The sequence below is a fragment of the Coregonus lavaretus genome, assembly GCF_964263955.1.
Source record: "Coregonus lavaretus genome assembly, contig: SUPER_35_unloc_2, whole genome shotgun sequence".
NCBI classification, from domain to species: Eukaryota; Metazoa; Chordata; class Actinopteri; order Salmoniformes; family Salmonidae; genus Coregonus; species Coregonus lavaretus.
Window position 1 is genome coordinate 4264925 of NW_028167180.1, and position 144179 is coordinate 4409103.

A 144179-nucleotide genomic window follows, 5' to 3' on the forward strand; every position below is an offset into this window, starting at 1 on the left:
GTTTATTTGGGAACAATCCCCATAATTAGAAATAATGTTCATTCAATGAGTTGTATTTATTTTTTATGTCTTCATTTATTTTCCTATAAACAATTGTTATTTTAAAAAGTACTTAATGATAAATCGTGTACATCTTTGTTTGTGTAATGTTTAGCAGATGAATCGAGATATGTTGCATGTTTCTGTAATAAAAGAATGCTGAGATTTTAAAAATAAATCAGAAGTCATTCTTTACATGTTCTTTGACAAAGATGCAATACACTTTTCTCTCCCATACTGTATAGTTGTGTCATTGTGTTTATGTGAATGAGTCCTTGCAGCAATAATCAGTATATTCAAACATGTCAGTGATTGCAGTGCTATAATACTGCAGAAAGTATTCATACCCCTTGACTTATTCCACGTGTTGTTGTATTACAGCCTGAATTCAAAATGGATTCAATTGGGGGGTTTTCTCACCCATCTACACACAAAACCCCATAATGACAAAGTGAAAACATGTTTTTAGAAATGTTTGCAAATGTATTGAAAATGAAACACAGAAATATCTCATTTACATAAGTATTAACACCCCTGAGTCAATACATGTTAGAGTCACCTTTAGCAGCGATTACAACTGTGAGTATTTCTGGGTAAGTCACCAAGAGCTTTGCACACCTGCATTGTACAATATTTGCACATTATTTGTAAAAAAAAAAAAAAAGTATTCAAGTGCTGTCAAGTTGCTTGTTGATAATTGCTGGGCAGCCATTTGAGTCTTGCCATAGATTTTCAAGCCAATTTAAGCCAAAACTGTAACTAGGCCACTCGGGAACATTCAGTGGCATCTTGGTAAACAATTACAGTGTATTTGACCTTGGGTTTTAGGTTATTGTCCTGCTGAAAGGGGCATTTGTCCACTAGTGTCACACCCTGGCTCTGGGGACTCTTAAATGTTGAGCCAGGGTGTGGATTTTCCTATGTTTAGTTGTTCCATGTTTTCATTCTAGATTGTTTAGATCTATGTTGGCCAGGGTGGTTCCCAATCAGAGGCAGCTGTAGCTCGTTGTCTCTGATTGGGTACCATACTTAGGCAGCCTGTTTTCACTAGTCATTGTGGGATCTTGTTCCGGAAGGTTTGTGTTAACCTAGGACTTCATGTTTCGTTTGTTGTTTGGTTCTTGGTGTGTACACAATAAAGTATGTACGCCTATCACGCTGCGCCTTGGTCCGCATCTGTCAGCGATCGTGACAGAAGATCCAACCACGACTGGATCAAGCAGCGTGAAGAGGAGAGAGGAGGGACTTGGGAGGAGAAGAGTGAGAGTCTGGCGAGAGCCATGGAGGCCATGTTCACGGGGGAGAGACAAGCCCAAATTTTTTTTAGGGGGGGGCTCACGCCGTGGACGACGAGGCAGCAGGAGGCCGCGATAGAGCGGTTCAGCAGGTTAGCAGAGGAGGCCGCCAGGTTACGGGGGCCACTGGTCACGAGGGAGAAGGAGAGTGTGGAGGCACGGCGAGAGGAACTGGTTAGGCAGCAGAGGGAGCGGAGGTTTATGAGGAAACACAGTCCCGCTCCTCGCACCAAGCAAGTGGTGTGTGTCACCAGTCCGGTCTGGCCCGTTCCTGATTCCCGCACAAGGCCAGTGGTGTGTGTTCCCAGTACGGTCAGGCCCGTTCCTGCTCCCCACACTAAGACAGTGGTGCGCGTCGACAGCCCGGTCCGGCCCGTTCCTGCTCCCCGCACCAAGCCAGTGGTGCGCGTCGTCAGCCCAGTCCGGCCAGTTCCTGCTCCCCGCACCAAGCCAGTGGTGCGCGTCGTCAGCCCGGTCCGGCCCGTTCCTGCTCCCCCCACCAAGTCAGTGGTGCACGTCGTCAGCCCGGTCCGGCCCGTTCCTGCTCCCCGCACCAAGCCAGTGGTGCGCGTCGCCAGCCCGGTCCGGCCCGTTCCTGCTCCCCGCACCAAGCCAGTGGTGCGCGTCGCCAGCCCGGTCCGGCACGTTCCTGCTCCCCGCACCAAGCCAGTGGTGCGTGTCGTCAGTCCGGCACGGTCCGTGCCTGTTCCGGCACCGGTCAGCTGCTCCACACCGGAGCCAGAGCAATCCGCTCCACCGGTGTCCAGTCCAGCTCCGGCCAGCGGGGCCAGTCCAGACCAGGGGCGCTACGGGGGGGTAGAGTTAGAGGGGTGGTCACGCCCAGAGCCGGATCCGCCTCCGAGGCGGAATGCCCACCCGGACCCTACCCTCTTGTGTTGGTGTGGCGCGGTCGCAGTCCGCGCCTTTGGGGGGGGATACTGTCACGCCCTGGCTCTGGGGACTCTTAAATGTTGAGCCAGGGTGTGGATTTTCCTATGTTTAGTTGTTCCATGTTTTCATTCTAGATCGTTTAGATCTATGTTGGCCAGGGTGGTTCCCAATCAGAGGCTGCTGTAGCTCGTTGTCTCTGATTGGGTACCATACTTAGGCAGCCTGTTTTCACTAGTCATTGTGGGATCTTGTTCCGGAAGGTTTGTGTTAACCTAGGACTTCACGTTTCATTTGTTGTTTGGTTCTTGGTGTGTACACAATAAAGTATGTACGCCTATCACGCTGCGCCTTGGTCCGCATCTGTCAGCGATCGTGACAACTAGTGTCTGTTGGATAGCAGACAACCAGGTTTTCTTCTAGGATAAAGCTATATTCCATTTATTTTTATCCTAAAAATCTCTGTACTTCTTTGCCGATGACAAGGATACCCATAACATGATGCAGCTACCACCATGCTTGAAAATATGAAGAGTGGTATACAGTTATGTGTTGTGTTGGATTTGCCACAAACATAACACCTTGTATTTAGGACATACATTTCATTTCTTAGCCTAATTTTTAGCAGTTTTACTTTAGTGCCTTATTGCAAACAGAAAGGGATACCTAGTCAGTTGTACAACTGAATGCATTCAACTGAAATGTGTCTTCCGCATTTAACCCAACCCCTCTGAATGCGGCAACTGAGTTAGGAAGGAAGCCTGTATCTTTGTAGTGACTGGGTGTATTGATACACTATCCAAAGTGTAATTAATAACTTCACCATGCTCAAAGGGATATTCAATATCTGCTTCTTTTTTTTTTTACCCTTCTACCAATAGGTGTCTTTCTTTGTGAGGAATTGGAAAATTTCCCTTTTCTATGTGCTTACATCAGTGTTTTAAATGCACTGCTCGGCTGAGGGACCTTACAGATAATTGTATGTGTGAGGTACAGAGATGACAAAACACTATTAGTCATGTTAACACTATTATTGCACACAGAGTTAGTCCGTGCAAATTATTATGTGACTTGTTAAGCACATTTTTACTCCTGAACATATTTAGGCTTTACATAACAAAGGGGTTGAATACTTCAGCTTTTCATTTAATTAATTTAAAAACATTTCTGAAAACATAATTCCACTTTGACATAATGGGGTATTTTGTGTAGGCCAGTGACCCAAAATCTGAATTTAATCCATTTTAAATTTAGGCTGTGACACAACAATATGTGGAAAACATCTATTGATGAGAATACTTTCTGCAGGCACTGTATGTTGTGTTTGACAGTGTACAACTACATTCACCATTTTAATTGGCTGATGCGGATTTTGAGACAGAGGCAAAAAGTGTAATGTTTGTTAAAAGGGATCCCTGTTACCATATTTATTTACATTTATTGTTGTATGTTACACATTTACTTATGAGCAATTCTAATATCTTATAGTGAATATTAAGGCGTTATAAATGTTTTACAGGGCATTATATGTGTATGCGTCATAGAAATGGTTACTGGATATTTAACTTGTGTTGCAGAAGATGTCTTCAAATTTAACCAAACAGAAATTACCATATCAAATCTGATCTCATAAATTACCATATATCTGATCTCCTACAGTACCATATCATATCTGAGCTAATAAATTACCATATCATATCTAATAAATTATATGTGATCTGATCTCATACAGTATCATATCTGATCTGATCTCATATCATATCATAACATATCTGAACAGATCCCCTAATGATGTACCTAGGAAGGTTGTGGGTGGTGGAGAACAGATCCCCTAATGCTGCATTCAAAACACCTGGGAACTCAGGAATCTCAGACTTCAGTATGTTCAAGACACCTGTTAAGGTGTAGATGTGTAGAAATTATGTTGAATATAATAATAACCTACATTTATCAATCTGACTCCATTATTATGTGAACGCTATAGGTCCATAATGGTATCCAGTGGGTATAGCTAAGGTTGGAGCCTTAGAAGATGCACATGTTTAGGTTTTAAGTTCAAGTTCCAGAATACTGCACAGAAGTTCTAAATGTGAATATTTCATCCAACAGGAGTATTGTGTTGCTAGTTGGGCAGAGTTTGCTCTTTTGGGACTATCCCATCGGTTCCTTTGTACTGGGTAAGCTAAGTAAAAAGATAAAACAACGAACATTACCAGAGAGAGGTCAAAGACAAAACTGATCCTAGATCAGCACTCTTACTCTGGGATGCTTTGTGAATACGGGCTCTGGTCACATGTCCATGGATGACACAACCCTTCTAGTGGTCAATTCTGGTACTGCTATAACTTTACTGATAACGACTGTTTTCTATCTATTAACTAAAGTGTTTTTACTGTACTACGTTAACTAATAACTGACACCATTTAGAAGGAAAACATTGGAGTTACTATTCATACATTACAACACTTAGTATTACAGTATACCTGACAAGTAAATGACATACCTAGATCACAGTATATAGATGTGTTCATTCTACTGATGAAATACATGGTACATATGGAATGGAATGGAAGGAAACAGAACACTGCTGCATTTGAAATGGATTGATATCTGTAAAAACTTAAATGAAAACAGAATCTTATTCAATTGTTATATGCACACATTAAAATGGTAAAAATTGTAAATATAGTTTTTAAAAAAATCAACCACAGTTAGAGCCTACTAGACCACAGATAGAGCCTACTAGACCACAGTTAGAGCCTACTAGACCACAGTTAGAGCCTACTAGACCACAGTTAGAGCCTACTAGACCACAGTTAGAGCCTACTAGACCACAGTTCCACTCCCCTGGGCCTGATGAACGGTGGACAAACTCCACATAGCCCTGGTCTCTTTAAAGACATCAAATACATCTTTCAATGTAGATACACATAGAAACACATTAAGCCTAACAAAGGGAAAACCAGTGCAACTCCATAAGATAGGGGCTTACATTAGTTATTATAATTAGACTACGGTGTGAACGGTTTTTCACACACCCAGTAATTTGAAGTACATTTTACAACCTTCCAACTCTTCAATGGGTCTGATGCCGTCTGTGAGATCTCAATACAAGCCACCTCGTCATTCAAGTTACTTGGTTCCCCTTCCATCCAATAGCTATAAACAACACAGAGAATCAGAGATTAATATCATCCAATACAAAATAGAGAATCAGACGGTTAACCTAGTCTCCAGGCTCAATTGCTACCATTCGACAGAGAGTGAGAGAGACATCTGGCTGAGGACAAGATTATCAGACTGTAAAAAGTAATTTATTACAACAGAAAAAAACTCCTCCAGAACCTGTTCACTTACGTAGGTTTAAATGCTGTGTTGACAAGCCACTCCCACATTCCGTCATTTGTATATGCACCAATCCAGACATTCTTCTTTAATCCATGGATAAATATCTATAATATCATTTTGGAAGAAAAACAATGACCATTATTTAATCTCCACAGCAGAGGAACACTTTTACATGTTTATAAATAATAATAGTAGTAGTAGTCTAATAGTAGTAGTAGTAGTAGTATAATGTACTGAGCCTGGTCAATAGAAATACAAGGGGATTTAGGATGTTTGAAAAGGTCCTAAGTACTTTGATATATGCCTTCCTCAGAGCTCACAAAAAAATACAAAAAAGTTGCAGAGCGCTGGTGAAAACTCAGGAAGCATGGAGGGGAAGCGTGCTCACACCACACAGACCAATCTGCTCTGACGACTGCACCACGGCAGTTCACAATGCTCAGGCAAGAGGGAGAGTACTTGATGGAAACAGAGCGTTGTTTTTAATCATTTTTGTTTGAAGCCTTCCCCAACCAATTGCCCTAACCTTAACCCCTAACCATAACCCTTTGAGTTGTTTCTGTTTTAACCCTGTAACCTCACAGAATTAACCCTGTAACCACATGGAATGAATGCGTCAAAAATAGACTTTCATCCAGATTAGGTCGAATGTCGAAGTGAAACTATGAGATCAGGTTTCAGCCTCAGCTGCTATACTATAGTATAGGTATAGATATAATCTCATGCAAACTTGCTTTGCTGACAGGAAGTATATTCTATAAATTGACAGTGACATGAACATTGGTGATACAATGATTTACACATATTGAATACTAATCAGAGATGTAGATAATGATTAATAATTATAATAATAATAAAGAAACAGTAGTATTATAGCATTACTAATGTATTCTCTATTACCTGTTCTTCTCTGCTGTTTATAACAACCAACTCTCCACCCATTGCTTTGCACTGCCGCTGACCTTCCCTGCCTGAGTCCCTCGTGGAAGAGACATAATAACAGCTGGTGCCAAACTTCCACCATTCATTCAAACAGGGTTTCTCTGAAATAAACGAAATAGAACAGCAGGCATTTCAAAGTCTACAAATAAATGACATCTCTTCTAAGTATGAAATAAAATGATACTTGTAAATTAAGAAAATAAAAGACTGCACTCACCATAGTACCTAAGCCTGGTATTTAACTTGTCTCTCTCATCTGTAAAAGGGAAAAGTCTATCAAAATGTGTAACTGTCACAACATTGACTACAAATGTTTTAGTAAAAAAGAAAACACTTACTGGAATGCCCCAGTAAGTGTTACTTACAGGAATCCCCTATGATCACAGCCAGTAGAACACACACTGCAGCAACTCTGGAGGGTCTCTTCCACCACTGAAAATGTACTGAATCACAAATTATTAAAGTAAGATCTTTGGTAATGTGTTAATGTGTTTTACTTGAATCACCAGTGCTTTATTTGAGCCAGATCCTGCGGGAACAGGATCCGGCACCTCTCCAGTTTGGACTGATGCGTTACAGAACCTATTTGGCCGGATCCGCTACCTTTCGTGGCATGAAAAATAATTGTTACTGTTTGCAATGTAAAACTTATGATTAAAGCGCTTAATGTATCCTCCTTAATTCTACTGCCCCCTAAAAAAAAATGCAATGTGAAGATGTCGATTTTCAGCCCGCGCCTGATATTCTGAAAATACTAAACTTTTAACTACTTTATCACACATTGTTATTTCACATTATGGTTCACCCGATATGGATGAAAATACCATCAAATTAAAGCTGACTGTCTGCACTTTAATCTCAGTCATGATTTCAAATCCAAACTTTTGGAGTATAGAGCCATAAGAAGAAATGCTGCACTGTCCCAATAACTACAGAGGACACTGTAGATAGGGGTAAGGTAGAGGCAGGTGGCCTCAATATTAACAGAGGACACTGTAGATAGGGGTAAGGTAGAGGCAGGTAGTCTCAATATTAACGGAGGACACTGTAGATAGGGGTAAGGTAGAGGCAGGTAGCCTCAATATTAACAGAGGACACTGTAGATAGGGGTAAGGTAGAGGCAGGTAGTCTCAATATTAACGGAGGACACTGTAGATAGGGGTAAGGTAGAGGCAGGTAGCCTCAATATTAACAGAGGACACTGTAGATAGGGGTAAGGTAGAGGCAGGTAGCCTCAATATTAACAGAGGACACTGTAGATAGGGGTAAGGTAGAGGCAGGTAGCCTCAATATTAACAGAGGACACTGTAGATAGGGGTAAGGTAGAGGCAGGTAGGCTCAATATTAACAGAGGACACTGTAGATAGGGGTAAGGTAGAGACAGCTAGCCTCCATATTAACAGAGGACACTGTAGATAGGGGGTAAGGTAGAGGCAGGTAGCCTCCATATTAACAGAGGACACTGTAGATAGGGGGTAAGGTAGAGGCAGGTAGCCTCCATATTAACAGAGGACACTGTAGATAGGGGTAAGGTAGAGACAGCTAGCCTCCATATTAACAGAGGACACTGTAGATAGGGGGTAAGGTAGAGGCAGGTAGCCTCAATATTAACAGAGGGCACTGTAGATAGGGGTAAGGTACAGGCAGGTAGCCTCAATATTAACGGAGGACACTGTAGATAGGGGTAAGGTAGAGGCAGGTAGCCTCAATATTAACAGAGGACACTGTAGGTAGGGGTAAGGTAGAGAGGTAGCCTTGAGGTTACAGTGTTGGGCCTGTAACCGAAAGGTTGCTGGTTAGAATACCGGAGCAGACAAGGTGAAAAATATGTTGCAGTGCCCTTTAGCAAGGCACTTAATCCTAATTGCTCCAGGGGCGCTGTGCATTGGAGCCTTTGCGATCATTGTCAAGAAGCCGCACCCATCCCATTCGCGTTCAGAGTGAGAAAGTAAAGGCTATAGAGAAATAATTTCGCTCAAATTATGAGGATTTCTATCATCTTGAACAGGAGGAAAAGTAGAATATTAGTCAAAGTAGAAAAGATAATGTACCTTTACATCCAATGCTGACAAATCAATTATGATTAGTTCAGTCATTTTGATAACTAGATAAAAATAAACTTTGACAACAGACATAATACTTTAGTAGGGTACGTCCTTACCTGTGGTGAGGGTTGTTGACACCAGTTTACTTTGCCTTCCATTTTCCAGCACAGTGCAGACAGTGACAGAGTACTGAGTACCACTCTGCAGGTCAGAGAGAGTGATTCTGTGTGAAGATGTGGTGGTGATGTGTGGTTCTGTCCCTGGACGGCTGTAGGAGATCTGGTAATGATGTTGGGTTTGGTCCAATCCTGGTGGCTGGCTCCAGCTAACAGTAGCTGATGTGGTGTCCACTGAGTTAACATTCAGATGGTCTGGAGCTGGGGGTACTAAGGGGAAATAGATCATTGTCAGGGCTATAGTTTAACTCCAGAAATATATTACAGGAGGAAAAGTAGAAATGGCCGGCTTGCAATTCCTTTTGATATGGAAATAAATACGTAAAAAAAAAAACAGAAGTCACAACATTGGTTAGATTTGTAAAGTAACATAAATTAGGGGTTTCTGCTGTATTCATTTAGCAACGGTGCTGCTACATTGTCGCCGCCACACCAATTTCTTTCAATATAAAGAATGCTGTGATTATAAATACTCTCCACAATAAGAAGTGTTTTACACTAGTACTGATAAAGTTAAAGCAAGCAGAGGCAGATCAACTACTTGATATATTGACTCACATTAATGGGAAGCGAGCAAGAATTCAGATACTATAAAAACTGTTAATGATTTCGGCACCAAACTGCATTATGAGATCTGTGGAATTCACCATCATATATTTCTCATCAGGGAAGATACTGTACCTTTACATCCAATGCTGACACATCCATTATGATTAGTTTAGAGTCATTTTGATAACTAGTTAATGTTTAATCAACTTTGACACTAGATATAATAATTATGTTGGGTACTTCGTTACCTTTGGTGAGGGTTGTTGACACCAGTTGACTTTTCTTTCCATTTTCCAGCACAGTGCAGACAGTGACAGAGTACTGAGTCCCATATTGCAGGTCAGAGAGAGTGATGCTGTGTGAAGATGTGGTAGTGATGTGTGGTTCTGTCCCTGGACAGTGGTAGGAGATCTGGTAATGATGTTGGGTTTGGTCCAATCCTGGTGGCTGGCTCCAGCTAACAGTACCTGACGTGGTGTCAACAGTTAGCTGGTCCGGAGCAGGAGGTACTGAGGGGAAATAAATTGTCAGGGCTGTTGTTAATCTCTATATATATATATATATATATATAAATATATAATATATACACTGAGATCATGTGACAGATCACGTGACACTTAGATTGCACACAGGTGGACTTTATTTAACTAATTATGTGACTTCTAAAGGTAACTGGTTGCACCAGATCTTATTTAGGGGCTTCATAGCAAAGGTGGTGAATACATATGCACGCACGACTTTCCCGTTATTGTTTTAAATAATTTTTTTAAACAAGTCATTTTTTTCATTCCACTACACCAATTTGGACTATTTCGTGCATGTCCATTACATGAAATCCAAATCAATTTAAATTACAGGTTGTAATGCAACAAAATAGGAAAAACGCCAAGGGGGATGAATACTGTTGCAAGGCACTGTAAATCCTCTCCACAATAACAAGTGTTTAACACTGTACTACTGATAAAGTTAAAGTAACCAGAGGCAGATCAACTCCTTGACTTAATGACTCAGAGGAATTGAAGAAAGCATGAACTCAGATATTAGTGCATTCGCGAAGTATTCAGACCCCTTGACCTTTTCCATATTCTGTTACGTTACAGCCTTATTCTAAAATGAATTAAATTGTTTTTCCCCCCTTGTCAATCTACACACAATTCCCCATAATGACAAAGCAAAACCAGGTTTTTACAATTTTTAGCTAATTTATAAAATAAAAAAAACGAAATATGACATTTACATAAGTATTCAGACCCTTTACTCAGTACTTTGTTGAAGCACCTTTGGCAGCGATTACAGCCTAGAGTATTCTTGGGTATGACGCTACAAGCTTGGCACACATGTATTTGGAGAGTTTCTCCCATTCATTTTAGATCCTCTCAAGCTCTGTCAGGTTGGATGGGGAGCGTCACTGCACAGCTATTTTTAGGCCTCTCCAGAGATATTCGATAGGGTTTAAGTCCGGGCTCAGGCTGGGCCACTCAAGAACATTCAGAGATTTTTCCCGAAGCTACTCCTGCCATTCTCCAGTCTGAGGTCCTGAGCAGGTTTTCATCAAGGATCTTTCTGTACTTTGCTCCGTTAATCTCTCCCTTGATCCTGACTAGTCTCCCAGTCCCTGCCGCTGAAAACCATCCCCACAGCATAGTTTCCTCCAGACGTGATGATTCGTATTCAGGTCAAATAGTTAAATCTTGGTTTCATCAGATCATATAATCTTGCTTTCATGTGCCTTTTACTGAGGAGTGGCTTCCGTCTGGCCACCATACCATAAATGCCTGATTGGTGGAGTGCTGCAGAGATGGTGGTCTTTCTGGAAGGTTCTCCCATCTCCACAGAGGAACTCTGGAGCTCTGTCAGAGTGACCATCGGGTTCTCTGTCAACTACCTGACTAAGACCCTTCTCCCCTGATTGCTCAGTTTTGGCCAGGCGGCCAGCTCTAGGAAAAGTCTTGGTGGTTCCAAACTTCTTCCATTTAAGAATGATGGAAGCCACTGTGTTCTTGGGGACCTTCAATGCAGCAGACATGTTTTGGTACCCTTTCCCAGATCTGTGCCTCGACACAATCCTGTTTCGGAGCTCTACGGACAATTCCTTCCACGAAATGGCTTGGTTTTTGCTCTGACATAATAATAATAATAATATGCCATTTAGCAGACGCTTTTATCCAAAGCGACTTACAGTCATGTGTGCTTACATTTTTGTGTATGGGTGGTCCCGGGGATCGAACCCACTACTCTGGCGTTACAAGCGCCGTGCTCTACCAGCGCTTGCACTACTACAGCGCAGTTGCACTGTCAACTGTGGGACCTTTTATATAGACAGGTGTGTGCCTTTCCAAATCATGTCCAATCAATTGAATTTACCACAGGTGAAGTCCAATCAAGTTGTGGAAACATATCAAGGAGGATCAATGGAAACAGGATGCACCTGAGCTCAAGTTCAAGTCTCATAGCAAAGGGTCTGAATACTTTTTAATTTGTAATAAATTTGCAACAAATTCTAATAACCAGTTTTTGCTTTGTCATTATGGGGTATTGATGACAAACAAAATATATTTTATAAATGTTTTATTAAAGCTGTAATGTAACAAAATATGGAAAAAGTTAAGGGGTCGGAATACTTTCAGAATGCACTGTACAAACAATTTTTGGGGAATTCACAAATAGTCATTTTGATAACCATAAATAATACTTAAGTAGAGTACTTACCTGTGGTGAGGGTTGTTAACACCAGTTGACTTTGCTTTCCATCTTCCAGCACAGTGCAGACAGTGACAGAGTACTGAGTACCAGGTTTCAGGTCCGAGAGAGTGATGCTGTGTGAAGATGTGGTAATGATGTGTGGTTCTGTCCCTGGACAGTGGTAGGAGATCTGGTAATGATGGGTTTGGTCCAATCCTGGTGGCTGGCTCCAGCTAACAGCAGCTGATGTTGTGTCCACTGAGTCAACAGTCAGCTGGTCTGGAGCAGGAAGTACTAAGGGAAGATAAATACATTATTGTCAATGCTACAGTTTAACTCCAGATATACACTGAGTTTACAAAACATTAAGGATACCTGCACTTTCCATGAAAGACTGACCAGGTGAATCCAGATGAAAGCTATGTTCCCTTATTGATGTCACTTGTTAAATCCACGTCAATCAGTGTAGATGAAGGGGAGGAGACAGGTTAAAGAAGGATTTTTAAGCCTTGAGACAACTGAGACATGGATTTTATAAATGTGCCATTCAGAGGGTGAATGGGCAAGACAAAATATTTAAGTGCCTTTGAACGGAGTATGGCATGTGCCAGGAGCATACATATTGGTCAAGAACTGCGACGGTGCTGGTTTTTTACATTTACATTACATTTTAGTCATTTAGCAGACGCTCTTATCCAGAGCGACTTACAGTTAGCACATACATTATTTTATCGAACCCACAACCCTGGCGTTGCAAACGCCACGCTCTACCAACTGAGCTACATCCCCTGCCGGCCATTCCCTCTCCTACCCTGGACGACGCTGGGCCAATTGTGCGCCGCCCCATGGGTCTCCTGGTCGCGGCCGGCTACGACAGAGCCTGGATTCGAACCAGGATCTCTAGTGGCACAGCTAGCACTGCGATGCAGTGCCTTAGACCACTGCGCCACTCGGGAGACACACTCAACAGTTTCACGTGTGTATCAAGAATGGTCTACCACCCAATGGACATCCAGCCAACTTGACACAACTGTGGGAAGCATTGGAGTCAACATGGGCCAGCATTCCTGTGGAACGCTTTCAACACCTTGTAGAGTCTGACCCAATGAATTGAGGCTGTTCTGAGGGCAAAATGTTTGTACACTCAAATGTAATAAAATATTCAACAAATGTCCCACTTAACATTTCTCAATTTTATAAATCAGAAAAATGTAAAAGTTGTAAAAAAAATAAAGTCCTCAAGCTTTTGATAAAGAGATACATTACTTCCTCTCAGATATTGGCTGAATGTTGCTTCTTTCAGCCTCCCCAAAAGGCAAAAATCTCTTGATTAGGCTCAGTGTTGCACTAAGATTGCCGTAGTATTTTAAGATGTTCTAGCTAGGGTTGTGGAGGTCATGACATTTTGTCAGCTGGTTATTGTCATGCAATAGACTGCCGGTCTCACGGTAATTGACCGTGAATTAACATACCATAAAACTTCTATAAAATGCTGAGTCTCAAATAGCCTCCTGTTCTTCTTAATAGCTGAACAATAAAACACATTTCAGTCTATAAACGCCTGTTTCAAATAAACGCCTGGTTTAAATTAATTGTTTACGAGGTTACCATGAATTGTTTACAAGGTTTAATGTTTAAATAATTAAGCAATGACTCGAAGAAATTATGGCAATCAACCATTTTACAGCCAGTAAGAAACATTCAATTGAACATATTTCTATCATAAGCCGCCTCCAACATCGTTTTAGAGAATTTGGCAGTACTTCCAACCGGCCTCACAACCACAGACCGTGTGTAACCATGCCAGCCCAGGACCTCCACATCCGGCTTCTTCACCAGCGGGATCGTCTGAGACCAGCGACCCGGACAGCTGATGAAACTGAGGAGTATTTCTGTCTGTCATAATGCCCTTTGTGGGGTAAAACTCATTCTGATTGGCTGGGCCTGGCTCCCAAGTGGGTGGGCCTATGCCCTCTCAGGCCCCTCCATGGCTGCGCCCCTGCCCAGTCTAGTGAAATCCATAGATTAGGGCCTAATGAATTTATTTCAATTAACAGATTTCCTTATAAGAACTTTAACTCAGTAAAATTGTTTAAATTGTTGCATTTATATTTTTGTTCAGAATAATATGTAGCTGTGCGTGGGTAAAATCACAGGGGACCATCTGCTACCCTGCCCAAACCACCGTATTACGCTACTCTCATCACCCCACTGGGGAACCATCGATACAGCTGGCTAGCCTATCTTCAAAGAAGCAACTTCAAGAGCGTATGGAAGGAAAATCAATTCTGTAGTTCTGTTCAGGACTACATGACAAGTCACCGGATACCGGACAACTACAGAGGAGAAAAACAGAAGACTTGTTGGAACACCTTCGGAGAATCAGAGCCTTAAAAGCGTGCCGCGAAAAGGCCCAACTACCTTTCCAATGCGGCCCTGTCCACCGAGAGAGATACAGTGAGGGAAAAAAGTATTTGATCCCCTGCTGATTTTGTACGTTTGCCCACTGACAAAGACATGATCAGTCTATGATTTTAATGGTAGGTTTATTTGAACAGTGAGAGACAGAATAACAACAAAAAAATTAAGAAAAACGCATGTCAAAAATATTATAAATTGATTTGCATTTTAATGAGGGAAATAAGTATTTGACCTCTCTGCAAAACATAACTTAGTACTTGGTGGCAAAACCCTTGTTGGCAATCACAGAGGTCAAATGTTTCTTGTAGTTGGCCACCAGGTTTGCACACATCTCAGGAGGGATTTTGTCCCACTCCTCTTTGCAGATCTTCTCCAAGTCATTAACGTTTCGAGCCTGACGTTTGGCAACTCGAACCTTCAGCTCCCTCCACAGATTTTCTATGTGATTAAGGTCTGGAGACTGGCTAGGCCACTCCAGGACCCTAATGTGCTTCTTCTTGAGCCACTCCTTTGTTGCCTTGGCCGTGTGTTTTGGGTCATTGTCATGCTGGAATACCCATCTACGACCCATTTTCAATGCCCTAGCTGAGGGAAGGAGGTTCTCACCCAAGATTTGACGGTACATGGCCCCGTCCATCGTCCCTTTGATGCGGTGAAGTTGTCCTGTCCCCTTAGCAGAAAAACACCCCCAAAGCATAATGTTTCCGCCTCCATGTTTGACGGTGGGGATGGTGTTCTTGGGGTCATAGGCAGCATTCCTCCTCCTCCAAACACGACAAGTTGAGTTGATGCCAAAGAGCTTGATTTTGGTCCCATCTGACCACAACACTTTCACCCAGTTCTCCCCTGAATCATTCAGATGTTCATTGGCAAACTTCAGACGGGCCTGTATATGTGCTTTCTTGAGCAGGGGGACCTTGCGGGCGCTGCAGGATTTCAGTCCTTCACGGCGTAGTGTGTTACCAATTGTTTTCTTGGTGACTATGGTCCCAGCTGCCTTGAGATCATTGACAAGATCCTCCCGTGTAGTTCTGGGCTGATTCCTCACCGTTCTCATGATCATTGCAACTCCACGAGGTGAGATCTTGCATGGAGCCCCAGGCCGAGGGAGATTGACAGGTCTTTTGTGTTTCTTCCATTTGCGAATAATCACACCAACTGTTGTCACCTTCTCACCAAGCTGCTTGGCGATGGTCTTGTAGCCCATTCCAGCCTTGTGTAGGTCTACAATCTTGTCCCTGACATCCTTGGAGAGCTCTTTGGTCTTGGCCATGGTGGAGAGTTTGGAATCTGATTGATTGATTGCTTCTGTGGACAGGTGTCTTTTATACAGGTAACAAGCTGAGATTAGGAGCACTCCTTTTAAGAGTGTGCTCTTAATCTCAGCTCGTTACCTGTATAAAAGACACCTGGGAGCCAGAAATCTTTCTGATTGAGAGGGGGTCAAATACTTATTTCCCTCATTAAAATGCAAATCAATTTATAACATTTTTGACATGTGTATTTCTGAATTTTTTTGTTGTTATTCTGTCTCTCACTGTTCAAATAAACCTACCATTGAAATTATAGACTGATCATTTCTTTGTCAGTGGGCAAACGTACAAAATCAGCAGGGGATCAAATACTTTTTTCCCTCACTGTACATGGCGAACCAGGCATTTCAAAGAGGGCGGCGGTTCATGTGCAAAGTATATGGTTACAGTAGAACATTTTTACATTTTAGTCATTTAGCAGACGCTCTTATCCAGAGCGACTTACAGTTAGTGAATACATCTTTTTTTTTTATACTGGCCCCCCATGGGAATCGAACCCGCAACCCTGGCGTTGCAAACGCCATGCTCTATCAACTGAGCTACATCCCTGCCGGCCATTCCCTCCCCTACCCTGGACGACGCTGGGCCAATTGTGCGCCGCCCATGAGTCTCCTGGTCGCGGCCGGCTGCGACAGAGCCTGGATTCGAACCAGGATCTCTAGTGACACAGTTAGCACTGCGATGCAGAAGAGAGTAGTTTCCGAATGTGGCAATGTTAAGTGATTCTCTCCCTCTCTTCTTTAACAAGCATCAATGTTGTTGTCATTCCACTAGGGACCTGTTTTCATCACATTAAGTTTCCAGTCAATAACCGGTATAGTGGGTGTGTTTATCCTGTGTTCCCATTTAATTAGCTACTAAATAAATAATTAAACTAATTTCTGTAGTACTGAATCATAAGTAAGGCTCGGGTTTTTGCAGATGAAAGGAGGTTATGACTGTTCAGAATAATGATATGATACGAGGTTATGATTAATACGTTGACTGTTTATAGATGTGATAGGTAAACAAGGTAACTCTTTAAAGAACCGCTCTCGTGGTGCCCCAGATCTCTATGAGTTAATTGTTACATTATTAATTTAATCGGGTAACAATTAATCATAGTTGATTAGATAAATAACAGTCGTCAGATTAATGTTGAAGTCAAGTCACGACACTGTCCATGGTTCTGATATGAAGATGTTGAAAGGTCATGTAACTGTTTGTTACTGTACATTCAAGCCCTAGTTCTACCTTAAATTTTAGCTCACCTCATTTTCAAAAAACTTTTAATAAAATGTTTATAGCCTTTGTGGTATTATTTTATGTATCATGAAGGCAAATGTAGGGAAAGGTCAAAGGTAAAATAATAATATTAGTAATAAGCATGGATATGTTGTAAAATTGAAAATCTATATGCCTTGGAGTGTTTATGGATTGAGAGCCAGTTGAATTCAGAGCAGAGATAATTATGTGTTTTTCATGAAAACTCCTGCAGCTGGTTTAGGAATGTCAATGACGTGATGGCTGTGGAGATAGAAGTAACAATGGAACTGGTGTTAGCATTTCTTTATGCTTATGACCTTATGACCTGACACATGGCCACATGCACATAATCTCAGGGGCTGAGAGGATGATGAATGATAAATGTTTTATAATGTATTATGAAATGATAATGGTGAAACAGAATGAACATGTTTGATATTTTATAATCCAGATATATGTTTAAATAATGAATATAGACATTAAGTATATGATGTGTTCTTTTACAGGGGTTTTTAAACTGAGGCCATGGGGTTCTAGACATCTGGTTTGCATTTACATTCGTTTTTTAAGAAGGGGCTTTTGAGAAGGGGCCTAGGCACGCAGCCAATAGAATGATCGAATGAGAGGGTGGTACCGAACTAAAAAAAGTTAGGAATGTTTGTACATGTGGCTATAAAATTGAGCTCTTGGCGAAAAAGGGACAGTCTTTGTCTCTTTGGAAAAAGGCTCGGCTTTGTTTTTTTAATAAAGTCTAAATTCTTAAATTCACAGGCTCTGATGTCTTGAGAGATATTTTTGAGTTAATTATCTAGTCAAATGTTTCTACAACACCTTACAGGTGGAAAAGTACAAAAATCCAAGGCTTTCGATATGGGGAAAAAACAAAACAAAGAAAAAACAGAACAGAACACTAACAACAAAACAAAAATGTTATTTGTAATGCAACAAAATCACTGTAGTTTCTGGTAAAGAGATGATGAGCTGTAATTGGGGGAAGATCTCTTACTAGTGCAGATTGTTGTAGAGACAGGTTCACTCTGTTCCCCATTGCTCAGCACAGTTGCAACACTAACAGTGTACTCTGTGCCGGGTTGCAGGTTTGAGAAGGTTTTGTGGCAGTCGTCAGTAATGGCTGCGAGGGGGTCTGTTCCTGGAATGCAGTTGGATATGAAGAAGTGCTGTGGGACTTTCCCCATCCCTTCAGTCTTGGACCAGTGGAGAGTGAAGGAGGTCTCTTCCAAATGGTCTATCTTGAAATCTCTGGGTGGGAACACTGGAACAAAAATCAAGATTTGTTTAGAATAGAGGATGTGCTGTTTTTGACAGAGAGTCCAAAAATGTCTCTAGGAATGAATGAATGATGTAGTCTGAATAAAAACACAAGTTAGCCTACTGTACCTGTGGATAGGGATGCTGAGACACATCTGCTTTGGCTTCCATCTTCTCCCTCTGTAGCCACGTTGAACTGGTACTTTTTACCAGGTTGGAGACTGCTTATTTCAAGATGATGCCCACCTTTCACTCTTGTTGACCTTGTTTCCCCGTCACACCCCCAGGTCACTCTGAATGTCTGTGGTCCTGTCAGCCCCTGAGGAGAACTCCAGCTCAGAGACACTGAATCTAATGTCAGCAACAGGACCTGGATGTCACCAGGAGGGGGCAGCACTGGTGAAGGAATAATGAGAGAGAAACAAACTTTATTGACAATAAATTTACATAAACATGTGTATTATTCATCCCAGCAGTTAAGGGACAACAATTGATATCTTACTAAATGTATCCTCTTAAATTGAGATTTAAATTAAATAATATTGTTTGGGTCAGTTTATTACGTGTTTCCACATATACCTACCATCATCATCTGAGGCCAGCATTGTGTGACGGTGGCCAACACAACTCTTAAAGCGTGAGAACAAAATATGAATCAGTCATTTCTTTAAAAAAACAGAACTTGTTACTTTGGTAAATGTACAACAGATATTTTAAAATCAAGATACATCAACTGCTTTTGACATACAGGTAACAGCCAACATAAAGGAAACACTTGAGTAAATGATGGATACAAAGTATATTGAAAGCAGGTGCTTCCACACAGGTGTGGTTCCTGAGTTAATTAAGTGATTAAAACATCCCATCATGCTTAGGGTCATGTATTAAAATGCCCAGGTGCCCATTATTTTGGCTACCATGGCTAGAAGAGATCTCAGTGACTTTGAAAGAGGGGTCTCAACGGAGCATAGGGGCTTTAAAGGATGTGTGTCTGTCGCCAGGGTGGAACACTTATATAGCAGATGCTCTTATCCAGAGCGACTTACAGTTAGTGAGTGCATACATCATTTTTTTATTTTTCATACTGGCCCCCCGTGGGAATCGAACCCACAACCCTGGTGTTGCAAACGCCATGCTCTACAAACTGAGCTACATCCCTGTAATGGCTGCGAGGGGGTCTTTTCCTGGAATGCAGTTGGATATGAATGCAGTTGGCCATTCCCTCCCCTACCCTGGACGACGCTGGGCCAATTGTGCGCCGCCCCATGGATCTCCCGGTACCGGCCGGCTACGACAGAGCCTGGATTCGAACCAGGATCTCTAGTGGCACACTTAGACCACTGCGCCACTCGGGAGGTCTACAATCAACAAAACACCAAATTATAGAATTTATTGTGGAAGACCTCCAATAGAGTTCCAGACAGTTGTAGAATCTATGTCAAGGTACATTGAAGCTGTTCAGGCAGCTGGTGGGGGACCATCTCCCTATTAAGATACTTTATTTAGGCAGATAACCTGTATAATCATTTTACATTTACATTTTAGTCATTTAGCAGACGCTCTTATCCAAGCGACTTACAGTTAGTGAGTGCATACTTTTTCATTTTCATACATATTTCTCCACAGCGTTCCGACTTATACGGGCACTGAAGTTCTGAATGTTTTGCCACGGTGAAAGAAACAAGCACAATTGCACGTTTCATTGCATAAAAGAAGAAAAAAAAAAGACATGTTCGGATAAAACACTGACGGTGCCGTCACACATTGCAATAATTCTGCTGATACTGTAGCTGATCAACTTTTCAGCGTCCTCAGAACTGTACTGTACAACCCTGAGTAATGAAACAAGATGAAACCCAATGCCATGTCGGTCATCATTTAGGAAATAGTATTAGCCGGGTCATTCCTACAATGTGGTGCATTTTGGACCTCATAACTTTTGGAGAAAAAAATAATAATTTAGTGTAGTATTCTATCAGAAAAAGGACATGTCTGACTTTCATAAAAATATATTGGTCAAACTCAGGCACTTACATTTTTTGGTGCATTTTCCAACTTGTTAGGTGCATAATCCTAACAGGGTGGAAACTAACTGGGTGGACATTTGTTGGCTAAATTAGCCATATTTTTGTGAGTGATCAAGTTTGAGCTAGCATAATGTTGGACCCTTGAACATGATTTTAACTTCTCTATCAAACATATTTTAACATTTTGAAATGTGGTTAATTTTCATGTAGCGTTAGACCATTGTTTTCCCACCAAAGAAAGTATGATAATTCCTGAATGTGGGGTCATTGTAGGAAAGGGTGGTTTTCTTAAATGGAGATTTACAAACTAACAGGGTGGAAAGTGATATCAGGGACACACAGAACATCTTAAATACAATAATAATTAATAAAAAACATTATTGATGAGAGAATTTAACTTGGACTATAAAATAATGAAGAAAGATTAAATATTTTATGGCTTATATTTCTTGTGGAAATTGATGAATAACACCCGTGGACATGGCAAAAACACCAACATCCACTGAAGAAAAGTGTTCAAAATACATACACTTCCCTTTCAAGATCCATATTTTTGTGTTTTTAAGGACGGCGGACCTTATATTTAAAGCCTTTTGGAATCCACATGTTAAACTAAATAAGAATTGATATTTCCTGGAGACAGAAAACGCATTGTAGAAATGATCCAGGCCTAGGCTGGACACCAATTCGACCTAACCTGATACAGTTTATGTCGAATTGACGTCAAAAGATGATTTTCTTTTGCATTTAAGTTAACCCTAACCCGTTTACTAACCTTAACCTTAATTATCCTAACTTGCTGCATAATTTATCCTAACCAACCTGCTACGAAAAGTCTAACCTGGTCATTTCTGACAAATGGTATCCCTTCTAGCCCAAACGCCCCAACCATAGAGAATGATAGAGGACTCTAGCGGCCAAAAGGCCACATTAGAATGGGCAGTGCCATTGAGGGATGCCATCATATTAATGTAGTCAACTGGGTGGGACTTCCAACATCACTGGCTGAAAAATAAAATGTACTCCTTTAAAATGGAGATAGCCTCATCGGCGCTGCCCATGATGTCAGAGATGGTAAATAGAATAGATACAAGGGTGAGCCCTCTATCTAGCTCAATGGTTCCAATTTAAACCTGTGGCGTACAGCATTAGCATCAAATAGCCCCCGCGATATGCAACTTTTCAGGGAAGTTAGGAACCAATATACACAAGCAGTCAGGAAAGCAAAGGCTAACTTTTTCAAACAGAAATTTCTATCCTGTAGCACTAACTCCAAAAAGTTTTGGGACACTGTAAAGTCCATGGAGAATAAGAGCACTTCCTCCCAGCTGCCCACTGCACTGAGGCTAGGAAACACTATCACCACCGATAAATCTACAATAATCGAGAATTTCAACAAGCATTTTGCTACAGCTGGCCATGCTTTCCATCTGGCTACCACTAACCCGGCCACCAACTCTGCACCCTCTGCTGCAACTTGCCCATGCCCCCCCCACTTCTCCTTCACACAAATTCAGACAGCTGATGTTTTGAAAGCGCTGCAAAATCTGGACCCCTACAAATCAGCTGGGCTAGACAATCTGGACCCTTTCTTTCTAAAACTAGCCGCCGAAATTGTCGCAACCCCTATTACTAGTCTGTTCAACCTCTCTTTCATAACGTCTGAGATCCCCAGAGATTGGAAAGCTGCCGCGGTCATCCCCCTCTTCAAAGGGGGTGACACTCTAGATCCAAACTGCTACAGACCTATATCCATCCTGCCCTGCCTTTCGAAAGTATTCGAAAGCCAAGTTAACAAACAGATCATCGACCATTTCGAATACCACCGTACCTTCTCCGCTATGCAATCCGGTTTCCGAGCTGGTCACGGGTGCACTTCAACCACGCTCAAGGTCCTAAACGATATTATAACCGCGATTGATAATAGACAGTACTGTGCAGCCGTCTTCATCGACCTGGCCAAGGCTTTCGACTCTGTCAACCACCGCATTCTTATTGGCAGACTAAATAGCCTTGGTTTCTCAAATGACTGCCTCGCCTGGTTCACCAACTACTTCTCAGATAGAGTTCAGTGTGTCAAATCGGAGGGCCTGTTGTCTGGACCTATGGCAGTCTCTATGGGGGTGCCACAGGGTTCAATTCTTGGGCCGACACTTTTCTCCGTGTATATCAATGATGTCGCTCTTGCTGCTGGTGACTCTCAGATCCACCTCTACGCAGACGACACCATTTTGTATACATCTGGCCCTTCATTGGACACTGTGTTAACAAACCTCCAAACGAGCTTCAATGCCATACAACAATCCTTCAGTAGCCTTCAACTGCTCTTAAACACTAGTAAAACTAAATGCATGCTTTTCAATCGAACGCTGCTAGCACCCGCCCACCCGACTAGAATCACCACTCTCGACGGGTCTGACCTAGAGTATGTGGACAACTACAATTATCTAGGTGTCTGGTTAGACTGTAAACTCAACTTCCAGACTCACATAAAGAATCTCCAATCCAAAGTTAAATCTAGAATCGGCTTCCTATTTCGCAACAAAGCCTCCTTCACTCATGCTGCCAAACATGCCCTCGTAAAACTGACTATCCTACCGATCCTTGACTTCGGCGATGTCATTTACAAAATAGCCTCCAACACTCTACTCAGCAAATTAGATGTAGTCTATCACAGTGCCATCCGTTTTGTCTCCAAAGCCCCATATAATACCCACCACTGTGACCTGTACGCTATAGTTGGCTGGTCCTCACTACATGTTCGTCGTCAAACCCACTGGCTCCAGGCCATCTATAAATCACTGCTAGGCAAATCCCCGCCCTATCTTAGCTCATTGGTCACCATAGCAGCACCCACCCGTAGTCTGCGCTCCAGCAGGTATATCTCACTGGTCATTCCCAAAGCCAACACCTCCTTTGGCCGCCATTCCTTCCAGTTCTCTGCTGCCAATGACTGGAACGAATTGCAAACATCTCTGAAGCTGGAGACTCTTATCTCCCCCAATAACTTTAAGCATCAGTTGTCAGAGCACCTTACCGATCACTGCACCTGTACACAGCCCATCTGAAATTAGCCCGCCCAACTACCTCATCCCTATATTGTTATTTATTTTGCTCATTTGTACCCCAGTATCTCTATTTGCACATAATCTCTTGCACATCTAGCATTCCAGTGTTAATACTATTGTAATTATTCTGCACTATAGCCTATTTATTGCCTTACCTCCATAACTTGCTACATTTGCACACACTGTATATATATTTTCTGTTGTATTTCTGACTTTATGTTTTTTTTTCTTTACCCCATATGTAACTCTGTGTTGTTTTTATTGCACTACTTTGCTTTATCTTGGCCAGGTCGCAGTTGTAAATGAGAACCTGTTCTCAACTGGCTTACCTGGTTAAATAAAGGTGAAATAAAAAATAAAATAAAATAAAAAGTGGTCGCGTTTTTACGCGTCCATGTTGTCCGGTTTGACTGGGTGCAGCTGCGACGGGAAGTCATAGGCTATGTCTGAAATCTGTATTGCCCACTACTTACTAAAAACACTCCATTTTCGAAATGCATACCTAAAATGCCTACTAATTAAACATAAGTATGGGTATTCGGACACAACCACTAAAAATGTACCGCAAGTCAATTAGGCCTACAGGGCACAGGGCACTCATCGACATGACCACCTATCAACGTTTGAAAGAAACACACTGTATAGACACGATTGTCTATTGTTTCTTTCGACATAAGCATGTATTATTTTAGGATAAATATATCGGCTTAATAGATCACATCTCAGCGTCAGATCGCTGTGTAAAAGACACCTTTCGTAGACTTCCTTGTGCGCACTCCGCCATAGTGGGCCTAGTTGGGTATTTGTCATTTTTACCTGGAAGTCATAGGCCATGTCTGAAATGTGCATTGTCCACTACTTACTAAAACTACATAGTGTACTAATCGTAATACGTACTATTTAGAACGTACTGTTTAGTAAAAATGTATGCACTAAGTACACTGCATCCTCTCTGCTGATAACCATCTGTCAAACACCTGAGTCTGTAAAGACGATTATCTTAAGTGTGGAGCGAATTCTACCAAAGCCAAAATGAGTATAAAATCCTAGCATTTAAAGCACTCAATTTTCGAAATGTTACATTATTTTCGAAATTTCACATAATATAAAAAACGCGCTATTTTCGCATACCTAAAATGCCTACTAATTAAACGCAAGTATGGGTATTCGGGCACGGACACAGTAAAAATGTACCGCAAGTCAATTAGGCCTACAGGGCACTCGACATGACCACCTATCAAACTTTGAAAGAAATACACTGTATACGCACGACTGCCTATTGTTTCTTTCGACATAAGCATGTATTATTTTAGGATCAATATATCAGCTTAATAGATTACATGTCAGCGTCAGATCGCTGTGAAAAAAGACAACACCTTTCGTAGACTTCCTTGTGCGCACTCCGCCGTAGTTGGCCTAGTTGGGTATTTGATATTTTTACCTGCCATTTATTAGAAAGAGAAGTTAAAATTCGGGCATTATTATGTTCACGTTTCGTTGGGATAAATAACAATGCACTCCTAAAGAATCTTACACCTGACTTATTTAATAAAAATATGAACCTACCATTTCTCCTGCTGTCATGAAGACTCGGGTAAAGCCACGTAAAAGAGTTGTCGAATAGACTTTCCTCTTCTTCTTTGGTATAATGGCATTCGCAACAATTGTATCTGCATTCCGCCACCTACTGTACAGGTAGATAATAAGGATCATTGCAGTGCTTCTGCTGTTAAGTCTTGAAGGCCCAAAAACGTATCGGATGCAGATATAATGCTGTCCAGCTTCTTGGACACTTGTGCAGTACAATTAATAACTGTGGCTATAAATACTACAAAATGCACCTTCTTCACAATAAGTGTATCCAGATCACTTGGTTGATCTATAACATGTGCAACTGGTTGTGGTGCATCCACCGCCATATCTTCTTCAGAACTGTGGCATCTTTCCCCTTCAACGTTCTTCACCGCCTCCACATAGGATATTTGCTTGATAGTATCGTATCTGAAGATTATGCCTTTGTTAAATGTTTTTCATGACGAAATGGAATGTTGGTTGTTCAGGCCAAAGGGGGGATGTTTTATGATGTTATTTGAAATGTGCCGCTTGGAGGGTGACGCCCGAGGGGAGACTGGTGATTGGCCAGAAGAGGGAGTAGCCCCTCCCTTTGCATTGTTTATAAATAGGAGTTAAACGATGAGACGACAGAACGGCCATAACAATCTGGGAGGCGTTCTCCAGGCAACGCGTGTCTGTGAATTTATGCTGTAACCTCGTGGTATGAATAAAAACTTCTGACACGATGCAGCATAACGGACTTTTTGTTCATCAGCAATATTACCACCATTCATCATATACGACATAATGGCGCCCAACGTGGGGCATGGGTTTGCGTCTCCTCTTTGTTTCAGTCAACCGCCGGCCTAACTCTCTCTGAAGCATGGCCGAAAAAGGGTGAGTGTGTTCTTACCGCTTCGGAGTTTGGTAGATTGGATATGACTTGTGTACATTGAGGGGATGTTCCATATGACCTGGCCTCAGGTGGTGTTTGTTGCTGGTCGACTGAAGTCTGCTAAATTTATTTCATCGGAAACGACAGTTAATTGGAATTTAGAGCATTAAACGGTAGGATTTAAGTATTGAACGTGTATAATTCATTGGTAACGGGTGACAATGGGTTAGTAGGGAATAAAGGTTGGAATACGTATGCATTTTTAGGGCACCGTGAATACGGAAAAGACCTCGAAACGAGGCGACTTGTAATAATAATTATTATTATTATTAAGTGGGCTACAAATCCTGGGCTTAGTTAGACTGAATCAGGTTGATTTCTTAAGCGGGAATTATGAAGTGAATTGGTGTATTTATGTTATACTCCGCCTCTGGTCGACGGGAAATTGGTTTGGGGATAACCGCTTGATATGAGATTCATCTTTCAAGGCAGCATAAAGTTAGACGGGGAGAATTGGACGATTATTTATTTGGCCACGGTGCAGGATATTGATTTGTGTAGTAGGCTGCTGTTGGCTAGAGGCTGAAGCTAAGGCTGGATTGTTTCAGGCCACGTGGTGCCTCGTTGCTAAGGCTTGATTGTATGGTTCGGGTCACGTGGTACATCGTGGCGAAATGCTAAATGCTAATTTTTGAGGCTAAAGTGTGAATCATGCTACATCATGGTGGCTGGATGCTAGTGCTAATTGTGTTTTGTGTCACGATGTACTGTAGGCTAAGCTAACTGCTAAGGTTGAATGCTAATTGTGTTGCGGGCTATATGCTAACGGATATCCTTAGAGATTCCGTTGCGACGGGTGAAAGTCTCTTAAACTTGTTTATGTGTTTGTAAGTCAGGTTATATGTTTTGTGAGCGCTGGTAAATGTTGTTTGATTATAAGGGGGAAATGGGAATTACAGCTGGACTGTTATTATGTTTGGGGAGAGAGAAGAGAGAATCTTTCTTCCACGGTGAAAAGTATTTTTGAATGGTTATGCGCATGCGTTTAATTTTGCGACACTACAGTACCAAACGTGGGAGTTGGAGTTTATGGCACGAGATTAGGGAACGTTTTGTTTTACGGCACCATGAGGGGATGCTGAGACTCAAGTATGAGGTTAAAATGATATTTGCGCATGCGTGATTTTACGGGGTTAAAAACTACAACATGTGGTTATGTGCTAAGCCTACAAAGCACGGCATTATGGGTAAGGGTCATAGGTCCCATGTGACGCGGCAAGGGATAATAGTCACAGAATAAGAGAGATTTTGGGGAAAAATCTCTTAGGTGTTAAACGGTTGTTGTTCGAACGGGAAACTATTTGGCGAGATGTGGTAAAGTTATAAATCAAATATATGGTGACGGAGTATAATTAATTAAAATAAGACTATTAAAATTAAATGAAAGGGTTTGGAGCAATCTATTTAGTAAATGATATTTGCGCATGCGTGGGATTCTGCAAAACAACACATTGGTTAAACTGCAGACAGAGGAACACAGACGACGGAACAAATAGGCACAGGGAGAGTTTAACACGAGTATTCTAGTTTAAAGATTGGTTAAAGATGAAACTTGTTTTGTAGCCTATTGAATTTATAAATTAGATATATGGTAGCGGATTATAATACATTTAATTAAATAATTAAATAACGGATTAAAATAAAATAAAAAGGTTTTTGAGCGATCTATAATTAGTCCTGAGTTAAAGTCTTACAGTGAATCATGTAGAACAAACGAATATTGAATGGTTGGGAATACTCAGTGACTGCATTAACGACTAAAATGTTATGTTGTGTCTTTGTTCTTCTGTCATATGAGAGGAACGCTAAGTGGGAGGAGCGAGGAGATACAGGAAGTGATCACGTCACGTGGCAGAGGATCAAGTCAAAAAAAAGGTTTTGGTACTGATTATGGTTACAAAATCTTTCCCTAACAGGATATGTGATGTTATGACGATTTTACAAGGGGCTTGGCAAATTCTATTTCAATAAAAGTTATATTTTGGAAGCTATGGGCATCACTGGGCTGGATTGCAGTTCGATTGGAAATCAGGTACTGACATTATTCTTTAAATTTATGATAATTAGGGGTTATAGAGCAAGGGGTTAAGGGCTTTGTTTAGGGGTATTTTAGTCTGAAGATGACTAACTTGCATTTACTTGCATTTGATGGGTTGTGGTAATATACTCAACACTAATTGATAAATTGGTGATATAGGAATAAAAAATTGGTTTTAAATTATTCATAATTTTTAATTGAGTTTTTAATGGGTTTTTATTTTTAATTAAAGGGTTTTTGAATAAGGCATTTAATTGAATGTTTTTAATATTCATATTTTATTTTATTTAAATTTTTTTGGGAGGAGGGAAAAAAAAAAAAAAAAATTTTTATTTTTTTTTATTTTTTTTGAAGGTTGTTAGGGTTATATTAATAATTTAAGGGGGGAAGCCTATATAACTTATACAGTCTAGAATAAGATAGTTCACAATAAAGGAATATAAAAGGGTGTTACAATGGGGAAAAAGATATCAGGACTATGAGAGTCATTTCACGGGTGGAAATAGGGGTAATCCTTTAATTAAAGTGTTGCTAGGTTATCCGGCAAGTGAAACAAAAGTTGCCCTTCATTCTCAAACAAAAATTGATAAAATATGTCAGCGATAAGATAGGTTTAAAAAGTAGAGCTTAGGGATGTTTATTCTCAGCTTACAATGATCATCTAGCAGGGTGATTATGGCATCAGAGATGAAGATGAATACGAGCAGAAACAACGATGAAGATGAATTCAGAAGACTGAAGAAAATGGGATGTCTGGGAACTTAAGGAGATGAGGAGGATGAAGATGAGTGATTGAGAGAGGTCATGGGTGGATATGACTCTGTGATCAGAAGGAAGTGGCAAGAGAGGAAAGAAGGATACTGGAGACTTGATCTCGGATGAAAGTTGAACGAAGAAGAAGACAAGATATTCGAGTTCTGATGAAGAAAAGTAAGAAGATGATGGAAGATGATATTTCAAGAACAGAACTTAGAAGATAACCTTTTGAAGAATACTGATATGTCAACGACGAGAAGGAACAGGATCAAGAAAATCTGCTGAGAAAATAATCCCAAGAGTTGGAGAAGGAGAAAATAAGTGTTGGTTATGAAGAATCAGAGGGAATCAAATCAACAATCACTGTTACAGCTTTAACTGAACAATATCAAAGGCAATTGTACCAACCAAGGGGGGACCAGATGTTCCATATAGACTGTCAGTTTCTGGACAGACACAGAATTGGAGAAGAAGAAACAGAGGAAGATCAACGAGCAAGTGAAGATCACCGGTGCTTCCGGTGAACACTAAATATTCTAGAGTGCCGAGAATATCCGGAAGGGGTGCATTGCTGAGAGCATCGATTAGAGAAGAAGAGGAAATAGCTAACAGTTGAAACAACTGACCATTAGAAGTGATAGTGAATAGGGGAAAAACTTATCGGGGTTCAGTCTAAAAAGGTTAAACATATCACTCTGTAAAATAAACTAATTAGGTTAGGATAGGGATTGGAAGTAGTAAAATAGTTTAATTACTCTTAGGGAATCAATTGAGCTCTGCTATAAAAGTCAAAGAGGAAGTAAAAGAGACATACTAATATTAGAAGATGCTGTTATGGCAGTGTTGGGAAGAGATGCATGGTGTAAATTTAAGTGGTCAATCAGAGGCATACTGACTGTCTGGTAGAATATTTTAAGAAGTAGGGTTTTTTGGGAATCATTTGCTTAAAAGATAATATCATAGGAAGGATGATAATGTATTAGATTACATGTTAGACAATCTGTCTGGGAAAAAACTTAATAGGGGTGACTGATATTTTGGGTTACATTCTTACACTAAGAGATTTGAGGTTAGGCTAAAAGGTGTTTAGTCGGTTTTGCCAAGTCTGTGTGTAATGAGTCAGAAGCAGGTGGGGAATTTTCCCAATCACATATTCTAAAAATTTGGTGGTAAGAGATTTTGTCCATAAGTCAGGGGGAAAGGTTTTAAATGTTATGAGAGAAAAGATTAGATTAAAATAAGTTAGGAGTAGGATAGGTTGAAAGAACTCTGAGACAGTAAGCTAAGTTTCAAAGGTAGTAGTAAGACAGAGAGAGAACAGTGAGGAAGGACATTTTAAAGTTTAGTGGGAAGATATGGTAGGAGTTTAAATCGGTTAGGAGCAGATGCATTGAGAAAGTATGTGTTGCTGAATGATTTGAGGGTGATTGAGTATCTATATTTACAGTTTCCAGTAGGGAGATCAAGGTCATTATAGGTGTATTTTGTTATAATCAGGAGGTTTAAAGTTTAGAGGTAGAACTGAAAGGGGGAAAAAGTGACACTAGTGGGGATGGATGGAAGTACAAGGAAGGAGTTCAAAGTCTTGGGGGGAAAACTAGGAGTAAATAAGGACATTAACACTTCAGTCTATTAGAACAACAGGGAGAAGCAATTTAACTCTTTCAACATTGATAGGTATTAAAGTCATAAACATATTGCATTTGATTATAAGGGAACCAATACAGCACCAATTTTAGGGGGAAAAATACTTATTAGGGTTTAAGATGGGGACGTTTCTCTCATATGGAGAGATAATTATGGAGAATAAGTATTGTTATCAGGACCAGGAGTAGAAGGAGGTATAGTTTGGAATAGGGTTAGGAGTGACTGTTCACTTATGTTGCGTAATATTATAGAGAAAGGTTAGGGAGAATATATGTGTACTTATTTAGGGCAAGCATTAGAATTTGTTTCGGTTAGGAATTATTGGTTAAAGGGCAATGTAATTCATAAAGTAACGCTTATAATGGAAGATTTGAAGTCTGTAGAAGTTTTCACAGTCATTGAGGGAGTTCAGGAGGAGTAGAACTGAATGGACAGTAGTCACTCCAACAGTAGATAATACACAGAGGATAATGGGAAATTTTGCGCTAGAAGTAATTAGGGTTGATACAGCAGCTAAATCAACTACTTTAAGGGTAACTTTGGAAGGGATTAATGATACTATGGCAATAGCAAATATAGGAGTATGATACTGACAACAATTGTTCTGAAATTAAAGAGGTAGCAAGAGGGACTCAGGAGGTTATGGTACGAATGGGGTTAAAATAGAGCAGATAGAAACAATATAGATTAATCTGAAATGGAGAATAGAGATTCATCATGGAAGCTGCAGTATGGGGTCTTTTGATTTTGATGACAGAGGGGGGGGGCATCTGATCAGTGCTGCTCGTTCCTCTGTTGTGAAAATTAGAGATAGATTAACTCATTCTGTAGGGTCAGTGAGGAATCTTGAGGGTTGATGTCTGTTGGGGATGCCAGCCCAAGACGTGTTAGACGGTCGCGCGGCCTCTGACGGGTGTGGGTAAATGTTATGCTTTGTCATGACTGTGGTATCGGCAACAGTCATTGACCGATAAAATAATGTAGTTGTCAGACCAGTAGGGTTTAAGTGTTCTTGGGTGAAGGGATTACCCTATGAGCATTGGTTAGAGGGAAAGTAAAATCAGGTAATTGCAAACTCTGAAGTATTCAGGTGAAATATTGAGGGCTAAAAGTTGTTTGTTCTAATGAAACATATGAGGTAAGGGGTATGTTTATGGAAAGATCAGATTGGGATGTTAGATGATAACTTTGGATAAGTATGACCTTAAGGGTAGTAATGACAAATAATAGGTTACTTTTTATATATCAGGTAGTAAGAAGAGCAGGACTTTGATGGTTAAAAGATTAGCTTTTGACTGACAATGTGACTATGGGAATTTTAGAGGATAAGGGGAAATTATGATAGAGTATATTCTTACCCTATGGGGATAGGATGTTGTTACAGGTCAACGTTGAGGCTTCCATATGAGGTTTTACCATTATAAGAGGGATAGCATTGGATACAGCTAAATCTAGGGTTAAAAGGGTGACATTACATTTACATTTTGGTCATTTAGCAGACACATGGCGACATGTCATAGTCTTCAAGCCTATCATTGAAGAATAAGTTTAAGGGAGAAGGGGGGACTTCATTCATGGTATGGTGTAACATTTGGGAAGATAATAAGCTTTGATAACACTGTGTGATGTTTGTACTGACTTTTGAGAAAGTTATGAGATTGAGATAGGTTGGAGAAGTGGTGCCTGGAGACAACACTCAGATGCCGGTGTTGACTGTTCCGGATCTGGACGAAGACGGACGAGGGGGTCTAGATGGACTACTGAATGGATAAATATCATTTTGGATTATTTTATGATTTTTCAAATTGGTTTTTCAATATTAGTATGATTTTTAGTGTGATTTATGAATCAAAGGGGGGAATGGATAATGTGATTCATGCATCATTTATGTATCATTTTTTAAAATTCTTAGGTGAAATGGAGGTTTAATTTGAAAGTGGTTGTTTTGCAAAGGATACTGTTTGGTCGTTTATTTTCTTGTCATTCCAGAAGCATGTGGGAGAAGCATGTGGAGATTGGAATACTCAAACAAAGACAATATGACTGGAGGAGAGGAAACAAGGATGGTGTGGCTGATTCCATCATCAACAAGTCCATTGGAAGAGGACACTACAGGAAGAGGAAGTGTAGTGGACTACATTCCAGTGTCTGCAATGAAATATAGACATATTTGATGTGTAATACATAATTGTGTCATATTCTTAGGTATTGATTTTAGTAGAATTATGTTTGATGTTATTGAATGCAAATGAGGATCGTAGATGCTTTTGTTTGTTTCGATGGGGTTAGGGACAGAATGTTTAAGCAGGGAGAGATTCCCTTTCAGGTCCTATGGGTTGACCAGCCTGAGAGTGGATATTTATGGATAGGATTTTGTTTACATGGGTATTTAATTACATCATAGTTTCAAATGCATTTACATGAGTTATGAGGTTATCTGGAGTACCGACGGTGGTTGCCTGGGGCAGAGGGACGGTGAGAGAATTTTACTGTCTTGATTGATATGGATGGATGGCTGCTGGACAGTTTTTCGCTCTCACACTCCATAGAGATTTATTCATAATTCATAGTAATGTGTTCATACTTCATAAACAGTTGTTCATATGTCATAGTAATGTATTTATACTCCATAGAGATTTCTTCATGGGTCATAGTAATGTATTCACACTTCATAAACAGGTATTTCATAGAAAGGTATTTACACTCTAGAGGAGAATGTTTTTGGGTTTAAGGTTAAGAATATTCAATGAGATAAATGGTTAATAGTCATAATCTTATTCTGTTTGTTTTCGAGACGTTTATTTCGTCTCGAAAGGGGGGAATATCGTATCTGAAGATTATGCCTTTGTTAAATGTTTTTCATGACGAAATGGAATGTTGGTTGTTCAGGCCAAAGGGGGGATGTTTTATGATGTTATTTGAAATGTGCCGCTTGGAGGGTGACGCCCGAGGGGAGACTGGTGATTGGCCAGAAGAGGGAGTAGCCCCTCCCTTTGCATTGTTTATAAATAGGAGTTAAACGATGAGACGACAGAACGGCCATAACAATCTGGGAGGCGTTCTCCAGGCAACGCGTGTCTGTGAATTTATGCTGTAACCTCGTGGTATGAATAAAAACTTCTGACACGATGCAGCATAACGGACTTTTTGTTCATCAGCAATATTACCACCATTCATCATATACGACAATAGCTCAACCTCTTTAATAACATATTCCTTCCATCTGTAAACACTTGAAACATGGCCACACTTTATACACTTCTTGCATTGCAAAGGGTTTTGCACGAACGCTCTTAAGGCATATCTTATATATATCCAAACTTCACATAGGGTGGTAAATACTCATCAAACACTCTTACGGCGTATCTTATACATCACAACTTTACATAGGGTGGTAAATTCTCAAACATCAATAGTACAGATAAACTTTGCTCATTTTCCCCATTCTTCATACGGGCCAAGCGACGTGCATTAACTACTCCTGGATTTTTTAGCCTAAGATATTGTTTATCAATGTCCAACGGGACGCCGGAAATAGCACATTTTACCAGTGACATGCTCTGAAAATCAAAGCTTTTCACCTCATGTGTCAATCATTTCTCGAGCCACAATGCACACTCCTTTTGCTGTTTAGATAGACACGATATCAACACCATACCACTCCTGGTTACTATGATATCAACACCATACCACTCCTGGTTACTATGATATCAACACCATACCACTCCGGGTTACTTTGACTGCATCCACTTTTCCCAAAGCCTTCTTCACCATCCTCATGACTTCAAAAGGGTTTCCCAAATAAACATTTTTATCAAAAAAAACATCCTCCAACAAGGAACTATTCATCAGACTCATTTCCCACAACAATTGTAACCCTTTTTGTTTCATTCTTGGACTTCACTGTTGTCCACTCATCTTTCTCGCTAACTGTCCTCGACGTGCTTTCAGCTTCAAACGACACATCTGCTTCCATCATCTCACGGTCGTACCACACCCTGCAGCTGAACACTCCCCCCGTAAAAATACAACAGGTCTACGTTTTCTAAGAGACAGAGGATTTAGCTTCGTGTTGTCAAACATTGATAGTGTAAAATTAATTTAAAACATCTAGAAAAAACACCACATCTGATAAATCTTGGCATTGGCATACGCCGCAATCTCTATTTTAAATATTTATTCTCCATTAAAATATTAGATCAAGTTGAAATGTCTTCAACTCTTGGTTAAATGGTGTTAACATACAGACATACAAACGAATATAGACCAGAAAACATCCAGTATTCTTATTAGCTTTTAGTCATCCCTGTGACAGTTGTAATCCCTCCTTTGTACCTCTAGGTGGAAGCAGAGTACTTTGTGGATCTGATGGTCCTAAATGTTGTCAGAAAGCAGACATGATAAGAGTAAAGGAGCTCATGGATGATTTCAAAGCGGTACAGAGTCCCAATATTCATTAAATTCAATGTGTTTATGATATAAAGAGATTGGTCACAGATATTAAATTACAGAATTAATTCTCTCAACCCACTTTTTTCTACAATTTTCTCCCTCTCTCTTTCATCTCTCTCTCTCCCTCAGTCCTTTTACTTTCCATTCCCTCTCTGTGTTCATACTTATTGTAGTTTATTTGGGAACAATCCCCACAATTATAAATAATGTTCATTCAATGAGTTGTATTTATTTTTTATGTCTTCATTTATTTGCCTATAAACAATTGTTATTTTAAAAATTACTTAATGATAAATCGTGTACATCTTTGTTTGTGTAATGTTTAGCAGATGAATCGAGATATGTTGCATGTTTCTATAATAAAATAATACTGAGATTTTATAAATAAATCAGAAGTCATTCTTTACATGTTCTTTGACAAAGATGCAATACACTTTTCTCTCCCATACTGTATAGTTGTGTCATTGTGTTTATGTGAATGAGTCCTTGCAGCAATAATCTGTATATTCAAACAGGTCAATGATTGCAGTGCTATAATACCAGAAATACCAGAAAGTATTCATACCCCTTGACTTATTCCACACTTTGTTGTGTTACAGCCTGAATTCAAAATTAATTAAATATTTTTTTCTCTCTCACCCATCTACACACAATACCCCATAATGGCAAAGTGAAAACATGTTTTTAGAAATGTTTGCAAATATATTGAAAATGAAACACAGAAATATCTCATTTACATAAGTATTAACACCCCTGAGTCAATACATGTTAGAGTCACCTTTAGCAGCGATTACAACTGTGAGTATTTCTGGGTAAGTCACCAAGAGCTTTGCACACCTGCATTGTACAATATTTGCATATTATTCTTTAAAAAAAATATTCGAGCTCTGTCAAGTTGGTTGTTGATAATTGCTGGACATCCATTTTCGAGTCTTGCCATATATTTTCAAGCCAATTTAAGCCAAAACTGTAACTAGGCAACTCGGGAACATTCCGTGGCATCTTGGTAAACAATTACAGTGTATTTGATCTTGTGTTTTAGGTTATTTTCCTGCTGAAAGGTGAATTTGTCTACTAGTGTCTGTTGGATAGCTGACAACCAGGTGTTCTTCTAGGATTTTGCCTGTGATAAAGCTGTATTCCATTTCTTTTTATCCTAAAAATCTCTGTACTTCTTTGCCGATGACAAGGATAACCATAACATAATGCAGCTCCACCATGCTTGAAAATATGAAGAGTGGTATACAGTTATGTGTTGTGTTGGATTTGCCACAAACATAACACCTTGTATTTAGGACATACATTGAATTTCTTAGCCACATTTTTAGCAGTTTTACTTTAGTGCCTTATTGCAAACAGAAAGGGATACCTAGTCAGTTGTACAACTGAATGCATTCAACTGAAATGTGTCTTCCGCATTTAACCCAACCCCTCTGAATGCGGCAACTGAGTTAGGAAGGAAGCCTGTATCTTTGTAGTGACTGGGTGTATTGATACACTATCCAAAGTGTAATTAATAACTTCATCATGCTCAAAGGGAAATTCAATATCTGCTTCTTTTTTTTTTACCCATCTACCAATAGGTGTCCTTCTTTGTGAGGAATTGGAAAACTTCCCTTTTCTATGTGCTTACATCATTGTTTTAAATTCACTGCTCGGCTGAGGGACCTTACAGATAATTGTATGTGTGGGGTACAGAGATGACAAAACACTATTAGTCATGTTAACACTATTATTGCACACAGAGTTAGTCCGTGCAAATTATTATGTGACTTGTTAAGCACATTTTTACTCCTGAACATATTTAGGCTTGACATAACAAAGGGGTTTAATACTTATTGAATCAAGATATTTCAGCTTTTCATTTAATTAATTTTAAAACATTTCTGAAAACATAATTCCACTTTGACATAATGGGGTATTTTGTGTAGGCCAGTGACCCAAAATCTGAATTTAATCCATTTTAAATTTAGGCTGTGACACAACAAAATGTGGAAACATCAATTGGTGTGAATACTTTCTGCAGGCACTTTGTAGTGTTTGACAGTGTACAACTACATTCACAATTTTAATTGGCTGATGCGGATTTTGAGACAGAGGCAAAAAGTGTAATGTTTGTTAAAAGGGATCCCTGTTACCATATTTATTTACATTTATTGTTGTATGTTACACATTTACTTATGAGCAATTCTAATATCTTATAGTGAATATTAAGGCGTTATAAATGTTTTACAGGGCATTATATGTGTATGCGTCATAGAAATTGTTACTGGATATTTAACTTGTGTTGCAGAAGATGTCTTCAAATTTAACCAAACAGAAATTACCATATCAAATCTGATCTCATAAATTACCATATATCTGATCTCCTACAGTACCATATAATATCTGAGCTAATAAATTACCATATCATATCTAATAAATTATATGTGATCTGATCTCATACAGTATCATATCTGATCTGATCTCATATCATATCATAACATATCTGAACAGATCCCCTAATGATCAACCCAGGAAGGTTGTGGGTGGTGAGGAACAGATCCCCTAATGATGTACCCAGGAAGGTTGTGGGTGGTGGAGAACAGATCCCCTAATGATGTACCTAGGAAGGTTGTGGGTGGTGGAGAACAGATCCCCTAATGCTGCATTCAAAACACCTGGGAACTCAGGAATCTCAGACTTCAGTATGTTCAAGACACCTGTTAAGGTGTAGATGTGTAGAAATTATGTTGAATATAATAATAACCTACATTTATCAATCTGACTCCATTATTATGTGAACGCTATAGGTCCATAATGGTATCCAGTGGGTATAGCTAAGGTTGGAGCCTTAGAAGATGCACATGTTTAGGTTTTAAGTTCAAGTTCCAGAATACTGCACAGAAGTTCTAAATGTGAATATTTCATCCAACAGGAGTATTGTGTTGCTAGTTGGGCAGAGTTTGCTCTTTTGGGACTATCCCATCGGTTCCTTTGTACTGGGTAAGCTAAGTAAAAAAATAAAATAAACTAACATTACCAGAGAGAGGTCAAAGACAAAACTGATCCTAGATCAGCACTCTTACTCTGGGATGCTTTGTGAATACGGGCTCTGGTCACATGTCCATGGATGACACAACCCATCTAGTGGTCAATTCTGGTACTGCTATAACTTTACTGATAACGACTGTTTTCTATCTATTAACTAAAGTGTTTTTACTAGGGGTGTAACGATTCGTTTTAACAACGATTCGATTCGTATCACGATTCGTGGTTGTCGATACGATTCAAGGACGATATTGGTTCATTTAGAACGATACGATCCGAAACGATTCAGTGACTTGAAATCGATTCAGTAACCTTTTAGCCAAAAATTCAACCAGTGTGACTGAAATAAATACCTGGTAACCAGTTGCATTTTAATGGCTGGCAATAGTCTTGATATTTTTAACAGTGTTTCATGCCTCCATGCAGACCATCTGGTATTATGAAACTTACCCATACCTACGTTGACAGCAGCCCCGTCTGTGTCATCCAAGCCTGTGTCCTGGAAAAGTCTCACAAGTCCGTCTGTTATGGCCTGTGCGGTTCGGTCAGCACCCAATTCAATCAGTCCAATAAAGTCCGAAGTAAACTCTCCGTTGCTGGACACAGACACAATGTAAACTATTTCCTGCTCAGTTTTTGTGATGTCCTCAGATCCATCAAAAAGCATTCAGTAAAGGAACATCCTCAGAATAGGAAGACATGGGACGTGCGTGTTTAGCTTTATGGAAAGAGAAAAATATTAAACAGAGCTTGCCGCTGTTCTTCATTCAGCTTGTCTCGGCGACTGGACATTTATTCTCGGCTAGCTTTTAGCAATGGCTTGCGCCACATTCGTGTGCTCCTTGCTCTTTTCATGTTTGTCAAATAAAGGATGGTTGAAATTCTTTGAGCCTTTATAAAATGCACCTGTTTTGTCTGCTAGATGTGGATTTGAGCGGCAAATCTTGCACCACATTCCAGTGCGCTCATCGTTAGCTTCAAGCCACTTTTCCGAAAAAAGTATTTTCTTCGGCTCTGGCTCCAGTTGGCGTTTCTTTGTAGGTGGCGAAACGCCAAAGAATCTGCTTAATGTCTGTTGCTTTTTGGACATCCCTGACAGTAGTTGACAAGCAACATGTCATGTGTAAGGTTAGATGAGAAGATCGGTCAAGTACGCAAAGGCGCGTAGTAACACAAGTGTCATTACGCATTCCTGATTTTTGTCGCGCTTGCGTATCTGCGTACCAGTTATGTGCACCCCTGCATATAAAGTCTGACGTGCTTAAATCCAATGGGTTATTTCCTAGTATCGATAAAATCGATTTATTACATTTTAAATCGATGTTAGATCGATATATGTTGTCCAAAATGCCAACTCGCCGAGCACAGATCGATGTAGTTGGATCATATGAATATAAATCGATACATCGATTTAGTAGATGGATCGTTACACCCCTAGTTTTTACTGTACTACGTCAACTAATAACTGACACCATTTAGAAGGAAAACATTGGAGTTACTATTCATACATTACAACACTCAGTATTACAGTATACCTGACAAGTAAATGACATACCTAGATCACAGTATATAGATGTATTTAATCAGTAGAATGAACACATGGTACATATGGAACAGAATGGAAGCAAAAATAGAAAACTACTGCATTTGAAATGGATTGATAACTGTAAAAACTTAAATGAAAACAGAATCTTATTCAATTGTTATATGCACACATTAAATGGTAAAAATTGTACATATAGTTTTAAAAAATGTCAACCACAGTTAGAGCCTACTAGACCACAGTTAGAGCCTACTAGACCACAGTTAGAGCCTACTAGACCATAGTTAGAGCCTACTAGACCACAGTTAGAGCCTACTAGACCACAGTTAGAGCCTACTAGACCACAGTTAGAGCCTACTAGACCACAGTTAGAGCCTACTAGACCACAGTTAGAGCCTACTAGACCACAGTTAGAGCCTACTAGACCACAGTTAGAGCCTACTAGACCACAGTTAGAGCCTACTAGACCACAGTTAGAGCCTACTAGACCACAGTTAGAGCCTACTAGACCACAGTTAGAGCCTACTAGACCACAGTTAGAGCCTACTAGACCACAGTTAGAGCCTACTAGACCACAGTTAGAGCCTACTAGACCACAGTTAGAGCCTACTAAACCACAGTTAGAGCCTACTAGACCACAGTTAGAGCCTACTAGACCACAGTTAGAACCTACTAGACCACAGTTAGAGCCTACTAGACCACAGTTAGAGCCTACTAGACCACAGTTAGAGCCTACTAGACCACAGTTAGAGCCTACTAGACCACAGTTAGAGCCTACTAGACCACAGTTAGAGCCTACTAGACCACAGTTGGAGCCTACTAGACCACAGTTCCACTCCCCTGGGCCTGATGAACGGTGGACAAACTCCACATAGCCCTGGTCTCTTTAAAGACATCAAATACATCTTTCAATGTAGATACATATAGAAACACGTTAAGCCTAACAAAGGGAAAACCAGTGCAACTCCATAAGATAGGGGCTTACATTAGTTATTATAATTAGACTACGGTGTGAACGGTTTTTCACACACCCAGTAATTTGAAGTACATTTTACAACCTTCCAACTCTTCAATGGGTCTGATGCCGTCTGTGAGATCTCAATACAAGCCACCTCGTCATTCAAGCTACTTGGTTCCCCTTCCATCCAATAGCTATAAACAACACAGAGAATCAGAGTTTAATATCATCCAATAGAAAATAGAGAATCCGACGGTTAACCTAGTCTCCAGGCACAATTGCTACCATTCGACAGAGAGTGAGAGAGACATCTGGCTGAGGACAAGATTATCGGACTGTAAAAAGTAATTTATTACAACAGAAAAAAAGTCCTCCAGAACCTGTTCACTTACGTAGGTCTAAATTCTGTGTTGATAAGCCACTTCCAGATTGTGTCACTTGTATATGCACCAATCCAGATATTCTTCTTAAATCCATGGATAAATATCTATAATATCATTTTGGAAGAAAAACAATGACCATTATTTAATCTCCACAGTAGAGGAACACTTTTAGTAGTAGTAGTAGTAGTAGTATAATGTACTGAGCCTGGTCAATAGAAATACAAGGGGATTTAGGATGTTTGAAAAGGTCCTGAGAACTTTGATATATGCCTTCTTCAGCGCTCACAAAAAAATAAAAATAAATTGCCGAGCACTGGCGCAAACTCAGGACGCTTGGAGGGGAAGCGTGCTCACACCACACAGACCAATCTGCACTGACGACTGCGCCACGGCAGTTCACAATGCTCAGGCAAGAGGGAGAGTACTTGATGGAAACAGAGCGTTGTTTTTAATCATTTTTGTTTGAAGCCTTCCCCAACCAATTGCCCTAACCTTAACCCCTAACCATAACCCTTTGAGTTGTTTCTGTTTTAACCCTGTAACCACATTGAATGAATGCATCAAAAAATAGACTTTGATCCAGATTACGTCGAATGTCGAAGTGAAACTATGAGATCAGGTTTCAGCCTCAGCTGCTATACTATAGTATAGGTATAGATATAATCTCATGCAAACTTGCTTTGCTGACAGGAAGTATATTCTATAAATTGACAGTGACATGAACATTGGTGATACAATTATTTACACATATTGAATACTAATCAGAGATGTAGATAATGATTAATAATTATAATAATAATAAAGAAACAGTAGTATTATAGCATTACTAATGTATTCTCTATTACCTGTTCTTCTCTGCTGTTTATAACAACCAACTCTCCACCCATTGCTCTGCACTGCTCCTGACCGTCCCCGGCAGAGTCCCTCGTGGAGGAGACATAATAACAGCTGGTGCCAAACTGCCGCCATTCATTCAAACAGGGTTTCTCTGAAATAAACGAAATAGAACAGCAGGCATTTCAAAGTCTACAAATAAATTACTTCTCTTCTAAGTATGAAATAAAATGATACTTGTAAATTAAGAAAATAAAAGACTGCACTCACCATAGGACCTAAGCCTGGTTTTTAACTGGTCTCTCTCTGTGGTCCTGGTATTTAGAATATTCTGTAGCTGGTCTCTCTCGGTGGTCCTGGTATTTAGACTATTCTGTAGCTGGTTTCGCTCTACAGTGGCATCTGTAAAAGGGAAAAGTCAATCAAAATGTGTAACTGTCACAACATTGACTACAAATGTTTTAGTAAAAAAAAACACTTACAGGAAACCCACAGGCCTATGATCACAGCCAGTAGAACACACACTGCAGCAACTCCAGAGGGTATCTCCCACCACTGAAAATGTACTGAATCACAAATTATTAAAGTAAGATCTTTGGTAATGTGTTAATGTGTTTTACTTGTATCATCAGTGCTTTATTTGAGCTGGATCCTGCGGGAACAGGGTCCTGCACCTCTCCATTTTGGACTGATGCGTTACAGAACCCATTTGGCCGGATCCGCTACCTTTCGTGGCATGAAAAATAATTGTTACTGTTTGCAATGTAAAAATTATTATTAAAGCGCTTAATGTATCCTCGTTAATTCTCCTGCCCCCTAAAAAAAAATGCAATGTGAAGATGTCGATTTTCAGCCCGCGCCTGATATTCTGAGAATACTAAACTTTTAACTACTTTATTACACATTATGTTATTTCTAAATGGTTCACCCGATATGGATGAAAATACCATCAAATTAAAGCTGACTGTCTGCACTTTAACCTCAGTCATGATTTCAAATCCAAACTTTTGGAGTATAGAGCCATAAGAAGAAACGCTGCACTGTCGAGGACACTAGGTAGGGGTAAGGTAGAGGCAGGTAGCCTCCATATTAACGGAGGACACTGTAGGTAGGGGTAAGGTAGAGACAGGTAGCCTTGAGGTTACAGTGTTGGGCCTGTAACCGAAAGGTTGCTGGTTCGAATGCCGGAGCGGACAAGGTGAAAAATATGTTGCTGTGCCCTTGAGCAAAGCAAATAATCCTAATTGCTCCAGGGGCGCTGTGCATTGGAGCCTTTGCGATCATTGTCAAGAAGTCACACCCATCCCATTCGCGTTCAGAGTGAGAAAGTAAAGGCTATAGAGAAATAATTACACTCAAATGATGAGGATTTCATCTTTAACAGGAGGAAAAGTAGAATATTATTCAAAGTAGAAAATATACTGTACCTTTACATCCCATGCTGACACATCCATTATGATTAGTTCAGTCATTTTGATAACTAGATAAAATTAAATAAACTTTGACACCAGACATAATACTTTAGTAGGTTACTTCCTTACCTGTGGTGAGGGTTGTTGACACAGGTTTACTTCGCCTTCCATTTTCCAGCACAGTGCAGACAGTGACAGAGTACTGAGTACCAGGTTGCAGGTCAGAGAGAGTGATTCTGTGTGAAGATGTGGTGGTATAGTGGGGTTGTGACCCTTGACAGTGGTAGGAGATCTGGTAATAATGTTGGGTTTGGTCCAATCCTGGTGGCTGGCTCCAGCTAACAGTAGCTGATGTGGTGTCCACTGAGTCAACATTCAGCTGGGCTGGAGCAGGGGGTACTAAGGGAAAATACATTATTGTCAGTGTTACAGTTTAACTCCAGAAATAAATTACAGGAGGAAAAGTAGAAATGGCCGGCGTGCAATTCCTTTTGATATGGAAAGAAATACATTTAAAAAACAATAGAAGTCACACAACAGGTTAGATTTGTAAAGTAACAAAAATTAGAGGTTTCTGCTGTATTCATTTAGCAATGGTGCTGCTACATTGTCACCGCCACACCAATTTCTTTCAATATAAAGAATGCTGTGATTATAAATACTCTCCACAATAAGAAGTGTTTTACACTAGTACTGATAAAGTTAAAGCAAGCAGAGGCAGATCAACTACTTGATATATTGACTCACATTAATGGGAAGCGAGCAAGAATTCAGATACTATAAAAACTGTTAATGATTTCGGCACCAAACTGCATTATGAGATCTGGGGAATTCACCATCATATATTTCTCATCAGGGAAGATACTGTACCTTTACATCCAATGCTGACACATCCATTATGATTAGTTTAGAGTCATTTTGATAACTAGTTAATGTTTAATCAACTTTGACACTAGATATAATACTTAAGTTGGGTACTTCGTTACCTTTGGTGAGGGTTGTTGACACCAGTTGACTTTTCTTTCCATTTTCCAGCACAGTGCAGACAGTGACAGAGTACTGAGTCCCACATTGCAGGTCAGAGAGAGTGAGGCTGTGTGAAGATGTGGTAGTGTAGTTGGGTTTTGTCCCTGGACAGTGGTAGGAGATCTGGTAATGATGTTGGGTTTGGTCCAATCCTGGTGGCTGGTTCCAGCTAACAGTACCTGATGTGGTGTCAACAGTTAACAGGTCCGGAGCAGGAGGTACTGAGGGAAAATAAATTGTCAGGGCTGTTGTTAATATATATATAAAAATATAATATATACACTGAGATCATGTGACAGATTGCACACAGGTGGACTTTATTTAACTAATTATGTGACTTTTGAAGGTAATTGGTTGCACAATATCTTATTTAGGGGCTTCATAGCAAAGGTGGTGAATACTTTTTCACGCACGACTTTCCCGTTATTGTTTTAAATCATTTTTTTAAACAAGTCATTTTTTTCATTCCACTTCACCAATTTGGACTATTTTGTATTTTGTGCATGTCCATTACATGAAATCCAAATCAATTTAAATTACAGGTTGTAATGAAACAAAATAGGAAAAAACGCCAAGGGGGATGAATACTTTTGCAAGGCACTGTAAATCATCTCCACAATAACAAGTGTTTAACACTGTACTGCTGATAAAGTTAAAGTAACCTGAGGCAGATCAACTCCTTGACTTAATGACTCACAGGAATGGAAGAAAGCATGAACTCAGATATTAGTGCATTCGCGAAGTATTCAGACCCCTTGACTTTTTCCACATTCTGTTACGTTACAGCCTTATTCAAAAATGAATTAAATTGTTTTTTTTCCCCCTTGTCAATCTACACACAATACCCCATAATGACAAAGCAAAACCAGGTTTTTAATTTTTTTAGCAAATGTATAAAATAAAATAGACAAAATATCACATTTACATAAGTATTCAGACCCTTTACTCAGTACTTTGTTGAAGCACCTTTGGCAGCGATTACAGCCTAGAGTCTTCTTGGGTATGACGCTACAAGCTTGGCACACCTGTATTTGGGGAGTTTCTCCCATTCATTTTAGATCCTCTCAAGCTCTGTCAGGTTGGATGGGGAGCGTCACTACACAGCTATTTTTAGGCCTCTCCAGAGATGTTCGATAGGGTTTAAGTCCGGGCTCAGGCTGGGCCACTCAAGAACTTTCAGAGATTTTTCCCGAAGCCACTCCTGCCATTCTCCAGTCTGAGGTCCTGAGCAGGTTTTCATCCAGGATCTTTCTGTACTTTGCTCCGTTAATCTCTCCCTTGATCCTGACTAGTCTCCCAGTCCCTGCAGCTGAAAACCATCCCCACAGCATGATGCTGCCACCACCATGCTTCACCGTAGGGATGGTGCCAGGTTTCCTCCAGACGTGATGATTCGTATTCAGGTCAAATAGTTAAATCTTGGTTTCATCAGATCATATAATCTTGCTTTCATGTGCCTTTTACTGAGGAGTGGCTTCCGTCTGGCCACCATACCATAAATGCAAGGACAATTCCTTCCACGAAATGGCTTGGTTTTTGCTCTGACATGCACTGTCAACTGTGGGACCTTTTATATAGACAGGTGTGTGCCTTTCCAAATCATGTCCAATCAATTGAATTTACCACAGGTGAAGTCCAATCAAGTTGTGGAAACATATCAGGGAGGATCAATCGAAACAGGATGCACCTGAGCTCAAGTTCAAGTCTCATAGCAATGGTAAAGGTCTGAATACTTTTTAATTTGTAATAAATTTGCTACAAATTCTAATAACCAGTTTTTGCTTTGTCATTATGGGGTACTGTGTGTAGATTGATGACAAACAAAATATATTTTATAAATGTTTTATTAAGGCTGTAATGTAACAAAATGTGGAAAAAGTTAAGGGGTCGGAATACTTTCAGAATGGACTGTATAAACCATTTTTATTGATTTCACTACCAAACTGCATTTCCAGATCTGGGGAATTCACAAATAGTCATTTTGATAACCAGAAATAATACTTAAGTAGGGTACTTACCTGTGGTGAGGGTTGTTAACACCAGTTGACTTTGCTTTCCATCTTCCAGCACAGTGCAGACAGTGACAGAGTACTGAGTACCAGGTTTCAGGTCAGAGAGAGTGATGCTGAGTGAAGATGTGGTAGTGATGTGTGGTTCTGTCCCTGGACAGTGGTAGGAGATCTGGTAATGATGTTGGGTTTGGTCCAATCCTGGTGGCTGGCTCCAGCTAACAGCAGCTGATGTGGTGTCCACTGAGTCAACAGTCAGCTGGTCTGGAGCAGAAAGTACTAAGGGAAGATAAATACATTATTGTCAGGGCTACAGTTTAACTCCAGATATACACGAGTTTACAAAACATTAAGGATACCTGCACTTTCCATGAAAGACTGACCAGGTAAATCCAGATGAAAGCTATGATCCCTTATTGATGTCACTTGTTAAATCCACTTCAAATCAGTGTAGATGAAGGGGAGGAGACAGGTTAAAGAAGGATTTTTAAGCCTTGAGACAACTGAGACATGGATTTTATACATGTGCCATTCAGAGGGTGAATGGGCAAGACAAAATATTTAATTGCCTTTGAACTGAGTATGGTATGTGCCAGGAGCATACATTTTGGTCAAGAACTGCGACGGTGCTGGTTTTTCACACTCAACAGTTTCACGTGTGTATCAAGAATGGTCTACCACCCAATGGACATCCAGCCAACTTGACACAACTGTGTGAAGCATTGGAGTCAACATGGGCCAGCATCCCTGTGGAACGCTTTCGACACCTTGTAGAGTCTGACCCAATGAATTGAGGCTGTTCTGAGGGCAAAATGTTTGTACACTCAAATGTAAAAAAATATTCAACAAATGTCCCACTTAACATTTCTCAATTTTATAAATCAGAAAAATGTAAAAGTTGTAAAAAAAATAAAGTCCTCAAGCTTTTGATAAAGAGATACATAACTTCCTCTCAGATATTGGCTGAATGTTGCTTCTTTCAGCCTCCCCAAAAGGCAAAAATCTCTTGATTAGGCTCAGTGTTGCACTAAGATTGCCGTAGTATTTTAAGATGTTCTAGCTAGGGTTGTGGAGGTCATGACATTTTGTCAGCTGGTTATTGTCATGCAATAGACTGCCGGTCTCACGGTAATTGACCGTGAATTAATAATAATAATAATATAATATAATATGCCATTTAGCAGACGCTTTTATCCAAAGCGACTTACAGTCATGCGTGCATACATTTTTTTTTGTGTATGGGTGGTCCCGGGGATCGAACCCACTACCTTGGCGTTACAAGCGCCGTGCTCTACCAGCTGAGCTACAGAGGACCACTTAACATACCATAAAACTTCTATGAAATGCTGAGTCTCAAATAGCCTCCTGTTCTTCTTAATAGCCGAACAATAAAACACATTTCAGTCTATAAACGCCTGTTTCAAATAAAGCCTGGTTTAAATTAATTGTTTACGAGGTTACCATGAATTACCATGAATTGTTTACAAGGTTTAATGTTTAAATAATTAAATAATTTAGCAATGACTCGAAGAAATTATGGCAATCAACCATTTTACAGCCAGTAAGAAACATTCAATTGAATGTTCATATTTCTACCATAAGCCGCCTCCAACATCATTTTAGAGAATTTGGCAGTACTTCCAACCGGCCTCACAACCACATACCGTGTGTAACCATGCCAGCCCAGGACGTCCACATCCGGCTTCTTCACCAGCAGGATCGTCTGAGACCAGCGACCCGGACAGCTGATGAAACTGAGGAGTATTTCTGTCTGTCATAATGCCCTTTGTGGGGAAAAACTCATTCTGATTGGCTGGGCCTCGCTCCCAAGTGGGTGGGCCTATGCCCTCTCAGGCCCCTCCATGGCTGCGCCCCTGCCCAGTCTAGTGAAATCCATAGATTAGGGCCTAATGAATTTATTTCAATTAACAGATTTCCTTATAAGAACTTTAACTCAGTAAAATTGTTTAAATTGTTGCATTTATATTTTTGTTCAGAATAATATGTAGCTGTGCGTGGGTAAAATCACAGAGGACCATCTGCTACCCTGCTCAAGCCACCGTATTACGCTACTCTCATCACCCCACTGGGGAACCATCGATACGGCTGGCTAGCCTATCTTCAAAGAAGCAACTTCAAGAGCGTATGGAAGGAAAATCAATTCTGTAGTTCTGTTCAGGACTACATGACAAGTCACCGGATACCGGACAACTACAGAGGAGAAAAATAGAAGACTTGTTGGAACCCCTTCGGAGAATCAGAGCCTTAAAAGCGTGCCACGAAACGGCCCAACTACCTTTCCAAGGCGGCCCTGTCCACCGAGAGAGATACATGGCGAACCAGGCATTTCAAAGAGGGCGGCGGTTCGTGTGCAAAGTATATGGTTACAGTAGAGGAGAGTAGTTTCCGAATGTGGCAATGTTAAGTCATTCTCTCCCTCTCTTCTTTAACAAGCATCAATGTTGTTGTCATTCCACTAGGGACCTGTTTTAATCACATTAAGTTTCCAGTCAATAACCAGTACAGTGGGTGTGTTTATCCTGTGTTCCCATTTAATTAGCTACTAAATAAATAATTAAACACATTTCTGTAGTACTGAATCATAAGTAAGGCTCTGGTTTTTGCAGATGAAAGGAGGTTACGACTGTTCAGAATGATGATATGATACGAGGTTGATTAATAAGTTGACTGTTTACAGATGTGATACGTAAAGACCTTTTAGAGTTTATTCGGGAGATTTTTACATTTTACATTTACGTCATTTAGCAGACGCTCTTATCCAGAGCGACTTACAAATTGGTGCATTCACCTTATGATAGCCAGTGGGACAACCACTTTACACATTTTTTTTAAAAATATATATATTTTTAAATATTATTATAATTTTTTGAAATTTCTTTGAAATTTGTAAAAAATAAAATTGTAAAGTGGTTGTCCCACTGGCTATCATAAGGTGAATGGACCAATTTGTAAGTTTTCATTTGTTATATATATATATATATATATATATATATATATATATATATATATATATATATTAGTTCTTGTTTTTTTATTTTTGTTGTTTATTTATTTTTATATGTGTTTTTTAAAATTATTATTCTTATTATGTATTTTTATTTTTTATTTTTGTGGGGGTGGGGTAGGGGTAGGGGGGGGTGTTAATAGAAGGATTACTTTTATACTATCCCAGGTATTCCTTAAAAGAGGTAGGGTTTCAAGTGTCTCCGGAAGGTGGTCAGTGACTCCGCTGTCCTGGCCATTGGGAGATGGTAACTAAAGAACTGCTCTCGTGGTGCCCCAGATCCTAATGAGTTCATTGTTACATTATTCATCTAAAATCGGGTAACAATGAATCATAGTTGATTAGATAAATAACAGTTCAAGTCACGACACTGTCCATGGTTCTGATATGAAGATGTTGAAAGGTCATGTAACTGTTTGTTACTGTACATGCAAGCCCTAGATCTACCTTAAATTTGAGCTCACCTCATTTTCAAAAAATTGTATCACTTAAACATTTACCAAAAATGTTTATAGCCTTACGGGTGGAAAAGTACAAAAAATCCAGGGCTTTTGATATGGGGAAAAAAATAAAAACAGAACACTAACAAAACAAAAATGTTATTTGTAATGCAACAAAATCGCTCTAATTACTGGTAAAGAGATGATGAGCTGTAATTGGGGGAAGATCTCTTACAAGTGCAGATTGTTGTAGAGACAGGTTCACTCTGTTCCCCATTGCTCAGCACAGTTGCAACACTAACAGTGTACTCGGTGCCAGGTTGCAGGTTTGAGAAGGTTTTGTGGCAGTCGTCAGTAATGGCTGCGAGGGGGTCTGTTCCTGGGATACAGTTGGATATGAAGAAGTGCTGTGGAACTTTCCCCATCCCTTCAGCATTGGACCAGTGGAGAGTGAAGGAGGTCTCTTCCAAAAGGTCTATCTTTAAATCTCTGGGTGGGACCACTGGAACAAAAATCAAGATTTGTTTAGAATAGAGGATGAGCTGTTTTTGACAGAGAATCCAAAAATGTCTCTAGGAATGAATGAATGATGTAGTCTGAATAAAAACACAAGTTAGCCTACTGTACCTGTGGATAGGGATGCTGAGACACATCTGCTTTGGCTTCCATCTTCTCCCTCTGTAGCCACGTTGAACTGGTACTTTTCACCAGGTTGGAGACTGCTTATTTCAAGATGATGCCCACCTTTCACTCTTGTTGACCTTGTTTCACCGTCACACCCCCAGGTCACTCTGAATGTCTGTGGTCCTGTCAGCCCCTGAGGAGAACCCCAGCTCAGAGACACTGAATCTAATGTCAGCAACAGGACCTGGATGTCCCCAGGAGGGGGCAGCACTGGTGAAGGAATAATGAGAGAGAAACAAACTTTATTGACAATAAAATTACATAAACAAATGTGTATTATTCATCCCAACAGTTAAGGGACAACAATTGATATGTTTGATATCTTACTAAACGTATCCTCTTAAATTGAGATTTAAATTAAATAATATTGTTTGGGTCAGTTTATTACGTGTTTCCACATATACCTACCATCATCTGAGGCCAGCAGTGTGTGCTGGTCGCCATCACAACTCTTAAAGTGTGAGAACAAAATATGAATCAGTCATTTCTTAAAAACACAGAACTTGTTACTTTGCTAAATGCACAACAGATATTTAAAAATCAAGATACATCAACTGCTTTTGACATACAGGTAACTGCCAACATAAAGGAAACACTTGAGTAAATGATGGAACAAAGTATTTAGAAAGCAGGTGCTTCCACACAGGTGTGGTTCCTGAGTTAATTAAGTGATTAAAACATCCCATCATGCTTAGGGTCATGTATAAAAATGCCCAGGTGTCCATTATTTTGGCTACCATGACTAGAAGAGATCTCAGTGACTTTGAAAGAGGGGTCTCAACGGAGCACAGGGGCTTTAAAGGGTGTGTGTCTGTCGCCAGATCTCAAACCAATGGAACACTTATAGGAGACTCTGGAGCCTGAGGTAGCGTTTGACTACAATCAACAAAACACCAAATTATGGAAGTTATTGTGGAAGAATGGTGTCGCATCCCTCCAATAGAGTTCCAGACAGTTGTAGAATCTATGTCAAGGTGCATTGAAGCTGTTCTGGCAGCTCGTGGGGGCCCAACTCCCTATTAAGATACTTTATTTAGGAAGATACCTCTATATTCCTTCACAGCGTTCCGACTTATACGGGCACTGAAGTTCTCCTGAATGTTTTGCCACGGTGAAGGAAACAAGCACAATTGCACGTTTCATTGCATTAAAAGAAAATGACATGTTCGGATAAAATACTGACGGTGCCGTCACACATTGCAACAATAATTCTGCTGATACTGTAGCTGATCAACTTTTCAGCGTCCTCAGAACTGTATTGTACAACCCTGAGTAATGAAACCCAGTAGCTACCTGTCTTGTAACGGTAACCTAGGCTACCTTGTAACGGTAACCTAGGCTACCTTGTAACTGTAACCTAGGCTACCTTGTAACGGTAACCTAGGCTACCTTGTAACGGTAACCTAGGCTACCTTGTAACGGTAACCTAGGCTACCTTGTAACGGTAACCTAGGCTACCTTGTAACGGTAACCTAGGCTACCTTGTAACGGTAACCTAAGCTACCTTGTAACTAGGGTCGCACAATATTGGAAATAACTGACATTGCGATATTTTGTTTTTCTGCGATATACAGTGAGCTCCATAATTCACTGGACAGTGACCATTCTTTTGTTATTTTGGTTCTGTACTCTAGCACTTTGAGTTTGAAAGGATACAATGACAATGAGGGTGAAGTGCAGACTGTCAGCTTTAATTTGAGGGTATTTTCATACATATCGGATGAACCGTTTACGAATTATAGAAGCTTTTGTACATGGTCCCCCCCATTTTCGGGCATCAAAAATCATTGGACAGTTTAACATAATGTAGAATAAAGTAATCATTGTTAATATTTGGTCGCATATCCTTTGCATGCAATGACTGCTTGAAGTCTGCGATGCATCGCCATCACCAGACGCTGGGTATCTTCCCTGGTGATGCTCTGCCAGGCCTGTACTGCAGCCATCTTCAGTTCCTGCTTGTTTCGGGGACTTATTGCCTTAAGTCTCCTCTTCAGCATGTAAAATGCATGTTCAATTGGATTCAGATCTGGTGATTGACTCGGCCAGTCAAGGTTTTTCCACTTTTTGGCCATCAAAAACCCCTTTGTTGCTCTAGCAGTATGTTTAGGGTCATTGTCTTGTTGCGTGATTAAGTGCCGTCCAATGAGTTTGGAGGCATTTGGTTTTATCTGAGCAGATAAAATATTTCTGTAGACTTCAGAATTCATTGTTCTACTTCTGTCTGCAGTCACATCATCGATGAAGACAAGTGAGCCTGTTCCACTGGCAGCCATACAGGCCCAAGCCATAACACCCCCTCCACCATGTTTCATGGATGAGGTGGTATGCTTTGGATCATGGGCATTTCTTTTTTTTCTCCACACTTTTGTCTTTCCATCACTCTGGTACATGTTAATCTTTGTCTCATCTGTCCACAATATTTTTTTCCAGAACTCTTGGGGTTCTTTTAGGTGCTTTTTAGCAAACTGTAATCTTGCCTTTCTGTTCTTCAGGCTTATCAGTGGTTTGCATCTTGTAGTGTACCCTCTGTAGTCCTGCTGGTGTAGTCTTCTGCGTATGGTAGACTTTGACACATCTACACCTGCATCCAGGAGAGTGTTTTTGATCTGTTGGGCTGTTATCAGGGGTTTTTTCTTCACCATAGAGAGTATTCTCCGGTCATCCACTACAGTGGTCTTCCTCTGTCTACCGGGTCTTTTGACATAATTGAGTTCACCGGTTGTTTTTTTCTTGTTAATGATGAACAAAACTGTTGACTTGGGCATGGCCAGGGTTTTTGCAATGTTCCTGAATGATTGATTTTCATTTCTGAGCCTTATGACGGCCAACTTCATTTGCATCGACACTGCTGTCATGTTGTCACACCCCAATAACAACCTCCAAAGGCAATAGCAACGTCTAGAATCATTACTATTCATCAACAGCTCTCCTGCATTCACTAACGACACAAATTAATACACCTGCCTAACGACACACATCTGTGAAGCCAATTTAACAAATACTTGTAGTACCTTAAAATGGGGGGACCATGTACAAAAGGTGCTGTCATTTCTAAACGGTTCATCCGATATGTATGAAAATACCCTCAAATTAAAGCTGACAGTCTGCACTTCACGCTCATTGTCATTGTATCCTTTCAAACTCAAAGTGCTAGAGTACAGAACCAAAATAACAAAACAATGGTCACTGTCCAATGAATTATGGAGCTCACTGTATATTGCGATATGGGAAAAATGTAGTTTGCAAACAGCGACTTTTCAGGTGGAAGTCCTCATTAATAAAGTGTACGGTCAGACTTATGAAGGGCTCCGTTGTCCGGCTGGACCACAAGTCCGTTGTTGCTGTATAATATTCCACTTGTGACAGCTCTGTTTCAACTTGTGCCTTTCATTTCTCGTACAACTCTGGGATGGCAACTTGAGAAAAATAGTTGCGTGATGGCATTACATACCGCTTGTCAAGCGACCGGATCATGTTTTTAAAACCCTCTTTGGTAACCGTGTTTATTGGTACCATGTCTTTGGCGACGTGAAATGTTTTTGAATCTGTTTTTTCTCTCTGCCGTTTGGAACCTTTCTCGTATGGTGTAATACTGGCAAAGGCATCCGAAATAGAGTTTTGCTTTGGAGGGCATTGAGATGCTTTGCACTCGTCATACGAAGATTTGTGGTGCCGCCTTAAATGATCTAACAAATTGGTCGTGTTGCCTCGTGTTGTGGCAACAATTGCAAGGCACTCTCGACAAAGTACCTGTTTTTGGTCAACATCATCCTGTCTGTAGCCGAAATATTTCCATATAATTGACGATGCATTTCTTTTTGCAACCAAATTCTCAATTTCTGTCTTTTTTGCCTGTTCCTCGCTCATCATTTCGTCACACGCAAGCAGAGCCTGCATGTCAACCACGTGCAGCAACAAACTCCGTGTTTAAAATAATAATAATAATAAACTGTGTATCCAATAACCCATAGATCGGAGTAAATTACGTTATATCAGACAGATATAATGCTAGTTTAACATTTCAAATATATATATATTGTAGACTGATATGTTTACTTTACTAAATCGCACGTTCTGCGATGTGACTTGCTGATGCATACATCGCAATGTCGATGCTGAAACGATATATTGTGAAGCCCTACTTGTAACGGTAACCTAGGCTACCTTGTAACGGTAACCTAGGCTACCTTGTAACGGTAACCTAGGCTACCTTGTAACGGTAACCTAGGCTACCTTGTAACGGTAACCTAGGCTACATTGTAATGGTAGCCAAAGTTGAAATAAATATGCAAGTTTAGCCCACTTGATATAAATAATAATTTAGTGTAGTTTTCTATCAGGAAAAAGGACATGTCTGACTTTCAGAAAAATATATTGGTCAAGCTCAGGCACTTCATTTTTTGGTGCATTTTCCAACTTGTTAGGTGCTTAATCCTAACAGGGTGGAAACTAACAGGGTGGACATTTGTTGGCTAAATTAGCCATAGTTTTGTGAGTGAGCAAGTTTGAGCTAGCATAATGTTGGACACTTGAACATGATTTTAACTTCTCTATCAAACATATTTTAACATTTTGAAATGTGGTTAATTTTCATGTAGCTTTAGACCATTGTTTTCCCACCAAAGAAATGATGACAATTCCTGAATATGGTGTCACTGAAGGAAAGGGTTGTTTTCTTAAATGGAGATTTACAACAAACTAACAGGGTGGAAAGTGATATTAGGGACAAACAGAACATCTTAAATACAATAATAATTAATACAAAACATTATTGATGAGAGAATTTAACTTGGACTATAAAATATTGAAGAAAGATTAAATATTTTATGGCTTATATTTATTGTGGAAGTTGATGAATAACACCCGTGGACATGGCAAAAACACCAACATCCACTGAAGAAAAGTGTTCAAAATACATACAATTTCCTTTCAAGATCCATATTTTGGTGTTTTTAACGACGCAGGACTTTATATTTAAAGCCTTTTGGAATCAACATCTTAAACTAAATATGAAGTGATATTTCCTGGAGACAGAAAACGCACCGCATTGTAGAAATGATGCAGGCTGGACACCAATTAAACCTAACCTGGTCATGGCTAGACGGGATACAGTTTATGTCTAATTGACGTCATAAGATGATTTCCTTTTGCATTTAAGTTAACCCTAACCCGTTTCCTAACCTCAACCTAAATTATCCCAACTTTCTGCATAATTTATCCTAACCAACCTGCTACGAAAAGCCAAACCTGGTCATTTCTGACAAATGGTATCCCTTCTAGCCCAAACGCCCCAACCATAGAGAATGATAGAGGCCTCTAGCGGCCAAAAGGCCACGTTAGAATGGGCAGCACCATTGAGGGATGCCATCATATTAATGTAGTCAACTGGGTGGGACTTCCAACATCACTGGCAGAAGAAGAAAATGAACTCCTTTAAAATGGAGATGGCCTCATCGGCGCTGCCCATGATGTCAGAGATGCTAAATAGAATAGATACAAGAGTGAGCCCTCGATCTAGCTCTATGGTCCCAACTGAAACCGAAAGTGGATGCGTTTTTACACATCCATTTTGTCTGGGTTGACTGGGTGCAGCTGCGACTGGAAGTCATAGGCCATGTCTGAAATGTGCATTGTCCACTACTTACTAAAACTACATAGTGTACTAATCGTAATACGTACTATTTAGAACGTACTGTTTAGTAAAAATTAATGCACTAAGTACACTGCATCCCCTCAGCTGATAACCATCTGTCAAACACCTGAGTCTGTAAAGACGATTATCTTAAGTGTGGAGCGAATTCTACCAAAGCCAAAATGAGTATAAAATCCTAGCATTTAAAGCACTCAATTTTCGAAATGTTACATTATTTTCGAAATTTCACATAATATAAAAAACGCGCTATTTTCGCATACCTAAAATGCCTACTAATTAAACGCAAGTATGGGTATTCGGACACGGACACAGTAAAAATGTACCGCAAGTCATTTAGGCCTACAGGGCACTCAACGACATGACCACCTATCAAAGTTTGAAAGAAATACACTGTATACGCACGATTGCCTATTGTTTCTTTCGACATCAGCATGTATTATTTTAGGATCAATATATCACCTTAATAGATTACATGTCAGCGTCAGATCGCCGTGTAAAAGACAACACCTTTCGTAGACTTCCTTGTGCGCACTCCGCCGTAGTGGGTCTAGTTGGGTATTTGATATTTTTACCTGCCATTTATTAGAAAGAGAAGTTAAAAATCGGGCATTATTATGTTCACGTTTCGTTGGGATAAATAAGAATTGACTCCTAAAGAATCTTATACCTGACTTATTTAATACAAATATTAACCTACCATTTATCCTGCTGTAGAGAAGCTTCGGGTGAAGCCACATAAAATAGTTGTCGAATTGACTTTCCTCTTCTTCTTTGGTATAATGGCATTCGCAACAATTTTATCTGCATTCCGCCACCTACTGTACAGGTAGATAATAAGGATAATTGCAGTGCTTCTGCTGTTAAGTCTTGAAGGCCCAAAAACGTATCGGATGCAGATATAATGCTGTCCAGCTTCTTGGACACGTGTGCAGTACAATTAATAACTGTGGCTACAAATACTACAAAATACACCTTCTTCACAATAAGTGTATCCAGATCACTTGGTTGATGTATAACATGTGCAACTGGTTGTGGTGCATCCACCGCCATATCTTCTTCAGAACTGTGGCCTCTTTCCCCTTCAACGTTCTTCACCGCCTCCACATAGGAGATTTGCTTGATAGCTCAACCTCTTTCACCCTAACAGGGCACTCAGGGAATTCGGAAATATGATCCCCACCACAGTTGCAACATTTTACATTCAGACTATTCAATAACATATTCCTTCCATCTGTAAACACTTGAAACATGGCCAAACTTTATACACTTCTTGTATTGTTTTGCACGAACGCTCTTAAGGCATATCTTATACATCACTACTTTACATAGGGTGGTAAATACTCAAACATCAATAGTACAGATAAACTTTGCTCATTTTTCCCATTCTCCATACGGGCCAAGCGACGTGCATTAACTACTCCTGGATTTTTCAGCCTAAGATATTGATTATCAATGTCCAACAGGACGCCAGAAATAGCACATTTTACCAGTGACATGCTCTGAAAATCAAAGCTTTTCACCTCATGTGTCAATCATTTCTCGAGCCACAATGCACACTCCTTTTGCTGTTTAGATACACACTATATCAACACCATACCACTCCTGGTTACTATGATATCAACACCATACCACTCCTGGTTACTATGATATTAACACCATACCACTCCGGGTTACTATGATATCAACACCATACCACTCCTGGTTGCTATGATATCAACACCAAACCACTCCTGGTTACTATGATATCAACACCATACCACTCCTGGTTACTATGATATCAACACCATACCACTCCAGGTTACTATGATATCAACACCATACCACTCCTGGTTACTATGATATCAACACCATACCACTCCTGGTTACTATGATATCAACACCATACCACTCCTGGTTACTATGATATCAACACCATACCACTCCAGGTTACTATGATATCAACACCATACCACTCCTGGTTACTATGATATCAACACCATACCACTCCTGGTTACTATGATATCAACACCATACCCCTCCTGGTTACTATGATATCAACACCATACCACTCCTGGTTGCTATGATATCAACACCATACCACTCCTGGTTACTATGATATCAACACCATACCACTCCAGGTTACTATGATATCAACACCATACCACTCCTGGTTACTATGATATCAACACCATACCACTCCTGGTTACTATGATATCAACACCATACCACTCCAGGTTACTATGATATCAACACCATACCACTCCTGGTTACTATGATATCAACACCATACCACTCCTGGTTACTATGATATCAACACCATACCCCTCCTGGTTACTATGATATCAACACCATACCACTCCTGGTTGCTATGATATCAACACCATACCACTCCTGGTTACTATGATATCAACACCATACCACTCCAGGTTACTATGATATCAACACCATACCACTCCTGGTTACTATGATATCAACACCATACCACTCCTGGTTACTATGATATCAACACCATACCACTCCTGGTCACTATGATATCAACACCATACCACTCCAGGTTAATATGATATCAACACCATACCACTCCTGGTTACTATGATATCAACACCATACCACTCCTGGTTACTATGATATCAACACCATACCACTCCTGGTTGCTATGATATCAACACCATACCACTCCGGGTTACTATGATATCAACACCATACCACTCCTGGTTACTATGATATCAACACCATACCACTCCTGGTTGCTATGATATCAACACCATACCACTCCTGGTTGCTATGATATCAACACCATACCACTCCGGGTTACTATGATATCAACACCATACCACTCCTGGTTACTATGATATCAACACCATACCACTCCTGGATACTATGATATCAACACCATACCACTCCTGGTTGCTATGATATCAACACCATACCACTCCTGGTTACTATGATATCAACACCATACCACTCCCGGTTACTATGATATCAACACCATACCACTCCCGGTTACTATGATATCAACACCATACCACTCCCGGTTACTATGATATCAACACCATACCACTCTTGGTTACTATGATATCAACACCATACCACTCCTGGTTACTATGATATCAACACCATACCACTCCTGGTTACTATGATATCAACACCATACCACTCCTGGTTACTATGATATCAACACCATACCACTCCTGGTTACTATGATATCAACACCATACCACTCCTGGTCGCTATGATATCAACACCATACCACTTCGGGTTACTATGATATCAACACCATACCACTCCTGGTTACTATGATATCAACACCATACCACTCCTGGTTACTATGATATCAACACCATACCACTCCTGGTTGCTATGATATCAACACCATACCACTCCTGGTTACTATGATATCAACACCATACCACTCCTGGTTACTATGATATCAACACCATACCACTCCTGGTTACTATTATATCAACACCATACCACTCCTGGTTACTATGATATCAACACCATACCACTCCTAGTTACTATGATATCAACACCATACCACTCCTGGTTACTATGATATCAACACCACACCACTCCTGGTTACTATGATATCAACACCATACCACTCCTGGTTACTGTGATATCAACACCATACCACTCCGGGTTACTATGATATCAACACCATACCACTCCTGGTTACTATGATATCAACACAATACCACTCCTGGTTACTATGATATCAACACCATACCACTCCGGGTTACTTTGACTGCATCCACTTTTCCCAAAGCCTTCTTCACCATCCTCATGACTTCAAAAGGGTTTCCCAAATAAACATCTTCATCCAAAAAACGTACTCCAACAAGGAACGATTCATCAGACTCATTTTCCGCAACAATTTTAACCATTGTTGTTCCATTCTTGGACTTCACTGTTGTCCACTCATCTTTCTCGCTAACTGTACTCGACATGCTTTCAGCTTCAAACGACACTTCTGCTTCCGCCATCTCACCGTCGTACCACACCCTGCAGCTGAACACTCCCCCCCCCCCGTAAAAATACAACAGGTCTACGTTTTCTAAGAGACAGAGGATTTAGCTTTGTGGTGTCAAACATTGATAGTGTCAAATCAATTAAAAACATCTGGAAAAAACAACAGATCTGATAAATCTTGGCATTGGCATACGCCACAAACTCTATTTTAAATATTTTTTCTCCATTAAAATATTTGATCAAGTTGAAATGTCTTCAACTCTTGGTTAAATGGTGGTAACATACAGACATACAAACGAACATAGACCAGAAAACATCCAGTGTTCTTATTAGCTTTTAGTCATCCCTGTGGCAGTTGTAATCCCTCCTTTGTTCCTCTAGGTGGAAGCAGAGGACTTTGTGGATCTGATGGTCCTAAATGTTGTCAGAAAGAAGACATGATAAGATTGAAGGAGCTCATGGATGATTTCAAAGCGGTACAGAGTCCCAATATTCATTAAATTCAATGTGTTTATGATATAAAGAGATTGGTCACAGATATTAAATTACATAATTAATTTTCTCTCAACCCACCATTTTCTACACTTTTCTCCCTGTCTCTTTCATCTCTCTCTCCCTCCATCCTTTTTCTTTCCATTCCCTCTCTGTGTTCATACTTATTGTAGTTTATTTGGGAACAATCACCACAATTAGAAATAATGTTCATTCAATGAGTTGTATTTATTTTGTGTGTGTTCATTTATTTTCCTATAAACAATTGTTATTTTAAAAAGTACTTAATGATAAATCGTGTACATCTTTGTTTGTGTAATGTTTAGCAGATGAATCGAGATATGTTGCATGTTTCTATAATAAAAGAATGCTGAGATAAAAATAAAAAAAATCAGAAGTCATTCTTTACATGTTGTATCTTTGACAAAGATGCAATACACTTGTCTCTCCCATACTGTATAGTTGTGTCGTTATGTTTATGTGAATGAGTCCTTGCAGCAATAATCTGTAAATTCAAACAGGTCAGTGATTGCAGCGCTATAATACTGCAGAAAGTATTCATACCCCTTGACTTATTCCACATGTTGTTGTATTACAGCCTGAATTCAAAATTGATTCAATTGGGGGGTTTTCTCACCCATCTACACACAAAACCCCATAATGACAAAGTGAAAACATGTTTTTAAAAATACTTGCAAATGTATTGAAAAGGAAACACAGAAATATCTAATTTACATAAGTATTAACACCCCTGAGTCAATACATGTTAGAATCACCTTTAGCAGCGATTACAACTGTGAGTATTTCTGGGTAAGTCACCAAGAGCTTTGCACACCTGCATTGTACATTATTTGCACATTATTATTTGTTTAATTATTCAAGCACTTTCAAGTTGGTTGTTGATAATTGCTGATCAGCCATTTTCGAGTCTTGTCATAGATTCTCAAGCCAATTTAAGCCAAAACTGTAACTAGGCAACTCAGGAATATTCAGTGGCATTTTGGTAAACAATTACAGTGTTTTTGACCTTGTGTTTGAGGTTATTGTCCTGCTGAAAGGTGAATTTGTCTACTAGTGTCTGTTGGAAGCAGACAACCAGGTTTTCTTCTAGGATTTTGCCTGTGATATAGCTGTATTCCATTTATTTTTATCCTAAAAATCTCTGTACTTCTTTGCCGATGACAAGGATACCCATAACATGATGCAGCTACCACCATGCTTGAAAATATGAAGAGTGGTATACAATTATCTGTTGTGTTGGATTTGCCACAAATATAACACTTTGTATTTAGAACATGCATTTCAGAGATCACCTTTATTCTCTGTTTGGTTAGGTCAGGCTGTGATTTGGAAATATCTAGTTCATCTATTTCTATGTTGGCCGGGTGTGGTTCCCAATAAGAGGCAGCTGTCGATCGTTGTCTCTGATTGGGGATCATACTTAGGCAGCCATTTTGCCTACCTATGTTGTGGGATCTTGTTTCTGTTTGGCGTGTTTGATGTTTAGCCTCTTGAACTTCACGTTCTGTTGGATTTAGTTATTTTGTCGGTGGTTATAATAATAAACGACTATGTACGCATACCACGCTGCACCTTGGTCCGATCCTTTACACAACGGACGTGACAGAAGATCCCACCACCAACGGACCAAGCAGCGTGGCCAGGAGGAGCAGACATGCTGAACACAGGTGGGGAAGACATTCTGGACATGGGAGGAGATATTGGCCGGTAAGGGACCCTGGGCGAAGGAAGAAGCCCAGGCAGGAATGGATAAACGGCGACGATGAGGGAAGCCAGAGAGACAGCCCCAAGAAAATGTTTGGGGGGGCACACGGGGTGGTTGGCGGAGCCAGGTTTCAGACCAGAGCCAACTCCCCGCACTCGTTTTAGGGAGCGGTTGACCGTTCAGGCACCCTGTAATGCGGTGATACGCACTCCAGTCTCCAGTGCGCATTCACAGCCCGGTGCGCTTGCCGGGCTAAAGTGAGCATCCAGCCAGGACAGGTTGTGCCAGCACCACGCTCCAGACCTCCAATGCGCTTCCACGGCCCAGTATATCCTGCGCCGGCTCTACGCACTGTGTCGCCAGTGCGCCTTCACAGCCCAGTGCCTCCTGTGCCCGCGCCCCGCATTTGCCGGGCTAAAGGGAGCATCCAGCCAGGACGGGTTGTGCCAGCTCTACGCTCCAGACCTCCAGTGCGCCTCCACAGCCCAGTGTATCCTGCGCCGGCTCTATGCGCTGTGTCGCCAGTGCGCCTTCACAGCCCAGTGCGTCCTGTGCCAGCACCCCGCACTTGCCGGGCTCCAGTGATGATCCATGGCACGAAGCCTCCAGTGATGATCCATGGCACGAAGCCTCCAGTGATGATCCATGGCACGAAGCCTCCAGTGATGATCCATGGCACGAAGCCTCCAGTGATGATCCATGGCATGAAGCCTCCAGTGATGAAGCGGCATACAGTTTGTGAGATTTCCCACAATAACATATTATAGGAGCAGTGACCAGATATCATGCGGCCATTTTAGGGATGTGGCAATCCGCTCAAACAGAATAATATATAAATATACGTCCATCTCCTTTTCATTTAAAGGTGGTACAAGTCGGCTGTTCTGACCAAGATCAAACTCTGTTGAGGGTGCAGGACAGCCTGACTGAATTCAGAGTGCTTCCAGATTCAATTCTCTTAATCGAATGGCTGCTCACGTTCTTCTTGTTTTTCATTGTGCTCAAACTCTAATTTCTGTTGCTCCAACTTTGCCTTTAGTTCTATCTCCCTCAGTTGCAAGTCTACGGGGTACTCTAGCACATGTAATTTCTGTTGCTCCAATCTCTCCCCACATGTTCTTTCCCTTTCCTTGTGCTCGAGCTATAATTTCTGTTGCTCCCATTTTGCCTTTAGTTCTATCTCCCTCAGTTGCAAGTCTACAGGGTACTCTACCACATGAAGGACCCCTTTCATTATCCTCCCTCTCCCCAGATCTGTGACTCGACACAATCCTGTCTCGGAGCTATACGGACAATTCTTTCGAAGTTATGGCTTGGTTTTTGCTCTGACATGTACTGTCAACTGTGGGACCTTATATAGACAAGTGTGTGCCTTTCCAAATCATGTCCAATCAATTGAATTTACCACAGGTGGGCTCCAATCAAGTTGTAGAAACATCTGAAGGATGATCAATGGAAACAGGATGCAACTAAGCTCAATTTCGAGTCTCATAGCACAGGGTCTGAATACTTATGTAAATAAGATATTTCAGTTTTTTATTTTTAATACATTTGCAAACATTTCTAAAAACCTGTTTTCGCTTTGTCATTGTGGGGTATTGCGTGTAGATTGATGAGGAAAATGTTTATTTAATCCATTTTAGAATAAGGCTGTAACGTAACAAAATGCGGAAAAAGTGGGGTCTGAATACTTCCGGAATGCACTGTATCTAACTATAGTTGACAAACAAATGGCCTACCAAATGTTGGAAATTAAAAATAGAAACTAAATGATGGGTGAAAGCAGCCAATAGGCTATATGGTCCAGTGCGTAGTATCAGCAAAATATATTATTATGGAATTACGGTGAATTGAACTGCACAGTGATTTGTTTGACAATCAGATGAAAACATCCTCAAACAACACACATGATATGCTGAACTGAGCCTACGCAGACCGCGAAAAACAACAATAAACGGATGATAAGATGTTTACATGCCATAGTATCCCTAAAATCAGCATATCCCAGGCATTTCTCGTAATCGGAATACAAGCTTTTTTCGGGTTATTGTAAACAGGATATGATGTGTTATATGCGTCAACTCAAAAACAGAATACTTGAGTATCCCGAATAATAACGGGATATTGGTGTGCATGTAAACGTGGTCAGTGAGGTAAATGGAGGATTTGCTCCGTGACTTGTCATTGAAGTGTTAAAAAAAAGTTCCCGCTCATAAAGCCTTAAACCAATTATATCTGTGTGTAGCTCATGTTGTCATGTGTAAATGGCAATTTTCTGAAATAAAATTGGTGATTGGGCGTCAGTGTTATTAATGCTTTAAAGTGTCAGTATGTAACTTTTTGAGCGACCTGACCAAATTCACATAGAAATGTGAATTATAGATCTGTAATTCTCATTGAAAGCCTGTCTAAGAAGTGGTAGACCTGTTCTATGTGTGGCATTTCTATGCTTCCTGTTGTTAAATTTCGTTTTTGTGTCTTTTATTTTCGGTTTTGTAAACCAGCTTCAAAAAGCAGAAAATACAATATTTTTGGTTATGGAAAATATATTTCATAGTGGTTTAGATGGTACAATACACAAAAAAATTTATGCACGCATGACTGTAAGTTGCTTTGGATAAAAGCGTCTGCTAAATGGCATATTATTATATTATATTATTTACAATGATTCACTACTCTATACTAGCTTATTTTGTAACATAAAGTGAAATTAGGTGAACTATTAGAATTTTAGCAACCAGGAAATGGCGGAGCAATTTCTGCATAGTGTAACTTTAAACCATCGTAACTATTATTTTGAAATGAGAATGCTCCGGCTGGAAAGGGCTAGCTAGCTGTATTATTCTGCTCTGGCTTTTTGAAAGGTTTCCTGGATGGACTGATTAACATCCTCTCTTGAGTCAAGTGTGCTTACTTTACTGCGGGAAGACGTTGATCTGTTTGCTGATACCCCCTGGATAGCAGATCATTAGTTATGTAACCTTATTTAGTCCTACTGGAACAAATTGCAAAAATCTCTGAAGCTGGAGACACTTATCTCCCTCACTAACTTTAAGCATCAGTTGTCAGAGCACCTTACCGATCACTGCACCTGTACACAGCCCATCTGAAATTAGCCCGCCCAACTACCTCATCCCTATATTGTTATCTATTTTGCTCATTTGTACCCCAGTATCTCTATTTGCACATCATCTCTTGCACATCTATCATTCCAGTGTTAATACTAATTGTAATTATTTTGCACTATAGCCTATTTTATTGCCTACCTCCATAACTTGCTAAATTTGCACACTGTATATTATATGTATTTCTGTTGTATTTTTGACTTTGTTTTGTTTTACCCCATATGTAACTCTGTGTTTGTTTTTATCGCACTGCTATGCTTTATCTTGACAATTCTCCTCTTTTGGTCTGTTTCAGTCATTGCAGGAAGTCCTGAAGAGCAGGAGTGTGTCAAGTTGTTTTCATCTTCCCAGCTCAGCTCTAACACCTGATTTAAATAATGAACATAACAAATCACAGTTATGATTTGTAATCAGGTATGAGCTGGGCTGGAACAAAAGCTTATACACACTCCTGCCATTCAGATCTGGAGCTGTCCACCCTTTAAAGTAATTATTCTGTACTATGTCCTCTCCTCTCCTCTCCTCTCCTCTCCTCTCCTCTCCTCTCCTCTCCTCTCCTCTCCTCTCCTCTCCTCTCCTCTCCTCTCCTCTCCTCTCCTCTCCTCTCCTCTCCTCTCCCTCTCTCCTTCCCTCCTTCAACTCAAGTTGAAGTTGAACTTGTTGACTGATGCCAAGGCGGCAGCTGCCAAGATGAAGGGAGCAGCTGCGGACCAGAAGACTGCAGCCAAGGCAGCACTGGTCCACACCTGCTCTGTCTGTCGGTTGAGTAGTATTGGTTGGTACTGTATGTGCCTTTAGGTTCCTCTCCATGTGTACTGGCCTTTTGATTTGATTTATTAGGATCCACATTAGCAGACGCCAATGGCAACAGCTAGTCTTACTAGGGTACAACACATAACGAACACGACATTACAGACAAAATACTTTACAGTTGACATACATTTAAAAACATGAACGTGTAGTGTGTGTGAATCTATCAGTTATTGCTTAGTTTATCATTTGTGTCAACTTTGAATTCAATCTCTGCCACAGATTCTTAACTTTCTCCATTTTATACTTGACCTTTATAGACGCAGACCCGAAGACATTCAAGCAGCACTTTGAGAGCGAGCATCCCATGTCTCCAATGGACCCAGTACTGGTTGATGTTCAGGCCTAAGTGACCACACACTCAAATGGACCTACAGCTGGGGTAAGATTCTTCCATCATTCACACACACTAGGCATGGTGTAAACCATCATGTTGTCAACAAAATTCTGGCCCCAATGCTTAAGTTGTATTGTGTATGGCTCAATTTGTGGAAATGCTGTGATCACTCATTGTCTTTAATGTTGTGATTCACAGACACACGATGAGCACGATTTGACTGCTGCAACTAAGACAGAATGCCTTCGAGGGACACACGATGAGACCCTGAGTATGACTGGACAAGGGCTAGATATTTGTGACAAAGACCTAAAAGGGGAAACACACCAGCACCTCATTTTGTTTATTCCATGGCCAACCATCCCTCTAGGTGGCATTGTGTTGTGTGACAAAACTGCACATTTTAGAGCGGCCTTTTATTGTCCCCAGCACAAGGTGCACCTGTGTAATGATCATGCTGTTTAATCAGCTTCTTGACATGCCACACCTGTCAGGTGGATGGATTATCTTGGCAAAGGAGAAATGCTCACTAACAGGGATGTAAACACATTTTTGCTTTTGTAGCTTGTAGCCATCTAGCTAGCTGACAGCTAGAGATGACGTGATGGAGCATGCAGGGATTTGTAATCTTGCATGATGCCTACTACTTGATATAATGTACTGATGCTGATGATGACGTTCGAAGCTTCAGACATCACACTACAATCTGACAGGTGTCGGAACTCGGAACTGATGCTCTGCTGGAAGCTTTTTGTTTTTATCTAGATATTTCACCTTCTTAGCAGGTGGAAAGATCAACAAGTTCTCACAGTCTCACCTCAGAATTAGACGTTCATCCATGTTTCTCAAACAACACATAAAAAAAAAATCCAAACGTCAAACTTCAAAGTGTTTAAGATCAGGTCGAGTCAAGTCACAAGTTCCTAATTTTGGGTTTCGAGTACTCAAGGCCACTGGTTCGAACTAGGTGAAAGATCTGCCGATGTGCCCTTAAGCAAGGCACTTAACCCTGTTTGCTCCTGTCGGTCGCTCTGGATAAGAGCGTCTGCTAAATGACTAAAATGTAAATCGGGTCCCACTCCCATCATTGCCCATATATATATTTTTTACAACTAATGAATCACTGTCAGACCCTATTGGGTCCGGATTTATACCTGGTTAGGTTACCAGATTAGGAAAAGCTCTGGGTCCCAGGGAAAACAATTTGCCCCACCACTCCGGGACCTGTGGTGCCACCTCTGCATCAGGGCATCATCACAACGCACAGAATCTGCAGCACTCCAATATTGTGAGCGAGATGACAAATAGAATCTCGAGTCATACAGCTCAAGTCTATGTTAAATCACGAGTCATAGATGCTCAAGTCGAAGTCAAATGGCAAGTCACAAAATGTGCAACTCGAGTAGTACTCAAGTCCAAGTCACGTGACTCAAGACTCAAGTCTCTGCCCATGTCTATGCTTCCCATCCTTAAGTTTCCTTTTTTGCATAATTTTACTTTTGTTTTGTACACCAGCTTCAAACAGTTGAAAATACAATATTTTTGGTTATTCCAAAGATATTTCACTGCAGTTTAGACATTACAATGATTCTCTACACTATATATTGCTTGCTTTGTCACATAAATTGAAATGAGCCAGTTTAGAATTTTAGCAACCAGTTAATGGAGGAGTGATTTCTAAAGCCGGAGTGATGTAAAGAAAACTGAAAAAACATAACACATTACAGGAACATGATCAGCATGACCACTGAGGATGTAAATGATGGAAGTGTGTCTTACCATCTCTGCTTCCTCCTCCTTGTCAAGGTGTTCACCTAATTCCTCCTCTGCTGGGCCTTTCTTGTCAAGGTGTTCACCTAATTCCTCCTCTGCTGGGCCTTTCTTGTCAAGGTGTTCACCTAATACCTCCTCTGCTGGGCCTAGAATGGAGGGTGAGATATAGTATTGTACATCAGCATACATGCAGAAAGTGGTTCTTATGCAGAATGAACATATGCAGAGTTTCATTGTTGTGTATTGTGTCTTTATCCTTAAAGAGCTGCATGTTGAACAACTAATCTGGTGACTGAAGCTTACAATTGAGTCATTTAGCAGACACTCCCATCAAGAGCATCCCACAGCTAATGCATTCATCTTACGATAGCCAGGCGAGACAACCTTATGATAGCCAGGTTGTGACCCCTCTGCCAGTAGAAATGTACATGTAGTGTTATGTATGTTATGTATTTTATTTGTTGTGCTGTTTCCTGTTTGGACCTCAGGAAGAGTAACCGCTGCCTTGGCAGCAGCTAATTGGGGATCCTAATAAAATACTAAATACTAAACACCAGAGCTGCCGGAAAGCGTGTGGCGAGACCACATTTGCTCCAGTACTTTTCAATCTGGTGTGGTCCTGCTACACCACTTTCAGAGCAGCAGCACCAACCGAGACAGTTCAACGTTTACCTGCTCTGTCGCAGTCTACCATTCTTCTTCTGTGGGTTTTATGGCGGACTACAACCCCAAAAGGTGTATTGCCGCCACCAACTGGACAGGATTGAAAAAACATACATACTTGATAGGGAAAACTAACTTAATCCACCCAAATAAAAACAGTACATTGACAAAACAAAAATCAAACACAAAACTCCCACTTCTTCCTTCCTTCACATCTCCCTTCTCAGGCTCTGGGGCCTGAGAGGCTGGCACGGATTGTGACAATATTCCATGCAACTCCTCCGCTGAGAAGCCTTTCAGTCCCATGAACCGCTCTGCCGCATCCACAATTATATCTATTTTCCTGGACTTCCTCTCCAACTTGGCAGTACCATTAATCACCATAGCTATAAAGGCCACAAAGTCCACCTTCTTAACCTTTAAAATATCTGGGTCCTGCTGGTGTAAGGCAACCCCTGCAGCTTTCAGTGAAGGCCTATCCACCATCATGGACTCTTTAGGAGCACCATTCAACCCTGAACCCTTTTAACAGCCGCTGCATATGAAATGCTCTGGACAGCCCTGACTTTGGCCACCTCATTCTCTTTCACCCTTGTCGGGCATTCAAAAGACGTGGCTTCATGGTTCCCACCACAATTGCAACATGTCACATTTTCATCACTTTTAAAACACATTATATGATCTTTTCCACAACTTGGACATCTCGGCTTCTCTCTTCTGCAAACACTTGAAACATGTCCAAAAGCTTTACAGTGATCACACTGCATTGGTCTTGGGATAAATGCTCTGACTCTGTAGTTTATATACCCCAACTGCACTTGAGTAGGGAGAGACTCCATATCAAAAAACAAAAGAACAGATACACTTTTTCTTCATTCACCACATGATTCTTCCGATGTACATCAATCACTACAGGAATATTTTTAATCTCTGCAACATCGACTTCCCACGAGATGTCAGATGTTACCCCCTTGAGGGGTGCCCTGTTCCGAAGAGACACACGACAAGTCAAACTTCTCAAATCGGGTGAGACGCAACACACATTCCTTCTGATCCTCAGAAGTACAAAAAAGTCTAAACAAGCCCGCCTCTAGTGATCCTCACAGCCTTCACTGTACCCAGTACTCTCTCCACCAGTTTGGATATCTCAAATGGTTTCTCCAAGATTGGTAATCCAATCAGCTGCTCCTCATTAACAAACTGTACTCCTACAAGACACGAAGGGACATTCTCAGCACTGTACGCTACTTTGCTCCGTTGTCCATTCTTTTGGACAATAGTCCAATTCTCCTTGATTCCACCGCCATTAGATTCAAGATCCACATTGACCTTTGCGAAGCCTCAGTTCTGCAGTCTACCATTGAAAACCATTGAAGACTACACGCAGAAAAGTCGTGCTATCGGTCACTACCTCAAGAAGTCTGATAAGAAGCTGAGCTGAGACTAGGTATGTAACAATGAAATGTCGTCCAATTGAGTACTCACTCTCTTAAACTTTAAATCTTGAAAGAAATTATTTGTTTGTGCTTGTGAACATGATTTAGTGTGGTGAATGTAAACTCAGCTGATTTCGAACAGGTAAGATGTATTCCAAAGAATTTAACATAAATACAGGAAATGTGTGCAATAGAAGTATACCTGCTGTTCTTCTAAGCCACCGTACCAACTTTCACTTCTTTCAACTTGCTGCTTCAGAGAGAGCAGTCATCAATATTTTTGTTACATGATGAGGTGGGATTGGATTTTGCTGTTTTTTTCCATTCTGTGTTTCTTGCTGATATCTGCAGGGATCCTCTAAAACAGGTTTCACCTACTATTTTTGTAAATGTCTGTTATAGATGGTGAAATTCGAACGCAAGCTATGTTCCAAGTTTATGGTTCCAGCAGCTCTGCAGTGCCATGAGGAGCCTTGTGAAATTGCCTTTAAAGAAAAGGCAAACCATTTACCAGGTTAGTATTTGACTATTATTATGATCAAACACTGTGATATGTGATATTTAGCCTTGTACCTTATACCGATATGCTGTATCTGTGACAGGAAGAAAGTTGAACATTAGGTTCACAACCAGGGCTTATTTTAACAGATTACTTGATGAGGGTGACATCACACCACAGCAGGTGGATTCATTCCATGAAGCTGTGTTGTGTTTCCTGACAAGTGCTGTGGACTATGCACTTAAGAAGCTGCCACTGGAAGAGCCACTGATCAAGCACGCACAATTTGTAGATGTACGGCAGAGGGCTGAAAGTGACATCGAAGATGTCCTGTACTTTGTTGAAAGGTTAGTTTTTTTTCTCTAATTATTGTCTATCATCTTAGCTAAAATACCCTGTGTTTTATGATGAGGTGTGTTCACTCCTAAACTGCACATGAGATATTCTAATGTGGCTTCTCCTCAAAGATGTGTATGAACTGCTGCTGGTTGATGACTATATACCTCAAACGTAACAACTTGTAACTCTACTTTCATAAATAGTTTCCCCATCTCCTCCCGTACCATGGACCATAGGAGCATGACCTTCTGGGTGAGGAGTTTCTAAATTATCAGACCATGCCAATGATATCCCTGCAGGACTAAACTGAAATGGAAAGCTTCTGGGCTGAAATGGCAACCCGGAAGCACAAGGTAATTTTTTTTTCCTTTTTTGTCTTTCCTTTTGGCAGGTGTGGCTTGGCTACATCTGTTGCTTAAAATAGTTGCATGCATATATGTGTCATGCATGTAGCAAATTATGCATGTTTTTATCTGAACTTTGTTAATGGATCAACCTACAGTATACTTACAGTATTAATCAATCAAAAATCAAGGTATGTTTTTCCATTGTGTTTTGGTGCATTTTCCATAGGTGACAGGAGCCAAAGAATTTGAGAGGCTTGCTGCCGTCGCCAAGCTTGTCCTGGTGTTGCCCCATGCAAACGCAGATGCTGAGAGGGTGTTTTCATTTGTGGGACTGAACAAAACCAAGAGAAGAAACAGCCTAGCATTGGATGGCCCCCTGTCCTCAATAATGACCATAAAGATGGCCAATCTGGAGCCCTGCTTCAAATGGGAGCCCCCCTCCGATATCATCAAGGCCTCCAAGAAGGCCACAGGCCAGTATAACCATGCCGATAGATCATAGACAAGAGGCTCATTTGAGATGAGCCAGGTCTGCGCAGAATCGATCACCTGCGATCACCGCCCAATGCATGCTGGTTAGATTTGTGTCCGACTTGATCCCGACTTTCTCTGACGTCATGCACACGTGGGCAACGATAACCTCATGAGATCAAGGCGGCCGCAGTTCTGAGACGCAGGCAGTGCAATTGCTTTTCACCGACTGCAGGACCCAGGCAGACCCAGGACAAAATCTCACTCCAAGGTTTTATGAAAAGTTGGCAGGTATGTAGCTTACTTGTTGTCAAAAATCTAAACCAACCCCGTCTGTTTTGCCCCATGGTTGTGCACAAGTCGGTTTTGTTGCTAAACAACCAACCCGTGTATATGATTGGCCATTCATTCAAACGCCACTATGCTCCCGCAAGCCACAACTTCTCGAGCAGTACTGCAGTTGATACATTCACACAGCACACGCAAGCTGTCCTGAGCAAAAATAATCCATCTACTCTCTGAGTTTATTTATTGGAGGTTTAGTGATCTTCAATATTGAACATACTACCAATATGTTGGCTACTGTTGATAGTCTGCCAAAAGAAATCTACAAAAATACATTCCAGTTTTCATCTTGCCTAGCCTTCTGGAATACTTTTTTGGAACGCAGTTCGCTTAAAGGGGCAGCGTCCTATTTTGAGATGTATAAAAAAATCTCTAAATTACAAAGATAAATGCAATGCAATTCTAAAGAATATACGACTTACATTGCTAAATTATATTAAACTGCTTTTTAATACACATCACAATAACCAAATATAGCCTATTAATATAGAGAGAAAGCATACCAACCTATGACCCTGTATGACCCTAATGCATTTAGAAACTACACCATGTTGCATCAGTTGTCAGAGCACCTTACCGATCACTGCACCTGTACACAGCCCATCTGAAATTAGCCCACCCAACTACCTCATCCCTATATTGTTATTTAATTTGCTCTTTTGCACCCCATTATCTCTATTTGCACATAATCTCTTGCACATCTAGCATTCCAGTGTTAATACTATTGTAATTATTCTGCACTATAGCCTATTTATTGCCTTACCTCCATAACTTGCTACATTTGCACACACTGTATATATATTTTCTGTTGTATCTCTGACTTTATGTTTTTTTTACCCCATATGTAACTCTGTGTTGTTTTTTGTTGCACTACTTTGCTTTGTCTTGGCCAGGTCACAGTTGTAAATGAGAACCTGTTCTCAACTGGTTTACCTGGTTAAATAAAGGTGAAATAAAAAAAAAAAAAAAAAAAATGTCTGGGCCAGTAGAAATTTGGTTCAGGACAGTACATTTTTGGCCAACTGATACTCATAGCCTATGAAAGGTACCCATGGTTTTAGCTGACCAGGTCATGAGGTCAGGAAAAACCCCAGGCCCCAGAAAAGATGTACACATGTACACATTTGTGACTACACTTTTGAACCTGTGGTGTGTGGGGATCTATTTTCTTATAACTAGATGTGATGCCTAGCTTATAAAGAATACATTAATGATTAAACATAATAGGTTTGTGCTGTACTGATATAGACTGTTTAACATAACAAGCTGTGATTCATGTGAGGAGCTGTTAGGGAGTAGGGGGAGATAAGAACTTGTGTCTCACATACACGAACACTGCCTCTTTGTTAAACCGCGCTCAACGACGTGTACTGCAAAAAGTGCAGATTCTCTGGACAAGTTGTGATGATAACAACTTATGCCTGGCAACAGTGAAGCGCCAAGGGACTGGGAGCAGCCTGTGCACCAACGATAGGCTGAGTAAGTCTAAACCACACTCAGCCTCTACCCTGATAGGCCCAGCAAGGAGCGGGAACTATCACTGTCAGGGTATTTAAAGAAGAGCTTGTAATAAGGAAGTTAGTTCTCTGTCTGCCCTGCGTGGTATTTTAGTGAGCCTATGTACGAACCTTCATACTTATCTTATATACATTTGCATATAATACATTTAGCTTGAATTGAATACCTCTTGATCATGTTTTCTCTTATTCCAATACCAGATTTGTACTAACGCTATTTCTAACAGGTGCAACTTCTGCTAAACACACTGGTGCTTTGTCTTTCATTTCTGCACCTCCTCCTGTAGCTGGCTGATCTGCTGCTGTATCTGCTGCATCTGTTGCTGCTGCTGCTGATTCAACATGAAGCCCTGTAGCATTGCTAACATCTCTGGTGTGCTATCAGGAGTGCCAGTGCTGTGAACAGATGTGGTGTCTCTGCCGCCACCTTCACCACCTGCTGCACCTGGTGGCTCCTCATCATCAGGCCTCTCCATGACTATAACCCCACCTGGTGACTCCTCATCATCAGGCCTCTCCACCTCTATAACCCCACCTGGTAACTCCTCATCATCAGGCCTCTCCATGACTATAACCCCACCAGGTGACTCCTCCTCATCAGGCCTCTCCACCTCTATAACCCCACCTGGTGACCCCTCATCATCAGGCCTCTCCACCTCTATAACCCCACCTGGTGACCCCTCATCATCAGGCCTCTCCACCTCTATAACCCCACCTGGTGACCCCTCATCATCAGGCCTCTCCATGACTATAACCCCACCAGGTGACTCCTCCTCATCAGGCCTCTCCACCTCTATAACCCCACCAGGTGACTCCTCATCATCAGGCCTCTCCATGACTATAACCCCACCTGGTGACTCCTCATCATCAGGCCTCTCCATGACTATAACCCCACCTGGTGACTCCTCATTATCAGGCCTCTCCACCTCTATAACCCCACCTGGTGACTCCTCATCATCAGGCCTCTCCATGACTATAACCCCACCTGGTGACTCCTCATTATCAGGCCTCTCCACCTCTATAACCCCACCTGGTGACTCCTCATCATCAGGCCTCTCCATGACTATAACCCCACCTGGTGACTCCTCATTATCAGGCCTCTCCACCTCTATAACCCCACCTGGTGACTCCTCATCATCAGGCCTCTCCATGACTATAACCCCACCTGGTGACTCCTCATTATCAGGCCTCTCCACCTCTATAACCCCACCTGGTGACTCCTCATCATCAGGCCTCTCCATGACTATAACCCCACCAGGTGACTCCTCATCAGGCCTCTCCATGACTATAACCCCACCAGGTGACTCCTCATCATCAGGCCTCTCCATGACTATAACCCCACCTGGTGACTCCTCATCATCAGGCCTCTCCACCTCCTATAACCCCACCTGGTGACTCATCATCATCAGGCCTCTCCATGACCATAACCCCACCTGGTGACCCCTCATCATCAGGACTCTCCACCTCCTATAACCCCACCTGGTGACTCATCATCATCAGGCCTCTCCATGACTATAACCCCACCTGGTGACCCCTCATTATCAGGCCTCTCCACCTCTATAACCCCACCTGGTGACTCATCATCAGGCCTCTCCATGACTATAACCCCACCTGGTGACTCCTCATCATCAGGCCTCTCCATGACTATAACCCCATCAGGTGACTCCTCATCATCAGGCCTCTCCATGACTATAACCCCACCTGGTGACCCCTCATCATCAGGCCTCTCCATGACTATAACCCCATCAGGTGACTCCTCCTCATCAGGCCTCTCCATGACTATAACCCCACCTGGTGACCCCTCATCATCAGGCCTCTCCACCTCTATAACCCCACCTGGTGACTCCTCATCATCAGGCCTCTCCATCACTATAACCCCACTTGGTGGGGAATCCCAACACCTAAAGATGGACGGCTGCAGCAGTCTTCTAAAGAAAACATGTTTTTCAGAGTTTGTCAAAGTAACGTAATAAACATTGTTAGTGGTTTATTCTCACAACAAATACAATTAGTGTTGGTTGATCATTCACTCAAGACAGCTGGGCAAAGATACATCAAAATGTATTCTGTTTCAAAGTACAAAATACCATCCAACAAATTATCAACAGGATCAAAGTACTGATGGGAAACTGAGGCTTTCTGAAGGCTTCGGAGCTTTACGTCACGCTTCCCTTTTTTGCCTTCAAGTTGACTATTTAAAAAAAGAAAAATAATCTATGGCATTATTTAGGATGCGTAAGACAGAAGCTTATACTATACTAAATAAAACAAATTATGCAGAAAGTGTGGTTTCACATGAAAAAAAAATCTAAAATATTTAGCCTTTGACAGGATTGGACCTCATACCCTTATGTACCTGAATGTTCCATAGTTCCCTACTCTACCTGCTAAGCTACCAGTCAGGTGAAACTACATGTAGAAAATCCTAACTATATGTGTAAGTATGGTGTCCAATAGAGGTTGGTGTTTGAAAGTAGCTTAGAATAGGAGAAAGCACCAGAACCATGGTGAAATCAGTGGGATCTCGCATTTTGCAACATTGTGTGAAAAGCATGTGATCAAACGAAGCTTCAGACGTCATTGATGACATACTTCTGATAAAGTGATACACGTATCCGCACACTGCTTCGAAGTTAGCTGCTTAACGATTACGAGACGCATGTCTCGGAGCTCCAGTAGTAAACGTAACATCACTAATTTCCAGTGTGTGAGTGACTCCAATTTTTGGCCAGTACATGCTCTGATTGTATGTTTAGTGTACAGACACCAGGGACAGGCCCGACGCAGCTGCGAGAGGCTACACCCAACGCTACAACCCAGCAGGCTCGTCGCCGACAGAGAAACAGCCCAGCAAGCAGCAACCGAAAACCGAGCCAGGCTGCCAAGAGCTCAACTCATTCAACGCTTTCTATAGCACTACTAAAGGAAAGTGCTTATTCCTCAACAAGCTCTGTCTCGCTGCAGAATTAGACGGTCATCCACGTTCTGCAAACGTTACATTTTGGAAGTTGCCCCAAACGTCAAATGTCTAAGTGCTTTTGTTGCTTCTGCTGTTCTGTATCGTTCCATTTCTCCAAACGTCACATTTCAAAGTTAAGGGTTAAGTTTAGACACTCATTCTGAATGGTTAAGGCAGTGGTTCCCAAACTAGTGGTTGAGACCCTATGTGTGGTCGCCTGAAATGAAAATGGGGTCGCGGGAGAGAAAAAAAAATCCTGGTATATTATATCATATTTGTCTCTCAAAATCATTGTAATGTGGTTAACCATAACAAATCTAAATGAAAATTCATTAAATCTAAAAGTTGTAATTCAACCAGAGAGCACCCTCAGATCGTGGGAAAAGGCAGCACTTGACCGTTGCATTTGAATCATTCCCACTGTGAATGGCTAGGCCCACTATGCTATGAAACCACACACTATTGCAGAGACTTTGATATTACTGGCCGCAATTGATATGGTGAAAACAATGTGTGGGACCTGGGGAGGCACAGAAACTCACATCAATACCTTTGTCAGATAACACTGTGAAACTAAGAATGTATGCTATAACTAGCAATCAAGAGGAAACTGACTGAACTACTCAACAATTTAAAATGTTTATTTGACCGTTATTTAGCTAGGGACTCCCAATCACGGCCGGAATCGAACCTGGGTGTCTGTAGTGACACTTCAAGCACTGAGATGCAGTGCCTTAGACCGCTGCGCCACTCGGGAGCTCCGCCTTCAGCTCTCCAAATAGATGTTAGCAGTGAGGGGCGAGATGTATTGACTTCTGTTCGCTACATGTCAGGGGCTGCTATTCATGAGGACATAATTGTTCTGTCTCACGATTCCCGAGCATGAAACGATTCCCGAGCATGAAACGATTCCTGAGCACGAAACGATTCCTGAGCATGAAACGATTCCCGAGCATGAAACGATTCCCGAGCATGAAACGACACAGGGGATGTTCAGTGTGCTGTGAGGCTATATTGACAAAAAACAGATTCCATGGGATCGAATGGTGAGCTTTTGCACAGATGAGGCTCCATCTATCACGGGACGGCGGGCAGGCCTCTGCACTCTAGTTATGAATGTGTCTCCCTCTGCCATATGGACCATTGTATGATACACCCACTAAGCTATAATGGATACCCCGAGAGCAACTGGCGGCAAAAGAGCTGAGCGTAGAACTCCGAGATATGCAGCAGGTAACTTTGATTGTAAACTACATCGCGCACGCCTGTTCGCAAAACTTTGTGGAGATATGGGATCAGAGCATGACAATGTTCTATTCACACCAGGCTTGGTGGTTATCAAGGGGTAGTGTTGGAACAATTTTTCAAATTGAGACAGGAACTGTTATTCGCAATGGATATAAAAAACAGACTTTGTTGACTTTCTAATGAACATAAAATGTTTCTCCTTGCCGAAGGTAACAGACATATTTGGAAAACTGAACGAACTAAACGCAGGCATGCAGGGGAAATAAAAAAATCTACAGATGAGTGACCGAATCAGCGAAATCCGTTTGACTGTAATCCTGGCTCAGTTGACGTGCCAGTAAGTGAAATTGAACAGCTGATCGAGCTGTCATGTGTTTGAATGCTACAGACAACTCATTCACGAGTCACTATGGAGGAGTTTTGGTTCCTGACTCAAAGGGAATACTGTGCCGTCTCCCTCCGAACATTACAACTCATGCTACGCTGATTCAGTGCTCTCATCTGTATTAAAAACAAATATCGATCCAGGAGGGATGAGGTGTGCACTGTTGACCACGCCCCCTGACTTTGAGAAGCTCCAACGCGTCATGCATCAAGCACACCCATGTCATTAGTGGTGGTGAGATGAGATTCATTGTCAGACCAATTTGCAATTGACTGCCATAGCTCCAATTAAAAAAGTAAACATTGACAGTTAATTACATAAATGTTTCAAATGTTTCACATGGTTGGGGTTGCGAGAATTTTCAGATATCAAAATTGGGTCGTGGGCCCAATAAGTTTGGATGCCCTGGGTTAAGGTATGTTTTGGAATAAGGATTAAACATTACCTTTAGGCACTCATTCCAAATGGTTAAGGTACGTTTTGGGATTAGGATTAAACATTACCTTTAGGCACTCATTCCAAATGGTTAAGGTACGTTTTGGGATTAGGATTAAACATTACCTTTAGGCACTCATTCCAAATGGTTAAGGTAAGGGTTACATTTTGGGACATGGTTAAAACCAAACAATTTAAAACAAGGGATTGAACACGCAACTTTCTGCTAAACTAAAGCCTAATTGATGGTAAGAGTGCTCACTGTTGTCCCTAGTGGCCAGTTTTGAAAGCATTTTCTGACGTCCTCGGGACATGGTTAGATGTCCAATTTTGACATCAATCTGGCTGTATTCCTAAAGTGAGAGTCTAAACCCAATTGTTCAGTGCACGTTCTAATTGCCTGTTTTGTGTCCCCCGAGACCACAGCCACGGGGGATACCGTCGACAACGCTCAGACGCTACTGCTCGGGAAGAAGAGCTGAACCCTCCTTTAAATATTTAGCAGTACTGTAAGTATATTACAAAACTGTCTTCCAAAGATTCCCTTAGCATATCCAATGCACAGTTAAAAGGGTGAGAGAGCGTTTATAGTGCAGGCTGAAATTGTTGAATTCATTGCCAAACAGCAGAATGTGTATTAAATATTTAAGTCCATATTAGTCCCTTTTTAGGAATGTGCATAATGTCATCATCATAATTTCTTTATCATTATGCCCACATCATAATGCCTTTTATATAATACCTATATTTACTAATTAAATGTATGCATTGTTATTATCGTAACAATAAACTTATTACGGAAGGCTTTGTATAAAATAAATTACATAATGTCTTTACAAAAGTCATACTTCATTTTATATGTCCATTTTGAAAGACAAAACACCCATGTATTGTTTCAGGCTTGTGTCTTGTAATAGTAACTTTATAGATGTCCTTACCTTTGCCTGTTGAGTTGGTATCTAGAATCGTATGTCTACAAGTGGAGATGCAGCTGACGCTTTATAGCGATGTGGGGCCTAGTTGTACTTCATGATGTGATTGGTCACCTTTAGCTTGAAGGTTTTTCTTTTGTAGTCAGTCAGGTGATTTCTTGTAAATCATGAAGGTTGTTCCAGTCTGTCTAGTTCAGGTGCAGGAGCAGTTGCCCCTCCCTCGCATGCCTCCTGCCTCACCTGGGACAAATTTAGAGATACCTGTTTTTCTACGGTCGAAAGACTACAACAGCCACAAGGCTGTTGGCAACCGTGAATACAGTTGTTTAACATAGCAGTCTACCTATTTCCTGTAGTCTCAAAATGATTAAACATTTTGTTTAATCTAATAAAGTTTACTTTCAACGTATTCTTCAAATGGAGAACATGTATTAAATCATATCATAATATCGTTATTCAAATAAGTTGACTCACCCACATACAGTGGTGTCGGAATTATTGGATCCCTTGATAAAGATGAGCAAAAAATATTATAAAATAAATCAAACAAATATTGTATGCAAAACAATACATAATTATATATATATAAATATACTAATACAATTGCTCAGAGAAAGAGATTTAGTATAACAAGTAATAAAAAAAGCAATATCAAAAAGATAGGTGTCAAAATTATTGGATGCCCTGTTTTCAATACCCTATCACCTTCCCCTTGCAAGCATAATGACGCTGAGCCTTTTTTCAACCACAACAAAATATGAGATTGGAGAACATATTAGGAGGGATCTTAGACCATTCCTCCATACAGAATATTTCCTTATCCTTGATATCCTTCATCTGCGTTTATGGACTGCCCTCTTCAATTCAAACCACAAACTCCACCATCGAAAGCTGAGACTCACATGAACACATACATGTCAGTTGTTTTGCTCTGCGATGAACACAAGCCTCACAGGACTCGTCTGAACCAGGTACCAGTTTAAAAAATATAATTGAATTACTTTAATGACAAAAAAGGGGTTAAATATGGGTAAAATAAATATATAATAATTTCCTGAGCTTTCTTATATCTCAGATATAGGACAGACAATTTAAAACATATTTCCTTTTTTAATAAATGTTTAACTATCTGGTTTGTTATTCAGTGTGTTTCTATGGGCTAATAGCAGTAAGGCTAAATTCATTTTTTTTTATATACCTACAGGGGTCTTAAAATTCAAAATCAAATAGATAAATGATCCTTGGTATGACCATCTTAAAACAATCATCTAAGGATACATTGACTTGCATTACACACCCTCACTGAATAAAAAATGTCCATGAAATCATGTAAACGCACCCTTCTACAAGCATGAGAGAAGTTATGGACGAACCAGAAATGTGACATATCTGTTAGACAGTTCACACAGTCATCATCCAGGATTACTGTCTTGTCATCTTTTTGGCAAACCACATTGGAACATTCTAATCTTTAAGTACATGAACTGACAGAACAGGTTTAAGTGAAGTACAGTGCCATTGTTGTCAGGAAGCTGTCTCCATGGTGATAGGAGGGAAAGGAGGCAGACTAGGGACAAGGGAAGGGCAGCCACCTGAGGTCAATAACTGCCCTACAAAGGCAAAGAGCAGTAACTATGCAAACAGCGAAACTGAGAAAAATAGCTTTAAAGGGGCAATCTGCTGTTGCTACATCATTTATTTGTATTTTTATGAATGATATATACCTATTTATTCTAGAAGAATATAACTTATAAATACCTCATGAGCTTAGATCAGAACCCAAAATATATAAGCTTGTTTTACTCCAATGTTTTTAAACAATGTAAATGTAAACAAACACTGTACAGCCTCAAAACATGGTTAAAACTATAATGTTGATATCATGGATGGTCAGTCCTTGTATCCATGGCTTTGTCTATGAATTTGAGAGTGGCTACATTTCTCCAGGCCCATCCCTTAACTTTGGCCCTTTTAAAGTGTTTTGGCTGTCCAGAAAAAAATATATTGTAGGTAGATAAGAGATAATGCACAGAGGGACTATTATCTTATTATGAAGTAATTTTGTATGCATATCAACCATGAACACATGACCCCTAAAATGTTGATACTGCACTCTGCCTTTGTATGACCTTAAACAACTATATGGGTAATGCAAACGCAAAGTGCATTATCTAAAATCTAAATGTGTTAAAGGGATAGTTCACCCAAATTACAAAATTACATATTGGTTTCCTTACCCTGTAAGCAGTCTATGGACATTATATTATTATTATATATGTTTTTTAATGACAGCAATCAATGTTTGGTTTTGTTTCCTGGCAACAGGGCCGGCGTTATGGGCGGGCCTTAGGAGGCCTGGCCCCCCCTACCGTACGTCCTTGCCCGTCCAAATAAAATATTAAAATATTGATCATTTATTTGACCCAGTTGCGTGCCGACAGAAAGAAGCATCCATTTCAGATAAAGCGTCCAAGCGAGCAAAACAGCGCCCCTCTGTCTCAGTATGTGTAGACCGTGTATCTGATGCTGTCTGGACCAAAAGAGTATGGCATGTCATACCATTTCTGGCCAGACAACATTAGAGACATGGGCTACACACTGTGTAGTAAAACAGAGGGGCGCTGTTTCGCTCGCTCGGATGCTTTCTCCCGTGAGATAGTTTCAGCGGAGAGGAAGAGGCGAAGCGAGAGGGCTCACTCTCGCCAAAATCTGTCCAGAGTTAACCTAATGTGTTTCTATGAGCATAATATGCAGACCTAAGCTTGTAGCATGCCTTCCTGCCTTTGGGACAACTAATCCCATTGTTAGGGCAGAGACATGAGCCTCATGTCATTATAAACAGATCTCTGGTTTCAGCCTCTTGCGAATTGGAAGGGAAAGCACACTGTACCAAAATTATACAATTACGCCAGCCTAAATAAAATCATTCAAAATACTTCACCAGAGAGCCTGACTTCGCCACAAAAAAAATTCAGCTGTCTCCCGCCAATTCGTGAGCATTCATTGTTTAATTGTATGAATTGTTTGCCTTTGTTCATTTTTGATCAATTCCCCATTACATACAGTGGCTTGCGAAAGTATTCACCCCCCTTGGCATTTTTCCTATTTTGTTGCCTTACAACCTGGAAATAAAATTGATTTTTTTGGGGGGGTTGTATCATTTGATTTACACAACATGCCTACAACTTAGCCCCCCCCCCCAAAAAAAAAAAGTCAATACTTTGTAGAGCCACCTTTTGCAGCAATTACAGCTGCAAGTCTCTTGGGGTATGTCTCTATAAGCTTTGCACATCTAGCCACTGGGATTTTTGCCCATTCTTCAAGGCAAAACTGCTCCAGCTCCTTCAAGTTGGATGGGTTCCACTGGTGTACAGCAATCTTTAAGTCATGCCACAGATTCTCAATTGGATTGATGTCTGGGCTTTGACTAGGCCATTTCAAGACATTTAAATGTTTCCTCTTAAACCACTCAAGTGTTGCTTTAGCAGTATGTGTGATGAGGTGATGTTGAAGTAGTCAGGCGCAGGAGGGTAAATCACAGAATAACAGGCTTTATTCTGCGAATACAGAGTTACGCGGTAATGCATTAAAAACACTCCAGTGGGCAAAACAGGCGCACTGGAAAATACAAGGCACCCGGGGAAATACAGTGAGGGAAAAAAGTATTTGATCCCCTGCGGATTTTGTACGTTTGCCCACTGACAAAGAAATTATCAGTCTATAATTTTAATGGTAGGTTTATTTGAACAGTGAGAGAGAGAAATACAACAAAAAAATCCAGAAAAACGCATGTCAAAAATGTTATGAATTGATTTGCATTTTAATGAGGGAAATAAATATTTGACCCCCTCTCAATCAGATTTCTGGCTCCCAGGTGTCTTTTATACAGGTAACGAGCTGAGATTAGGAGCACACTCTTAAAAGGAGTGCTCCTAATCACAGTTTGTTACCTGGATAAAAGAGACCTGTCCACAGAAGCAATCAATCAATCAGATTCCAAACTCTCCACCATGGCCAAGACCAAAAAGCTCTCCAAGGATGTCATGGACAAGATTGTAGACCTACACAAGGCTGGAATGGGCTACAAGACCATCGCCAAGCAGCTTGGTGAGAAGGTGACAACAGTTGGTGTGATTATTCGCAAATGGAATAAACACAAAATAACTGTCAATCTCCCTCGGCCTGGGGCTCCATGCAAGTTCTCACCTCGTGGAGATGCAATGATCATGAGAATGGTGAGGAATCAGCCCAGAACTACATGGGAGGATCTTGTCAATGATCTCAAGGCAGCTGGGACCATAGTAACCAAGGAAAAAACAATTGGTAACACTACGCCGTGAAGGACTGAAATCCAGCAGCGCCCGCAAGGTCCCCCTGCTCAAGAAAGCACATATACATGCCCGTCTGAAGTTTGCCAATGAACATCTGAATAATTCAGAGGAGAACTGGGTGAAAGTGTTGTGGTCAGAAGAGACCAAAATCGAGCTCTTTGGCATCAACTCAACTCGCCGGAATGCTGCCTATGACCCCAAGAACACCATCCCAACCGTCAAACATGGGAGGTGGAAACATTATGCTTTGGGGGTGTTTTTCTGCTAAGGGGACAGGACAACTTCACTGCATCAAAGGGACGATGGACGGGGCCATGTACCGTCAAATCTTGGGTGAGAACCTCCTTCCCTCAGCCAGGGCATTGAAAATGGGTTGTGGATGGGTATTCCAGCATGACAATGACCCAAAACCCACAGCCAAGGCAACAAAGGAGTGGCTCAAGAAGAAGCACATTAAGGTCCTGGAGTGGCCTAGCCAGTCTCCAGACCTTAATCCCATAGAAAATCTGTGTAGGGAGCTGAAGGTTCGAGTTGCCAAACGTCAGCCTCAAAACCTTAATGACTTGGAGAAGATCTGCAAAGAGGAGTGGGACAAAATCCCTCCTGAGATGTGTGCAAACCTGGTGGCCAACTACAAGAAATGTCTGACCTCTATGATTGCCAACAAGGGTTTTGCCACCAAGTACTAAGTAATGTTTTGCAGAGGGGTCAAATACTTATTTCCCTCATTAAAATGCAAATCAATTTATAATATTTTTTACATTTTTTTTTCTGGATTTTTTTGTCTCTCACTGTTCAAATAAACCTACCATTAAAATTATAGACTGATCATTTATTTGTCAGTGGGCAAACGTACAAAATCAGCAGGGGATCCTCTGTAGCTCAATTGGTAGAGCATGGCGCTTGTAACGCCAGGGTAGTGGGTTCGATCCCCGGGACCACCCCTATGTAAAAATGTATGCACGCATGACTGTAAGTGGCTTTGGATAAAAGCGTCTGCTAAATGGCATATTATTATTATAAATACTTTTTTCCCTCACTGCATTTAAGTATTTATTTGTTGTAGTGGGGACAGTAACATTAGTACTCTAAAATATATTTTAAGGAATGTTTTTATATAGATGGTTTAGCTGACAACTTCACTAAAACAATGTGCACGCTTTCATGGGACAGAAGTCAGACTATAGTCTTCCTAAAGAACATGAAGCAAGCCCAATACACCCTGTTCCTATTGGACGGTTGAGTAACTCAGAGATTCTAGAAAACCTTGATGTCTTTTTGACACACTTGTCTCCAGAGGAAAAAGGGGACATTGTTGCACTGCTTTTAGAATATCAGGGTTTATTATCAGATGTGCCAACTCAGACAAATGTACTAGAGCATGACATTGACGTTGTGGACTCTGCCCCAATCAAACAACATGCCTATTGAGTGAACCCTGAAAAGAGAGAGAAGCTCCGCAGTGAGGTAGAGTTCATGCTTGAGCATGGCATTGCAGAACATTGCAACAGTCCGTGGAATTCACCCTATATACACTGCTCAAAAAAATAAAGGGAACACTTAAACAACACAATGTAACTCCAAGTCAATCACACTTCTGTGAAATCAAACTGTCTACTTAGGAAGCAACACTGATTGACAATACATTTCAAATGCTGTTGTGCAAATGGAATAGACAACAGGTGGAAATTATAAGCAATTAGCAAGACACCCCCAATAAAGGACTGGTTTTGCAGGTGGTGACCACAGACCACTTCTCAGTTCCTATGCTTCCTGGCTGATGTTTTGGTCACTTTTGAATGCTGGCGGTGCTTTCACTCTAGTGGTAGCATGAGACGGAGTCTACAACCCACACAAGTGGCTCAGGTAGTGGGGAGGCAGGTAGCTTAGTGGGTAAGAGCGTTGTGCCAGTAACCGAACGGTCGATGGTTCTAATCCCCGAGCCGACTAGGTGAAAAATCTGTTGATGTGCCCTTAGGCAAGGCACTTAACCCTAATTGCTCATGTAAGTCGCTCTGGATAAGAGCGTCTGCTAAATGACTAAAATGTAAATGTAAATGTAGTGCAGCTCATCCAGGATGGCACATCAATGCGAGCTGTGGCAAGAAGGTTTGCTGTGTCTGTCAGCGTAGTGTCCAGAGCATGGAGGCGCTACCAGGAGACAGGCCAGTACATCAGGAGACGTGGAGGAGGCCGTAGGAGGGCAACAACCCAGCAGCAGGACAGCTACCTACGCCTTTGTGCAAGAAGGAGCAGGAGGAGCACTGCCAGAGCCCTGCAAAATGACCTCCAGCAGGCCACAAATGTGCAGGTGTCTGCTCAAACGGTCAGAAACAGACTCCATGAGGGTGGTATGAGGGCCCGATGTCCACAGGTGGGGGTTGTGCTTACAGCCCAACACCGTGCAGGACGTTTGGCATTTGCCAGAGAACACCAAGATTGGCAAATTCGCCACTGGCGCCCTGTGCTCTTCACAGATGAAAGCAGGTACAGATGTGACAGAGTCTGGAGATGCCGTGGAGAACGTTCTGCTGCCTGCAACATCCTCCAGCATGACCGGTTTGGCGGTGGGTCAGTTATGGTGTGGGGTGGCATTTCTTTGGGGGGGCCGCACAGCCCTCCATATGCTCGCCAGAGGTAGCCTGACTGCCATTAGGTACCGAGATGAGATCCTCAGACTCCTTGTGAGAACATATGCTGGTGCGGTTGGCCCTGGGTTCCTCCTAATGCAAGACAATGCTAGACCTCATGTGGCTGGAGTGTGTCAGCAGTTCCTGCAAGAGGAAGGCATTGATGCTATGGACTGGCCCGCCCGTTCCCCAGACCTGAATCCAATTGAGCACATCTGGGACATCATGTCTCGCTCCATCCACCAACGCCACGTTGCACCACAGACTGTCCAGGAGTTGGCGGATGCTTTAGTCCAGGTCTGGGAGGAGATCCCTCAGGAGACCATCCGCCACCTCATCAGGAGCATGCCCAGGCGTTGTAGGGAGGTCATACAGGCACGTGGAGGCCACACACACTACTGAGCCTCATTTTGACTTGTTTTAAGGACATTACATCAACGTTGGATCAGCCTGTAGTGTGGTTTTCCACTTTAATTTTGAGGGTGACTCCAAATCCAGACCTCCATGGGTTGATAAATTTGATTTCCATTGATAATTTTGTGTGATTTTGTTGTCAGCACATTCAACTATATAAAGAAAAAAAGTATTTAATAAGATTATTTCATTCATTCAGATCTAGGATGTGTTATTTGAGTGTTCCCTTTATTTTTTTGAGCAGTGTATATTCGGATGAGTCTCCGCGGTTTATTTCAGAATTTCGGAAACTCAATGCCGTTACTAAGTCTGACTCGTACCCTTTGCCCAGGGTCGACGATTGTGTGGACCATGTTGGCGCTGCTAAATACGTTAGAAAGTTCAATCTACTGAAGGGATATTGGCAGGTCCCTCTAACTCAGAGCGCAAAAAACACTACTAGACTATCGAGAAGGAGACGCTTGCTTTGGTACTGTCTCTTCAGCATTTCGAGGTTCATGTATTGTTCTCTACCCCTATGGTGGTCTATACCGATCACAACCCTCTAGTTTTCCTGCAAAAGACGAGCTCCACGAACAGCCGACTCCTTCGCTGGAGTCTCATATTGCAGGAGTCTTCCCCCTTGAAATCAGACATATCTGCGGTAAGGACAACTTGGTTGCTGGTTGTCTTTCAAGGGTGGGCAGTCAATACGTTTTGTGTTTTGTGTTTAGCCAGTGTGTAGCCCTGGCTCACAATTTATTTTGACTGCACGTTTTGCTGTTTTGGAGATGAGTTTTGTTTTGGTTGAGAGTTATAGAAATGTACATGATTTTACCTCTGTTTTAGGCAACTATATATACAAAAAATATAAAAGATTATACGAAAAAAAAGTGGCTGTTTTGTCTTGTTTCTTTTGAAGGAGGCGGCGACGCATATAAGTTGATCATATTGTGAGATGGAAGTTACTTTCTGTTGGTTGTGAGCAAACTTGTCCAACAAAAATATAAGATATATTTGTTGTCTTAAGTGGGAAGGTGTTACAGGCTTTGGTTTTTCCATTTCTATTTTGAGGTTAGACGTTAGCTCATTTAGCATGTGGGGCGCACCGATTGGTGTCACCTCGTTAGTCAGTAGGTGTTACACCTGTGCTGGCTTGTCCATCTCGTTAGTCGAAGGTGTTGGCCCAGGTGATATTTAAGAGTGGCTGGCCCAGCACTCCAGTTGTGTTGAGAGTAAACACCTTTAGATGTCTCTCTTTATTTGAGATCTAGAAAACATCCCTTTGTCTGATCTTCCCTGATTTCATTTTGCTCCACTTTTTGGAGCAAAAAGGGTTTTCTTTTCTTCCAGTTGTTGTTGCTAGTCAACTTCCAGTGGACATCTCCATGAATGTTTTTCAGAACCCCTCCTAAAAAGCACTGGTTTTCTTTTTGGTTGTGGTCAGTGACTCTTTGTTAGTTCCCCTTCTATTTGATCTACGTTATTTGGTTTTCTTGCTGGGGAATATAAAAGTGGCTGTGATTCTAGATGGCCAGATTGCTAGTAAGAATTACAAGAAACTGCCATGTGGGGAATTGTAAGTGGCTTGTTTCATCTTGTTATTCATACTGTGTCTTGTTTTGAGGTGTTTTGATTGACTTCACGTCAACTTACAGTGAGGGAAAAAAGTATTTGATCCCCTGCTGATTTTGTACGTTTGCCCACTGACAAAGACATGATCAGTCTAATTTTAATGGTAGGTTTATTTGAACAATGAATAACAACCAAAAAATCCAGAAAAACATGTCAAAAATGTTAATTGATTTGCATTTTTGAGGGAAATAAGTATTTGACCCCTCTAAAAAACATGACTAAGTACTTGGTGGCAAAACCTTTGTTGGCAATCAGAGGTCAGACGATTCTTGTAGTTGGCCACCAGGTTTGCACACATCTCAGGAGGGATTTTGTCCCACTCCTCTTTGCAGATCTTCTCCAAGTCATTAAGGTTGAGGCTGTTTTGGGTCATCGTCATGCTGGAATACCCATCCACGACCCATTTTCAATGCCCTGGCTGAGGGAAGGAGGTTCTCACCCAAGATTTGACAGTACATAGCCCTGTCCATCGTCCTTTGATGCAGTGAAGTTGTCCTGTCCCCTTAGCAGAAAAACACCCCCAAAGCATAATGTTTCCACCTCCATGTTTGAAATTGGGGATGGTGTTCTTGGGGTCATATGCAGCATTCCTCCTCCTCCAAACACAGTGAGTTGAGTTGATGCCAAAGAGCTCGATTTTGGTCTCATCTGATCACAAGACTTTCACCCAGTTCTCCTCTGAATCATTCAGATGTTCATTGGCAAACTTCAGACAGGCCTGTATATGTGCTTTCTTGACCAGGGGGACCTTGCGGGCGCTGCAAGATTTCAGTCCTTCACGGCGTAGTGTGTTACCAATTGTTTTCTTGGTGACTATGGTCCCAGCTGCCTTGAGATCATTGACAAGATCCTCCCATGTAGTTCTGGGCTGATTCCACACCATTCTCATGATCATTGCAACTCCACGAGTTGAGATCTTGCATGGAGCCCCAGGCCAAGGGAGATTGACAGTTATTTTGTGTTTCTTCCATTTGTGAATAATCGCACCAACTGTTGTCACCTTCTCACCAAGCTCCTTGGCGATGGTCTTGTTGCCCATTCCAGCCTTGTGTAGGTCTACAATCTTGTCCCTGACATCCTTGGAGAGCTCTTTGGTCTTTGCCATGGTGGAGAGTTTGGAATCTGATTGATTGATTGCTTCTGTGGACAGGTGTCTTTTATATAGGTAACAAGATGATATTAGGAGCACTCCCTTTAAGAGTGTACTCCTAATCTCAGCTCGTTACCTGTATAAAAGACACCTGGGAGCCAGAAATCTTTCTGATTGAGAGGGGGTCAACTACTTATTTCCCTCATTAAAATGCAAATCAATTTATAACATTTTTGACATGCGTTTTTCTGGATTATTTTGTTATTCTGTCTCTCACTGTTCAAATAAACCTACCATTAAAATTATAGACTGATCATTTCTTTGTCAGTGGGCAAACGTACTACATCAGCAGAATGATCAAATACTTTTTTCCCTCACTGTATATGGGTAAAATTTGCTATCTAACCAACAACAGTAACAATGTACAGTACCAGTCAAAAGTTTGGACACCTACTCATTCAAGGGTTTATCTTATTTTTTACATTGTAGAATAATAGTGAAGACATCAAAACCATTAAATAACACATATGGAATCATCTAGTAACCAAAACACTGTTAAAAAAATATAAACATATATATACATATTTTATATTTGAAATACTTCAAATAGCCACCCTTTGCCTTGATGACAGCTTTGCACACTCTTGGCAGAATTGGTATCAAACCCATGGTTTCTATGTGTTTGCCATTCTACTTGCTCTGTTCCAGCCGTTATTACTAGCCGTCCTCCCCTCAGCAGCCTCCACTGATGTATATACTTTTACATGAATCATACATGAATCTCACACACACCATGCCTAAGGCTGTCTCTCTGATATCTGGAGGTCATTGCCACCTGTCCTACTGTAGTCAATGATTAGTCCCAGTTAGTTTAGTAACAAAATCATAGACACTGTTTTCATAACTGATGGTTATTTATGACCCAACCCTTCATTCTGGTGATGTCACCGCAAAGAGGTTAAAAATATATGATTTAAAATGGAAACAGTAACATTCACACTCTATCCATAAGTGGCAGAGAAGTGTCTTGTCCTTCTAGATTCCATGTTAATATTAGATAAAGTATAAAACAGAGTGTCTTGTCCTTCTAGATTCCATGTTAACATTAGATCAAGTATAAAACAGAGAGGTGTCTGGTCCTTCTAGATATCATGTTAATATTAGATCAAGTATAAAACAGAGAGGTGTCTTGTCCTTCTAGATTCCATGTTAATATTAGATCAAGTATAAAACAGAGAGGTGTCTTGTCCTTCTAGATATCATGTTAATATTAGATCAAGTATAAAACAGAGAGGTGTCTGGTCCTTCTAGATTCCATGTTAATATTAGATCAAGTATAAAACAGAGAGGTGTCTTGTCCTTCTAGATTCCATGTTAATATTAGATCAAGTATAAAACAGAGAGGTGTCTTGTCCTTCTAGATATCATGTTAATGTTAATATTAGATCAAGTATAAAACAGAGAGGTGTCTGGTCCTTCTAGATTCCATTTTAATATTAGATCAAGTATAAAACAGAGAGGTGTCTTGTCCTTCTAGATATCATGTTAGATAAAACAGAGAGGTGTCTGGTCCTTCTAGATATCATGTTAGATAAAACAGAGAGGTGTCTGGTCCTTCTAGATATCATGTTAGATAAAACAGAGAGGTGTCTGGTCCTTCTAGATATCATGTTAATATTAGATCAAGTATAAAACAGAGAGGTGTCTTGTCCTTCTAGATATCATGTTAGATAAAGCAGAGAGGTGTCTGGTCCTTCTAGATATCATGTTAGATAAAACAGAGAGGTGTCTTGTCCTTCTAGATATCATGTTAGATAAAACAGAGAGGTGTCTGGTCCTTCTAGATATCATGTTAATATTAAATAAAGTATAAAACAGAGAGGTGTCTTGTCCTTCTAGATTCCATGTTAATATTAAATAAAGTATAAAACAGAGAGGTGTCTTGTCCTTCTAGATATCATGTTAGATAAAACAGAGAGGTGTCTGGTCCTTCTAGATATCATGTTAGATAAAACAGAGAGGTGTCTTGTCCTTCTAGATATCATGTTAGATAAAACAGAGAGGTGTCTTGTCCTTCTAGATATCATGTTAGATAAAACAGAGAGGTGTCTGGTCCTTCTAGATATCATGTTAGATAAAACAGAGAGGTGTCTGGTCCTTCTAGATATCATGTTAGATAAAACAGAGAGGTGTCTGGTCCTTCTAGATATCATGTTAGATAAAACAGAGAGGTGTCTGGTCCTTCTAGATATCATGTTAGATAAAACAGAGAGGTGTCTGGTCCTTCTAGATATCATGTTAGATAAAACAGAGAGGTGTCTGGTCCTTCTAGATATCATGTTAGATAAAACAGAGAGGTGTCTGGTCCTTCTAGATATCATGTTAGATAAAACAGAGAGGTGTCTGGTCCTTCTAGATATCATGTTAGATAAAACAGAGAGGTGTCTGGTCCTTCTAGATATCATGTTAGATAAAACAGAGAGGTGTCTTGTCCTTCTAGATATCATGTTAGATAAAACAGAGAGGTGTCTGGTCCTTCTAGATATCATGTTAATATTAAATAAAGTATAAAACAGAGAGGTGTCTTGTCCTTCTAGATTCCATGTTAATATTAAATAAAGTATAAAACAGAGAGGTGTCTTGTCCTTCTAGATATCATGTTAGATAAAACAGAGAGGTGTCTGGTCCTTCTAGATATCATGTTAGATAAAACAGAGAGGTGTCTTGTCCTTCTAGATATCATGTTAGATAAAACAGAGAGGTGTCTTGTCCTTCTAGATATCATGTTAGATAAAACAGAGAGGTGTCTGGTCCTTCTAGATATCATGTTAGATAAAACAGAGAGGTGTCTGGTCCTTCTAGATATCATGTTAGATAAAACAGAGAGGTGTCTGGTCCTTCTAGATATCATGTTAGATAAAACAGAGAGGTGTCTGGTCCTTCTAGATATCATGTTAGATAAAACAGAGAGGTGTCTGGTCCTTCTAGATATCATGTTAGATAAAACAGAGAGGTGTCTGGTCCTTCTAGATTCCATGTTAGATAAAACAGAGTACAGAACAATAATGTACTAGACAGGAAGTGTCTTTAATCTGGGTTAAATGATTTATTAAAATAGCAGGACGTAGACATTGTTTATGTTCTGTATGATAAAAGCACAAGAAGCAAACATACAGTATATCTGAAACATATACAGTCATTTCAAATGTATTTAGTACTGTAAAACTTAACAGTAATTGATTGACAGCGGCTATTGAATGATATACCCCTATTATACAACTAATTGTTTGACATATTAATAAATGATTGTGTGTCAGCTTGTGTAGAGGACATGTGTTGGTCATGATTGGTTGCTCATGGTCACCTGATGAAGTAGCCCCGCCTGCAACTTCAAAATCAGTGTCTCGGCCCAAAAGGGAATTTCCTCTAACTAAGAGGTTGTTTTCTCCCGTTGGAGACTCAGGTTCAGATCAGCGTGTGTGTGTGTGTGTGTGTGTGTGTGCGCGTCTGAATGTGTGTTTGTCTCCTACCTGTAGTTCAGAGTACCATTCTACCAAATCACACCAGTCTTCAGACCCTCATTAACATAAAGTAGATTAATCAGCAGTGCAGAGAAATTACCTATGAGAAGCTTATTTCTCACAGATCCATTGTTGTGGAAATGAACACTTATAATCCCTCCATACTCTTTGGCCTGATGACAGGTAAGAGATTTCCACACAGTTCTCCACTCCACCACCACCAGGCTCTCCACTCCTCCAATAGCTGCAGTAGAAACAACAGAGTTAGACTGGCCACTCTCTCTGAACCTAGAGTATGAACAACACAGAGAATCAGTCCTACTCCTTACACTGTGGTCAGTGTTATTGCAGTAGTCTCTTACCTTGGGGTGGTCAGTGTTATTAGAGCAGTAGTCTCTTACCTTGGGGTGGTCAGTGTTATTAGAGCAGTAGTCTCTTACCTTGGGGTGGTCAGTGGGGTGCCGTCCACCCATTTCCAGGTCCCCTCAGTAACAGAGTGAGTCAGACCAATCCAGACATAATGGACTGATTCAAACCCATTGATGAATGCCTGTTGTGGTGGCACAGAAAAAGCATTGTTAATAATACATGATGGACAAATAAATACAGTAGTTCTCTCTGTCTCTGTCTCTCACCTGTTCCTCTTCACTGTTAATGATCACCAGGTCTGCTCCTCTCTCCAGACAGTCCTGTCTACTCTCAGTCCAGGATTTATTCTCAGTAGAGAGATAGTAACATCTGGAGCCAAACCTTCTCCATCCTTCATGACAGGACCCTAGAAGTTTAACATTTTTGCTATCTTTGACACTCGAATGTTACAAAAAATAATGTATGAAAAATAAAAAAAGAACATGACATAGAAAAGTAAAAATATTTAAATAAAATATTCTAATAAACTCTTCCAATGAGCTGATTGAGATGTCACCTTGCAGCTTTAGGTAATAATTCAAATGTTCTGGGGATTTCACAGAGCAATTGTTTCTGTGAATTGCCTGTTTGCCTATAGCTTTTACACTGAACAAAAATATAAACGCAACATGCAACAATTTCAAAGATTCTACTTAGTTACAGTTTATAAGGCAATCAGTCAATATTGCCCCACTCCACATCAATGGCTGTGCAAAGTTGCTGGATATTGGCGGGAACTGGAACACGCCGTTGCACACGTCGATCCAGAGCATCCCAAACATGCTCAATGGGTGACATGTCTGGTGAGTATTCAGGCCTTGGAAGAACGGGGACATTTTCAGATTCCAGGAATTGTGTACAGATCCTTGCTACATGCAGATGAGCTTCCCTGAGATGATTTCTGAGAGTTTGCGCAGAAATTATTTGGTTGTGCAAACCCACAGTTTCATCAGCTGTCTGGGTGGCAGGTGAAGAAGCCAGATGTTGAGGTCCTGAGCTGGCGTGGTTACACGTGGTCTGTGGTTGTGAGGCCGTTTGGACGTACTGCCAAATTCACTAAAACGACATTGGTAGAGAAATGAACATTCAATTATCTGGCAACAGCTCTGGTTGACATTCTTGCAGTCACCATGCCAACTGCATGCTCCCTCAAAACATGTGAAGAGTCGTCGTTGTCGGGTGAGGTTGTGTCTCTCTGGCGGGCGGTAAGCTTAGCTTATATGGCTTATATACATAGTTTGGGCTTTGTCGAGTAAAGCTTAAACTATGTATTTAGATTGTAGTTAGGTATTGTAGGTAGTTATCGTGGGTTGTTGTATGTAATTATTGTAGGTTAGTATTATATTCGGCTGAGCCCGGTGAAGCACGAATCTAGCTAACCCACTACCTGGACTAGCTAGCGGGTAGCTACTGGTAACTATTAGCAACTGTGGATAGTTGTTTCACGCCTGAGAGTACCTGTAATTACGCCAGCTAGCTGCCTACAATAATTACATACAATAATGCCTACCATTCAGCTGTTTTTCTAACCTCATTGTCTGAAGCGTTAGTGGCTACTGTGCTTGAAATTTAGCTAGCTTGTTGCTACCTGGATAGCTACTAAACAATAGCTGGAACGACCTAGCGAACAGACGCGAACTGGCTGAGTCAATTCAGTGGCTAGCTTTGCACTTGGCTAGCTAACAGTAGCTACTAGGGGTAAGTTATAACCTATATTTGTGTTTTGTTTTTACATACTGGTAGCCAGAGTCGTTCAAGGGAATTCAGGACATTTGTGACTAGTTAACGTTAGCTTGGCTCTCTCTGTGTGTTCGTGCCGTGGGAGGAGGGGTTTCTTCGGTCTGAAAGTAATGGCTAGCTAGTATGCTAACTATTCTAGCTAACTAACTGGCTGAATAAGTTGACAACGGACTTGCTCAAGCTGTCGGGACTAACCCACAACGTTAGACACGGACACGAATGATCTGCTTGGCGTGTTGACACACTGGTGGTTTGTTGTGGCCGAGTATTGGTGCTAAACCGTGTTGTTGGAGTCTGGCATGCTAGTTGGCTGTGGCGTCATATGACTAGGTGCCCTGGACGATTTTCACGGAAGAATACTGTACCAAGTTAGCTAGCTGAATAAACTAAGTTAGTCTATTCCTAGAAAACATTGAACCGCTGTAGTTTACAACAATTATAGTTTGAGGTGGAAGTTGGGAGAGTTATATTTGGGTGTTTCAGTGAAACGTAAGTGAGGGAGGCCCCGCTCTCTCCTTTCCCAGATGTTTAGTTCATTTCATTCCGATCTCCTTTGCATTATTGTAGACATTTTCTGTAGCCTGTCAACTATGTGTCTGTCTATCCCTGTTCTCTCCTCTCCGCACAGGCTATACAAAACGCCTCACACCACATGGCTGCTGCCTCTCTAACCTGGTGGTCCTGCACGCACCACCCACATGGAGTTCCAGGTCTCAGGCAGCCTCTGGAACTGCCGTTCTGCTGCCAACAAGGCAGAGTTTATCTCAGCCTATGCTACCCTCCAGTCCCTCGACTTCTTGGCGCTGACGGAAACATGGATTACCACTGAAAACACTGCTACTCCTACTGCTCTCTCCTCGTCTGACCATGTGTTCTCGCATACCCCGAGAGCATCTGGTCAGCGGGGTGGTGGCACAGGAATCCTCATCTCTCCCAAGTGGACATTCTCTTTTTCCCCTGACCCATCTGTCTATCTCCTCATTTGAATTCCATGCTGTCACAGTCACTAGCCCATTCAAGCTTAACATCCTTGTCATTTATCGCCCTCCAGGTTCCCTTGGAGAGTTCATCAATGAGCTTGACGCCTTGATAAGTTCCTTTCCAGGGGATGGCTCACCCCTCACAGTTCTGGGTGACTTCAACCTCCCTACGTCTACCTTTGACTCATTTCTCTCTGCCTCCTTCTTTCCAGTCCTCTCCTCTTTTGACCTCACCCTCTCACCGTTCCCCCCCTACTCACAAGGCAGGCAATACGCTTGACCTCATCTTTACTAGATGCTGTTCTTCTACTAATCTCACTGCAACTCCCCTCCATGTCTCCGACCACTACTTTGTATCCTTTTCTCTCTCGCTCTCCTCCAACACTACTCACTCTGCCCATACTCAGATGGTAATGCGCCGTCGCAACCTTCGCTCTCTCTCTCCCGCTACTCTCTCCTCTTCCATCCTATCATCTCTTCCCTCTGCTCAATCCTTCTCCCTCCAATCTCCTGATTCTGCCTCCTCAACCCTCCTCTCCTCCCTTTCTGCATCCTTTGACTCTCTGCATCCACGTGCTCTCACCACTGGTGCCCCCCAGGGCTCAGTTCCAGGCCCTCTCCTATTCTCGCTATACACCAAGTCACTTGGCTCTGTCATATCCTCACATGGCCTTTCCTATCATTGCTACGCAGACGATACACAACTAATCTTCTTTCCCCCTTCTGATAACCAGGTGGTGAATTGCATCTCTGCATGTCTGGCAGACATATCAGTGTGGATGACGGATCACCACCTCAAGCTGCACCTCGGCAAGACGGAGCTGCTCTTCCTCCCGGGGAAGGACTGCCCGTTCCATGATCTCACCATCACGGTTGACAACTCCGTTGTGTCCTCCTCCCAGAGTGCGAAGAGCCTTGGCGTGACCCTGGACAACACCCTGTCGTTCTCTGCTAACATCAAGGCGGTGACCCGATCCTGTAGGTTCATGCTCTACAACATTCGGAGAGTACGACCCTGCCTTACACAGGAAGCGGCACAGGTCCTAATCCAGGCACTTGTCATCTCCAGTCTGGGTTACTGCAAATCACTGTTGGCTGGGCTCCCTGCCTGTGCCATTAAACCCCTACAACTCATCCAGAATGCCGCAGCCCGTCTGGTGTTCAACCTTCCCAAGTTCTCTCACGTCACCCCGCTCCTCCGCACACTCCACTGGCTTCCAGTTGAAGCTCGCATCTGTTACAAGACCATGGTGCTTGCCTATGGAGCCGTGAGGGGAACGGCACCTCCGTACCTTCAGGCTCTGATCAGTCCCTACACCCAAACGAGGGCATTGCGTTCATCCACCTCTGGCCTGCTGGCCCCACTACCTCTGCGGAAGCACAGTTCCCGCTCAGCCCAGTCAAAAGTGTTCGCTGCTCTGGCACCCCAATGGTGGAACAAGCTCCCTCACGACGCCAGGACAGCGGAGTCACTCACCACCTTCCGCAGACACTTGAAACCCCACCTCTTCAAGGAATACATGGGATAGGATAAAGTAATCCTTCTAACCCCCCTTACCCCACCCCCAAAATAGAAAAAAATATATATATACAGTGGGGGAAAAAAGTATTTAGTCAGCCACCAATTGTGCAAGTTCTCCCACTTAAAAAGATGAGAGAGGCCTGTAATTTTCCATCATAGGTACAGGTCAACTATGACAGACAAAATGAGAAAAAAAATTCCAGAAAAATCACATTGTAGGATTTTTTATGAATTTATTTGCAAATTATGGTGGAAAATAAGTATTTGGTCAATAACAAAAGTTTCTCAATACTTTGTTATATACCCTTTGTTGGCAATGACACAGGTCAAACATTTTCTGTAAGTCTTCACAAGGTTTTCACACACTGTTGCTGGTATTTTGGCCCATTCCTCCATGCAGATCTCCTCTAGAGCAGTGATGTTTTGGGGCTGTCGCTGGGCAACACAGACTTTCAACTCCCTCCAAAGATTTTCTATGGGGTTGAGATCTGGAGACTGGCTAGGCCACTCCAGGACCTTGAAATGCTTCTTACGAAGCCACTCCTTCGTTGCCCGGGCGGTGTGTTTGGCATCATTGTCATGCTGAAAGACCCAGCCACGTTTCATCTTCAATGCCCTTGCTGATGGAAGGAGGTTTTCACTCAAAATCTCACGATACATGGCCCCATTCATTCTTTCCTTTACACGGATCAGTCGTCCTGGTCCCTTTGCAGAAAAACAGCCCCAAAGCATGATGTTTCCACCCCCATACTTCACAGTAGGTATGGTGTTCTTTGGATGCAACTCAGCATTCTTTGTCCTCCAAACACGACGAGTTGAGTTTTTACCAAAAAGTTCTATTTTGGTTTCATCTGACCATATGACATTCTCCCAATCCTCTTCTGGATCATCCAAATGCACTCTAGCAAACTTCAGACGGGCCTGGACATGTACTGGCTTAAGCAGGGGGACACGTCTGGCACTGCAGGATTTGAGTCCCTGGCGGCGTAGTGTGTTACTGATGGTAGGCTTTGTTACTTTGGTCCCAGCTCTCTGCAGGTCATTCACTAGGTCCTCCCGTGTGGTTCTGGGATTTTTGCTCACCGTTCTTGTGATCATTTTGACCCCACAGGGTGAGATCTTGCGTGGAGCCCCAGATCGAGGGAGATTATCAGTGGTCTTGTATGTCTTCCATTTCCTAATAATTGCTCCCACAGTTGATTTCTTCAAACCAAGCTGCTTACCTATTGCAGATTCAGTCTTCCCAGCCTGGTGCAGGTCTACAATTTTGTTTCTGGTGTCCTTTGACAGCTCTTTGGTCTTGGCCATAGTGGAGTTTGGAGTTTGACTGTTTGAGGTTGTGGACAGGTGTCTTTTATACTGATAACAAGTTCAAACAGGTGCCATTAATACAGGTAACGAGTGGAGGACAGAGAATCCTCTTAAAGAAGAAGTTACAGGTCTGTGAGAGCCAGAAATCTTGCTTGTTTGTAGGTGACCAAATACTTATTTTCCACCATAATTTGCAAATAAATTCATTAAAAAACCTACAATGTGATTTTCTGGATTTTTTTTCTCAATTTGTCTGTCATAGTTGACGTGTACCTATGATGAAAATTACAGGCCTCTCTCATCTTTTTAAGTGGGAGAACTTGCACAATTGGTGGCTGACTAAATATTTTTTTCCCCCACTGTATATATTGTAAAGTGGTTATCCCACTGGCTATAAGGTGAATGCAGCAATTTGTAAGTCGCTCTGGATAAGAGCGTCTGCTAAATTACGTAAATGTAATGTGACATTTATGGCATTGTGTAGTGGACAAAACTGCACATTATAGAGTGGCCTTTTATTGTCCCCAACACAAGATGCACCTGTGTAATTATCATGCTGTTTAATCAGCATCTTGATATGCCACACCTGTCAGGTGGATGGGTTATCTTGGCAAAAGAGAAATGCTCACTAATAGTGATGTAAACAAATTTGTACATACAGGACATTTCTGGGATCTTTTATTTCAGCTCATGAAACATGGGACCAACACTTTACATGTTGCGTTTATATATTTTTTCTTCAGTGTATGTGTGACATTTTCACATTAAATGTAACTTTTGCAACTACTATTTAAATCACACATTCAATAAGTGAGTAGCTTTGCACGAGCCTTGGCTTGAGAGAGTCCGGAACAGCTCATAGGATCTAGGCTCCTGCTCCTGTTTCTGTAGCCTGAGGCAGCTTGATGTACAAGTAAAAACTTCCAATGTATCTGACCTCTAATCTCTTCTAGAATTACTTATCATAAAACGAGGTCAATTAGTTACATTACACTTCAGATGCCCCCCAAAATTTTATTTTGTGTATGTTAATTGTCATAGTTTTTCTTAAGACATATACAGTGCTGCTTGAAAGTATGTGAACCCTACGGGGCTGGCTATTTTTTGCTAAAAATAAACATAAATCCTTATCTAAAGCCCAAATCAGAAATAAAGACATTCCAAGCAAATGACAGTTTTTTTTAATTTATTTTTTAACAAAAGTGGTTTATTTACAGTCAGGGAAAAAAGTATTTGATCCCCTGCTGATTTTGTATGTTTGCCCACTGACAAAGAAATGATCAGTCTATAATTTTAATGGTAGGTTTATTTGAACAGTGAGAGACAGAATAACAACAAAAAAATCCAGAAAAACGCATGTCAAAAATGTAATAAATTGATTTGCATTTTAATTAGGGAAATAAGTATTTGACCCCCTTTCAATCAGAATGATTTCTGGCTCCCAGGTGTCTTTTATACAGGTAATGAGCTGAGATTAGGAGCACACTCTTAAGGGAGTGCTCCTAATCTCAGCTTGTTATCTGTATAAAAGACACCTGTCCACAGAAGCAATCAATCAATCAGATTCCAAACTCTCCACCATGGCCAAGACCAAAGAGCTCTCCAAGGATGTCAGGGACAAGATTGTAGACCTACACAAGGCTGGAATGGGCTACAAAACCATCGCCAAGCAGCTTGGTGAGAAGGTGGCAACAGTTGGTGCGATTATTCGCAAATGGAAGAAACACAAAATAACGTTCTCCCTTGGTCTGGGGCTCCATGAAAGATCACACCTCGTGGAGTTGCAATGATCATGAGAACGGTGAGGAATCAGCCCAGCACTACACGGGAGGATCTTGTCAATAATCTCAAGGCAGCTGGGACCATTATCACCAAGAAAACAATTGGTAACACACTACGCCGTGAAGGACTGAAATCCTGCAGCGCCCGCAAGGTCCCCCTGCTCAAGAAAGCACATATACAGGCCCGTCTGAAGTTTGCCAATGAACATCTGAATGATTCAGAGGAGAACTGGGTGAAAGTGTTGTGGTCAGATGAGACCAAAATGGAGCTCTTTGGCATCAACTCAACTCGGCATGTTTGGAGGAGGAGGAATGCTGCCTATGACACCAAGAACACCATCCCCACAGTCAAACATGGAGGTGGAAACATGCTTTGGGGGTGTTTTTCTGCTAAGGGGACAAGACAACTTCACCGCATCAAAGGGACGATGGACTGGGCCATGTACCGTCCTTCCCTCAGCCAGGGCATTGAAAATGGGTAGTGGATGGGTATTCCAGCATGACAATGACCCAAAACACACGGCCAAGGCAACAAATGAGTGGCTCAAGAAGAAGCACATTAAGGTCCTGGAGTGGCCTAGCCAGTCTCCAGACCTTAATATCATAGAAAATCTGTGGAGGGAGCTTAAGGTTCGAGTTGCCAAACGACAGCCTCGAGACCTTAATGACTTGGAGAAGATCTGCAAAGAGGAGTGGGACAAAATCCCTCCTGAGATGTGTGCAAACCTGGTGGCCAACTACAAGAAACGTCTGATCTCTGTGATTGCCAACAAGGGTTTTGCCACCAAGTACTAAGTCATGTTTTGCAGAGGGGTCAAATACTTATTTCCCTCATTAAAACGCAAATCAATTTATAACATTTTTGACATGCGTTTTTCTGGATTTTGTTGTTGTTATTCTGTCTCTCACTGTTCAAATAAACCTACCATTAAAATTATAGACTGACCATGTCTTTGTCAGTGGGCAAACGTACAAAATCAGCAGGGGATCAAATACTTTTTTCACTCACTGTAACAGAAACTCAGATTTATTGTGTGCAAAAATATGTGAACTCCTTCAGTCAATAGCTTGTGGCACCTCCTTTAGCAGTGATAACTTGTACTAAATGTCTCCTATAGCCAGTAATTAATCTCTGACATCTCATGAGGGATTTTTGCGCAGTCCTCCTTACAGAACTCAGCCAATTGAATGAGGTTTGAGGGGTGAACCAATCCAAAACACAAATCTTCTTTCTCTTGAGCCATTGTTTGGTAGATTTGCTTTTATGCTCTGGGTCGTTGTCTTGTTGGAAGATCAATTTTCGGCCCAGCTTTAGATCCTTGACTGATGGCCTGACCTTCTGTTCAAGAATCTCCTGGTATACCTCAGAATTCATGGTTCCCTTAATGATGTGGAGTCGTCCAGGTCCAGAGGAGGAAAAGCAGCCCCATATCATGACATTCCCACCACCATGCTTGACCGTTGGGTTAAGGTTATTTTAGTGGCAGGAGGTGTTGGGTTTTCACCAAACATCGCGGTGTTGATTGTGACCAAAAAGGTCAATTCTGGACTTGTCGGTCCAGAGAATGGACTTCCAGAAACCTTCAGGTTTGTCCAAGTTGTCCATGGCAAAGTTAAGATGGGCAGTTTGGTTCTTTGTTGACAGCAGAGGCTTCTTCCTAGAAACCCTCCCATGAATGGCATTTCGATTCAGTAATCTTATTGTTGAAGCATGCACAGTTATCTGAGAAGCAGCAAGGGAGGTATGCAAATCTCTAAGATGTTTGGGTTGGCTTTTACCTGATTTATGATTGTTCTTGTGGACCTTGGGGATAAGTCCATCCACTCCTAGGCAGAGTTGCTGTCATGTTAAATGCTCTCCATTTGTAAATGATTGCCTCAGTGGACTGATGGAGCTCAAATCTTTTTGAGATGATTTTATAGCCTTCCCCAGACTAATGTGCTCTCACTACCCTCGTCCTGATGTCCTCAGATCTCCTTTCCTCTCGGCATGGAGTGCTTTGCATTCACCTGGATGAGTAACACCAAACTGACCAGGTTTCTATTTATCAGAAACCCGCCCAAACTCTTTCCTAATGATCTCTCCTTTGATTGGTTCATTTGGTTGCTAATTATTTACCCACCTGATTCTACTTACCTACTTGATTTAATCAATGCAACTTGGGGTTCACTTATTTTTGCACCTGCACTAATTCCTTTTAAATTGTGTTTTTCTACTACAGGCATGATTTCCTCTACACCAACATATGGTATTGGGAAATATAAACCTGTTATGTCAGATGAAAAAAGACTGGTTCTGATTAAATGAAGATTTCATGGTAAAAACAGAAAAAATCTGTAATTGCACAAGGGGTTCACATACTTTCAAGCAGCACTGTATGTCTTGTGTCTGTGTAGTTGTGCATATACCTTCGCACTTTCTCCACATTTTGTTACGTTACAGCCTTATTCTAAAATGTGTTAAATTGTTTTTTTTTACCTCATCAATCTACACACAATACCCCATAAATGACAAAAGGGAAGGAAAAAAAAAATTGTAGACATTTTTGCTAATTTATTTAAAATAAAAAACAGAAATATCACATTTACGTAAGTATTCACACCCTTTACTCAGTATTTTGTTGAAGCACCGTTGGCAGCGATTACAGCCTCGAGTCTTCTTGGGTATGATGCTACAAGCTTGGCACACATGTATTTGGGTAGTTTCTCCCATTCTTCTCTGCAGATCCTCTCAAGCTCTGTCAAGTTGGATGGGGAGTGTCGCTGCACATCTATTTTCAGGTCTCTCCAGAGAGGTTCGATCGAGTTCAAGTCCGGGCTCTGGCTGGGCCACTCAAGGACATTCAGAGACTTGTCCCGAAGCCACTCCTGCATTGTCTTGGCTGTGTGCCTAGGGTCGTCGTCTTGTTGCAAGGTGAACCTTGCCCCAGTCTGAGGTTGTGAGCACTCTGGAGCAGGTTTTCATCAAGGATATAAGCACTTTACTCTGTTCATCTTTGCCTTGATTTTTTTTAATATTTTTTTTATTTCACCTTTATTTAACCAGGTAAGCCAGTTGAGAACAGGTTCTCATTTACAACTGCGACCTGGCCAAGATAAAGCAAAGTAGTGCAATAGAAAACAACACAGAGTTACATATGGGGTAAAAAACATAAAGTCAGAAATACAACAGAAAATATATATACAGTGTGTGCAAATGTAGCAAGTTATGGAGGTAAGGCAATAAATAGGCTATAGTGCAGAATAATTACAATAGTATTAACACTGGAATGCTAGATGTGCAAGAGATGATGTTTAAATAGAGATACTGGGGTGCAAAAGAGCAAAATAAATAACAATATAGGGATGAGGTAGTTGGGTGGGCTAATTTCAGATGGGCTGTGTACAGGTGCAGTGATCGGTAAGGTGCTCTGACAACTGATGCTTAAAGTTATTGAGGGAGATAAGAGTCTCCAGCTTCAGAGATTTTTGCAATTCGTTCCAGTTCGTTCCAGATCCCGACTAGTCTCCCAGTCCCTGCCGCTGAAAAACAACCCCACAGCATGATGCTGCCACCACCATGCTTCACCGTAGGGATGGTGCCAGGTTTCCTCCAGATGTGACACTTGGCATTCAGGCCAAAGAGCTCAATCTTGGTTTCATCAGACCAGGTAATCTTGTCTTCATGTGCATTTTACTGAGGAATGGCTTCCGTCTACTATAAAGGCCTGATTGGTGGAGTGCCTCAGAGATGGTTGTCCTTCTGGAAGGTTCTCCCATCTCCACAGAGGACCTATAGAGCTCTGTCAGAGTGACCATCAGGTTCTTGGTCACTTCCCTGACCAAGGCCCTTCTCTCCCGATTGCTCAGTTTGGCCGGGTGGCCAGATTTAGGAAGAGTCTTGGTGGTTCCAAACATCTTCTATTTAAGAATGATGGAGGCCACTGTGTTCTTGGAGACCTTTAAAGCTGCAGACATTTTTTGATACCCTTCCCCAGATCTGTGCATCGACACAATCCTGTCTCAGGGCTCTGCAGACAATTTCTTCGACCTCATGGCTTGGTTTTTGATCTGACATGTACTGTCAACTGTGGGACCTTATATAGACAGGTGTGTGCCTTTCCAAATCATGTCCAATGAGTATAATTTACCACAGGTGGACTCCAACCAAGTTGTGGAAACATTTCAAGGATACATTTCGAGTCTCATAGCAAAGGGGCTGAATTCTTATGTAAATATGGTATTTCTGTTTTTTAATTTTTTATAAATTGACAAAAAAAAATCTAAAAACCTGTTTTTGCTTTGTCAAGGGGTATTGTGTGTAGATTGCTGATGATTTTTTCTTTATTTAATCCATTTTAGAATAAGGCTGTAACGTAACAAAATGTGGAAAAAGGGGTCTGAATACTTTCCGAAGGCAATGTACAGTTGAAATCGGAAGTTCACATACACTTAGGTTGGAGTCATTAAAACTCGTTCTTCAACCACTCCACAAATTTCTTGTTAACTAACTATAGTTTTGGCAAGTCGGTTAGGACATCTACTTTGTGCATGATACAAGTAATTTTTTCAACAACTGTTTATAGACGGATTATTTAACTTACAATTCACAGTATCACAATTCCAGTGGGTCAGAAGTTTACATACACTAAGTTGACTGTGCCTTTAAACAGCTTGGAAATTTCCAGAAAATGATTAGAAGCTTCTGATAGGCTAATTGACATCATTTGAGTCAATTGGAGGTGTACCTGTGGATGTATTTCAAGGCCTACCTTCAAACTCAGTGCCTCTTTGCTTGACATCATGGGAAAATCAAAAGAAATCAGCCAAGACCTCAGACATTTTTTTGTAGACCTCCACAAGTCTGGTTCATCCTTGGGAGCAATTTCCAAACGCCTGAAGGTACCATGTTCATCTGTACAAACAATAGTACGCAAGTATAAATACCATGGGACCACGCAGCCGTCATACCACTCAGGAAGGAGACGCGTTCTGTCTCCTAGAGATTAACGTACTTTCAAGCGAAAAGTGCAAATCAATCCCAGAACAACAGCAAAGGACCTTGTGAAGATGCTGGAGTTAACAGGTACAAAAGTATCTATATCCACAGTAAAACGAGTCCTATATCGACATAACCTGAAAGGCCGCTCAGCAAGGAAGAAGCCACTGCTCGAAAACCGCCATAAAAAAGCCAGACAACGGTTTGCAACTGCACATGGGGACAAAGATCGTACTTTTTGGAGAAATGTCCTCTGGTCTGATGAAACAAAAATATAACTGTTTGGCCATAATGACCATCGTTATTTTTGCAGGAAAAGGGGGTCGCTTGCAAGTCGAAGAACACCATCCTAACCGTGAAGCACAGGAGTGGCAGCATCATGCTGTGGCGGTGCTTTGCTGCAGGAGGGACTGGTGCACATCACAAAATAGATGGCATCATGAGGAAGGAACATTATGTGGATATAGCAGCATCTCAAGACATCAGTCAGGAAGTTAAAGCTTGGTCGCAAATGGGTCTTCCAAATGGACAATAATCCCATGCATACTTCCAAAGTTGTGGCAAAATGGCTTAAGGACAACAAAGTCAAGGTATTGGAGTGGCCATCACAAAACCCTGACCTCAATCCTATAGAAAATATGTGGGCAGAACTGAAAAAGCGTGTGCGAGCAAGGAGGCCTAGAAACCTGACTCAGTTACACCAGCTCTGTCAGGAGGAATGGGCAAACATTCAGCCAACTTATTGTGGGAAGCTTGTGAAAGGCTACCCGAAACGTTTGACCCAAGTTATACAATTTAAAGGCAATGCTACCAAATACTAATTGAGTGTATGTAAACTTCTGACCCACTGGGAATGTGATGAAAGAAATAAAAGCTGAAATAAATCACTCTACTATTATTATTTCTTAAAATAAAATGGTGATCCTAACTGACCTAAGACAGGGAATTTTTACTAGGATTAAATGTCAGGAATCGTGAAAAACTGAGTTTAAATGTATTTGTCTAAGGTGTATGTAAACTTCCGACTTCAACTGTATGTGTTTATTTCTCTGTATTTAAAACAGGGCTGTCCTTACCTTTGATCTTCCAGTTCAGCCTTTCTATCTCCTTTTGTAGCTGGTCACGCTCCATAGTTCTAGTGTTCAGACTATTCTGTAGCTGGTCTCTCTCGGTGGTCCTGGTATTTAGACTATTCTGTAGCTGGTCTCGCTCTAAAGTGGCATCTGTAAAAGGGAAAAGTCAATCAAAATGTGTAACTGTCACAACATTGACTACAAATGTTTTAGTAAAAAAAAAATATAAAAAACTTACAGGAATCCCACAGGCCTATGATCACAGCCAGTAGAACACACACTGCAGCAACTCTGGAGGGTCTCTTCCACCACTGGAAATGTACTGAATCACAAATTATTAAGGTAAGACCTTTGGTAATGTGTTAATGTGTTTTACTTGTATCATCAGTGCTTTATTTGAGCTGGATCCTTCGGGAACAGGATCCGGCACCTCTCCAGTTTGGACTGATGCGTTACAGAACCTATTTGGCCGGATCCACTACCTTTCGTAGCATGAAAAATGATAGTTAATGTTTGCAATGTAAAAATTATGATTAAAGCGCTCAAAGTATCCTCGTTAATTCTCTTGCCCCCTAAAAGAAAATGCAATGTGAAAACGTACATTTATCAGCCCGCGCCTGATATTCTGAGAATACTAAACTTTTAACTACTGTATTACACATGATGTTATTTCTAAATGGTTCACCTGATATGGATGAAAATACCATCAAATTAAAGCTGACGGTCTGCACTTTAACCTCATAGTCATGATTTCAAATCCAAACTTTTGGAGTATAGAGCCATAAGAAGAAATGCTGCACTGTCGAGGACACTAGGTAGGGGTAAGGTAGAGACAGGTAGCCTCAATATTAACGGAGGACACTAGGTAGGGGTAAGGTAAAGACAGGTAGCCTCAATATTAACGGAGGACACTGTAGGTAGGGGTAAGGTAGAGGCAGGTAGACTCAATGTTAACGGAGGACACTGTAGATAGGGGTAAGGTAGAGGCAGGTAGCCTCAATATTAACGGAGGACACTGTAGGTAGGGGTAAGGTAGAGGCAGGTAGCCTCAATATTAACGGAGGACACTGTAGGTAGGGGTAAGGTAGAGGCAGGTAGCCTCAATATTAACGGAGGACACTGTAGGTAGGGGTAAGGTAGGGGCAGGTAGTCTCAATATTAACGGAGGACACTGTAGGTAGGTGAAAGGTAGAGGCAGGTAGTCTCAATATTAATGGAGGACACTGTAGATAGGGGTAAGGTAGAGACAGGTAGCCTCAATATTAACGGAGGACACTAGGTAGGGGAAAGGTAGAGGCAGGTAGTCTCAATATTAACGGAGGACACTGTAGGTAGGGGTAAGGTAGAGGAAGGTAGCCTCAATATTAACGGAGGACACTGTAGATAGGGGTAAGGTAGAGGCAGGTAGCCTCAATATTAACAGAGGACACTGTAGGTAGGGGTAAGGTAGACGCAGGTAGTCTCAATATTAACGGAGGACACTGTAGGTAGGGGTAAGGTAGAGGCAGGTAGTCTCAATATTAACGGAGGACACTGTAGGTAGGGGTAAGGTAGAGGCAGGTAGTCTCAATATTAACGGAGGACACTGTAGGTAGGGGTAAGGTAGAGGCAGGTAGTCTCAATATTAACAGAGGACACTGTAGGTAGGGGTAAGGTAGAGACAGGTAGCCTCAATATTAACGGAGGACACTGTAGATAGGGGTAAGGTAGAGGCAGGTAGCCTCAATATTAACAGAGGACACTGTAGATAGGGGAAGGTAGAGGCAGGTAGCCTCAATATTAACGGAGGACACTGTAGATAGGGGTAAGGTAGAGGCAGGTAGTCTCAATATTAACGGAAGACACTAGGTAGGGGTAAGGTAGAGGCAGGTAGTCTCAATATTAACGGAGGACACTGTAGATAGGGGTAAGGTAGAGGCAGGTAGCCTCAATATTAACAGAGGACACTGTAGATAGGGGTAAGGTAGAGGCAGGTAGTCTCAATATTAACGGAAGACACTAGGTAGGGGTAAGGTAGAGGCAGGTAGTCTCAATATTAACGGAGGACACTGTAGATAGGGGTAAGGTAGAGGCAGGTAGTCTCAATATTAACGGAGGACACTAGGTAGAGGTAAGGTAGAGGCAGGTAGCCTCAATATTAACAGAGGACACCGTAGGTAGGGGTAAGGTAGAGGCAGGTAGCCTCAATATTAACGGAGGACACTGTAGGTAGGGGTAAGGTAGAGGTAGGTAGTCTCAATATTAACGAAAGACACTAGGTAAGGGTAAGGTAGAGGCAGGTAGTCTCAATATTAACGGAGGACACTGTAGGTAGGGGTAAGGTAGAGGCAGGTAGTCTCAATATTAACAGAGGACACTGTAGATATGGGTAAGGTAGAGGCAGGTAGCCTCAATATTAACGGAGGACACTGTAGGTAGGGGTAAGGTAGAGGCAGGTAGCCTCAATATTAACGGAGGACACTGTAGATAGGGGTAAGGTAGAGGCAGTTAGCCTCAATATTAACAGAGGACACTGTAGGTAGGGGTAAGGTAGAGGCAGGTAGCCTCAATATTAACAGAGGACACTGTAGGTAGGGGTAAGGTAGAGGCAGGTAGTCTCAATATTAACGGAGGACACTGTAGATAGGGGTAAGGTAGAGGAAGGTAGCCTTGAGGTTACAGTGTTGGGCCTGTAACCGAAAGGTTGCTGGTTCGAATGCCGGAGCAGACAAGGTGAAAAATATGTTGCTCTGCCCTTGAGCAAGGCATTTAATCCTAATTGCTCCAGGGGCGCTGTGCATTGGAGCCATTGTGATTGTTGTCAAGAAGTCACACCCATTCGCGTTCAGAGTGAGAAAGTAAAGGCTATAGAGAAATAATTACGCTCAAATGATGAGGATTTCTATCATCTTTAACAGGAGGAAAAGTAGAATATTAGTCAAAGTAGAAAATATAATGTACCTTTACATCCCATGCTGACAAATCCATTATGATGAGTTCAGTCATTTTGATAACTAGATAAAATTAAATAAACTTTGACACCAGACATAATACTTTAGTAGGTTACTTCCTTACCTGTGGTGAGGGTTGTTGACACCAGTTTACTTTGCCTTCCATTTTCCAGCACAGTGCAGACAGTGACAGAGTATTCAGTACCAGGTTTCAGGTCAGAGAGAGTGATGCTGTGTGAAGATGTGGTAGTGATGTGTGGTTCTGTCCCTGGACAGTGGTAGGAGATCTGGTAATGATGTTCGGTTTGGTCCAGTCCTGGTGGCTGGCTCCAGCTAACAGCAGCTGATGTGGTGTCCACTGAGTCAACAGTCAGCTGGTCAGGAGCAGGAAGTACTAAGTGAAAACACATTATTGTCAGTGTTACAGTTTAACTCCAGAAATAAACTGCACTAAGAAAAGTAAAATAGTAGTCAAAGTAGAAAAGCCAGCCTTGCAATTATTTTAGGTTTGGGAAGAAATAAGCTAAAAACAGAAGTCACACAACAAAAGATGAATTCGTAAAATAACAAAAATAAAGGGATTCTGCTGTATTCATTTAGCAATGGTGCTGTGCTGCTAAATTGTTGCCGCCACTCCAAAAAATATATAAATAGAAATTAAAATGTGATTAAAAATCCTCTCCACAATAACAAGTGTTTCACACTGTAGTACTGATCAAGTTAAAGCAAGCAGAGGCAGAGCAACTACTTGATATATTGACTCTCACTAATGGGAAGCATTAATGATTTCAGCACCAAACTGCATCATGAGATCCAGGGAATTCACCATGATATATTTCTCATCAGGGAAGATCCTGTACCTTTACATCCCATGCTGACACATCCATTATGATTAGATCATAGTTATTTTGATAACTAGTTAAAGTTTAATTAACTTTGACACTAGATATAATACTTTAGTTGGGTACTTCGTTACCTTTGGTGAGGGTTGTTGACACCAGTTGACTTTTCTTTCCATTTTCCAGCACAGTGCAGACAGTGACAGAGTACTGAGTCCCACATTGCAGGTCAGAGAGAGTGATGCTGTGTGAAGATGTGGTAGTGATGTGGGGTTCTGTCCCTGGACAGCGGTAGGAGATCTGGTAATGATGTTGGGTTTGGTCCAATCCTGGTGGCTGGCTCCAGCTAACAGCAGCTGATGTGGTGTCCACTGAGTCAACATTCAGCTGCTCTGGAGCAGGAAGTACTAAGGGGAAATAAATACATTATTGTCAGGGCTACAGTTTAACTCCAGATATACACTGAGTTTACAAAACATTAAGGATATCTGCACTTTCCATGAAAGACTGACCAGGTGAATCCAGTTGAAAGCTATGCTCCCTTATTGATGTCACTTGTTAAATCCTCTTCAATCAGTGTAGATGAAGGGGAGGAGACAGGTTAAAGAAAGATTTTTAAGCCTTGAGACAATTGAGACATGGATTTTATACATGTGCCATTCAGAGGGTGAATGGACAAGACAAAATATTTAAGTGCCTTTGAACGGAGTATGGTATGTGCCAGGAGCATAAGTTTGGGTCAAGAACTGCGACGGTGCTGTTTTTTTCACACTCAACAGTTTCACGTATGTATCAAGAATGGTCCACCACCCAAAGGACATCCAGCCAACTTGACACAACTGTGGGAAGCATTGGAGTCAACATTGGCCAGCATCCCTGTGGAATTCAAAAATTGACTATGCAAATGAGCAAAAGCTGTGTGCATTAAGGAAATAGAAGCATGTCTCTAAAAATCGCCTGTTGTGTCCAGTGATTCATGCAAATAAACACCTGGGCTATGATGTGTGCCTTTGAAACATCAACAATTTTAAGAAGTCTAAATGATTTAATATACACCACCACAATAAATCAATGATTTATTTTAGGCAGGACTAAAGAAACATGATATGAAGAAAATGTATTTCGGAAGAACAGAAGAGTTGGCCTACTGTATATTATCTGGCTATGCACCATGCCATAGGTTGTAGGCTTGTTCATTTAGCAGACAAGATATGCTCAAGTCTCATGCAATTATGTTATAGTAAGAAGAATATAATTGAATTTATGTGAATAAAATAGAAAGGATATTTCTCCCAATCCAGAGCCCATGCGCATATGAAGTGGCTATGCTGAGTGTAAAAGTGATCATTTGAAACAGATCCTATATGCTAGATTTAAAGTTATTTGGCAACTTTAGTTGTGAATTACAGAAACCTTAGAATGTCTTACAAACTAAAACATATGGGCTGCATGATGGGACTATAGGGACAGAGTGCAAGCAAAAAAAGCTTCATGCTGCACACACTGTTCTCTCATCAAGTAATCACATTTTTACCCATCAGACTAGTCTCAATTTAATCTTGTCTTTACTATACTGAACAAAAATATAAACGTAAAATGTAAAGTGTTGGTCCATGTTTCAGGAGCTGAAATAAAAGATCCCAGAAATGTTCCATACGCACAAACAGCTTATTTCTCTCAAATTTGTTTACATCCCTGTTAGTGAGCATTTCTCCTTTGCCAAGATAATCCATCCACCTGACAGGTGTGGCATGTCAAGAAGCTGATTAAACAGCATGATCATTACACAGGTGCTGGGAACAATAAAAGGGCACTATAAAATGTGCAGTTTTGTCACAACACAATGCCACAGATGTCTCAAGTATTGAGGGATTGTGCAATTGGCATGCTGACTGCAGGACTGTCCACCAGAGATGTTGCCTGAGAATTGAATGTTCATATTTCTACCATAAGCCGTCTCCAACATTGTTTCAGAGAATTTGGCAGTACTTCCAACTGGCCTCACAACCACGCCAGCCCAGGACCTCCACATCCGGCTTCTTCACCTGCGGGATCGTCTGAGACCAGCCACCCGGTCTGTAATAAAGCCCTTTGTGGGGAAAAACTCATTCTGATTGGCTGGGCCTGGCTCCCCAGTGGGTGGGCCTAATCCATAGATTAGGGCCTAATGAATTTATTTCAATTTACAGATTTTCTTGTAAGAACTTTAACTCAGTAAAATTGTTTAAATTGTTGCATTTAATTTTTGTTGAGTATAATATGTAGCTGTGGTGTGTAAAATCACAGGAGAACCCCCCCCCCCCCCCCCCCCAAAGAGCAACCTCTGTCCAGTGAAGTCCACAAAGCATATTGCATGTACAGTAACAGACATGACCTACAGCGTGGTCAAGCAAGTTAATGTTTAACATTTTAGGACCGCTAAACAACTATTGATTTAGAACCATGGAGAGTTACCGCAAGTTGCAAAGAAAACAGGAGCTGCATCCACTATTCCAGCACCATTTCAACTTCAACATCAAATCACCTCTGCTTAGTTGAATACAGTGACAACTAAAAGATACCAAAAAACGATTTTGTCCAATCAACGTAAGCTAAATATGATGTGGTTGTTGTAATGACTGTCCATGAGAATACAAATAGGTCAGATCAGGTTTGAAATGAATAACTTCAATCAGACCAATCACCAGTAGAGGGGGAAGGAAAGAACTAGGAGGGGTTAACAGCTCACGCCCTGTAGTAAATCAAAGGAGAACATTCAGGCTCTCCCTCTCAAAATTCACCAAAGGAATGTCTGTTTCAACAGACTTTTTCCAGCTGAAACTTTAACACTTTCAAAAGTGAATACTGGAACAATATTTAGAACGTAGAACGTGGGGAATGGTCAGAGGCGATCCATATGATGGACACTAAGGTCATTCTGTTTGTTATTTTGTGTTGTCATTAAACATTTATATAAAGGAAATACTGTAACTTGGAAAGTATACCCACTACATTTACGAAGTGTCCATCATATGCGTGGTGCATGTAATATGAAAAATGATGAAAGTATTTGTGTTAAGAGAGGGATGTGATTTGAGAAGCTCTGAGAGATAAATGTTTTTCACAACTTCGCAGTTACTAGTCACCGCCCGAAGTGAGGTCAGAGAGCGTGTCAGCCTGACGGAACGGCCCCTTTCGAGCAGAGTGTATAAATGGTGGGAAAATAAATGAACATACTAGACCAGAAAAATGTGAAGCAGCCACTACATGTTTCAAATGGTTGGAACTTTGAATCTCAACACGAGGTGAAGAAAATATACTCACCTCCCGGACAGTCACTAGTACGGCTGATTAGCTGCCCTAATTAAGGCATCTTCGAAAGCGAATTTAAGTAGGACCATCTGCTACCCTGCTCAAACCACCGTATTACGCTACTCTCATCACCCCACTGGGGAACCATCGATACGGCTGGCTAGCCTATCTTCAAAGAAGCAACTTCAAGAGCGTATGGAAGGAGAATCAATTCTGTAGTTCTGTTCAGGGCTACATGACAAGTCACCGGATACCAGACAACTACAGAGGAGAAAAACAAGACTTGTTGGAACCCTTTTGGACAATCAGAGCCTTACAAACGTGCCGCGAAAAGGCCCAACTACCTTTCCAAGGCGGCCCTGTCCACCGAGAGAGATACATGGCGAACCAGGCATATCAAAGAGGGCGGCGGTTCGTGTGCAAAGTATATGGTTACAGTAGAGGAGAGTAGTTTCCGAATGTGGCAATGTTAAGTGATTCTCTCCCTCTCTTCTTTAACAAGCATCAATGTTGTTGTCATTCCACTAGGGACCTGTTTTCATCACATTAAGTTTCCAGTCAATTACATTTACATTACATTTATAAACTAATTTCTGTAGTACTGAATCATAAGTAAGGCTCGGGTTTTTGCAGATGAAAGGAGTTTATCACTTTTCTCCGTGTATATCAATGATGTCGCTCTTGCTGCTGGTGACTCTCAGATCCACCTCTACGCAGACGACACCATTTTGTATACATCTGGCCCTTCATTGGAAACTGTGTTAACAAACCTCCAAACGAGCTTCAATGCCATACAACAATCCTTCAGTAGCCTTCAACTGCTCTTAAACACTAGTAAAACTAAATGCATGCTTTTCAATCGAACGCTGCTAGCACCCGCCCACCCCACTAGAATCACCACTCTCGACGGGTCTGACCTAGAGTATGTGGACAACTACAAATATCTAGGTGTCTGGTTAGACAGTAAACTCAACTTCCAGACTCACATAAAGAATCTCCAATCCAAAGTTAAATCTAGAATCGGCTTCCTATTTCGCAACAAAGCCTCCTTCACTCATGCTGCCAAACATGCCCTCGTAAAACTGACTATCCTACCGATCCTTGACTTCGGCGATGTCATTTACAAAATAGCCTCCAACACTCTACTCAGCAAATTGGATGTAGTCTATCACAGTGCCATCCGTTTTGTCTCCAAAGCCCCATACACTACCCACCACTGTGACCTGTACTCTCTTGTTGGCTGGTCCTCACTACATGTTCGTCGTCAAACCCACTGGCTCCAGGCCATCTATAAATCACTGCTAGGCAAATCCCCGCCTTATCTTAGCTCATTGGTCACCATAGCAGCACCCACCCGTAGTCTGCGCTCCAGCAGGTATATCTCACTGGTCATTCCCAAAGCCAACACCGCCTTTGGCCGCCATTCCTTCCAGTTCTCTGCTGCCAATGACTGGAACGAATTGCAAAAATCTCTGAAGCTGGAGACTCTTATCTCCCTCAATAACTTTAAGCATCAGTTGTCAGAGCACCTTACCGATCACTGCACCTGTACACAGCCCATCTGAAATTAGCCCACCCAACTACCTCATCCCTATATTGTTATTTATTTTGCTCTTTTGCACCCCAGTATCTCTATTTGCACATCATCTCTTGCACATCTAGCATTCCAGTGTTAATACTATTGTAATTATTCTGCACTATAGCCTATTTATTGCCTTACCTCCATAACTTGCTACATTTGCACACACTGTATATATATTTTCTGTTGTATTTCTGACTTTATGTTTTTTTTTACCCATATGTAACTCTGTGTTGTTTTTATTGCACTACTTGCTTTATCTTGGCCAGGTCGCAGTTGTAAATGAGAACCTGTTCTCAACTGGCTTACCTGGTTAAATAAAGGTGAAATAAAAAAAATAAAAAAAATAATACGTTGATTGTTTATAGATGTGATAGGTAAAGACCTTTTAGAGTTTAATTTGGGAGATGGTGACTTTAAAGAACTCCTCTCATGGTGCCCCAGATCCCTATGAGTTAATTGTTACATTATTAATTTAATCGGGTAACAATTAATCATAGTTGATTAGATAAATAACAGTCCTCAGGTTAATGTTGAAGTCAAGTCACGACACTGTCCATGGTTCTGATATGAAGATGTTGAAAGGTCATGTAACTGTTTGTTACTGTACATGCAAGCCCTAGTTCTACCTTAAATTTTAGCTCACCTCATTTTCAAAAAATTTAATAAAATGTTTATAGCCTTACAGGTGGAAAAGTACAAAAATCCAGGGCTTTTGATATGGGGAAAAAACGAAACAAAGAAAAAACAGAACAGAACACTAACAACAAAACAAAAATGTTATTTGTAATGCAACAAAATCACTGTAGTTTCTAGTAAAGAGATGATGAGCTGTAATTGGGGGAAGATCTCTTACTAGTGCAGATTGTTGTAGAGACAGGTTCACTCTGTTCCCCATTGCTCAGCACAGTTGCAACACTAACAGTGTACTCGGTGCCGGGTTGCAGGTTTGAGAAGGTTTTGTGGCAGTCGTCAGTAATGGCTGCGAGGGGGTCTGTTCCTGGGATACAGTTGGATATGAAGAAGCGCTGTGGGACTTTCTCCATCCCTTCAGCCTTGGACCAGTGGAGAGTGAAGGAGGACTCTTCCAAATGGTCTATCTTGAAATCTCTGGGTGGGACCACTGGAACAAAAATCAAGATTTGTTTAGAATAGAGGATGTGCTGTTTTTGACAGAGAGTCCAAAAATGTCTCTAGGAATGAATTAATGATGTAGTCTGAATAAAAACACAAGTTAGCCTACTGTACCTGTGGATAGGGATGCTGAGACACATTTGCTTTGGCTTCCATCTTCTCCCTCTATAGCCACACTGAACTGGTACTTTTTACCAGGTTGGAGACTGCTTATTTCAAGATGATGCCCACCTTTCACTCTTGTTGAGCTTGTTTCACCGTCACACCCCCAGGTCACTCTGAATGTCTGTGGTCCTGTCAGCCCCTGAGGAGAACTCCAGCTCAGAGACACTGAATCTAATGTCAGCAACAGGACCTGGATGTCCCCAGGAGGGGGCAGCACTGGTGAAGGAATAATGAGAGAGAAACAAACTTTATTGACAATAAAATTACATAAACATGTGTATTATTCATCCCAGCAGTTAAGGGACAACAATTGATATCTTACTAAATGTATCCTCTTAAATTGAGATTTAAATTAAATAATATTGTTTGGGTCAGTTTATTATGTGTTTCCACATATACCTACCATCATCATATGAGGCCAGCATTGTGTGATGGTCGCCAACACAACTCTTAAAGTGTGAGAACAAAATATGAATCAGTCATTTCTTTAAAAACAAAGAACTTGTTACTTTGGTAAATGTACAACAGATATTTTAAAATCAAGATACATCAACTGCTTTTGACATACAGGTAACTGCCAACATAAAGGAAACACTTGAGTAAATGATGGAACAAAGTATATTGAAAGCAGGTGCTTCCACACAGGTGTGGTTCCTGAGTTAATTAAGTGATTAAAACATCCCATCATGCTTAGGGTCATGTATTAAAATGCCCAGGTGCCCATTATTTTGGCTACCATGGCTAGAAGAGATCTCAGTGACTTTGAAAGAGGGGTCTCAACGGAGCATAGGGCCTTTAAAGGGTGTGTGTCTGTCGCCAGGGTGGAACACTTATATAGCAAACGCTCTTATCCAGAGCGACTTACAGTTAGTGAGTGCATACATTATTTTTTTAGTTTTCATACTGGCCCCCCGTGGGAATCGAACCCACAACCCTGGTGTTGCAAACGCCATGCTCTACAAACTGAGCTACATCCCTGTAATGGCTGCGAGGGGGTCTGTTCCTGGAATGCAGTTGGATATGAATGCAGTTGGCCATTCCCTCCCCCACCCTGGACGACGCTGGGCCAATTGTGCGCCGCCCCATGGATCTCCCGGTCGCGGCCGGCTACGACAGAGCCTGGATTCGAACCAGGATCTCTAGTGGCACAGCTAGCACTGCGATGCAGTGCCTTAGACCACTGCGCCACTCGGGAGGTCTACAATCAACAAAACACCAAATTCTAGAATTTATTGTGGAAGAACTCCAATAGAGTTCCAGACAGTTGTAGAATCTATGTCAAGGTGCATTGAAGCTGTTCTGGCAGCTGGTGGGGGCCCAACTCCCTATTAAGATACTTTATTTAGGCAGATACCTGTATATTCACTTTACATTTACATTTTAGTCATTTAGCAGAAGCTCTTATCCAGAGCGACTTACAGTTAGTGAGTGCATACATTTTCATACATATTCCTTCACAGCGTCCCGACTTATACGGGCACTGAAGTTCTCCTGAACGTTTTGCCACGGTGAAAGAAACAAGCACAATTGCACATTTCATTGCATTAAAAGAAAAAGACATGTTCGGATAAAACACTGACGGTGCCGTCACACATTGCAACAATAGTTCTGCTGATACTGTACCTGATCTAACTTTTCAGCGTCCTCAGAACTGTACTGTACAACCCTGAGTAATGAAACAAGATGAAACCCAGTAGCTACCTGTCTTGTAATGGCAACCTAGGCCAACTTGTAACGGCAACCAAGGCCATCTTGTAATGGCAACCTAGGCCAACTTGTAATGGCAACCTAGGCCAACTTGTAATGGCAACCTAGGCCAACTTGTAATGGCAACCTAGGCCAACTTGTAATGGCAACCTAGGCCAACTTGTAATGGCAACCTAGGCCAACTTGTAACGGCAACCTAGGCCAACTTGTAACGGCAACCTAGGCCATCTTGTAATGGCAACCTAGGCCATCTTGTAATGGCAACCTAGGCCATCTTGTAATGGCAACCTAGGCCAACTTGGAATGGGAACCAAGGCCATCTTGTAATGGCAACCTAGGCCATCTTGTAATGGCAACATAGGCCAACTTGTAACGGCAACCAAGGCCATCTTGTAATGGCAACCTAGGCCATCTTGTAATGGCAACCTAGGCCATCTTGTAACGGCAACCAAGGCCATCTTGTAATGGCAACCTAGGCCAACTTCTAACGGCAACCTAGGCCAACTTGGAATGGGAACCAAGGCCATCTTGTAATGGCAACCTAGGCCATCTTGTAATGGCAACCTAGGCCATCTTGTAATGGCAACCTAGGCCATCTTGTAATGGGAACCTAGGCCAACTTGGAATGGCAACCTAGGCCATCTTGTAATGGCAACCTAGGCCATCTTGTAATGGCAACCTAGGCCATCTTGTAATGGTAACCTAGGTCATCTTGTAATGGCAACCTAGGCCATCTTGTAATGGCAACCTAGGCCATCTTGTAATGGCAACCTAGGCCATCTTGTAATGGCAACCTAGGCCATCTTGTAATGGCAACCTAGGCCATCTTGTAATGGCAACCTAGGCCATCTTGTAATGGCAACCTAGGCCATCTTGTAACGGTAGCCAAAGTTGAAATAAATGTGCAAGTTTAGCCCACTTCATATAAATAATTATAGTCAATATGTAATTAGGTTATTTCGTTGTCTTTTGTCATGTCGGCCATCTTTTAGGAAATTGTATTAGCCGTGTCATTCCTACAATGTGGTGCATTTTGGACCTCATAACTATTGGAGAAAACAATAATAATTGAGTGTAGTATTCTATCAGAAAAATGACATGTCTGACTTTCAGAAAAATATATTGGTCAAACTCAGGCACTTAATTTTTTTGGTGCATTTTCCAACTTGTTAGGTGCATAATCCTAACAGGGTGGAAACTAACGGGGTGGACATTTGTTGGCTAAATTAGCCATAGTTTTGTGAGTGATCAAGTTTGAGCTAGCATAATGTTGGACCCTTGAACATGATTTTAACTTCTCTATCAAACATATTTTAACATTTTGAAATGTGGTACATTTTCATGTAGCTTTAGACCATTGTTTTCCCACCAAAGAAATGATGACAATTCCTGAATGTGGGGTCATTGTAGGAAAGGGTGGTTTTCTTAAATGGAGATTTACAAACTAACAGGGTGGAAAGTGATATCAGGGACACACATAACATCTTAAATACAATAATAATTAATAAAAAACATTATTGATGAGAAAATTTAACTTGGACTATAAAATAATGAAGAAAGATCAAATATTTTATGGCTTATATTTCTTGTGGAACTTGATGAATCACACCCGGGGACATGTAAAAAAACACCAACATCCACTGAAGAAAAGTGTTCAAAATACATACACTTCCCTTTCAAGATCCATATTTTGGTGTTTTTAAGGACTCCGGACCTTATATTTAAAGCCTTTTGGAATCCACATGTTAAACTAAATAAGAATTGATATTTCCTGGAGACAGAAAACGCATTGTAGAAATGATCCAGGCCTAGGCTGGACACCAATTCGACCTAACCTGATACAGTTTATGTCGAATTTGACGTCAAAAGATAATTTCCTTTTGCATTTAAGTTAACCCTAACCCGTTTCCTAACCTTAACCTTAATTATCCTAACTTGCTGCATAATTTATCCTAACCAACCTGCTACGAAAAGTCAAACCTGGTCATTTCTGACAAATGGTATCCCTTCTAGCCCAAACGCCCCAACCATAGAGAATGATAGAGGCCTCTAGCGGCCAAAAGGCCACGTTAGAATGGGCAGCGCCATTGAGGGATGCCATCATATTAATGTAGTCAACTGGGTGGGACTTCCAACATCACTGGCTGAAGAAGAAAATGTACTCCTTTAAAATGGAGATAGCCTCATCGGCGCTGCCCATGCTGTCAGAGATGCTAAATAGAATAGATACAAGGGTGAGTCCTCTATCTAGCTCTATGGTCCCAACTGAAACCGAAAGTGGTCGCGTTTTTACACATCCATTTTGTCCGGTTTGACTGGGTGCAGCTGCGACGGGAAGTCATAGGCCATGTCTGAAATCTGTATTGCCCACTACTTACTAAAACTACATAGTGTACTAATCGTAATACATACTATTTAGAAAGTACTGTTTTGTAAAAATGAATGCACTAAGTACACTGCATCCCCTCAGCTAATAACCATCTGTCAAACAACGGAATCTGTAAAGACGATTATCTTCCTTAAGTGTGGAGCGAATTCTACCAAAGCCGAAATGAGTATAAAATCCTAGTAGTTAAAGCACTCATTATTTTCGAAATTTCACATAATATAAAAAACGGACTATTTTCGCATACCTAAAATTAAACGCAAGTATTCGGACACAACCACTGTAAAAATGTACTGCAAGTCAATTAGGCCTACAGAGCACTCATCGACATGACTGCCTATCAAAGTTTGAAAGAAATACACTGTATACGCACGATTGCCTATTGTTTGTTTCAACATCAGCATGTATTATTTTAGGATAAATATATCGGCTTAATAGATTACATCGTAGCGTCAGATCGCTGTGTAAAAGACAACACCTTTCGTAGACTTCCTTGTGCGCACTCCGCCATAGTGGGTCTAGTTGGGTTTTTGATATTTTTACCTGCCATTTATTAGAAAGAGAAGTTAAAAACCGGGACTTATTATGTTCACGTTTTGTTGGGATAAATAAGAATTGACTCCTAAAGAATCTTACACCTGACCTTTTTATAAATACAAATATTAACCTACCATTTCTCCTGCTGTCGAGAAGCCTCGGGTGAAGCCACATAAAAAAAGAGTTGTCGAATTGACTTTCCTCTTCTTCTTTGGAATAATGGCATTCGCAACAATTGTATCTGCATTCTGCCACCTACTGTACATGTGGATAATAAGGATCCTTGCAGTGCTTCTGCTGTTAAGTCTTGGAGGCCCAAAAACTTATCGGCTGCAGATATAATGCTGTCCAGCTTCTTGGACACTTGTGCAGTACAATTAAGAACTGTGGCTATAAATACTACAAAATACACCTTCTTCACAATAAGTGTATCCAGATCACTTGGTTTATGTATAACATGTGCAACTGGTTGTGGTGGATCCACCACCATATCTTCTTCAGAACTGTGGCCTCTTTCCCTTCAACGTTCTTCACCGCCTCCACATAGGAGATTTGCTTGATAGCTCAACCTCTTTCACCCTAACAGGGCACTCAGGGAATTCGGAAATATGATCCCCACCACAGTTGCAACATTTGACATTCAGACTTGTCAATAACATATTCCTTCCATCTGTAAACACTTGACAGATGGCCATAATTTTTACACTTCTAGTATTGTATTGCACAAACGCTCTTACGGCGTATCTTATACATCACTACTATACATAGGTTGGTAAATACTCATCAAACATCAATAATACAGATAAACTTTGCTCATTTTTCCCATTCTCCATACGGGCCAAGCGACGTGCATGAACTACTCCTGGATTTTTTAGCCTAAGATATTGATTATCAATGTCCAACAGGACGCCAGAAATAGAACATTTGACCAGTGCCCTGCTCCGAAAATCAAAGCTGTTCACCTCATGTGTCAATAATTTATCGAGCCACAATGCACACTCCTTTTGTTCTTTAGATAGGGTGATATCAGGTAAAATGGGCCATCAGGTAAAATGGGCCATTTAAGGTTTGGGGGTCCCAGCCCCTCTGGAATTTAGAGCCAATGACTGCAAAGGATTTCAAACTGTTGTCATAACTGTACTTGACAAGTAACAGGTGATTTGATTGGTTCATGGTTGCTATGGTGGGCAGTGCAATAATTCAAATCAAGACTGCACCAGAAAGCTGCATGGTGAGTAGCCTGGCATACCAAATCTAACTAAACTATTATAAGGATGATAAATCTGTAAAAAAACAACAACATGCCCATAAAAAACTATGCATAATATCTGTCTTGATGGCATCAATCAGAAATAATGTTGTTAGTTTGGTATATGAACATATTTTTTGAAAAAGTGATGCTTTTTTGGGGGGCCCAATTTACCTTAACCCCTTGAGGTAAAATGGGCCACATGGTTTCAGCTAAAATGGGCCATCATTTGTGTCACTCACAAACACACATACACATGTGTTTGAGTGTGTGTGAGTGAGTTTGTGTGTAAGGGTGTGTGTTTGTGTTTGTATGTGTATGTACGTGCATACACACACACACACACACACACACACACACACTCACACCATGACCCCCCCCAACAGTAATAATGGTAGTATTTTATTTACAGTGAGTATGGCAAACGAGAAGGAAGCGAGAGGAGAGGAGAGAGGGAGAAGGAAAGAGAGAGGAAGTGAGAGGAGAAGGAAGGATGAGAGAGGAGACAAGCAGAGGAGACAGGAAGTGAGAGAACAGGTGAGGAGAAAGGAATGCAGAGGAAATGAGAGGAGACAGAACGAGAGAAAAGAGAGGAGGAGCAAGGACCAGAGAGGAAAGGATACAAAGATAAAACAGGGAGGGAAAGGAAGGCCAAACAACTACAATCTGTGGAAAGAGGAGAGGATGAAGGGTGCCTTAGATGAATACAGGGAGGGAGTGAAGAAAGGAATTACAGTGAGTGTGCACTTCTTATCACGAGCATGGGGTGTGCCGCGATCCACACTGCAAAGACGCATCAGCGGAAAGGTGACTGGCAGTGAACATGTGTCAGGGCGGAAGCCCTACCTTCCAGAGGAGGCGGAAAGGGAGCTTGCTGCCACCCTCAAGACATTGGCGCAGAGGGGGTTTCCCTTCACAAAGCGTGATGTCCAGCAAGTGGCCTTTGATTTTGCAGCCAACAACGACATATCTGGTTTCTCCCTGACAGCAGGAAGGGCCGGATATTACTGGTTTCAGAACTTTCTAAAGCGAAACCCAGAGCTTGGGATGCGCAAGCCAGAGGTCCTGTCTGCAGCACGGGCTGCTGGACTTAACAAAGAGGTGGTTAGCCAGTGGTTTAACCAGTATGAGAACCTTTTGGTCGAGCTGGGTATTGAGGGCACACCGTCACATATATGGAACTGTGACGAGTCTGGGCTTCAGGACCAGTTCAGTTCGACAAAGGTTGTTGGACAGGTTGGCCAGCCATGTGTGGAGGTGTGTGCCGGAGAGAAGGGGGAGACAACAACTTGTCTGGCAGCGTTCAATGCAGAAGGTACATACAGTCGAACAATAATTATTTTTAAGGGGAAGCGTGTTCGTTCTGAGTGGCTACAGGGATGCCCGGAGAACACCAGCGTAAGGTGTTCAGACAATGGCTGGATTACCTCTGACCTCTTTCTGGAATGGGGTCAAATGTTCATTCAGTCCCTCCCCAGGGATGACCCCAGGCCCCATCTTCTCCTCCTTGACGGCCACAGTAGCCACGTCTATAATCTGGAATTTATTAAGCTACTGAAAAGCAAGAATGTGCACATCATGTGCTACCCTCCCCACACAACCCATGCGCTGCAACCGGCGGACAAGGCCCTCTTCAAGAGTCTAAAGCACCACTGGGACCAGGAAGGGAGGAAGTGAAAAAGGATGATGGCTGGGCAGAAGCTGTCAAGGATGGAGTTCTTTGCGGTGTTCAGCAGGGCTTGGGCAAAGGCTGCCACTATTGAAAATGCCCAGGCAGGGTTCCGGGGGACAGGGATGTTCCCTCTCAATAAAGATATTCTCCCTGAGACTACTTTTGCCCCCAGCAAGACCACCGAAAGAATGCTACCATCCACTCTACCATCCCCGCCCACAAGGCTGCAGTCTCTCCCACCCCCGCCCACTAGACCATGGTCGCCCCTGCTGACCTTGACCCACTCTGCCCGCCAGCCATCAGCCCTGCTCTCTGGACCTCAGCCCTCCCACCCGCCAGCCAGACGTCAGTCGCCTGCCGATCCGCCAGCCAGACCTCAGTCCTCTGCTTCCCTGACACCCCTGCTACCTCGGGAACCACTGCACTTTTTCCCAGAAGATGAGGTGGTGCTTGAAGAGGTTGTGTTGGAGGATGTACCGGAAGAAGATAATGACCTCTTCAATCAGTTCACACCACAGGAAGAAACCCACTCCCAGGATGAGGGACCTTCAACCTCCACAGTAAGTGATATTTTATACTACTTTTCAAACTTAGGCTACATGACATGTTACACATGCATGCTCACGCAAACATGCGCATGCACATTCATGCACGCACGCACGCACACACACATACATACACACAATTTAGTCCCTAATCATATAAAATGTACACCAAATAATTATTCTATTTCTTGCAATAATATAGGCTCTTTTTGTTATTTTCTTTCTGTTCAGTCTGTGAGATCGGTCACATTCAATGACTTGATCTCAATGCCGCAAAGGGAGAGGGCCATCAGAAAGAGAGTGAAGCCACCATCGTATAACCTAACAAGTGAGCAACACATTGAATATATTCAAACAAAAAAATCATCCAGCAAGCATCCAGCCAAGCAAGCCAGCTGGTACCCGGGCAGCAAGCAACCGAAAGGGAAAAAAAAGCAGGGCAAGAGAAGCAAATCACCTTGCAAAGTCTGCAACACCCACTATGGTGACCCAAATGACCCTAAGGCTACTGAGGAATGGTTAAAATGTGTTCCATGTTCTGCCTGGTTTCATGAGAGCTGTGGTGAAGACAATGGTATCTGTGCTGACGATGGTTTCATTTGCAAAGACTGTGTTTGAAAAGTTTTCACACAAACATATCAGTTAATAATTTGGAATGTGAATTTTTGTATTTTTGTGAATGCACATTTTGTTCTAAATGTGTTGTTCACACACACACACACACACACACACACACACACACACACACACACACACACACACACACACACACACCACTGACAGTTCACTGATCTATGCTGTTCCAAAATGGATTTTTTTAATTGCACATTTGAATATGTGGGTTTGCACCCAAAATGTTTTTTGAATGGCACATATGAATTTTTGTTTAATGCAGTTTAAATGTTATATAAGCAACTGTGTTTTAAAATTAAAATTGATGATAAATGACTATTTCCCTTTGGAGTTTGACTGGCCCATTTTACCTGAAGCTGTGGCCCATTTTACCTGAAACTGCTCATGCAACAAATGTTGGCAGAGCTGATGTTTCAAGAACTGTAGGGCCTAAATAATTATATTTTATTAAATAATTTCAACACAAAATTATCAAAAACAGTCATTATTAATCATAAAAACACATGGAAAAGGCATATATGGTATTGTATTATTGTCCCAAACGATTTACCAAAAAGTGGCCCAATTTAGCTGATGTCACCCTAGACACGATATCAACACCATACCACTCCTGGTTACTATGATATCAACACCATACCACTCCTGGTTACTATGATATCAACACCATACCACTCCTGGTTACTTTGACTGCATCCACTTTTCCCAAAGCCTTCTTCACCATCCTCATGACTTCAAAAGGGTTTCCCAAATAAACATTTTTATCAAAAAAAACATCCTCCAACAAGGAACTATTCATCAGACTCATTTCCCACAACAATTGTAACCCTTTTTGTTTCATTCTTGGACTTCACTGTTGTCCACTCATCTTTCTCGCTAACTGTCCTCGACGTGCTTTCAGCTTCAAACGACACATCTGCTTCCATCATCTCACGGTCGTACCACACCCTGCAGCTGAACACTCCCCCCGTAAAAATACAACAGGTCTACGTTTTCTAAGAGACAGAGGATTTAGCTTCGTGTTGTCAAACATTGATAGTGTAAAATTAATTTAAAACATCTAGAAAAAACACCACATCTGATAAATCTTGGCATTGGCATACGCCGCAATCTCTATTTTAAATATTTATTCTCCATTAAAATATTAGATCAAGTTGAAATGTCTTCAACTCTTGGTTAAATGGTGTTAACATACAGACATACAAACGAATATAGACCAGAAAACATACAGTATTCTTATTAGCTTTTTGTCGTCCCTGTGACAGTTGTAATCCCTCCTTTGTTCCTATATGTGGAAGCAGAGGACTTTGTGGATCTGATGGTCCTAAATGTTGTCAGAAAGAAGACATGATAAGAGGGAAGGAGCTCATGGATGATTTCAAAGCGGTACAGAGTCCCAATATTCATTAAATGCAATGTGTTTATGATATAAAGAGATTGGTCACAGATATTAAATTACAGAATTAATTCTCTCAACCCACTTTTTTCTACAATTTTCTCCCTCTCTCTTTCATCTCTCTCTCTCCCTCAGTCCTTTTACTTTCCATTCCCTCTCCGTGTTCATACTTATTGTAGTTTATTTGGGAACAATCCCCACAATTATAAATAATGTTCATTCAATGAGTTGTATTTATTTTTTATGTCTTCATTTATTTGCCTATAAACAATTGTTATTTTAAAAATTACTTAATGATAAATCGTGTACATCTTTGTTTGTGTAATGTTTAGCAGATGAATCGAGATATGTTGCATGTTTCTATAATAAAATAATACTGAGATTTTATAAATAAATCAGAAGTCATTCTTTACATGTTCTTTGACAAAGATGCAATACACTTTTCTCTCCCATACTGTATAGTTGTGTCATTGTGTTTATGTGAATGAGTCCTTGCAGCAATAATCTGTATATTCAAACAGGTCAATGATTGCAGTGCTATAATACCAGAAATACCAGAAAGTATTCATACCCCTTGACTTATTCCACACTTTGTTGTGTTACAGCCTGAATTCAAAATTAATTAAATATTTTTTTCTCTCTCACCCATCTACACACAATACCCCATAATGGCAAAGTGAAAACATGTTTTTAGAAATGTTTGCAAATATATTGAAAATGAAACACAGAAATATCTCATTTACATAAGTATTAACACCCCTGAGTCAATACATGTTAGAGTCACCTTTAGCAGCGATTACAACTGTGAGTATTTCTGGGTAAGTCACCAAGAGCTTTGCACACCTGCATTGTACAATATTTGCATATTATTCTTTTAAAAAAATATTCGAGCTCTGTCAAGTTGGTTGTTGATAATTGCTGGACATCCATTTTCGAGTCTTGCCATATATTTTCAAGCCAATTTAAGCCAAAACAGTAACTAGGCAACTCGGGAACATTCCGTGGCATCTTGGTAAACAATTACAGTGTATTTGATCTTGTGTTTTAGGTTATTTTCCTGCTGAAAGGTGAATTTGTCTACTAGTGTCTGTTGGATAGCTGACAACCAGGTGTTCTTCTAGGATTTTGCCTGTGATAAAGCTGTATTCCATTTCTTTTTATCCTAAAAATCTCTGTACTTCTTTGCCGATGACAAGGATAACCATAACATAATGCAGCTCCACCATGCTTGAAAATATGAAGAGTGGTATACAGTTATGTGTTGTGTTGGATTTGCCACAAACATAACACCTTGTATTTAGGACATACATTGAATTTCTTAGCCACATTTTTAGCAGTTTTACTTTAGTGCCTTATTGCAAACAGAAAGGGATACCTAGTCAGTTGTACAACTGAATGCATTCAACTGAAATGTGTCTTCCGCATTTAACCCAACCCCTCTGAATGCGGCAACTGAGTTAGGAAGGAAGCCTGTATCTTTGTAGTGACTGGGTGTATTGATACACTATCCAAAGTGTAATTAATAACTTCATCATGCTCAAAGGGAAATTCAATATCTGCTTCTTTTTTTTTTACCCATCTACCAATAGGTGTCCTTCTTTGTGAGGAATTGGAAAACTTCCCTTTTCTATGTGCTTACATCATTGTTTTAAATTCACTGCTCGGCTGAGGGACCTTACAGATAATTGTATGTGTGGGGTACAGAGATGACAAAACACTATTAGTCATGTTAACACTATTATTGCACACAGAGTTAGTCCGTGCAAATTATTATGTGACTTGTTAAGCACATTTTTACTCCTGAACATATTTAGGCTTGACATAACAAAGGGGTTGAATACTTATTGAATCAAGATATTTCAGCTTTTCATTTAATTAATTTTAAAACATCTCTGAAAACATAATTCCACTTTGACATAATGGGGTATTTTGTGTAGGCCAGTGACCCAAAATCTGAATTTAATCCATTTTAAATTTAGTCTGTGACACAACAAAATGTGGAAACATCAATTGGTGTGAATACTTTCTGAAGGCACTGTATGTAGTGTTTGACAGTGTACAACTACATTCACCATTTTAATTGGCTGATGTGGATTTTGAGACAGAGGCAAAAAGTGTAATGTTTGTTAAAAGGGATCCCTGTTACCATATTTATTTACATTTATTGTTGTATGTTACACATTTACTTATGAGCAATTCTAATATCTTATAGTGAATATTAAGGCGTTATAAATGTTTTACAGGGCATTATATGTGTATGCGTCATAGAAATTGGTACTGGATATTTAACTTGTGTTGCAGAAGATGTCTTCAAATTTAACCAAACAGAAATTACCATATCAAATCTGATCTCATAAATTACCATATATCTGATCTCCTACAGTACAATATAATATCTGAGCTAATAAATTACCATATCATATCTAATAAATTATATGTGATCTGATCTCATACAGTATCATATCTGATCTGATCTCATATCATATCTGAACAGATCCCCTAATGATGTACCCAGGAAGGTTGTGGGTGGTGGAGAACAGATCCCCTAATGATGTACCCAGGAAGGTTGTGGGTGGTGGAGAACAGATCCCCTAATGATGTACCCAGGAAGGTTGTGGATGGTGGAGAACAGATCCCCTAATGATGTACCCAGGAAGGTTGTGGGTGGTGGAGAACAGATCCCCTAATGATGTACCCAGGAAGGTTGTGGGTGGTGGAGAACAGATCCCCTAATGATGTACCCAGGAAGGTTGTGGGTGAGGGAGAACAGATCCCCCTAATGCTGCATTCAAAACACCTGGGAACTTCAGTATGTTCAAGACACCTGTTAAGGTGTAGATGTGTAGAAATTATGTTGAATATAATAATAGCCTACATTTATCAATCTGACTCCATTATTATGTGAACGCTATAGGTCCATAATGGTAGCCAGTGGGTATAGCTAAGGTTGGAGCCTTAGAAGTGGTCCTCTGTAGCTCAATTGGTAGAGCATGGCGTTTGTAACGCCAGGGTAGTGGGTTCGATCCCCGGGACCACCCATACGTAAAAATGTATGCACACATGACTGTAAGTCGCTTTGGATAAAAGCGTCTGCTAAATGGCATATTATTTATTATTATTAGAAGATGCACATGTTTAGGTTTTAAGTTCAAGTTCCAGAATACTGCATAGAAGTTCTGAATGTGAATATGTCATCCAACAGGAGTATTGTGTTGCTAGTTGGGCAGAGTTTGCTCTTTTGGGACTATCCCATCGGTTCCTTTGTACTGGGTAAGCTAAGTAAAAAAAAAAAAAAACTAACATTACCAGAGAGACGTCAAAGACAAAACTGATCCTAGATCAACACTCTTACTCTGGGATGCTTTGTGAATACGGGCTCTGGTCACATGTCCATGGATGACACAACCCTTCTAGTGGTCAATTCTGGTACTGCCATAACTTTACTGATAACGACTGTTTTCTATCTATTAACTAAAGTGTTTTTACTGTACTACGTCAACTAATAACTGACACCATTTAGAAGGAAAACATTGGAGTTACTATTCATACATTACAACACTTAGTATTACAGTATACCTGACAAGTAAATGACATACCTAGATCACAGTATATAGATGTATTTAATCAGTAGAATGAACACATGGTACATATGGAATGGAAGGAAACAGAACACTGCTGCATTTGAAATGGATTGATAACTGTAAAAACTTAAATGAAAACAGAATCTTATTCAATTGTTATATGCACACATTAAATGGTAAAAATTGTAAATATAGTTTAAAAAAAAGTCAACCACAGTTAGAGCCTACTAGACCATAGTTAGAGCCTACTAGACCATAGTTAGAGCCTACTAGACCACAGTTAGAGCCTACTAGACCACAGTTAGAGCCTACTAGACCACAGTTAGAGCCTACTAGACCACAGTTAGAGCCTACTAGACCACAGTTAGAGCCTACTAGACCACAGTTAGAGCCTACTAGACCACAGTTAGAGCCTACTAGACCACAGTTAGAGCCTACTAGACCACAGTTAGAGCCTACTAGACCACAGTTAGAGCCTACTAGACCACAGTTAGAGCCTACTAGACCACAGTTCCACTCCCCTGGGCCTGATGAACGGTGGACAAACTCCACATAGCCCTGGTCTCTTTAAAGACATCAAATACATATTTCAATATAGATACACATAGAAACACGTTAAGCCTAACAAAGGGAAAACCAGTGCAACTCCATAAGATAGGGGCTTACATTAGTGATTATAATTAGACTACGGTGTGAACGGTTTTTCACACACCCAGTAATTTGAAGTACATATTCCAACCTTCCAACTCTTCAATGGGTCTGATGCCGTCTGTGAGATCTCAATACAAGCCACCTTGTCATTCAAGTTACTTGGTTCCCCTTCCATCCAATAGCTATAAACAACACAGAGAATCAGAGTTTAATATCATCCAATAGAAAATAGAGAATCAGACGGTTAACCTAGTCTCCAGGCTCAATTGCTACCATTCGACAGAGAGTGAGAGAGACATCTGGCTGAGGACAAGATTATCGGACTGTAAAAAGTAATTTATTACAACAGAAAAAAAGTCCTCCAGAACCTGTTCACTTACGTAGGTTTAAATGTTGAGTTGCCAACCCACTTCCAGATTCCGTCTTTTTTATATGCACCAATCCAGACATTCTTCTTAAATCCATTGATAAATATCTATAATATCATTTTGTAAATAAAACAATGACCATTATTTAATCTCCACAGCAGAGAAACACTTTTACATGTTTATAAATAATAATAGTAGTAGTAGTCTAATAGTAGTAGTAGTAGTATAATGTACTGAGCCTGGTCAATAGAAATACAAGGGGATTTAGGATGTTTGAAAAGGTCCTGAGTACTTTGATATATGCCTTCTTCAGCGCTCACAAAAAAATACAAAAAGTTGCCGAGCACTGGTGCAAACTCAGGAAGCTTGGAGGGGAAGTGTGCTCACACCACACAGACCAATCTGCACTGACGACTGCGCCACGGCAGTTCACAATGCTCAGGCAAGAGGGAGAGTACTTGATGGAAACAGAGCGTTGTTTTTAATCATTTTTGTTTGAAGCCTTCCCCAACCAATTGCCCTAACCTTAACCCCTAACCATAACCCTTTGAGTTGTTTCTGTTTGAACGCTGTAACCTCACAGAATTAACCCTGTAACCACATGGAATGAATGCGTCAAAAATAGACTTTCATCCAGATTACGTCGAATGTCGAAGTGAAACTATGAGATCAGGTTGCAGCCTCAGCTGCTATACTATAGTATAGGTATAGATATAATTTCATGCAAACTTGCTTTGCTGACAGGAAGTATATTCTATAAATTGACAGTGACATGAACATTGGTGATACAATTATTTACACATATTGAATACTAATCAGAGATGTAGATAATGATTAATAATTATAATAATAATAAAGAAACAGTAGTATTATAGCATTACTAATGTATTCTCTATTACCTGTTCTTCTCTGCTGTTTATAACAACCAAGTCAGCACCCATTGCTCTGCACTGCCGCTGACCGTCCCCGCCTGTGTCCCTCGTGGAGGAGACATAATAACAGCTGGTGCCAAACTTCCACCATTCCTTCAGACAGGGTTTCTCTGAAATAAACGAAATAGAACAGAAGGCATTTCAAAGTCTACAAATATATGAAATCTCTTCTAAGTATGAAATAAAATGATACTTGTAAATTAAGAAAATAAAAGACTGCACTCACCATAGGACCTAAGCCTGGTATTTAACTGGTCTCTCTCAGTGTTCCTGGTGTTTAGACTATTCTGTAACTGGTCTCTCTCGGTGGTCCTGTTATTTAGACTATTCTGTAACTGGTCTCTCTCAGTGGTCCTGGTATTTAGACTATTCTGTAACTGGTCTCTCTCCAGAGTTATTGTGGTGAGATTATTCTGCAACTGGTCTCTCTCCTTAGTTTTGGTTGTGAGACTATTCTGTAGCTGGTCTCTCTCTGTGGTCCTGGTATTTAGACTATTCTTCAACTGGTCTCTCTCTTTGGTCCTTGAATTAAGATTATTATTTAATTGATCCCTTTCAGCAGTCATAACGTTAAGTCTATCTTTCTGCTGGTCCCTGTCTTTGGTCCTTGTGGTGAGACTATTTTGTAGCTGGTCTCTCTCTTTGGTCCTGGTATTTAGACTATTTTGTAGCTGGTCTCTCTCTGTGGTCCTGGTATTTAGAATATTCTGTAGCTGGTCTCTCTCTGTGGTCCTGAAATTTAGCCTATTCTGTAGCTGGTCTCTCTCTGTCGTCCTGGTATTTAGACTATTCTGTAGCTGGTCTCTCTCTGTGGTCCTGGTATTTAGAATATTCTGTAGCTGGTCTCTCTCTGTGGTCCTGAAATTTAGCCTATTCTGTAGCTGGTCTCTCTCTGTGGTCCTGGTATTTAGACTATTCTGTAGCTGGTCTCTCTCCTTAGTTTTTGTGTTAAGGCTATTCTGCAATTGATCCATTTCCTGTGTTTGTGTGGTGAGAGTATTCTGCAACTGGTCTTTCTCCTTAGTTTTGGTTGTGAGACTATTCTGTAGCTGGTCTCTCTCTGTGGTCCTGGTATTTAGACTATTCTGCAACTGGTCTTTCTCCTTAGTTTTGGTTGTGAGACTATTCTGTAGCTGGTCTCTCTCTTCAGTCAGGGTGTTGTAACTGGTCTGTAGCTGGTCTTTCTCTTTCTGTAGCTGGTCTCTCTCTTCAGTCAGGGTGTTGTAACTGGTCTGTAGCTGGTCTTTCTCTTTCTGTAGCTGGTCTCTCTCTTCAGTCAGGGTGTTGTAACTGGTCTGTAGCTGGTCTTTCTCTTTCTGTAGCTGGTCTCTCTCTTCAGTCAGGGTGTTGTAACTGGTATGTAGCTGGTCTTTCTCTTTCTTTAGCTGGTCTCTCTCTTTAGTCAGGGTGTTGTAACTGGTCTGTAGCTGGTCTCTCTCTTTAGTCAGGGTGTTGTAACTGGTCTGTAGCTGGTCTTTCTCTTTCTTTAGCTGGTCTCTCTCTTTAGTCAGGGTGTTGTAACTGGTCTGTAGCTGGTCTCTCTCTTCAGTCAGGGTGTTGTAACTGGTCTGTAGCTGGTCTACCTCTTTAGTCAAGTTATTATAACTGGTGGGTTGCTGATCTCCTTCTTTAGTCAGAAGGCTGTAACTGGCCTGTTGGTCTCTCTCTGTTGAGTAGTGATGACCAATAACTCCATCTTTAAAAGGGAAAAGTGAATCAATTATTCAAATATGTGTAACTATCACACCATGGAAGTTTACAAATGTTTCTGTCCAAACCTTCTAAACTTACAGTAGACAGACAGGCCTATGATCCCAGCCAGTAGGAGAACACACAGCAGCCCCAGCCACACTGCAGCAACTCCAGAGGGTCTCTTCCACCACTGAAAATTAGCTGAATTACAGGGAATTTTCATGTAAGGTCTTTGAACTCTCTCTGGTAATGTTAAAAATACCTACATCATCCAGGATTGTAAGCAACAAAAGCTGTGTGTTTGTACTTGAATTGATACCTGAAAATGTAACACTGGGCTTGTTGGGATACGTGTCGTCATCAATATCCATGGTCTGCATTGTTGGATTCTCCACCTGTGGTTGTATAGATTGTCTCTTACATTTCTAGAACTCAAATGCTATATTTATCTCTGGTACTTCAGGAATCATCATCTAGATTCAGCCATGGGACCATTTTGTAGGTTTGTATCTGTGCCTTATGCATCATCAACTCAAATACTTGAAGTGAGCTTGACTTCGCTTACCCGGTACAAAGGAAAAAATAGGATAGTCCCAAGTGCAAATTTTACCCAACTAGTGACACATGCACGGTGGTCAAGCTCAATCAAGCTTACTTCAGTATTTGACATACAGTGCATTCGGAAAGTATTCAGACCCCTTGACTTTTTCGACATCTTCTTACGTGGCAGCCTTATTCTAAAATGGATAAAATTACTTTTTTTTCCACATCAATCTACACACACAATACCCCATAATGACAACGTGAAAAATGTTTTTTAGAATTTTTGCAAAGGTATAAAAAACAAAAACAGAAATAGCTTAATAACATAAGTATTCAGACCCTTTGCTATGAGACTAGAAATTGAGCTCAGGTACATCCTGTTTCCATTGATCAAGGCACATGACAGCCCACTTTGGAGATTGCCAAGAGGCACCTTAAGGACTCTCAGACTATGAGAAACAAGATTCTCTGGTCTGATGAAAGCAAGATTGAACTATTTAGCCTGAATGCCAAGCGTCACGTCTGATGGAAATCTGGCACCATCCCTACGTTGAAGCATGGTGGTGGCAGCATCATGCTGTGGTAATGTTTTTCAGTGGCAGGGACTGGGAGACCAGTCAGTATTGAGGGAAAGATGAACAGAGCAAAGTACTGAGAGATTTTTGATGAAAACCTGCTCCAGAGCACTGAGGACCTCAAACTTGGGCGAAGGTTAACCTTCCAACAGGACAACAACCCTAAGCACACAGTCAAGACAACTTAGGAGTGGCTTCAGGACAAGTCTCTGAATGTCCTTGAGTGGCCCAGCCAGAGCCCAGACTTGAACCCAATCGAACATCTCTGGAGAGACCTGAAAATGGTTGTGCAGCGATGCTCCCCATCCAACCTGACAGAGCTTGAGAGGATCTGCAGAGAAGAATCAGAGAAACTCCCCAAATACAGGTGTGCCAAGCTTGTAGCATTATACCCAAGAAGACTCAAGGCTGTAATCGCTGCCAAAGGTGCCTCAACAATGTACTGAGTAAAGGGTCTGATTACTTATGTAAAACAGTTTTTTTTTAAACCTGTTTTTGCTTTGTCATTATAGGATATTGTGTGTAGATTGATGAGGAGAAAAATCAATTTCATACATTTCAGACTAAGGCTGTAACATAACAAAATGTGGAAAAAGTCAAGGGGTCTGAATACTTTCCGAATGCAATGTAGATGTGTACTTTGTCCCAGTTACAGTTCACCTACTTAGTATCCCAGAGACTCTAACATATTACAAAATAATTAGACAATGTATAAAATAATCATATCTGGTGAAATAGAGAAAATAAATCTTACCACAGTCTTTGAGAGTTGAAAACGGATACATACAACTAAGTTATATTGGTTTGTTACGTCGACCTAATGAATGAGCATGACATGTCAGATTGGAGTAACGTGTCCACAAGTTTTTTATAGTCTAAGCGACCCCAACTTTCGTGTCAACATCAGCATTTCCTTTACCTTATTTAGCCTAACAATTATGAACTAATATACCACTGGATGGTAGGTTCAGATATGAGGTAACGTGGTTAACATGTGGTCAAGCTCAAGTCAAACTGAAAGTTCAAGTTACAGAATGCTGCATAGAAGAGTTTCATTTCCCCTCTCTCAAGCACATAAACTACAGGAGTATAGTTTATACTTACATTTATGGTTGAATGTTCAGCTACTCCAAAATTTTAAAGCTTGGTAAACTTGGAAGGCTGAATGTGGCAGGGCAAAATGTGTCTATACCTTATTTAAAGCCCTGTCAACTACTATTATATAACAATGTTCAGTGTTCAAACTTGGTTCTGAACTTTCTCACCCTTTTCCTGTCCCGACCTACAGTAACTCAGTAACTGGTTGTTGAACCCTGTTCAGGAGGAGGGTGCTAGAATGGTTTTAGCCAACAACAGATTCACCGAAATGTCCATGACAGGCATAGCTGGTAACATCCTAATCATTCTGGATGCAACGTTAAACATTCCCCCTTCACTTTAATGGATTTGACATCCTGCAGTCAGTGCGTCAGCATCCTGTAACGCATTTGTCATTCCCAAGTTTTCATCACTTGTAAAAATACAGCATTCTCTTTGACATAGGGTTGCTAGCTAGCCTATAGCCTATTGTAGGGGTGCTGTCTTCATTTAGACTTGCTAGTTAGCCTATTGTAGGGTCGATAGCTTAATTTACAGCAACTTGGTAGCCTATTGTAGGTTTGCAAGCTTAATTTAGAGTTGCTAGTTAGCCTATGACGTGATTTGCATCTCTGGCGGGTTGATTTGTATCTGGTGGGTTGATTTGTATCTGGCAGGATGATTTGTATCTGGCAGGATGATTTGCATCTAAAAGCGGGCGCCCTGTCAGTAAGGCCGGTGAGCAAGTCTGCTGTCTCGCTGCCCAAATCATTTTGGAGAGCCACCTGCCTGCTGAGTGCTTGTTGATAACTGGGTAGCTAGCCTGTTGGAGAGCCACCTGCCTCCTGATTGCTTGTTGATAACTGGGTAGCTAGCTGTTGGAGAGCCACCTGCCTGCTGAGTGCTTGTTGCTAACTGGGTAGCTAGCTCTTGGAGAGCCACCTGCCTGCTGAGTGGTTGTTGCTAACTGGGTAGCTAGCTCTTGGAGAGCCACCTGCCTGCTGAGTGGTTGTTGATAACTGGGTAGCTAGCCTGTTGGAGAGCCACCTGCCTGCTGAGTGGTTGTTGCTAACTGGGTAGCTAGCTGTTGGAGAGCCACCTGCCTGCTGAGTGCTTGTTGATAACTGGGTAGCTAGCTGTTGGAGAGCCACCTGCCTGCTGAGTGCTTGTTGATAACTGGGTAGCTAGCTGTTGGAGAGCCACCTGCCTGCTGAGTGGTTGTTGATAACTGGGTAGCTAGCTGTTGGAGAGCCACCTGCCTGCTGAGTGCTTGTTGATAACTGGGTAGCTAGCTGTTGGAGAGCCACCTGCCTGCTGAGTGGTTGTTGATAACTGGGTAGCTAGCCTGTTGTAAGGCCTTGTAGGGCCTACTATAGGTTAACCAAGATCATGTGGTTTACAAGAAACTGTATAGGACTTTAAGAAGTCACATGGTACCATCGTGGAGTGTTAGGTGGATTCCTTCTTATTACCCTGACACAGCTCCGTCACTTCTCCTTTTCTCTCACCAAACTTTCATATTTTTCATCTTTCACTTTCCTCTCTTTTTCTCTCTTGTTTCTGTAGAATATTTAGACGGATGTAAAATCTAAATAAAGTGCTGCATTAGCAGACTCAAGTCAGGGCCCATATTTATCACGTCTCAGTGCAGGAATGCTGATCTAGGATCTGCTTAGCCTTTTTGATCATAATGAATAAGGTGATGTAGACACTGATGACTTGATCCCAGGTAAGTATTCCTGAGATGGTTAGATCTGCATTTGTTTTGCATTGAGTCAAGGTTTGGGTTTATTTCACTGAAGAAGATTCCCTGCACTGTCATTCACACAGAACACATTAACTTTAGTTACACTTCCTGCCTGTTTCCAACCACCCACACATTCTGTTGTTGCCACATGTTGTATCTGAACCTACCAGACAGCGGTACATTAGTTCATTATTGTTTGGCCAATCTTAATAATGCTCCATCACTACTATTGTGTTATGTTTGTGTTAACAACAAACCAACATGATAAGATTTAGTTTTTTCTTCATTTCACATGATATGATCATTTTATGGATTGTCTGATTCTTATGTAATGTGTTAGTGGTTCTGGGGGACTGAGCAGGGGGTGATAAAATAACATGCCAGCAGGGTTGAAAGCAAATAATCCAACTAGAGCAATGCAGACAATGGATATTGATGTCGACACCTATGCTGACAAGCCCAGAAAAAAGGATGGCATTAGTGTTAAATTTTCAGGTTTCAATGCAAGTACAGACAGACACATAGACAGAAACACACACACACACACACACTTTCTGATTTCATATGTAGAATGAACATTTGGTCCATATTCAACTGCTGTCATTTAAATGTATTGATAGCTGTAAAAACGTACAAATGAAATCAGTATGTGGTTAAATTGTTACATCACACTATAATGGTAAATATTGATATTGCAACCACAGCCTATTAGACAAAGGCGTGTGTCCCCTGGACCTGATGAATGATGGACAAGCTCACATAGCTCCAATACAACTCCATTAGACATGGGCTACAGCACGAAACATAGTCGGTAATTTACGTTTGAAGCGACATGCACAGCATTTACCATTAATGCGGTTTCTGCAAACATACTGTAGGGGAAAATGCCTTTAAAAGACGCATTGTCTGCTGTATAGTGCTCCACGCTATAACACGCCTTGCATTGAATCCCAGTCTGTAGCCCTTTACACACGTATCCCATATACGGGTTGAACATGGCAGATTTGGACACGGATAAACGCCTAAATTGGAATGCTGTGGCTGTACAGTAACCTGCTATACATGACATCAGAGCTCAGGGTCTCCCCTTCACAGTTCTGTATGGGTTTTGACAGACAGCTGTTCTGAAATTGAGCGCTGCGCGCCACAAGAAGTTGAACCCATTCCTTATCGCTAATTGGGAAACGTTGAAAATGTTTTGTTGTCTGAGTGAGAGAAATGCTGTAAATTAAGATGACTCAATGTATTTTGAAAGATGAGACGTTGAGGATTATAATAAATACCACGGTGATGTCATACAAGAGCCTATGTTTGTTGTATTGTGAAGACAATTTGCAGCAAATGACGAATCTGAAAGCACTCAAGACTCCATTTTATGCCCACCAAAATTACCATCTGCTTGCATGAATTGCCTTGTGAAAGCTTAACACTGTCAAATCGTATTTTATAATTCTTCTAGTCATGTTGGCAATGATTAAGCTTTCAAATGATGACAACCTGACCCAGATTGTGATTTATAATGGACCGTTTTTGGATTGCGTAAACAACAACAGTAATTGTGTGATGGCGGGGATGCAGGGCTGTTTCCAAACAAAACGATTACACATTTGCTCGCTCTAGTTCCTCAACAGCACAGCTAGGAGAGCTCAACAAATCACCTTTATAGTTGAATATTATTCTTTGAGTCATAAAAGTGCATTGAAATGACTTAGGATCTGTGCACACTTTGGAGAGGTGTGTGGCCACTTGGAGACACCAGTTAGACCTTTCACTCAAACCCTAGTTGTCACGGATTCAGCCGAGGCTGCCCCTCCTCCTTGCTCGGGCAGGCTTCGGCGTTCGTCGTCCCCGGAGTACTAGCTGCTACCGATCTATATTTCGGTGTTTGTCTTGTTTGGTCTTAATTGTGTACACCTGTTCCCAATTATGTTGTATTGTATTCCCTATATAACCCTCTGTCTTTCATTGTGTGTGATTGTTTTCGTCATTTCGGCAGTTGCTTATTGTGCGGGTTATTTTCCTCCCTGTTTGGAGGTTGTTTTGTACTCTGGTTACTTTGTTAGTAATGTACATGTCGTGTATGAAGATTATGACTAGTCTAGAGGGACAAAGAAAATATGTTTATCTTAGTTCAAATGTAGCAGTTGTAGGGTGACGCCCCAGGGGGGATAGGTGATTGGACGAAAGAGGGAGCCACCCATATTCTGCTTTGTTTATAAGTATGAGCTAGACGAAGAGGGGGGCAGAAGCATTCAGATTAATTTGGGACGGTGCTTCTCCAGACACCGCGGGTCTGTAACTTATGCTGTAAACTTGTGATATTAATAAAAGCTTCTAATCAAGGTGCAGCCTAAGCGGACTCTTTGTTTGACAGCAATAGCCACCAACAGCCGACGGGACACGATAGAATGGAGGCTCCGCTGAGATTGGCCTGCAACTTCCCTTTGTTTCATTCATAAGCAGCGAGGTGACTACCGCTCAAGCCGGCAAAAAAAAAAGGTGAGATTACTCAAAAATTTTTGGGCATTAGTTGTTTGGCTGGCTTGTGAATGTGCGCTGGTGAAGGTGTACCATGTAAAATTACTTGGGATTGTGCGGATGTGGTGCTCTTGCGGTCGACTAGGAGTCTGTAATAATTATTTTAAAATGTGGTTGCATTGGTAAACGGTAAATAATTGGAATTTTAGAGCAATCGATGGTAGGGATTAAGGCAGATATTGGCAGATGTACAATTAAGGCAGATATGCGTATACATTAGAGCACTGTACCACGTAAGACCCCAGGGGGGCCATTTAGAATGGGCCGACAATCCGGTTGCGCGTTAGAATGTGCAGTCGGTGTGTTTTAAAGAAAACTTGGGTTGATGGAATTTATCTGATTGTGATTATTGCTCGACTTTCATCCGACGGGGGGTCCGCTTGGGTGTAATTTCTCAGTAGATTGTCATTAAATTCACGGTAGCACAAACGGTAGGAAAATAAGTCAAAAGGAAAGGGCAGTGCAGGATGCTTGTTGCGTGGGGTAGGCCACAGTTAGCTTAAGGCTAATCTTAATGCTAAATGCTGGCTGGGTTTCATGCCACATTGTACATAGCGGCTAATGCTAAGGCTAAATGCTAATTGTGTTGCGTGCTACATGCTAACGGGTGTCCTTAGAGGTCCCATTGCGATGGAATAACCCTCTTAAATGTGTTTGTGTGTGTGGAATTCAGAGTTCTACGCAAATGTGAGCTCTGTTAAATGTTATTGTCTGACTATAAGTGTAAATTAGAGAACTGAGGTAGAATGCTGGCGTTCTATTGTTTGGCAATCGTATTGTTAAATGGATTTGCGCATGCGCTTGATTTTACGGCGCTAAAACTACAACACGTGGGGATGTGCTAAAACTACAACACGGGATTGTGGGTAAAGTGTCATATTTCTGTGGGGCTGCGCGCTGCAGGGGGAGACAGAGAAATAGCCACAGACAAGAGAGATTTGGACACGAATCTTCTAATCATTAAAGTGACTGTTGTTCGAAAATGAAACTATTTGTTGAGATGTAGTGAATTTATAAATTAGATATATGTTGACGGATTATAATAAATTAAATTAAAAGACGATTAAAATAAATAAAAATTAAATAAAAATGTTATTGAGCTAGTTAGTCCTGAATTAAGTCTTATAGCGAGTGGGGGAATATTGAATGTGGATAACTTAGTTAAGTGTATAAACTTTAAATGCTTGTCTGTCCCGTTTTGTTCCCTTGTCATATGAGAGGCGATAGGACGAGAGCAGAGGAGAGAGAGAGGAGGGGCTGACGTGCGTCACGTGACAAGGTGTGACGCAGGCAGAGGATCAGTCAAAATCAGGCCAGTGTTTTTGTTTACAAATCTTCCCCTACAGGATATTTGATGTTATGACAATTTCTCAGACGCTTGGCAACAGACTGATCATTTGAATAAAATTTGCATTTTGGAGTCTCTGTGCATCACTGGGCTGGATTAGGGGTTCGGTTGGAAATCAAGTACTGACATTATTCTGTGCAATTAAGATACTTGGGTGTATATTAAACAATGGAAGTTATGAGTATTGTAGGGGTTTAGGATTGGAAGTCTTTGGTTTTTGGGATTGCTGTGAAGTTGACTACTTGTATTTACTGTCCGGATGGGTTGTGGTAAGATAGCCACTAATTGATAAATTGGTAAGATAGGATATAGAAATAAAAGATTGGTTATAATTGTTCATAATTTTTAATTGATTTTTTAATTGATTTTTTATTTTAATTAGACATATTTTTTGAATACAATTTTTAATTGAATATTTTAATATTCATATTTTTATTAATTATTTTAAAAAAAAGAGTAAAATAAGTTTTTTTTTTTTTTTTTTGGGGGGATGGGGTTGTTTAGGTTATATTAATAATTAAAGGGGGGAAGCCATAGGCTATATAGGCTAAAATAAAATATTTCACAATAAAGGAATATAAAAGAGTAGTTACAATGGGGAGAAAGGACAGCAATGCTATGAAAGTCATTACACCGGTTGATATAGTGGAACATAGTAATCCTTTAGTTAAGGGTATTGCGAGGTTATCCGGCAAATGGAACAAACGTTGGCCTGACATTGAACAACCATGGCCAGTGGAAGGGACTCTTAACCCTGACGTCATCAACATCATGAAAGTGCTTCTGTCAATTTACAAGGCAGATCAAAAGAAGGGAAAACAAAAGGAACGACGTAAAGAAAAGAGACAAAGGGAGCTGGGTGTTCTTAAGCTGTTTGAAGATGAAGGACAAAAACTGATGAAAGATACCAACGATAAGAGAAGCAAAGGTATAGAGAAAAGGCTAAAGGAAGAGAAGTCGACAGAAAAACTAAGGGTAGAAGTCAGTATACCTTTCTCACATACGGATTCAGCGAAAAGACCCCCACCTTATGAGAAGGAAGTAGAGCTTAGGGATGCTTATCCTCAGCTTCCAGTGATCCTCCAGCAGGGTGATTATTGCATCAGAGATGAAGATGAACGAATAATAGAGAGAGGACAAGCAAAAACGACCATAAAAATGCATCCAAGCTCCAAAAGTAAAAAGAAAACGAGAAATCTGGAAACTAAGGGTGGAATGAGGTTAAGTAGGATGAAACTGGATGAGGACGATGATGATCAGAGTGATTTAGAGGGGATCATGGGTGGATATGATCCTGTGATCAAACGGAGGTTGGCCAGAACGGAGAGAAGGGGTGAGGAAGGTTTGAAGAAGAAGGATACAAGATATTCCAGGGCTGAGGAAGGTTTGAAGAAGAAGGATACAAGATATTACAGTGCTGAGGAAGGTTTGAAGAAGAAGGATACAATATATTCGAGTTCTGATGAAAGCAAAGATGAAGAAAGCGATAAAGAGGAGACTAAAGGTGCTGTGTATTCGAAAGGAGTTTATCCTACAAAGACTGGCACAGAAGAAATAGAAGGAGATATACACCGATGCTTATCAGACCTGGAGAACGCGAGGACTTTAGAAGACGTACTGGAGCTAGAGGAACAACTCAAGACGCTGAGAGTACAGAAGGAGAAACAGCGGAAAAAAGAATCCAAAGAAGTTGAGACAAAATATGCATTAAGGCCAAGGAAAGAGACCACGAGTAAAATGATGCCAGTTATCATTCGAGGTCAAAACTTTGAATATAAGCCGTTGCAAAATACCGATATGTCAAATATACTTGAGAAGCTGCCTATTCTTCAAAATGGGGCTTATCCTTGGATTTCGAAATTGGAAGAAATTACGGTGGGAACACAGTCAGCCATAGGAGACGTTAAGAGACTTTTGGCTAATCTCATTGGGATTCCAGATATGGAAGAAGTCTTTCAGAGAGCTGGACTCATTAGATATGTAGGGACTGCAGTGAACGATCCTGAAATTTTGGCTGCAAGTAGGAATCGTCTGTGGAGAGCATTGAAAGATATATTTCCAACAAATGTGCATCCTGATAATATTCTGATTGACCCGCTAGGACAACAAGAAAATCCGAGAGCCTATGTGTCAAGAGTTCATCAAGTGTGGAGAAATATTACTGGAAATGATCCA

At 41.1% G+C, this 144179-nt stretch overlaps 4 protein-coding genes and 1 long non-coding RNA gene across 5 annotated transcripts; all 5 read right to left on the bottom strand.

Moving 5' to 3' along the window:
- Positions 1-3626: 3626 nt before the first annotated feature.
- Positions 3627-24948, bottom strand: LOC311110119 (fibronectin-like). The gene is made up of 12 exons (XM_084188688.1): positions 24874-24948; positions 18796-18841; positions 18342-18608; positions 17950-18216; positions 11992-12258; positions 9531-9791; positions 8674-8943; positions 6878-6955; positions 6730-6768; positions 6471-6613; positions 5580-5674; positions 3627-5381 (listed from the first exon to the last, which is right to left on the bottom strand). Exons 1-12 carry the CDS (start codon positions 24889-24891, stop codon positions 5234-5236), a joined length of 1899 nt encoding a protein of 632 aa, XP_084044814.1. The 5' UTR covers positions 24892-24948; the 3' UTR covers positions 3627-5233.
- Positions 24949-39302: 14354 nt separating this feature from the next.
- Positions 39303-79643, bottom strand: LOC311110117 (receptor-type tyrosine-protein phosphatase H-like). Its single transcript, XM_084188686.1, has 13 exons — positions 79506-79643; positions 67930-68069; positions 50462-50504; positions 49997-50263; positions 49605-49871; positions 45914-46183; positions 43856-44116; positions 42999-43268; positions 41940-42023; positions 41728-41859; positions 41469-41611; positions 40633-40727; positions 39303-40434 (listed from the first exon to the last, which is right to left on the bottom strand). Exons 2-13 carry the CDS (start codon positions 67930-67932, stop codon positions 40287-40289), a joined length of 1983 nt encoding a protein of 660 aa, XP_084044812.1. The 5' UTR covers positions 67933-68069; positions 79506-79643; the 3' UTR covers positions 39303-40286.
- A 12970-nt stretch (positions 79644-92613) lies between these two features.
- Positions 92614-121656, bottom strand: LOC311110121 (uncharacterized protein). Its single transcript, XM_084188690.1, has 11 exons — positions 121595-121656; positions 117234-117279; positions 116780-117046; positions 116388-116654; positions 110799-111068; positions 109947-110216; positions 107131-107214; positions 106896-107042; positions 93735-93859; positions 93540-93649; positions 92614-93343 (listed from the first exon to the last, which is right to left on the bottom strand). The coding sequence occupies exons 1-11, from the start codon at positions 121595-121597 to the stop codon at positions 93211-93213; spliced, it is 1722 nt and encodes a 573-aa protein (XP_084044816.1). The 5' UTR covers positions 121598-121656; the 3' UTR covers positions 92614-93210.
- Positions 121657-131572: 9916 nt separating this feature from the next.
- On the bottom strand, positions 131573-132758 carry LOC311110130. Its single transcript, XR_014610680.1, has 3 exons — positions 132711-132758; positions 132452-132594; positions 131573-131659 (listed from the first exon to the last, which is right to left on the bottom strand). It is a non-coding gene; the product is annotated as an uncharacterized lncRNA (long non-coding RNA).
- Positions 132759-133438: 680 nt separating this feature from the next.
- On the bottom strand, positions 133439-134556 carry LOC311110232 (uncharacterized protein; the record flags this gene model as incomplete). The annotated part of the gene is made up of 4 exons (XM_084188769.1): positions 133439-133443; positions 133776-134180; positions 134276-134377; positions 134496-134556. 4 exons carry the CDS (start codon positions 134554-134556, stop codon positions 133439-133441), a joined length of 573 nt encoding a protein of 190 aa, XP_084044895.1.
- Between the last annotated feature and the right edge of the window lie 9623 nt (positions 134557-144179).

Excerpts from the sequence above, each read along its gene's own strand:
- LOC311110121 (XM_084188690.1), bottom strand. Across the intron at positions 111,069-116,387 it reads CTCTACAACAATCTGCACTA|TACTTCCTGCTCCAGAGCAG; the intron begins GTAAGAGATCTT and ends ATTTCCCCTTAG. Across the intron at positions 107,215-109,946 it reads GTCAACAACCCTCACCACAG|TACATTTCCAGTGGTGGAAG; the intron begins GTAAGGAAGTAA and ends TTTGTGATTCAG.
- LOC311110117 (XM_084188686.1), bottom strand. Across the intron at positions 50,264-50,461 it reads ACTGCTGGCCTCAGATGATG|TGCTGCCCCCTCCTGGGGAC; the intron begins GTAGGTATATGT and ends TTCCTTCACCAG. Across the intron at positions 41,860-41,939 it reads CATAGGCCTGTGGGTTTCCT|ATGCCACTGTAGAGCGAAAC; the intron begins GTAAGTGTTTTT and ends TCCCTTTTACAG.
- LOC311110119 (XM_084188688.1), bottom strand. Across the intron at positions 6,956-8,673 it reads GTCAACAACCCTCACCACAG|TACATTTTCAGTGGTGGAAG; the intron begins GTAAGGACGTAC and ends TTTGTGATTCAG. Across the intron at positions 5,675-6,470 it reads TAAACAGCAGAGAAGAACAG|ATATTTATCCATGGATTAAA; the intron begins GTAATAGAGAAT and ends ATGATATTATAG.